Here is a 144,179-nt window from a genome sequence, read left to right on the forward strand (position 1 = left end):
ACTGGCAGGCTCTCTGAGCCCTGTTTGCCATCCCTGGTGGCCATGGTGGGCATCCCTGGTGGTCATGGGTGGGCATCCCTGGTGGCTCTAGTGGCACCCCCTCCCCCCAAGGCTGCACTGGTAATCAATCATCTGATTACCAGCACAGACCCCCCCTGTGATCAGTGAGTAATTAGAAATACTCACTGATCACCCCGGCTGCAGAATCGATCCTCTCCTCTTCTCCTCACTGACAGGATCTGTCAGGAGGAGAAGAGATCGAAGCCGTTACAACGGCTGTATTAACATTACATGACGGCTGTGATTGGACACAGCCGTCATGTGATCAGGAGGGCCAATCACAGGGCCCTCCTGCCGAGTCTTGTTGCTCTGTGTCCTAGGGACACAGGCACATCGAGATTGTGCCGCTGAGCGTGCCCGCGGCGGCGCAATCTCTCTCCTTCTGAAGGACGTTCCGGAACGTCCATTCAGAAGGACGAGACTCCCACCCGGCCGTATATCTACAATGGCCCGGGTGGGAGGTGGTTAAAGAGGTTGTAAACCCATAAAAAAAAATTTTTTTCTTGCAACCTGAAAGAGAAACACATAATGAGCTAGTATGCATCGCATACTAGCTCATTATGAAATACTTACCATAGAACGAGCCCCCGCCGTGCCGCCCGTTTACCTGTATGACGGGCGACATGTCCAGTCGCCTGTCTTCTGGGATCGCGGCATCCGGCCATCTGATTGGCCGGAGCCGCGGTGACGTCACTCCCGCGCGGGAGCCGACGGTCTCGGCACGGGGCTCTGAAGGAACGACACCAGCGGCCGTTCCTTCAGAGCGAATGCGCCAGTGACGTCACTGGCTGCATGTAAGGTAAATATCTCCTACACGGTACATGTTTAGGAGATATTTACAGTACCTATAGGTAAGCCTTATCATAGGCTTACCTATAGGTACAACTTGCAGAGGAGGGTTTACTTCCTCTTTAAGCCACCAAATTCACAAAAAACGTGAGTTTATCAGCTGCAGTGTGCATAAGGCATAACACGTCGAACCCTGAAATGGTCTCTGTGCAATCCTCTTACTCTGTCTGGAGTCACGCATGAACTCAGCTGTCATTCCCTCAGTGAGCTCTCCCCTGCCACAACAAAGATGGCGGCAAGAGTCCCCCGTGCGACTCTCCTGGCCAAGCATGCGCACTAAGGAGGGCCGGGGCTGGAATACAAGATGGCGGCCCCGGCGGGGAAGGAGAGGCGGAGGCGGGATAGCAGCGAACGGACAGGAGTCTGTGACGGAGATTGCCTCGGCCCCCAGGTGAGGCTCCCGGGGCGTCCCACGCTCTGACACCAGCACCGTCCGGCGCCGCAAACCCCCGAGCACCCGCAGAGCCCGGCCCGAGCGGCCAGCGCGCCCCCAACACCCCGAAAAATCACCGCAAAGCTCCCTCCCCCCTCCGAGCCGCCAGCGCAGCCCTCAGCGCCATCTTGGAACCGCCCGGGGAGCGCGCTCAATGTGGCGCGAGCACGATAAGAAAAAGGCGGCTGGCTGCCTGAGCGCGCCAAAAATGTGAGGGAAGCGGAGAATAATCCCAATTACAAGAAAAGACGAATAAATAAAATATGCCCAGCTTGGGGCGGCGTATGTAGCTTCACAGGCGGACATGGCTGTGTGTGCTTTGGTTTTGTGGAGCGATGGGGGTGCGCTTACTTACATCACATACCCAGTCGGGCACCTATAGAGCTCCATGGCCGCCTGTTTACATCTCCGTGTTCACCTCACGGTTTAGGCGGGAAGACGGGGCGCCGTGAGGTGATCACTGAGATACTACTACTGCTGCTGGAGGTGGCCGCGTTTGTCAATATACGCAGCATTGTGTGCATGGAGGAGTGGCCTGTGCCTGTATGGCTGGAGCCCCATATATTATTATTAATATGTGCCCGGACCGTCATGGAGCCCGCCTAATTACAAATCCTCAATCACCGTTCTGTCCTTATACTCCACTATGAATTACTCTCCACACACCCCCATCTCCGTCCCTTCCTCCTACTATGAATTACACTCCGTTGCATCATTTGAAATCCGAGGCTGAGCCATTGAATTAGGCTGCTGATCAGGAAAACATTTGCATGTCATGTGTAGATCACAAACATCTCTAAATAATAAAAATGGAAATAATATATGCATTATTAATAAAAAAAAAAAAAAAATCAGTCATATGATAATCCTTATGTCATACGAGGTCACCTCACATGCAAAATTATATCATCGCTTCTGACTGTCACTCATTTGGAGAGAGATAGTTCCTTGCTCAGACTTCCCCCTATAGAATTTCTGTCCCTAAAGGCTCGTACACTCTATAAGAAAATTGGGCAAACCTTTTCGTACAAAGAATTTTTGGTACAATTTTCGTATAGTGTGTACAGATGTTTCAGAATGTTCTTACGAAAATTCTCAAAGGGACAAACTCCAAAATTTTTCTCGTACATGAAAAAACGAACGAATTTAGTTTTTTGTACAAGAAAAATCAGAAAAGAAAGACTGCGCATGATCAGAAACAATAAACAACAAAAAAGCATTTGTCGTACAAGAATTTTCATACACATTTTTGTACAAAAATTCTTTCATCGGTTCCAATTTGCTGTGAAACAATGAGGAAAATCGAACAATTGTTTTCCCAATTTTCTTATAGTATGTACCCCACTTTATTCTTCTTCAGATGTCCCTCATTTGGAAGCCTGTCAGTATTGCGCCGCATTTGGAGAGACCGTCTCTCGCTTTTCCTCAGATGTCCTGTGTTTTATGAGAGACTGTCCCTCGTATCTTTCTCAGATGGTCTTCATTTGGAAAGACTCTCCCTCATTTCTTCTCAAAGTCCTTCATTTGGAGAGACTATCTCTCATTATTTTTCGGATCTTCTACATTTAGTGCCGGTTCACACTGAAGCGGCACGACTTCGGGGGCGACCTGTAAGTCGCGTGCAGCGCGACTTCGGCGCGACTTGCACGGGATGCATAAAATGAATGTCTATGTAAGTCGCTCCAGGTCGCCCCGAAATAGTACAGGACCCTTTTTCTAAGTGTCGCTCCTATTAGAACCGTTCCTGTACTACTCTATGGACCGCGACGGTGCACGACTTGTCAGGCTGACCAAGTCGCCTGACAAGTCGTACTAGTGTGAATGGAGACTAAGACAGACTTTCCCTTGTTCCACCTCAGATGTCTCTCATTTGGCGAAACATATCCCTCATTCCACCTCAGAAGTCCCTTGTGTCTCTCGTTACTCCTCAAATGTCCTTCATTTGAAGAGACTGTCTTTTGTTCCTCCTCAGATGTCCCTCATTTGGTGGGATATGTTTCTAATTCCTCCTCAGATGGCCCTTGTGTCCCACATTGCTCCTCAAATTTCCTTCATTTGGAGAGACTGTCCCTTGTTCCACCTCAGTTGTCCCATTTTTAGCGAAACTGTACCTTGTTCCTCCTCACATGTCCCTCGTTTGGAGAGACTGTCCCTTGTATCCCACAATACTGTTCAGATGTCCTTCATTTGGAGAGACTGCCCCTTGTTCCACCTCAGATGTCCCTCAGTTAGAGAGACTGTCCCTCATTCATCTTTAGATGTCTCTTATGTTCCTCATTCTTCCTCATATGTTCTTATTTGGAGAGACTGTCCCTCGTTCCCACTTAGATGTTCCTCCTTAGACGTCCTTCATTCAGAGAGACTGTCGCTTATGTCAACTCAGATGTCCCTCATTAGGAGAGACATGTCTCTCACTCCTCCTCAGAAGTCCTTCAGTTTTAGTCTTCCTTTTGTTCCCTCTCACATCTCCCTGATGTCCCTCATTCCTCCTCAGATGTCCCTGCATTAAGGAGAGACTGTCCCTGATTCTTCCTCAGATGTCTCTCGTGTTCTTCATTCTTCCCCAGATGTCCCTCATTTAGAAAGGCTCTACCTTGTTCCCCCTCAGATGTCCTTCATTTGGAGAGACTCCCTCCTGTTCCACCTCAGATGTCCTTCATTTGGAAAGACTGTCTCTTGTTCTACTTCAAATGTCCCTCATTTGGAGAAACTCTCCCTTGTTCCACCTCAGTTTTCTCTCAGTTGGAGAGACTCTCCCTTGTTCCACCTCAGTTTTCTCTCATTTGGAGAGACCGTCCCTCATTCCTACCAAGATGTCCCTTATTTGGAGAGATTGTCCCTCATTGCTCCTCAGATGTCCCTCTTATAGCAATGGTTTAGCGATCTGTATGAAAAACAATGTACTAATTAACTGAAGAATTATTTATATTGCATTAAACTTTATATCTGTACTTCTGGTTATTGCACTGGTTATTTTTAAATTCTAATGTAATTTTAATTCTAAATTAGTGGTGAGAAATGTCCTGTGGGTTTCAGGCTGGATTTACATGACCTTCCATTGCATTTAGGATAGGTTTACACTTGAGTGTCGGCTTTCTCAGGGATTTTAGAAGTATTTTTAAATTGTTTTTTTTTTTTTACAACAGAAGTCAAAATACACAATGTTCCATGCACATTCCAGCGTATCGAACTGCAGTATGTTCCATTTCCACCCAGCGCACATCACCAAAACAGAACCTATTAGAAGCAATGGATTTTGACTTGTTATTGCACTGGGCCTACCTTGAGCAGCGCAGCTCAATGCACATGGTGCGAATATGCCCAAAGTATTTATTACTGTGCTTTGATTAGTTGTGGTCTGGCTGACTTTTAGGCTGCTTTCTCACTAATACAACTTGTCAGGCGACTTGCCAGCCTGACAAGTCGCGGTCCGTTGTGTGGTACGGGAACCGTTCTAATAGGAGCGACACAAGTCGCTCCAACTTAGAAAAAGGTTCCTGTACTACTTCGGGGCGACTTGCATAGACATTCATTCTGTGAAGTCTGTGCAAGTCGTGCCGAAGTCGCGCTGCACGCAACTTTACAGGTCGCCCCCGAAGTCGTGCCGCTTCAGTGTGAATGCAGTGTTAGGCTGCTTTCACACTTGGAGTATTTCAAGCGCTTTTGTGTTAAAATAAAGCACCTGAAAAGCTCAAGAAAAATGCTTCCCTTTCAAATTAATACATGGTTTCACACTGGGACAGTGCGCTTTTGTTGCGGTGAAGAAAATCCTGTTTGCAGCATCTTTGGAGCACCAAAAATGCTCCTGTCCATTGAAATGAATGGAAACCACCTCAAAAACGCCCCCACTAAGCATTTTTGGTGCAGTTTTTGAGTCACATGTCCTTTAAAAGCTGAACCACAAATGTTGCAAAAACACTCCATTAACTGACAGTGCCCGACTCTGCGCCCATGGAGAACTGAGCGATCAGCAATCTTATCGCTCAGTTCTCAGTCTTAGAGCTAGCGGGGGGACAGTTGCAGCATCTGACTAATTCTGCATCCGCCTAGGTAAATATGATTTCTAATAAAAAAATTCCAATACTTCTCTTTTAACCACTTGCCGACAAATCATGTATTTCTGTACATCATTTTTCTCAAGTAGTTGTACCGGGATAATGGTAGGCTTTCTTGTAACTGATGCGGCTCGCCCGGCTCTCCCGTCCCACCGGGAGACCTGAGCAACCAGCTGGCACGTCCCCTGACTGGCCAGGGACCCGATCAAAGCCAGAATCTGGAAGAAGTGACATCATGACGTCACTTTTGGTTAACCTGGCAGCCAACGGCACCAGTTTGAAAAAATCCAAAGTATTTAAAAACTCTGATCTTGACGTTTTGAATACTTTCAAGTGCAAGTTTTAGACCCCAGATCTCTCAACAAAGAGTATCTGTCACTGCCTATTACTGTCACCAGGTATGTTTCATTCCTTGTGACAGCAATAAAAGTGATTTTTTTTTTTTTAAAGGAATAGTGTTAAAAAAATAAATACATTTTAAAGCGCCCCATCCCTCCGTGCTCACCCGCCAAAACACTTACGTAAGTAAATGTAAACAGTGATCAAACCAAATGTAAGGTATCGCCACCATGCCAGAGCAATAATTTTAGTGCAAGACCTCCTCTGTAACTCTAAACAGGTATCCAATAAAATTTTTTAAAGCATCACCTATAAAAAATTTTTAAGTACACTACTAAATACATTTTTCATATTCAAAGCAAACACCCATCCATCCTTGTCTCCATGCTTCATTGTGAACCAAGACTATTGGAAACATTTTGGCTTGTTATTGCTATAGGTCTGGGTTGAACAATGAAGCCCAACACACATGGGGTCTAGTTAAAGAGGTTGTAAACCTCAGAATTTTTTTTTAAAAACGAACACCTGAAAGACAAACACATAATGAGCTAGTATGCATCGCATACTAGCTCATTATGAAATACTTACCTTAGAACGAAGTGCCGACCGCTCACCTTTCTCATGGGTGACATGTTGTGTCGCCCTTCTTCCGGGTTTGCGGCATCTGATTGGCTGGAGCCGCGATGACGTCACTCCTGCACATGCGTGGGAGCCAAAGCCACGGCACGGGGCTCTGAAGGAACGGCAGGAGCGGCCGTTCCTTCAGAGCGCATGAGCCAGTGATGTCACTGGCTGCATGCAAAGTAAATATCTCCTAGACGGTGCAAGTTTAGGAGATATTTACAGTACCTATAGGTAAGCCTTAATATAGACTTACCTATAGGTACAAGTTGCAGAGGAGGGTTTACTTCTGCTTTAAGAAAAAAAATTTGCTGTGTGAAGGTTTTAGCATTTGTGCAAAAGTCACAAATAATCCCTGTAAAGTTTGTAATATGTCTGAAATATCAGTTTCAGCTTCTTGCCTTTCGCAGGGCGAATGTAACATTCCCTAACATTCGTTTCTAAGAAAAAATAACCTTAAAGTGTTCACCTTTTCAGAAAAAAACAAAAATGTGAAGTAACACTGTACACCCACCGTGCCCAAAATTGACATTTCACACATATTACAAACATTACGGGTGTTATTTGTGACTGATTCTTGAATGCTGAGGCATTCGCACTGCAAATTGGTTAATATATACCTCATTGTGTGAATGGGTCCTTAAAGTGGTTGTAAAGGCACAAGGTTTTTTTTACCTCTTTGCATGAAGGTAAAAAACCTTCTGTGTGAAGCAGCCCCCCCCCCAATACTTACTTGAGCCCCCTCTGAATCCAGCAATGTCCACGGGCCTTGGCTCTCCAGGGACTCACACTCCTGATTGGCTTTTGGCAATCATGCGATGGAGGCTGCGGCCCCATGTGTGAATGGACACAGCTGTGGCTCAGAAGTGGGCCTGCTTGGGGGCCCCCATAGCAAGCTGCCTGCTGTGGGGGGGCACCTGCCAGGAGGGAGGGGCCAGGAGCGCCAGCTAGGGACCTGAAAAGAGGCAGATTGTGGCTGCCCTGTGCAAAACCATCACACAGAGCAGGTAAGAGCCGATTCACATAGGCACAACCCGACTTTGCCGGGCGTCCTGTGAAGTCGCGGTGCGCAGCTCGCACCGCGACCTCGGAGCGGCATGCACGGACTTTATATCATTGAAGTCAATGCAGGTCGCTAAAGTAGCTCAGGACCCTTTTTCTAAGTCGGAGCGACTTGTGTCGCTCCTATTAGAACGGGTCCTGTGCTAATCTATGGCAGGCGACCTGGTCGCCTGACAAGTCGCCCCAGTGTGAACCGGCTCTTAGCATGTCATGTTTGTTATTTTAAAATAAACAAAGCCAAAGTTTTAGTAAGGCCTCTTTCACACGGAGCAGACCGATCCGGCACTTTTTTATTTTTTTTTACGGACACGGATGACACTTGTTTCATCCGGTCCGTATATCCACATATCATCCCATCCGTTTGCGGATGATATACGGACATAATGTATGTCTATGGGATTGAGCATGTCAGCGGATGACACCGCTGATATCCGATTTTGCGTCCTTTCCGTTTTTTAAACGGAAGAAAAATAGGGTTCTGTTCCGTTCCAAAAAACAACTGAAAGGACGCAAATCAGATGTCAGCGAATGGTCATCCGCTGACATCCGCAATCCCATTGACATGCATTATGTCCGTATATCACCCGCAAACGGATGGGGTGATATACGGACATACAGAACGCCCATGTGAAAGAGGCCTAACACTTTAATATTCTGTGCTGGAGGTGTCTCTTTCTTATCTCAGAAAGTTTACAGCTATGTATCACCGTCCTATTCTTATACTCTATTACTTTATATTACACGCCATTGCATCATTTGAAAAGAGAAGCTGGGCCATTAAATTAGGTTGCTAACCAGTAAATGTTTGCATGCATGGCATTAAGGCTTTCTGCAAAGTATAGATCACAAACATTGGTAAATAAAAAAAATTAACATATCTAATGCATTCATTCATATCATATTACCATGATATGTTAATTCTTATACAATACAAGGTCATATCACATGCCAGGTATTATCATTGCTTCCAACCATCGCTCATTTGGAGAGTCTATCCCTAGTATCTCTTCATATGTCCCTCATTTTTCTCTGGTGTAGAGTTCTGTATGAATAAACATACTAACAAATGTAATATTTAAATATGTTTTAGGCTCCATGTACACGGGACGCTGGAAATGGCCGTTTAGGAGCAGTTGGGCGTTTTTTTCAGAAGCCCCTAAACCCATCTACATTTTATCTTATCTGTCCATGTACACATGGTCGTTTACAGTCATTTGCAGGCAGTTGCGTTCAGGGACTGTTTTTAGAATGCAATTATTTGCGTTCGAACGTGTGTTTCCCGGCGTTTCAAACGCACAAACGCGTTTAGCGTTCGCGTTTTTCCATTTTAAAGGGGAATCATTTTTTTGATCTCTAGGAACGCTTCTAAACGCAAACGCCCGCAAACGCTGCTGAACGCCCGCTAAACGCGGGTACAAACGCGACCGAACGGACGTTTCAAACGTCCTAAAAATTCCAGCATTCAAAGGGACTTTTAACAACGTCCCGTGTACATGGAGCCTTAAGCTCACCACACGTTACAACCTGATTGTATTATCTCCTTTAGATCTACCAACAAATATGTAGTGCAAGGTCCTGCCCGATTGGTTACAAATTTATAGGTTAGGTAGGCCATCTAGTACATAATTTTGATTGATCTGAAGTTGGTTGGTTGAAATATAATGTGTATGGCAAACCTTAATGAATAGGCCTGTTCCATGTTATTTATTTTATACAAGATCATAAAGAATCCATCCCCATAGCCTATTTATAATCAAATCCCTCATTCCCTAATTCTTCGAATATCCCCTTTCATATCTGATACAGAAATCTGTATGAACAAAGGTATAATTTAATTGCAGTTTGCACTAAAATTTTTATCCATCCTAGTGATCACTTTTACGCTTTCATTTAGGAAGTTTGCGGATGTTGATTTTACTAGGAGGCTTAAGCTAATGGTTGGAAGAGGCCTTTCTAAACCAGTTTAACGAAAGAGGTCCTTCTGACCAGTTTCACGAAAGAGAGGTCCTTCTGACCAGTTTCACGAAAGAGAGGTCCTTCTGACCGGTTTCACGAAAGAGAGGTCTTTCTGACCGGTTTCGCGAAAGAGAGGTCTTTCCGACCGGTTTCGCGAAAGAGAGGTCTTTCCGACCGGTTTCGCGAAAGAGAGGTCTTTCCGACCGGTTTCGCAAAAGAGAGGTCTTTCCGACCGGTTTCGCAAAACCGAAAAAAAATATATATTTTTATCAAGTCTGGCCAAAAATGAACTTTAGTCTATTCATGTTTAACAATCTTTACCCAACATACAGTATCTCACAAAAGTGAGTACACCCCTCACATTTTTCTAAATATATCTTTTCATGTGACAACACTGAAGAAATTACACTTTGCTACAATGTAAAGTAGTGAGTGTACAGCTTGTAAAACTGTGTAAGCTTGCTGTCCATTTCAAATAACTCAACACACAGCCATTAATGTTTAAACCGCTGGCAACAAATCTTAGTACACCCCTAAGTGAAAATGTCCAAATTGGGCTAAAAGTGTCAATATTTTGTGTGGCCACCATTATTTTCCAGCACTGCCTTAACCCTCTTGGCCACTAAAGTCCTCTTCCACTCCTCCATGATGACATCATGTAGCTGGTGGATGTTAGAGACCTTGCGCTCCTCCACCTTCTATTTGAGGATGCTCCACAGATGCTCAATAGGGTTTAGGTCTGGAGACATGCTTGGTCAGTCCATCACCTTTACTCTCAGCTTCTTTAGCAAGATAGTGGTCATCTTGGAGGTGTGTTTGGGGTCATTATCATGTTGGAATACTGCCTTGCGGCCAGTATCTAAAGGGAGGGGATCATGCTCTGCTTCAGTATGTCACTGTACATGTTGGCATTCATGGTTCTCTCAATCAACTGTAGCTCCCCAGCGCCTGCAGCACTCATGCAGCCCCAGACCAAGACACTTCCACCACCATGCTTGACTGTAGGCAAGACACACTTTTCTTTATACTCCTCACCTGGTTACTGCCACACCATCTGAACCAAATAAGTCTATCTTGGTCTCATCAGACCACAGGACATGGTTCCAGTAATCCATATTCTTAGTCTGCTTGTCTTCAGCAAACTGTTTGCGGGCTTTCTTATGCATCATCTTTAGAAGAGGCTTCCTTCTGGGAGGACAGCACTGACAGGCTGACCCCCCACCCCTTCAACCTCTGCAGCAAAGCTGGCAGCACTCATACGTCTATTTCCCAAAGACAATCTCTGGATATGGCACTGAGCACGTGCACTCAACTTCTTTAGTCGACCATGGCGAGGCCTGTTCTGAGTGGAACCTGTCCTGTTAAAACTACTGTACAGGCTTGGCCACCATGCTGCAGCTCAGTTTCAGGGTCTTGGCAATCCTCTTATAGCCTAGGCCAGGGATCCTCAAACTACGGCCCTCCAGCTGTTGTGGAACTACACATCCCAAGAGGCAATGTAAAACTCTGACATTCACAGACCAGTATGAGAGTGAGAGCGATAACACCAAATTTAACACACCTGCTCCCCATTCACACCTGAGACCTTGTAACACTAACGAGTCACATAACACTGGGGAGGGAAAATGGCTAATTGGGCCCAATTTGGACATTATCACTTAGGGGTGTACTCATTTTTGTTGCCAGCAGTTCAGACATTAATGGCGGTGTTTTGAGTTATTTTGAAGGGACCTCAAATTTACACTGTTATACAAACTGTACACTCACGACTTTACATTGTAGAAATTTACACTGTTATACAAACTGTACACTCACGACTTTACATTGTAGAAATGTGACATTTCTTCAGTGTTGTCACATGAAAAGATATAATAAAATATTTACAAAAATGTGAGGGGTGTGCTCACTTTTGTGAGATACTGTACATGTTTGCAGGCTTATTTTTATAGCAAAGAAGTGTGCATAAACATATAGAAACCAAACGGACCAACTCATCTTTTCCATATAAGTAAAACAAAGTTGTTAGGTTGCCATAGGTTAGTGCATATTATCATGGTAGTTTTTTCTACCTATTACACTTGCCTACCTGCTCAGTGCCCTTTAGCATCTTCTAAGCTACAAAGGGTCATCTTATGTTTGATTTCTCATCAGGGAGAAGCTGAATAAGCTGCACGTTTCCAACCTGCTCAGTTAACTTTTTATTTGTGTGTATCCTAAGTTTAATTTTTTTAAACTTTTTATACATATGCTTAGATTTTTACACAGTTTTAAGAGAATAACACGTGGACTCCGTTGCTACATTACCTTGGGACACTTTAAATGTTATTTATGAGATATAAAAAATTGAATGACGAACAACCCTAAAGCGATGTTCAGTAAAATTGAATGACGAACAACCCTAAAGCGATGTTCAGTAAAGCAGCTAATTTATTTAAATTGTCACACATTACTCATAAAATATGACTTTCATCTTCTGAGAGTGTGTTACAGCAGCACGATAAATAAGGAGTGATATCTGATTGAAATGTTTGTAGTACATAATTAGAGAATGTTCTACTTAACAATAGGTAGGCGTACCTTTTAATTAAAGTACATGTCATTTTCTGAAAATTATATATTGCTGTATAGCCTTTACATGTCAAATCAATATGCTTGGTAACTGAAACAATTTATATATATATATATATATATATATATATATATATATATATATATATATATAATGTTGAGCATATTGAGCAGGTTAAGTATTTGTTTTACATTTACTGGTATATTTTTTACAGTTTCAAAGAATCAACAAATGTAACCACTTGCTTACAAGGGCCAATTCTAACACTTCTCGCATATATGTATAAATCTGTGTTTTTTGCTAAAAATTAGTGTGTGTGTGTGTGTGTGTGTGTGTGTGTGTGTGTGTGTGTGTGTGTGTGTGTGTGTGTGTGTGTGTGTGTGTGTGTGTGTGTGTGTGTGTGTGTGTGTGTGTGTGTGTGTGTGTGTGTGTGTGTGTGTGTGTGTGTGTGTGTGTGTGTGTGTGTGTGTGTGTGTGTGTGTGTGTGTGTGTGTGTGTGTGTGTGTGTGTGTGTGTGTGTGTGTGTGTGTGTGTGTGTGTGTGTGTGTGTGTGTGTGTGTGTGTGTGTGTGTGTGTGTGTGTGTGTGTGTGTGTGTGTGTGTGTGTGTGTGTGTGTGTGTGTGTGTGTGTGTGTGTGTGTGTGTGTGTGTGTGTGTGTGTGTGTGTGTGTGTGTGTGTGTGTGTGTGTGTGTGTGTGTGTGTGTGTGTGTGTGTGTGTGTGTGTGTGTGTGTGTGTGTGTGTGTGTGTGTGTGTGTGTGTGTGTGTGTGTGTGTGTGTGTGTGTGTGTGTGTGTGTGTGTGTGTGTGTGTGTGTCAATCATTGCAACTTTATTTTTATCGAATGCATTATTTGCAGGGCGATTTTACCCAATTTTTTAAATAACACATGAAAGATGATGTTACGCCGAGCAAATAGATATCCACCATATCATGGTTTAAATTGCGCACCCTTGTAGAATGGCGCCAAACTACATTACCTAAACATCTCCATACGCTACGCTTTAAAATTTTCTACAGGTTACCAGTTTAGAGTTACAGATTAGATCTAAAATTATTGCTCTTGCTCTGACATTCGTGAGGGTACCTCACATGTGTGGTTTCATGGTTTATGCTTGCGTGACCTATCTATGCATTCACAACTGCGCACTAACACGGGGGGGCAGGGGGGGGGGGGGTGTTCAGTTTAAAACTTTTTTTTTTTTTTAAAGTCCCTTTAAAAATGTTTTTTTTTTCCTATCACAAGGAATGTAAACATTCCTTGCAATAGAAATAAGCAGTGAGAGGTCTTCTGTATGGAGAGATCTCGGGTCAATAAGACCCACTCTCTCTTCTACAATGCATTAGATAAAAAAATTGATCTAATGCTTAAAAAAATGGCCTTGTTTACATTGAGCCAGAATTGACATCAGGACGTCGCTCCAGTCGTCCTAGTTCATAGAGATGAGCAAAGGCCATCTTCCCCCGCTTATCTCTGTGATCAGAAGCCCCAACCGCCGGATTGGTTTTCAGGCTTCCCGATCTGCCAGGTAAGCCGAAAACCACTGGGAAGTGGCAGAAGTGGTGACCCCTCCCACTGCTTCTAAAAATTGAAACAGCGGCGAGGGAATACAGATTAGGGAGGGAGAAGAGAAAAGCAGGAGAGGTGACAGGTCAAACTCTGCTGCCAGGGAGACACAAAAGAGCTAAACTTGCAAAGACAGGGTCTTCTCTTATCTCTTTGGTATTCTCTTGGTTCTCCCTCATGGGCAGCCTGTGATCAACAGCACTGTAAATCTTCTGATAGTCTTCCTCTCTAACTGAGTCAAGACATAACAGTCAAGAGTGGAAATGTACATATTTTGATTGAAGAAAGTGACATATAGTTATTATAACCAAAGAGAGGGTTAGAGTTTCCAATAAGGAAGTCATTGCATTGGGCTTCAACAAAATGGCTGCATTTTACAGCATACACTAATTTTGATAGCATCATTATTAATGTGGAATGTATGCTATTTTGTTTAAGAACAATATTTGTTATGGGTAAAGTTCTGCTTTAAGAGTTGCTCATAGAAATAGAACTGCGTCTTCACATTACATTATGGTCGCATTTGTCTCATGTTCACATGTTCTTTTTGCATTTAAGCCTTTATATTACAGATCTAGTCATATCTGTTTCATAGTAATGTACCCTTTTGTATTTCCAGTTTACCCTTATCTTGACAACATGGCTCGTGATAACCATGGAAGTCCACAAGAGGATGCCGCCTTGATCAGCTTGTCGCCAAGTACCTCCAGCTCACCTCGACCTCCTCGTCCTGTCTCTGACCTGCCAGGTAATTACATTCCTATTCAGGGCTGGTGCAAGAATTTTTGCCTACATAGGCGAAGGTTCATTTTGATGCCCCCCAAAACCATACAGATGTATATGGACTTACACTTGCCTGCATCCAATCCAATCTGCTAAAGGGGATCCATCCATTCATCTAGTGGATTGGATTGAGTGACAGTTGGATGTACACGGACAGATGGTCCCTTTACATCCGATCGCCCATAGAGGAGAGCAAGCTCTGTCCGGCATCCACCTGCTCAATAGGGATCAACGGATAGATTCCCCGCTGAGCAGGCGGATTTAAGCCGGAGTCTGCCCATGTGAAAGGGGCCTAATAGTACATCTTATTATACATCTCATCTAGTAGACTATTGAGACACAGGAAGGAACAGGGGCTGTGTATCCTATACAATCTATCAAGCCATAGAACACCTGCTAGAGCAGGGACAGCCCAGAGCCTGCATGTGTAAAGGGATGCTGGGGATGCCATATTCCTTGCACCATCCCCCAGTACACAGCCAACTACAGACAGTGACTCACCACGGTTCTCCTTCCGTGCAAGCCCGTGATAGAGATGGCAGACAGTGCAGAGTCCCGGTGTGAGGAGTTTGGTCCCGCACATCAGCAGCCACTGAAAACAAAACCAAAATAACCCTTGTGTCAGCACGAGGAGCAGCCCATCCCCTGAGCACTGCAAGGCTGGACCGGAGCACGGTGACTTTACCTTGTGTCCTCTTCATCCTATGGGGGGAAACTGCACATGCGATGGAGATGGCATAGGAGGCACTACGTCCATCAGTTCAGTCTGGATCTTTGTCAAAGGACAGATTCTTATTATGAATGAGCAGTCAGTGTGGGCGCAGCAAGTTTCTTTAGGCCTCCCACCCTGTGCCTTAGTGGTTCCTGTGGGTCATCCAGTCCCCATCCACTCCCCCCTCCCCTCTTAGCATAGGGTAGTGTGGCGGTCTGGGCTGCTTCTTGGGCTAGGGCAGGACGATGTACTAGCATTGGCGGGGGGGGTGCACGCTGCCGGCGGCCGGGCAATCGGCTGCGGGGAGGGGACTGTACCTGGTGGGGGCTCCTGCCCGGTTCCCTGCTTTCCTTTTTGTGCATTGCCTGGGCCCCAGGGATCCCTCCTGGGTCCCTTGGGGCCTCGTGGAGCCGCCATTTTGTTGTAGCCTATATACTGTACAGGGCGGCAGCCATGTTTGTGTAGTCCGGTGACCATTTTGCATTGGTCTGGCATTGAAATCAATGGTGGCCATTACAGAGGAGCCTTCTGGGCACCGACTTTGGCCGTGGGAGCCCCTCCTTATCCCCTGGTGCTGACTCCTGGGTCTCTTTTCTTCCTGGATGCTGCACGTAGAGTGCTTTTGTCCTGGTACTGCCAGTGACTGTCTGGTGGGGTGGCAAGTCTGGTGAGGTCCTCCCTCTCTGCTGCAGGATCGGGGGTGTGCTCTGTTGCTGGGTTCCGGGTGGGGTTATTAGCACGATAGGGGTGTCCCCTAGCAGTGCCTTTTTGCACGTTTTCTGGGGTCCCCTTATTTCTCATGGAGTCTTTGGAACACATTTCCCCACCTGACCCCCCTCTCAGAGCCTGCGGGGCCCTCCAAGTCCCAACCATCCATTGATGCTCTGACGGCGGTCCTGGAGTCTTTTGTTTACAGGGGGAGGTAGCTTTTTGGCGGTGGGCTAGTAAAAAGCACCCCTCCGTCTTCCCCTACCTCATCTGTCTCCTCAGATCCTGGATCTCTTTCGGCCGCCGCAGATGGGGCACGCCGCCTGATTTCTCAGATAGAGTGAGGATGATTCCTCCTGTAGCCGCGCACGAAAAGGCGCTGCTGGACGCACTGATTGTGTCTGTGCGTGAGACTTTAAAAATGGAGGACGCAGCTGAAGCTGCGGCGGAGGCACCGGTTCCTTTTGGCACTCACAAGCTGTCTTGAGCGGCAAAGGTTTCCCTTCCCCTCCTATTTAGACAGATTTGTCGCAAAAGAGTGGGAATGTCCAAAACGTCCCTTTGTGGTCTCTAAGCGATTTGCAATAAGGTACCCCTTTGAAGAGTCCCTCCTTAAAAGTAGACTGTTCCACCGGTGGTGGATCCCCCGGTTTCCAGCTTGAATAAGGCAACCATGATTCCGGTAGAAGAATCGCCGGCATTTAAGGATGTGGCTGACAGGAAAGCGGAGGCTGTGGCCCGCAATATGTTCACTGTGGCTGTGCATACGGCCCTTTCGAACAACATCTCCATCTACAGGGGTTTTAGCAATATTTCACCCAGTGGACCCAGCATTCTTTTAGCGATCATCATCGGATCATACCGGGCTGGTACATTAACAGCATTTATTGGCTTTTATTGACTTCCATTGTATTTTATCATTGCTAATTTCTCCAAAAAGCAGTTCCTTGCATCCATTGGCCTGTTAATCATCATCTTGATAATACCAATATCCGGATAGCGCTGTTTCCCTTTGTTTGCTGGTTTATCTGTGATGCCTCTTTGGATGTGGGAAGAGTCTCAAAGGGTTCAAAGCCTTTCAAGGCCTCTTTGGGTGGATCCAAGCAACCTTGGTTTGGAAAGCCCAGAGCGGGATTATCCAGACCGCGGACATGGCTCCTTCTGCATGAAGGTGCACCCTCACCCATGCCTGGAGTGGGGGGACATCTTCGCTGGTTTCCGGGCCCATGGGCCTCCTTCGTGCAAGACAAGTGCATCCACAAATTGATATGGTCCGGCTACAAGATTGAGTTTCGTTCTTACCATCTGTAAAGGTTTTTTCCTTCCAATGTGCCTCTGTCCCCGGAAGCTCTCTTTGGGGTGGTGCAAGACCTGTTACTTCAGGACGTGATTGTCCTGGTTCCAACATCGGAATGTTTTCAGGGGTTTTACTCTAACCTGTTCAGTTTCCCGAAGAAAGAGGGAAAGGTGCGTCCAATTCTGGTTCTCAAAGCCCTGAACTGCTTTGTGCAGGTACAGAAGTTCAGAATGGAATCTATTCGCAAGGTGGTGACATCCTTGCATCAGGGGGATTTCCTTGCCTCTTTCGACATCAAGGATGCTTACTTACACATTTCAATATGTGTCTGTCACCAGCACTTCCTCCGCTTTGCTGTGGGTAAGGAATTATCAGTATGTGGCGTTAGCCTTTGGTCAGAGGCGTACCTAGGGTCTCCAGCGCCCTTGGCGAGGAACTGTATCGGCGCCCCCCCCCCCCAGGGAGAGAGAGTTTGACAGAGAGAGAGACGGGGGGTTTACAGAGAGAGGAGGTGACAGAGGGAGAGAGAGAGATGGGGTGACCGGGAGAGAGATGGGGTGACCGGGAGAGAGATGGGGTGACCGGGAGAGAGATGGGGTGACCGGGAGAGAGATGGGGTGACAGGGAGAGAGATGGGGTTACAGGGAGAGGACAGGAGAGGGGGGTATAGTCAGGTGGACGAGTGGATGTAGTCAGGTGGACAGGAGAGGGAGGTGCTGCCAGGTGGAAAGAAGAGGGGGGGATGCAGCCAATTGGGGGCAGATGGAGCCAGGTGAACAGGAGAGGGGGGTGAAGCCAGGTGGGGGGAGGACAGAGCCAGGTGGACAGGAGAGGGGGGTGGAGCTAAGTAGGGGGAGGACAGAGCCAGGTGGACAGGAGAGGGGGGGTACAGCCAGGCACAAGGGGGGGGATGTAGCCAGGTGGACAGGAGAGGGCGGTGCAGCCAGATGGGAGGGGGGTGCAGCCAGATGGGAGGGGGGGGCAGAGCCAGGTGGAAAGAAGAGAAGGGGTGCAGACAAAATTGGGGAATATGAAGCCAGATGGACAAGACAGGGGGGAGGACAGAGCCAGGTGGACAGGAGGAGGGGGGGTTGCAGCTAGGTCGGGGGGAGAACAAAGCCAGGTGTGTAGGAGAGGGGGGTACAGCCAGGTGGAGGGGAGGTACACCCAAGGTGGAGGGGGTGCAGCCAGGTGGACAGGAGGGGGTTGCAGCCAGGTGGACAGGAGGGAGGTGCAGCCAGGTGGACCAGAGAGGGGGGGAGGACAGAGCCAGGTGGACAGGAGGGAGGGAGGTGCAGCCAGGTGGACCAGAGAGGGGGGGAGGACAGAGCCAGGTGGACAGGAGGGAGGGAGGTGCAGCCAGGTGGACCAGACAGGGGGGAGGACAGAGCCAGGTGGACAGGAGGGAGGGAGGTGCAGCCAGGTGGACAGGAGGGAGGGAGTGCAGCCAGGTGGGGGAGAACAGATCCAGGTGGGTAGGAGGGGGGTACAGCTAGGGGGAGAGGGGAGGTGCAGCCAGGTTGACAGGAGGGGGGTGCAGCCAGGTGGACCAGAGAGGGGGAGGACAGAGCCAGGTGGACAGGAGGGAGGGAGGTGCAGCCAGGTGGACCAGAGAGGGGGGAGGACAGAGCCAGGTGCACAGGAGGGGGGAGGGAGGTGCAGCCAGGTGGACCAGAGAGGGGGGAGGACAGAGCCAGGTGCACAGGAGGGGGGACGGAGGTGCAGCCAGGTGGACCAGAGAGGGGGAGGACAGAGCCAGGTGCACAGGAGGGAGGGAGTGCAGCCAGGTGGGGGGAGAACAGAGCCAGGTGGGTAGGAGGGGGGGGGTTCTTACCTTAGATGTCATCACTGGTACTTTTTCCCAGCTCCCTCCATGTGTCAGGCAGCGGCAGTCACAGCTCATGCAGGGAAAACCTCCTCCAGCTCCACCCCTTTGATAGGTCATCTGATCTCTGGAATCTACTAACTAGCCGCGGGGGGCGGTCTGCAGAGCTCTACCATCCCAGCTGTCTGGTCCACAATGCCGCCCACCCTGCTCATCCAATGGCTGCACATCCCCCATGAATGGAGATGGGCACAGAGCTGACAAGGCACACTGACACCGCTCAGATCCAACTGACGGAGGAGGCCGATTGAGTTACTGCAAATCTCCCCCTCCTCTTCGGTGTCTCTGATCACAGCTGCAGAGCCCTGGCTGCTCCGACTGCCTGGTTCGCATAGTGGGAGCGCCGGCACTGGGCGCAGGCTGCACGGAGGAGCGGTAATTCACTACTACACTGCCAATTTTTTTGCGCCCCCCCCCCCCTCAGCCTGCGCCCCTGGCGGGCGCCGTTCTCGCCAACCCCACGGTACGCCCCTGCCTTTGGTCTCGCCTCCGCTACTCGGGTCTTCACAAAGTGTTGGCCCGGGGGCTGGCGTTGTTAAGTCAGCGAGGGATCGCAGTGCTGGGCTACCTGGCCGACTTTCTCCTACGAGCAGAGTCCTCTACTGCTCTAGTGGACAACATGGAAATCACTATACGGACTCTGAGGGAGTTCAGCTGGCTCCTGAATTATCAGAAGTCTGCTCTGGTTCCAACCACAAAGCTGGACTATCCAGCTTCCTTCCTCTGGACGAACTCCGGAAATTGCATGCTGGGCTTCATCTTCTGCTGTCCAGCAGGCGGTCGTCTCTCCAGACTTGCATGCGGGTTCTGTGCCTGATGGTTTTTACCTTTGAGGCAGTCAAATTTGCACAGTTTCATACGAGATCCTTGCAAAGGGAGACCTTGGACAAATGGGACAAGTGTACGAAGTCTCTGGACAATCAAATCCGGCGGAGCTGGGATACAAAAAGGTCTCTGGTTTGGTGGCTTCGATCTCCAGCTCTTCGTCAGGGAAAATCCTTTCTCCCCCAGTATTGGACAGTGGTTACCACAGATGCCAGTCTGTCCGGGTGGGGAGGTGTCCTTGGCGGGAGCTCCGCTCAGGGAGTTTGGACACTGGAAGAGTCCAGACTCCCGATCAGTGTCCTGCAATTTTAAGCGATCAGACTGTGCCTGAATCTCTGGACAGATCACCTTCAGGGGTGTCCGTTGCAAATCAAATCTGACAACGCCACGACTGTGGCTTATGTTAATCATGTTGGCAGCTCTGGAGGTAGCTGCCATTCTCTGGTGGGCAGAACACTTAGTTCCGGCCCTCTCCGCCGTACAAATTCCAGGGGTGGAAAATTGGCAGGCGGATTATCTCAGTCAGCAGGTGTTGGACCAAGGGGAGTTGTCCCTTCATCCAGATGTTTCATCAGCTGTGTATCCGATGGGGCACCCCAGAGGTGGATGGTTGTCATCTCGGCTCAACAGGAAGGTGCAAAGGTTTGTGGCACGGTCGCGGGATCTGCTAGTGGACACCACAAACCGCTGGTGGCCTTCTGGGGCCAGTATTGTCTGATTTACGCCCTCCCTCCTTTCTGCTGAGACTCTTACGCAGGATCGAGGCAGAAGAGAATTCTGGTCAGTCTAGTGGCCCTGGACTGGCCTCCCCAGTCTTGGTACGTCGACCTGGTGCGGCTTGTTGCTGACGTCCCTTGGAGACTGCCTCTCAGAATGGATCTGTTGCCCCAAGGGCCGATCCTCCATCCGGCTTTTACAGTCAAAGAGAAAACAGAGGCGCCTTTAAGTGTAGACTTTATAACACATTTATTAATAAAAATATGCACTCACATCTGTAACAAAGTGCTCATGAGAAAAAACCCATTCCGATGTTTCCGAGATGAGATGGGTGGTAGACGTGATCATCTGGTCTGTGCAGCCGTCCTACTGAGACCGAGCCCTCCTCACCGTGGCCGGCAGTAACGGCGGAGCTGGAGACAGGAAAGAAGCTCGTAGTCTGTCAGTGGAAGCGAGGCTTGGTTTACCGTCGGATAGAGATGACGTCATGAAAGTGTGACGCGTTTCCGAGCGTGCGTACTGCCGAGGGAGGGGCAGCCGCGCTCCTTCTTCACAGCTGTTCACAGCCTCTGTTTTCTCTTTGTTTGTAGCCCCGTGGATCCCCTGGCTTTGGTTTCTTGAAGGCTGCCCTAAATTGGTGGACTTTTTTTCCCCTTCCATCCAACTCAGTGACTGTATTTAATCCATATGGACTTTGGCCTATTGTGTGACTTATGCGCCTGTGTTACATGTTTGATGTTCCTGCTTTTACAGTCACTGGCTTTGACGGCTTGGCTGTTAAAATCCAGGTGCTGAAGGATAGAGGTTTGTCTGGGTTGGTGATTCCAACACTGTTAAATGCTAGGAAGTCTACCTCTAGGAAGATCTACCATTGTACGTGGAAAGCATACATTTTGTGGTGTGATTCACTTGGTGTTCACCCTAGCTATTTTTTGGTGGCTGGGATCTTGACCTTTCTTCAAATGGAGGTTGAACAGAAATTGGCTTTGAGTACTATCAAGGGCCAGGTTTCGGCCTTGGCAGTCTTCTTTCAGGAAGACCCCTGGCCACGCACTCCCTGGTGCGTACCTTTTATTCAGGGGGTTCGACATTTGGCTACACCAGTGCGGTCTCCCCTACCACCTTGGGAATCTTAACTTGGTGCTTTTAGTCATCCAGAATCCTCCCTTTGGGAGTATTCAGGAGATTCCCCTGCTTTCGTTGTCCCAGGAGGTTGCTTATTTGGTTGCTTTCACCTCTGTGTGCAGGGTGTCGGAATTGGTGGCATTGACTTGCCGCACCTCTTACTTGATGATCCGCAAAGATAAGGTGGTTCTTCACCCCTGTCCATCATTCCTTCCAAAAGTTCTCTGATTTCCATTTAAATGAGGACATTGTGTTGCCTTCCTTGCATCCCAGGCCGAAACATCCTAAGGAAATTGCGTTGCATGCCCTGGATGTGGTTCAGGCAATTCGGGTGTACCTGGCAGCTACGGAGTCTTTTAGGAAATCAGACTCAGTATTTGTACTCACGGATGGGCCTTTAAAAGGACTGCCCGCTTCATCTGCTACCATTTCTAGATGAATCAGACAGATGGTGACTCAGGCCTATTCGATTAAGGGTCAGGTTCCTTCTCTCCCTGTGAGGGAACTCTCTACATGGGTGCTTAATGCTTCTTGGGCCTTCCGTCATAAGGCGTCAGTGATGCAGGTGTACAAGGCGGCTACCTGATTCTCGGTGCACACTTTCACAAAGTTTGCCTCTTTTGGCCGCAAGGTTTTGCAGGCTGCTGTTTAGAGGGTCTGTTCCCTCTTTGGGGAAGTTATTTTCAGGTGGGCTCTAGTTGTTTTTGGTTGAGCTCCTCTTACCTGGTTGGCTACGGTTTAGCCTTTGCAAATTTTTGCTGTTCCCACCCCTCATGTTTTGACAGTGTTTTGGGACTTCTCACTGGTCAAGATTCTCAGGAGCTGGTCCGTCAATGAACGAATGGGAAAATGGGATTTTTGACTTACCGTAAAATCCATTTCTCTGATGCTCATTGACGGACACAGCACTCTCCCCTCTATGGAGTTGTAATACTTCTGATAATGCTTGTGACGAAACAGAGTACCTATAGCAGAGAGGGGGAGTATACCTCCTGGGACTGCCCATAGGCGTAGTCGAGCCTTTTTTTCTGCCCAGTGTCCTACTCCTGTAGGGGCAGTATAACCCACTGGTCAAGATTCAGGAGCTGTGTCCTTCAATGAAGATCAGAGAAATGGGTTTTACGGTAAGTCAAAAATCCCATTTTATATATATATATCTATATATATAGATATATATAATAATATCCACAGTTGATCCAGAGGAAGGCAAAGAAAAACCCCAATAAAGCATGACCAAATTTGCTCCTGCAGGGGAAAAAATTCCCTCCTGATCTCCCAAGAGACTATGGGATATTCCCTGGATCAACTTTTCCTATAAATATTAGTATCCGGGTATATTATGTGTATCTTTGAAAGAATTTAGGCCTTTCTTAAAAGAATCTACTAAACTGGCCAGAACCAGCTCTAGAGGGAGTCTATTCCACATTTTCACAGCTCTTACTTTGAAGGAGCCTTTATGTAGGGATTGCCACTTGTGGAACCAAATCCTTCTGTCTACCTTTTCTTCTTTAGTTCCCTCTTTCTGGTCCAATATATAGACCTGAATAAAAATGTACTATTTAAAGTGACACTGTTGTCGCCAAAATCTTTAAAAGCACTTCCATGTGAAAGAAGAGATATTATACTTACCTCTCTGGTGGCCTGTATCTTCTATCTTAACTTTGTTTAACTACTACTACGGGCTTTCTCAGCATTCAACACTACCAGGATTGCCGGATGCCTTTGTTCCCCATTGTACATTGTGGTACCTCGTATGTCAATACAGGACATAGTAGGGATGTGGGTCATGGGATAAAATGACCGCATACTGTGTGCATGTTGGTAGGGGGGTGCACAGGCATACAACACTCCCGGAAGTGGCGAATGCTGAAGATTGTGACAGAGGGTGTAGTGGTTCAACTGGGAGAACATAGGAGACAGGGCTGTTGAATGTTAGTATTAGAAGACCTCTTCTTTTGCAGAGATGCTATAAGGTTTTTTCTTTTTAAAGAAAATAGTTTTACATTAACCTAAAAAAAGGTTTTTAATGCACCAAACCTTTCATCCTCCCTCTAAATTATCATGTTTGTTATTTTAAAAGTCATTATAATGGAGAAGCTGTAATGGGGAAAAAAAAGAGCCCCTTTGAGTAAAAAGTTGAACTCCAGATATGATGATAATTGCATAATTACATTGGTCCAGCTTGTACCATTGTACTGTAAGTATGCATATCTCTTACCTGAGGGACCACTGGGAAGCCTAAAATCACTCTAGTAGTTGACACACCTGTGACACTCACTTTAGTAGTTTGTGAATACAAAGCATTCACTGATTGGATGAGGTGGGGACCTTGATTTCAGCCGTTTTGTCCCACCTCGTCCAATCAGACAACACTTTGTATTCATAATTAAAGGCGTACTATAAATGGCAGTGGTGCCAAGCGAGCAATATCCTGAGGTCAGTAGTATGCTATAGGCGACCACTCGGCACAAAACCCGAAAGATCACAGTTATCACTTTAGTAGCATCAACTACTACAATGATTGTCAATTTACCAAGTGCCCTCTTAGTAGAGCTGCACTATTCTGGATAAAATGAGAATCACAATTTATTTTTTCGTCGATCCCCACTGAGCAGGCGGATGACAGCTCCGTCTCCGCTCTGTGTGCGGAGAGGGAGCTGTCAGATCCCCGCTGTTCTCTATGGGGGAATCATATGAGAACGGACCGCCTGTCCGTTCTCATCCGATCCCATCTGATCCGCTGGAAGGACGGAAAATAGGTTTTCCACCCGTCTGGATTTCACGGACAGGATCGGAATCGGATAGCCGCTGCCCCATAGGGATGCATGGAGGAACCGATCAGGTCCCCCTAAAAAACTGACAGGAGGATCTGATCGGATCATTCGTGTGAAAGGACCCTTAGTCTTTAGGAGGTTAATCTGCCCTCACTTAGGTTCCTTTCACACTGAGCGGATCGTTTTTTGATCCGCTCCTGCACTTTTTTTTTTTTTTTTCTACGGACACGGATGACACTTGTGTCATCCGGTCCGTATGTCCGTTTATCATCCCATCCGTTTGCAGATGATAAACTGACATAATGTATGTCAATGGGATTGCGGATGTCAGCGGATGACACCCCTGACATCCGTTTTTGCGTCCGTTCCATTTTTTTAAACAGAAGAAAAATAGGGTTCTCTTCCGTTCCAAAAAATGGAACTGATAGGAAAGGACGCAAATCGGATGTCAAGGGATGGTCATCCCCTGACATCCACAACCCCATTTACATGCATAATGTCCGTATTTCATCCGCAAAAAAATGGGAGGAAAAACTGACATACGGACCACCCATGTGAAAGGACCCTTACAGACGGAAGTTCATTCCTTGATCTAAGACTCCATTCACACCTGGGCGTTTTTGAGCGTTTTTCAGCTCCAAAAACGTTTAGAAAAAACGTTCCAAAACGCCCAACAAGTAAAACCCCATTCATTTAAATGGCCCCTGTTCACATCTGAGCATTTTAACGCCTGAAGCATAACGCCTGTAGCTGAAAAAAGTACATGAGCTTCTTTTTGGGCTGATTACCAGCGTTTTTGATAGATGTCAATGCCTGCCTCCAAAAACGGCTGAAAATCGCGGTAAAAATGGCGGTAAAAAACGCACGAAAATGCTACGCTCAGGGCCGGTTCACACTTCTGTGAGTGCGCCGATCGCATGTAATTCAGAGCACACTGCTCCTTCATTACATGCGATCGGAGGTGCGGATGCGAGTTCAGCCATACACTTTGTATGGCTGAATTCACACTGTATCCGCACCAAACACGCACATGACCCTTTTTTCCAGCCGCATCAGGATCGGATCGCACAGTGGTTCACACTTGTGTGATTCGATCCTGTGCGAACTGTCAGATCGCACTGCGATATGCGATCAAACTGGGGGTGTCGTTAAGATTTCATTGACACCCCCTGCGTATCGCATATGGCAGTGTGAACTGCCAGGGGTGCGTTTGCGATGCGGGAACAGGCTGCGAATTCGCAGCCTTCCCGCATCGCACAAGTGTGAACCGGGACTCAATTGTGAATGCAGCCTAAAATAAGAAAATGATTCATTGAAAAGCATTGTGTTTATATTTCTCTTGCAGCCTTAACAATGTTGATAAACATTTGCGGGAGGCTCTTTTTTTAAAACTTTTTAAAACTTTTTTTTTTTTTTTTTACAGCTGCGATTGAGCAGAGAATGGCTCTGTAAGAATTGAGGAAATGCCGTTTTAAGATCGTGAGGGGGGGGGATCAAGATGACAATTTTTTAACGATTAATCGTGCAGCCCTACCTCTTGGGTAAAAAAATATGCATACCTACATTGGTTCAAGCTGGATTAATGTGACTATGCACTTAGGATCAGTTTAGTTTTAGCCAATTATTTTTTTGTGTAGTAATTCTTCAAGGTTTTTTTTAAAGTAAGGGTGTTGTATGGATGTGTCCTTTGCCTGCATGTATTCTTCATAAAAAATGCCCCTTGTTCTCATATCAAAACTTTGGGCTAATATGTGGTGCTCAATATTTTGTTTTCCCAGATGAACTTATACAGGCTGGATGGGAGAAGTGCTGGAGTAAGAGGGAGAGTCGTCCTTATTATTTCAATCGTTTTACCAATCAGTCTCTCTGGGAGATGCCTGTCCTTGGGCAGCACGATGTCATTGTGAGTACCACTACCAACATCATAACAAGATGTTAAAGATCTTCAATTGTTTTACTTTCTTTCATTGAAAATTAGATATTTATTTTCCTTGCATTTATCATCACTGTTCTTGTATGAGCCAGCACTGTTATAATTGAATAGGTTTTTCTGAATAAATCTTCATTTTGGTTTTTAGAAAGCTCGATTTTTTTTAAGGGGGATCAAGCATAGCCTGATATTTAAAAGTAGTGGATCTCACAACTAAGGGCTTTGTGTGCGGAATGAGTCAAGGACCCTATCTTGATACCTGGTTACTTTTGTGCACCTGTATTTATCCATCGATTTCAGTCTATCATTAAGCAGCATGGTAGCTATTTTGCATATTTTTTGCATGCATAGCCTTTGATTTAAAAGTAATGCAGCCAATCTCAACTTTGCTTTTTTTTTTAAATAGGCCTTATAGGAGTTCAGAGCAAAAATCAATGCTTTGTTGTTGCTCTTAGAGATCATATACAGTACCCAATGCTGGTTGTTCCTTTTCTTTAGAGAAATGGAGAAAAAAAACTTTTTATCATGAATGTACCACATTGATTAGCTGAGCTGGGAGAACATCACAGCAAAACCTGATGGTAAAGCAAATGAAGAAATGTGTTCACTAGGGTTGAGATCAGGGCTCTGCATAAGCCACTCGAGTTCCTCCATAACAAACTCATCACACCATCTCTTTATGGACATGGACCTGGATTTGTGTAAAGGGGTTCAGTCATGACGAAAAACAGAAATTGGCCATTTCCAAACTGTTACCAAAAGGTTGGAAGAGAACAAACAGCCTTTCTAAACCTTTTTAACATAGAAGTACTCTTAAAAATATCTTTCCAGGAAACCCCTGCTAATAATTACCGTGTCCACAGCTCATGGCACATTGGCTTTAAATTGGTGCTCATTGGGAAAAGGATCCCTTTACATTGATGGTCATTGGGAGAAGGGCCTCCATACAAAGGTTGTCAGTGAAAAGAATCATCCTTACATTGCTGGTCAGTGGGAAGAATGCTTCTTACATTGTTGATCAGCGAGAAGAATGCTCCTAACACTGGACATCAGTGGAAAATATGTGGTATTGGTGGTTAGTGGGAAGAATGGCCCTTACATTGGTGGTTGGTAGGAAACATTCCCCTTATATTTGGTGTTAATGGGTAGAAAGGCCCCTTTACAGATAGGTAAAAATACAAATGGTTTGCTCTTCCTTTTCACCCTTTCTCCCACCCTTCCATTCTGCACTTAATATCCTCCCCTCTGCACCATATGTCCCATTCCTTATTGCTTTTCCATCTGTCACCATACTTAGCACCCTTCCCCCATCCTATATCTTTCCAGGTATTTTTATATATATATATATATATATATATATATATATATATATATATATATATATATATATATATATATATATATATATTTAAAATTTGTACATAAATTAAGACTCAATTTATTTGCCAAATATTTTATTGGAGGACAAGCTATTTTTTTATATTAAATGGAAGACTTTGGATCTATTCCTTCAGAGCTTGTATCTATTAGTGTTCTATCTGTGTTATTTACTATGAAAGCCTAACTATTGTACCATTCTGATTATGTATCTTTATGTTCATGACATACATGCTTGTCTTGCCTTGCCATGCCTGAAATAATTCGGATGGGTATCCACATAGTTTTAGCCATAGGGTAGATATGGTGGTCAGGGGTCCACTATCTTTTGGCCATATAGATACTTCCTTAGATAGTAAGCTTGTCAGGCTGAGCTCCCTTCTATTGTATATCTTTGTTATATAGGTTTTGTTGTAAAAATGTATGCATTGGTTTATATAAAATAGTTATAAAATTTAGATTGCTATCAGATCCAGCCAAAATGGGGGGTTGACTCAGTTGTCATCTATTTTCTGTGGGTGCCCTAAAGAGTTGCTACAGGCAAACACATGAAAGATAAATATCAGCGCTAAAGAAGTAACCAGCCCACTAATCCTAAACGCACATTAAAGTCAATGGCACAAATGAAAAAAAGAGAGAAATCTTTAAATTTACACCAGTCACACCGATCACGACATTGAGATCGTGGTACTTCAAGGGAAATAGTACAATTTCAATGTAGCATTTCGGTGCTACTTCAGGTGCCACTTGGAAGACATCTGTGCGACTTCATGCACAGATGTCTGTGCAATTCGCACCTGAACTTACAAAGTGTAGTACAGGAACTACTTTCAAGATTGGTGCGACTCCGATGGACTGCTTCCAATGCGGACAATATGGTGCGACTTGTCATGCGACTTGAAACTTCTCATCTGGTTGCCGCCACACACGCTTGACACCATCTGAACCAACTATATTTATCTTGGTCTCATTTTGTCTTCAGCAAACTGTTTGCAGGCTTTCTTGTGCATCATCTTTAGAAGAGGCTTCCTTCTGGGATGACAGCCATGAAGACCAATTTGATGTAGTATGTGGCGTATGGTCTGAGCACTGATAGGCTGACCCCCCACCTCTTCAATCTCTGCAGCAATGTTGGCAGCACTTATACGTCTATTACCCAAAGACAACCTCTGGATATGACGCTGAGCACGTGCACTCAACTTCTTTGGTCAACCATGGCGAGGCCTGTTTCTGAGTGGAACCTGTGCGGTTAAACCGCTGTATGATCCTGGCCACCATGCAGCAGCTCAGTTTCAGGGCCTTGGCAATCTTCTTATAGCCTAGGCCATCTTTATGTAGAGCAACAATTGTTTTTTTAAGATCCTCAGAGAGTTCTTTGCCATGAGGTGCCATGTTAAACTTCCAGTGACCAGTATAAGAGAGTGAGAGCGATAACACCAAATTTAACACATCTCGCCATTCACACCTGAGACCTTGTAACACTAACGAGTCACATGACACCGGGGAGGGAAAACGGCTAACTGGGCCCAATTTGGACATTTTCACTTATGGATGTACTCACTTTTGTTGCCAGCGGTTTAGACATTAATGGCTGTGTGTTGAGTTATTTTGAGGGGACAGCAAATTTACACTGTTATACAAGCTGTACACTCACTACTTTACATTGTAGCAAAGTGTCATTTCTTCAGTGTTGTCACATGATAAGATATAATAACATTTTTACAAAAATGTGAGGGGTATACTCAGTTTTGTGAGATATTATATAGGTGAAGGGCCTCACCTATACACTGCACTGTAGCGAGGCTTACGCGTTTCCAGAGCAGAACCCTCTTCATCAGAGCAGAAATTATAAAGAGGGTTCTGGCCTAAAAACACCTATACATCTAGATTGTAATCTTGGATCATTGATGTGCCTGTTTCGCTTAAATTTGCTAGTATATTTCCACATGTTTCATTCCAATAAAATGGTTTTATGGTTTGGTTTTTATCGCTGTGTTCATTTAGGGAGATTTCCTATAGTTTCCATTCCCTGAAGGCATCATAATAAATTAAATAATATTTCTCTTACGTCCTCTGACAGTCGCCACCCATTCATACAGTCTTCATGATTGGGTATTGACTTTCTCCACAGGAGCAAGCTAGGCAGCAATTTTGTTAATACAACAAACATTAATATTAATATAGACACACCCACAGGGGGCCGTCCCTCTGGCCTATATCCTCCAGCCAGTACCACTCTAATCCAGTTCTTTGCTGCCTAGCGTCAGGAGTAGGCTAGGTTTTCCCTGCTGGGACCTAGTGTCTCAGTTTTTTTTTTGTTTTATTTCTGAAAAGTGTTTTTTCTTTTAAGAATAGCTTTTTATTTTTTCTCACCTACGCTAGTTAGTCAGAATTTGGAGGACTACAAGCGTCAGCAGAACTGGGCCTCGTACTGGTTAATATAGAACCTTATGGAGTCTCAGTCTGCCATCGAGCGTCACAGGCTTTTGGTACGCCCAGACCTTGCAACGACAGTGCCCCGAGAAGCGGGGACGAGCCTGCAAAGTTTTTCTATCTTCGCTGGGATGTCTCGACGTCGGAACACCCGGGGTTGCTAGAATCCTTCCTGGCTGACGGCACCCCCACCCAGGTGGGAGGTCTCCCGTGTCTGAGCGGTGCCCACGTTCACGGTATGGTGAGTACTACTACCCCTCTGTCCCTGGGAACAGGTTTTTGAGGGGGTATTGAGTGGGCCCACTCTGGGGATGGCGGTACATGTAAAGTTTGCTGTAATATCCCCTCATGGCTGTGGGATGGCCCCCTGTGTCTTACCTTCCCTGTCCCTGCGGGGGGGCTCCTGCGGCGCAGACCGCCATACGGGAAGGTGTGGGGGCTTCCTCCTCCCCAGGGGTGCTCTGTGCAGATCCCAGTGGGGGCCAGTGCGGGCGTTTTCTGTGGCGGAAGGATACAGCGGCATCTGCGGCAACCATTTCCAAATGGATCAGACAAATGATTGTGCAGGCCTATTAGATTAAGGGTCAGGGTCCTCCCTGCCCTGTTAAGGCGCACTCCACTAGAGCGGTTAGTGCATCTTGGGCTTTTCGCCACGGCGTCGGTGGCTCAGATGTGCAAATCGGCGACCTGGTCGTCTGTACACGCCTTTTCTAAGTTTTAAAAACTTGATGTGTTGGCATCCTCGGATGCTTCTTTTGGCCGCCAAAGGTTTTGGGTGCGGCAGTGGTTTAAAGAGACATGCTATTTTTTTTAATGTCTCTTAGTCATGGGGTTTATTTCATTTTTTTCCTGGGTTAGCTCCTGTTGAGCTTTACTTACCCCACTGGTTCGGTTCAGTTTTTTCTCTGACCTGGGTGCTGCGTTGCCTATTTTAAGGTTGCGTCTTCCCACCCCTCACATCTACACTGCTTTGGGATGTCCCAATCGTGAAAACTGTATGAATGGGCGGCGACTGTCAGAGGACGTAAGAGAAAATAGAATTTTTGTAAAATCTTACCGTAAATTTATTTTCTCTGAGTCCTTTGACAGTCGCCGCCCCGCCCCTCTGTTTGGGGTTGACGGTTTTTCATGGACTGCTTGCTACATAACTGGATTAGAGTGGTATTGGCTGGAGGATATAAGCCAGAGGGACGGCCCCCTGTGGGTGTGTCTATATGTTAATGTTTGTTGTATTAACAAAATTACTGCCTAGCTTGCTCCTTCGGAGAAGGCCAATACCCAATCGTGAAGACTGTATGAATGGGCGGCGACTGTCCGAAGACAGGAAGAATTTTACGGTAAGATTTTACAAAAATTCTATTTTCCCCATAATAAGGCCTCTTGCACATGATATTCCTGTTTGAGCATCTACTTTTTCAGATGTTTTTTTTTGTATGTATTTGTGCGTAGCTATGCGCATTTTTCCATATACGCATCCACGCATTTGGACGCTAAAAATTTGTTCTTGCAGTTCTTGTTCTGCACAATATGTAAATGGGCATTTGCACGTATTTGTGCGCATTCGCGCGCATGAGGCGTAAATTACCGACCAAAAAAGCTGATTTTTTTTTACTGAAGAATGCACAGCACTTCTTTATGCGCCTGTGTGTATAGGCACATTACAATTAATGGGCTGTATTTTAGCTCGGAGGAAAAAAAAAAAAAAAAGCTGTACTGAGCTTTTTCAAGCTGCAATGTGCAAGAGGCCTAAATGGAATGTTCCCTTTGACAGTTTTCTATTGTACAAGTCCCCTATGAGGAGTGTTCATTTGTGCAGTTGTGGATTCCCTTCACTCAACAGGACATTAAATGAGGGAAAATGTCCCAACAAGAACAGCTAAAACCCCTCTTTCTCCTAAGGGGGGTGAGGAGAGCTGTTAAAGAGGCTGAAAATCTTAAAGGTAGACTATCCTTACACATTCCCCTAAGCCAAACAGTTTAGATTTAAAGAAAATACTGATTTATTTTAGACAGTTAGTGAGCTTTCCCACACAGCATTATTTGTACAGAATATACAGTATTTCAGAAAGAATGATGGCAAGCTATAGTGCATGTGAAACTGTCAGTGAAGAATTTAATAGTTGGGAGGATCACCAGGGCAAACCCATGTTTGCGATACTTCTTTTAACAAGTAAGACTTAGGTTTCAGAATCATATAGCTGGGGAAAGTGTCGGTATCACTCGTTTGTGGCTAAAGCTGCTGTACAGTCTTGTGTATTGGGTTGTTTTTTTTTTTTTGGAGTTTGCATTCGACATTATATCAGCATAGCTGGTCTACTTTATTTCTCTTCTACAAAAAAGGGTAAGATTTGTTTTTTTTTTTTTTCATTGTATTTAGGTGTTATTTTATTATAATGTCCTGGAGCATCACATACAGAATGAAGCTGCTCTTTGAACTATAGTTAAGCATTATACCTAAAGCGGAAAACTTTGCAGAAGGAAAGTTACATTTAATCTAGTTATAGAGTCATTAAAACTATGTTTTACATATGGCTGATAAAAGTACTTGGATCTGCCCTGGGGTCAATCTTCTGCAATCTGCTTTATGGCAATATTTCACTCCGGAGCCACTGCTCTGCATCTCTATTCACACACAGAGCAGTGGCTCGGCCCTACCCTCTCTCTCTTCTCATTTATCACTGGCTGTAACTGACAGCAGCAGGAGCCAAGAGCTCTTGCCACTGTCTCAGCCAATGAGGAGGGAGAGTGTCCAGAGAGCCGAGGCTCTTGTGCACATTGCTTAATTGTTTACCTGAGCTTGATCCCGATCCAGCTCTATGCCCAAGAGCAGCTGCTCTCACTCTCTCCTTCCTCACTCTGCTCAGTGAGACCAGCTGAAGCCAGTGGCTCCTGCTGCTGTCAGTCAAATCTGGTGACAAGGGAGCAGGGGTGCTGGGCGGAGTCGCATTGTGTTTGATAGCCTGGCTCAGGATTGAACCTGCATGTGTCCAGAGTGCCAGCTGGGGGACCCCAGCAAAGGAGGATCAAGGCTACTCTGTGCAAAACAATTGCACAGAGCAGGTAAGTATAACATGTTTGTTATTGAAAAAAGAAAAATACTATTAAAGTGATTGTAAAGTTATCTCAGGAGTCGTTAAATATGGATGTTGGAGAACCAGGGGATTGTATCCTAATTTTGCTTTGGTTATTCATTCCATGTATTTGTTTCTCTCTCAGCTACTTTGCTGTTGACTCATATTGTATTATATTTTGCTCATGAACACTAACAGCCGCTTGTGTCAAGAATTGAATAATCCAATAATCAGTGGACATTTTCTAAGTTTGAAAATCTCTGCCAACGTCCCTGCCCTTTGTGCCACCCCCTACATTCCTGTGTTATTACCACAGATTCATGGATCATCTATATTGCTGGTGAAATAAGGGCAATGCAAGGCTATATGAACATAAGACTTGATACCCAGAGCAGTCATCCAAGCTTGCAAGGACAATTTATAAATTCTTTAATTTCTGGCCTGATAAAGGCTTTTTGCTTACAGGCAGGTAAGGCTGTAAAGTAAAAAATGTACCGGGGTGATAAATGGCAAGTCAATAACCTCAAGGTATATTAAAAAAGAATAGCGCGCAAATGCAAAAGAAATTACTACCAAATCTGAAGAGAGTCCATAAATAAAAATGGGGGTTTGGTCCCACCATATGGCCATATCGTGCTCAAGCCCACTACTGCGTCAAAGTACCCCATTATCAGTGGGTCCTACACCATCCATGAAAAAGAGATGAATCCAGCCCTTCTAACCCTTGGAGATAACACTCCTTGCTGGGGAAGATGTGCAAATGCACTACAGGGGACTCCTCCTATATCCACTTGATGGTGGACACTGATTGAGTACAGGTGTGCGTGGGGGGTGGGGAGGGCTGCTCAACCTCGATAGTCTGGTCAGACCGAATACATAATAAACAGGCAAAAAATTTTTTTTGGGGGAGCATACCCATGTATTTCCAAAGCTGCTGCAGCTATGAACCAAAAGACATGTATATTAAAAAAGAATAGCGCGCAAATGCAAAAGAAATTACTACCAAATCTGAAGAGAGTCCATAAATAAAAATGGGGGTTTGGTCCCACCATATGGCCATATCGTGCTCAAGCCCACTACTGCGTCAAAGTACCCCAAGAATAACCTCAAGGTATACTGACCACAGATCAGAAAACGATCGGGTGTATACACAATGTGTGTAGTTGTCTGCAGACATATTTTCTGCTCTAAACAGGAAGTCTCAGGTTTGATAAGCATTCATGTTTGGATGAGGACAGGACAGATAAACAATAGCAATCAAACAGGTTTTTCTAAGCCATCTAATCATTTTTTCTTCCAAGAACTGTTTACAGGCACAGTGGGTTCAAATCAAATGACACAAATTTTAAAGGACATTAGTGAAACTCAACATTGTACTATAAAGGTGAAGACAATCAGTGTCTAATGTGTCCTTTTGTATTCATTTAACAGTCTGATCCTCTGGGTCTCAATGCGGCACCGGATCCTACTGAAGCATGTATTCCTACAACTCCTAAGGAATCCCTGCCACGCAAGAGGAGAATATCTGAGGAGGTTCCTCCAGTCACTGACACCCCCAAGAAGATTAAGGTAAGGTTGCATTTTGATTTTTGTGGCTTACTGTTCTTGCTTATAAACAGGCACCCCTGGTAACATAGGAATAAATGAAATGTAATAGGTAAAATTCTCATACGTATTGTGAATATACAGTATAACATCTTTTCATTAAGGCAGACCTTTCACAAAAATTTGCATGTGGGATTGCACCAGTACCGATATATTTGCGGTGCGATTTGAGCCCATACGAATTGAATGGGCTCAAATCGCACTTCAAATAATCACATGGAATATAAACAGGAATGCAATGCCATTCCTGTCTGAATCGCATGTGGTTTCCTGCACTGCTTCTGTGTGAACACAGGCTGAAGTCGCTATGACAAGCCTGGGTTCACACAGGAGTGGTGGGGGAAACCGCATACGATTCTTTGCATTTTCAATTGAGCCTATTATTCTGTATGGGCCATCTGTAGGCTACAGAACACCTCCTCTCTGTTTGTTATGAAGGAGGTGTTCTGTAGTCTTCTTCCAGGGTGGCAACACTTCTCCATAGATGCAGAATAGTGAGCGATCCCACCCTAGGACAGGAATGTGTTCAAGGAAATGTAAACCATCACCTTGTACAACAACCCATTCAGTTTAAAATAGAAAAGGAAAGGCAAAACATTTGTGTGTGTGTATATGTATGTGTGTGTGTATATATATATATATGTAACATTATAAACACTTTCCCCCTTTTTTTATAAGTGATCACATCTGCTCTCAGCTGCATAAGTGCTAGGGGGGGGGGGAGAGAAACAGTAGCACACTGATCTTCCCAGTGAATTACTGTGCATGGGAGGTATGCCAAGACAAGTCTGATCATTGGAGGAGAGCAGGCTGAGTTTCTAGCACAGCTAGAGAACTGACCACGTGTGTTCTCCTGCTTAGCTTTTAATAGGAAAGCAAAGGGACTGACAGGACACCAGGGATTTCACATAAAGGAAGCGATACAAAGAGAACAGAATGCTTTTTCATACAAGTGCATGGTACAGCAGGCACATATCAGGAACATCAAATATTGGATTTATATATTCTTTAATGGCAAGATCTCCGGTTACAATAAGGGAAAGAAACCTGAAAAAAAGAAAACTTATGGAACAACCACATCCAAGGATGAGTAAAAGGTGCAATTTATTCTTTTTTGTTATTGGGTTTAGATATGCTATATGAAAAAAACAATAATATATTCTTTGATATAATTTAAGTATGCTAGATTTGACATCAAGCCATTATTTTTAATGTATATTAACCATTCATTTTTTAAACATCGGTTTATCATTATTGAAACTAAATTAACTTGATACTGTCCTATTTCCTTAGACCGAGCCTGTGCCTGTGACACCAGCTACCGTGCCCAGCTCCCCAGTCTGTCCAGGAGTTTCGCTAGAGGAGAAGTTTGCAAACATGGTGAAGCCGACTGAGTGAGTTTTTCAGATTTCAGGGATAGAATGTTGTAGTTTGGCAAGACATCGTTAAAAAGAACCCCAATCAAAAGTAAAAATTTCACCTTGCAACTGTAAAGTTGATAAGTCTTTTTTCTTTTTCTTTACAGTGTTTTCTGGGATTTGGACATACAGAGTAATGTATTGGTTAAGGCACCTCCACCCTCTCACTTATTACCACCCCCATCACAAGCTTTAGCAGTCCACCCTGAAGTGGAATTTCTACGGGCACAGCTTATCCTGAAACTACGACAGCATTACAAAGAACTCTGCCAACAAAGAGAAGGTATGTATTTATTTTATGTAATAGGGTGTGTTGCCAGTTCTTGGTCTCTAATGCAAAAATATGAAATTGCCCCTGCTCTATAACGGATATAATTTTGCTCCATCTTTGGTGCCATTTACCAATGTGCTGAGGCTGCTGAGATGTGGAGTGAAAAATCTGCTCCTATGTTAGTGGATGTGGCCCCTGGTAGAAGCATTTATCATAACACAACAGACTTAAAATAACATTTTACTGTCTTGCACTAACTGTAGAAGTTTACTGTGTGCCGGCTCTCTTCTGTTCCAGTTAAATAGTAAGAGCATTGCAGAGAGGTTGCAGCAGATCTTTACTTGAGCACTTATGCAAATTCTGGTTCTTGGTTCTTGGAGTTCTGCATTAGCAATAGGATTTTCTAGGCTTGGGACAATTACTTGGTGTCAGGAACGCCCATAAAACCTCTGGTTTTAGGTTTTCGGTGTTCTTCGTTGGTAATAGGATTTTCTAGGTTTGGGACTATTACTAGGTGTCAGGAAAACTTACACAACCTGTGGTTCTTGGTCTTGAATTTCTGTATTAGTAGTAGAATTTACTAGGCGTTGTAGTGTTATTAGGATTCAGGAAGGCATTGTGGCTGATTCACTAAAGACATCGAGAACATTTCAACAATGCACTGTGTGACTATTTACTTCAATTATCCAGTCAAGTGCAGATTCAAAAAGTAAACAGGGATATGCCTTTCACATGATTGGATCATTGAAGTGAATCGTCATACATTTTAGTGTGTGAGCATGCTTAGCTTCTTTAGGAAATCAGCCTCAGGAACGCCCATAAAACCTCTGGTTTTAGGTTTTCGGTGTTCTTCGTTGGTAATAGGATTTTCTAGGTTTGGGACTATTACTAGGTGTCAGGAAAACTTACACAACCTGTGGTTCTTGGTCTTGGATTTCTGTATTAGTAGTATAATTTACTAGGCGTTGTAGTGTTATTAGGATCCAGGAAGGCATTGTGGCTGATTCACTAAAGACATCGAGAACATTTCAACAATGCACTGTGTGACTATTTACTTCAATTATCCAATCCAATCAAGTGCAGATTCAAAAAGTAAACAGGGATATGCTTTTCACATGATTGGATCATTGAAGTGAATCGTCATACATTTTAGTGTGTGAATATGCTTAGCTCCTTTAGGAAATCAGCCTCAGTATGCAAAAAAAACCCAGAAGTAACCAATACAGTGCCTTGCGAAAGTATTCGCCCCCCCCTTGAACTTTGCGACCTTTTGCCACATTTCAGGCTTCAAACATAAAGATATAAAACTGTAATTTTTTGTGAAGAATCAACAACAAGTGGGATACAATCATGAAGTGGAACGAAATGTATTGGATATTTCAAACTTTGTTAACAAATAAAAAAACTGAAAAATTGGGCGTGCAAAATTATTCAGCCCCTTTACTTTCAGTGCAGCAAACTCTCTCCAGAAGTTCAGTGAGGATCTCTGAATGATCCAATGTTGACCTAAATGACTAATGATGATAAATAGAATCCACCTGTGTGTAATCAAGTCTCTGTATAAATGCACCTGCACTGTGATAGTCTCAGAGGTCCATTTAAAGCGTGAGCATCGTGAAGAACAAGGAACACACTAGGCAGGTCCGAGATACTGTTGTGGAGAAGTTTAAAACCAGATTTGGATACAAAAAGATTTCCCAAGCTTTAAACATCCCAAGGAGCACTGTGCAAGCGATAATATTGAAATGGAAGGAGTATCAGACCACTGCAAATCTACGAAGACCTGGCCGTCCCTCTAAACTTTCAGCTTATACAAGGAGAATACTGATCAGAGATGCAGCCAAGAGGCCCATGATCACTCTGGATGAACTGCAGAGATCTACAGCTGAGGTGGGAGACTCTGTCCATAGAACAACAATCAGTCGTATACTGCACAAATCTGGCCTTTATGGAAGAGTGGCAAGAAGAAAGCCATTTCTTAAAGATATCCATAAAAAGTGTTGTTTAAAGTTTGCCACAAGCCACCTGGGAGACACACCAAACATGTGGAAGAAGGTGCTCTGGTCAGATGAAACCAAAATCGAACTTTTTGGCAACAATGCAAAACGTTATGTTTGGCGTAAAAGCAACACAGCTCATCACCCTGAACACACCATCCCCACTGTCAAACATGGTGGTGGCAGCATCATGGTTTGGGCCTGCTTTTCTTCAGCAGGGACGGGGAAGATGGTTACAATTGATGGGAAGATGGATGGAGCCAAATACAGGACCATTCTGGAAGAAAACCTGATGGAGTCTGCAAAAGACCTGAGACTGGGACGGAGATTTGTCTTCCAACAAGACAATGATCCAAAACATAAAGCAAAATCTACAATGGAATGGTTCACAAATAAACATATCCAGGTGTTAGAATGGCCAAGTCAAAGTCCAGACCTGAATTCAGTCGAGAATCTGTAGAAAGGACTGAAAACTGCTGTTCACAAACGTTCTCCATCCAACCTCACTGAGCTTGAGCTGTTTTGCAAGGAGGAATGGGCAAAAATTTCAGTTTCTCGATGTGCAAAACTGATAGAGACATACCCCAAGCGACTTACAGCTGTAATCGCAGCAAAAGGTGGCGCTACAATGTATTAACTTAAGGTGGCTGAATAATTTTGCACGCCCAATTTTTCAGTTTTTTGTTTGTTAAAAAAGTTTGAAATATCCAATAAATTTCGTTCCATTTCATGATTGTGTCCCACTTGTTGTTGATTCTTCAAAAAAAAATTACAGTTTTATATCTTTATGTTTGAAGCCTGAAATGTGGCAAAAGGTCGCAAAGTTCAAGGGGGCCGAATACTTTCGCAAGGCACTGTACAACAGCAAACTGCTTGTTATAAGCTACAGACAATGTTCACCTTACTGGGATGGAGTTTTTCGGTGAAGCACATGATCTCCTACTTGGCCAAAAATAATTTTGAAAATATATATTTCATAAATACCACAGCTTTGTATAGAAATGTGATACATCACTTTCTGATTGCTGTTTTCATTAACATGTGACCTAATTTTGTAGCGTCTTCGGGGCTGGCATGTAAATTGCATGAGAAAGGTGTATGCTTTTTCTAAATTCCTGAGCTGGGGGGGCCATGTCAGTGGAGCTCACTGGATGGCTTATAGCCTGGCCACAGACGTTAGAGGGTGGTCATATATTTGTGCACATTGACGGAGCCTTTGAAAGTGGTTCAAATTAGATAACAAGTAATCTTCTTGGATAGGTTTGGGAGACAGATTGGGGAATTGGAACTGACATCAGTTTGTCAGCTGGAAAACATAATTACAAGGATTGTCTTCCCTGTCAGTAGTTAGCTGGCCAGCTCCCACCCAACCCATCCAAAAACAGTTAGATCAGGCAATTGTCATGTCTGTGGGTCCTGGAAGGATTGTGGTAAAGGAAATGTTTTATATCTGTGATACGCATGTTGCAGCTGAAATCAACATTTGCCTGACCATGTGATGGCTTTCCACTCTTGTGCACTCTGTAGCTTTATTTTCTGTTCTTAGCTGAGAGGAGTAAAACTTGGCATGGTCTTTCACTGGTATGAACCCGTCTTATTGAAAGTTTCATTTTTTTATGTGTTCAGAGATGGAGTACTAGGGTTGGTTTATCAAAACTGGAGAGTGCAAAATCTGGTGCAGCTCTGCATAGAAATCAATCGGCTTTCAGTTTTTTTTTTTTTTGCCAAAGCTTAATTGAACAAGCTGAAGTTAGAAGCTGATTGACTACCATGCACAGCTGCACCAGATTCTGAGTGCTCTAGTTTTAGTAAATCAACCCCACTGTTCTAAGACGTTGTTTTTTGTTTGGACCTCCTGTCACCCTGAACAAGACTGACCATTCTCTTCTGACTTCTTTCTACAACAAGATGTTTTAGCCCACACAATTTCTGCTCTATACACTTTATGACTCAGCGATGTATGGAAATCCAACAAATCAGTAGTTTTTGGAATACTGTAAGCTGTCATGTCTATCTTGCACTGTCATTCCTCGAACAAAGTAGCTCCGGTCTTGCTTGTGTCTTCCTCCATTTATTGTATGGTCAAAGTCTGTGTGTATATCCACATCCCGCCCGCCCTATAGCAGAATGACGGCGGGAATGTGGTTGCATTATCCTGACCGGACGTCATATGACGGCGGCAGGATAATGCGCTCTGCGCGCTCCCCGGGGGCACGCAGAGCGGCGATCGGTGATGCGAGGTGTCACACTGACTCCCTGCATCTCTGATCTCGGTAAAGAGCCTACTGACGTAGGCTCTTTACCATGTGACCAGCCGTGTCCAATCAAGGCTGGTCACATAGTAAACAGGAAGAGCCGTTGATCGGCTTTCCTCAGTACGTGCCTGACAGGCACGAGTAAAGGAGCGCCGATCGGCGGCTCCTCTGACGGGGGGGGGGGTCGGCCCCCCATTGCCCTCCCTATCAGTGCTGCCCGCCAGTGCCCTCCCCATCAGTGGTGCCCATCATTGCCATCTATCAGTGCCGCCCACCAGTGCCCATTATTGCCCACCAGTGCCATCTATCAGTGCCCATTAGTGCCCATAAGTGCCGCCTATCAGTGCCCATTAGTGCCCATCAATGCCGCCTAGCAGCGCCGCCTATCAGAGCCGCCTATCAGTGCCCACCAATGTTGCATATCAGTGCTACCTATCAGTGCCACGTATCAGTGCCGCCTATCAGTGCCTCCTCATCAGTGCCTGTCAGTGCAGCCTCATCAGTGCTCATCAGTGCAGGAAAAAAAAATACTTTTTTTTTTTTCAAACTTTTCTGTCTTTTTTTTATTTGTTTAGCAAAAAAGAAAAAACCTTGCGGTGATCAAATACCACCAAAAGAAAGCTCTATTTGTGGGGGGAAAAAATTACATAAATTTGGTTTAGGTACAGTGTTGCATGACCGCGCAATTGTCATTCAAAATGCAACAGCGCTAAAAGCTGAAAATTGGCCTGGGCAGGAAGGGGGTGAAAGTGCCCTGTATTGAAGTGGATATACTGAATATCATTTATATGTACTGTATATATACACACTAATTATAACACGACACTTCTTATGCGACTAAATATAGCACAAGCTAAAAAATAGGATTTTTCCTTCAACTTACCTGTAAAATCCTTTTCTTGGAGTACATCACGGGACACCGAGCCGGTGATAATGACTATCTGGGTTATACGCTACCCTTAGGTGATTGGACACTGGCAACCAGTGGACAGAAAGTTCCTCCCATATAACACCTCCCATACAGGAAGAGCCTCAGTTTTTGAAGCAAGCAGTGAAGATCACAGAAAAGAGAGGAGGGACCTCTGTGTCCCGCGATGTACTTCTAGAAAAGGATTTTACAGGTATGTTGAAGGAAAAATCCTATTTTCTTTATCTTACATTACGGCACACAGAGACGGTAATAATGATTATTTGGGATGTCCTAAAGCAATTCCCCTAAAGAGCTTATACTGCTGCCTGAAGTACGCTACTTCCAAATTGAGCCCATTCTCGGCCTCTTACATCCACTTGGTAAAACTTCATGAATGTATGAACTGAAGAACAGGTAGCAGCTTTGCAAATTTGAGCCATAGACACCTGATGATGCACTGCCCATGAAGCACTTACCCTCCTGGTAGAGTGAGCTTTTAACGTAAAGATTGGAACTTTACCCTCTAAGCCATATGCCTGAGCAATGGCTTGAGAAATCCACTTGGAAATAGTGAAACTAGTTGCCGTTTGGACTTTCTTAGGCCCTTCTGGCAGGATAAAGAAGGCATCAGTACTACGAATTAGTGCTGACATTTTTAAATAGACTTTGACTGCTCGTACTACATCAAGACAATGCAACAATTCCTCCTCCACAGTCTGAGGACTCTGAAAAAAAGAAGGTAGAACAATATCTTGGTTATGATGAAAACAAGAAAATACCATAGGCAAAAAGGCCGAATGAGGGTGTAAGACCACCCTGTCCTGATGAAGGCTCAAAAATGTCTCTTTGCAGGAAAGAGCCGCCAATTCCGACACCCTTCTGGCCGAGGTTATGGCAACCAAAAAGACCAATTTCCTTATCAAGAGAACCAAGAGAATATGCCTGATAGGCTCAAAGGGTTGCTTTTGTAGCACAGAGAGCACAAGATTTAAGTCCCAAGGACATAGGAGTGGCTTGACTGGCGGAACTTAGCGAATCACACCTTGCAAAAAAGCCTGCACCAAGGAGTGCATTGTTAATGGTTTCTGAAAGATAATAGACAAGGGGGAATCTGCCCCTTAATGGTTCCTAATGCCAAATAAAAAAATAATTCTTCCAATGACATACTTACGAGGATGCCATCTCTTGGATTCACACCAAGAAATGTAGGATCTCCAGACCCTATACCATATTCTCCTAGAGACAGGTTTTCTGGCATTTATCAACGTAGCCAGAGCTGGACCAGAGACCCCCACGATCCCTTAAGATTCTCGTCCCAATAGCCAAATCGTCAAATTCAGCGACCGTAAAGTAGGGTGGAATATGGGACCTTGGGAGAGCAGGTCTGGATGACATGGAAGCAACCATGGCTCCTCCACTGCAAATTTTACGATTTCTGCGAACCAAGGTCTCCTGGGCCAAGCCAGAGCCACCAGGATCACCAGCTTCCCCTCCACCTGAATTCTGCTCAACAGACATGGCAAAAGCTGGACCGGAGGGAACGCATAGATCAGGTTGAACGGAAACCAAGGAATCACATCGCAATCGGATCCTTTGTTCTGGAAACAAACCTGTCAAGCTTGTTGTTGAACATGGACGCCAATAGATCTACGTCGGGAGTACCCCAACGTTGGCACATCAGTTAAAATACCTTGGGATGCAGGGACCACTCCTCTGGAAACAATCGCTGCCTGCCAGTTGTCCACCCCCGGGATGAAAACTGCTGACAGACATGGATGTGGTTCACCTCCTTCTGCACTGATTGGCTTCTGGTTCCCCCCTGATGGTTGATATAAGCCACCAGAGTCGCGTTGTCAGACTGAATCCTGAGAGGAAACCCTGCAGTCTGGTCATCCAAGAAACCAGTGCCAAACGGGCTACCAGGACCTCCAAGATGTTTATCGGTAAAACCTTTTCCACCTGAGACCACCTTACCTGGATAGAGATTCCTCCAGGACCGCTCCCCTGCCCACAGGGCTGGTGTCTGTGATTACTACCTTCCAGGTCGCAGGCAGAAAATATTTCCCCTTGCTTAGGTTGCTGAGGGCCAGACACCAGGTCAGATCCTGTCTTTCCCTTGGGGAAAGAAACATTGGGGAATCCAGAGCTTGGAGTTTTTTGTTGCAAGGGGACAGAATACTGTTCAGGAACAGTCTGGAGTGGAATTCCACATAAGGGACTGCTTCGAACGAGGACACCATCTTGCCTAGCAGTCTCATGCACAGCCGTATAGAGGGAAACTTTTTCCCCTCTTACCAACCGCACCAGACCCTTCCAAGGCCAGAACCTTTTTTGATGGCAGGAAAACCTTTGCCTGAGTAGTATCGAGAATCAGACCCAAGTATTCCAGAATTTGAAAAGGCCTTGAGGCTGACTTTTCTAAGTTTACAACCCTGGTCCTGACAGATTTAGACCTGGTCCTGACCGATTCTTGATCAGCAGGTCATCCACCTCCTTCAAGACACTGGCGAAAAAAACTGAGGTTCTTCCTGTATGGGAGGGGCTATATGGGAGGAACTTCCTGTCTATTGGTTGCCAGTGTCCAATCACCTAAAGGTAGCGTATAACCCAGATAGTCACTATTACTGGTTCTGTGTCCCTGTGATGTACGATAAAAGGTTATTTTTTATGCGTACCTCTAAACACAAAGCAACCCTCAAATGAGATGACAGCACTTATGGTTAACCATAAAACACATCCCAAGGCTTACTTAGTCACAATTACAAGTTCTCTTTGTGTCGTACGATTTTCATTTTATCATTCTGAATCTTATGTTTTCACATGACTTTGCTTTTAATGGAGATACACATTGTAGTAAAAAAAAAACATTGAATATCCACTTCCTGATACACCTTATATATTCTCTTACGTCCTCTTACAGTCGTCGCCTCTCTTAATTCATTACGGTTGGGTAATGGCTGTGCACTCTAGGAGTAAGCTAGGCAGTTATTAAACAGTAAATAACAAAGGTTTACTTAACCAGACACACCTCTAGGGGACTGTCCCTCAGACATTATCCCTCAGCTACTTCCTGTATCTTATAAGTTTCTTGCTGCCTAGCTTAGGAGTAGGCTAGCATCCCTGATGTCTTTTTCTACTCTATTGAGTTTTTTCCTTTTCTTTCACCTTCACTCTCACCAGTTAGTCAGGATTCTGTTCCTGGAGGACTATCGGATATGCGGAAATGTGCTTGCACTGCATATCCTAGATCCAGAAGGAGTTCACTTTTCTGCCAACGGTCGTTTGTGGGTCATTGGTCCAGCCCTGGCCTTGCAATTACGACAGTGCCCCTCCACATGGGGACGAGCCTGCGAAGGTTTGTTCTTCGCCGGGGGTGTCTCAACGCCGGAACGCCCGCTGTTGCTAGCTCCCTCCTTTGGCTGCCGGACCTCCACGGGGAGGTGAGAGGTCATCCGTGCGATAGTGCAATCCCACGACCGACTGGACGGGTGAGTGTTTAGTCCAATACCCCCCGTGTCCCTGGGACCCTTGAGGGGGTTATGTAGTGGGTGCACTTTTTACGTAGGATAGGCAGAGAGTGAGCTCTGCGGGACCCCCATACGGCTGGTTTCCGGCCCCCCTTCCCTACGCTTCCCCCTACCTTTGGGGGGTTTTGTGTGGATTGTGTGTATATGTGTGGGGGCTTAGTGAGGCCTAAACGAGAGTCCCCTGTAGTAACCAGGCCGCAAGTAGTATTATGGTTGGCGCTGTTTTTGACGAGCGAGTGCCATCTTGGATGTGGGCAACGAGCTGCGGCATCAACTACGATCGTTGCTATGAGGTTTCTGTAGGCACCGTTAGTTCGTGGCTCGAGGCATAGGCCGTTGGGGGCGTGTGCTCACTCCCTGTGTCCGCAGTGTCTTAGACGGCGGCATGTAACAGATACCGGACACCTTGTCAGGGTTTTATTGTTTTTTTAGACCTTTTCTCCTGCTAACCCGCTGATATTCAGGGGTTTTGGCTATCAAGGGGTCCCATTGAGAGTTTTGCACTTGGCGGGGGCGCTAGTCGCCATTTTGAGAGACAGTGTTCTCCTTTGCTGAAATGCTTGGGGGCCTCATAGATTCCCTTATAAATTCCCGCAGTCCTAGTGGAGGCTCCGAGTAAACCTGGAGCCCCCCTCCCGGGGTTTTTTATCTATCTTATTTACTTCTTTGTTACTTCTTTGTTAGTCGCACCTGCGACTTTAACGTCAAGCATGAATCGTTCGATTTCCGAACGCTTTCCCCCGACTCTGACTCTGAGCCTGAATGGGTTGCCACGGATAATGTCCCCCCCTGAGGGGTCCCTGTCTCCAGCTTTCTGAGGATGAGGATGAAATTCCCTCCCTGGTGGCGCATGAACGTGCTGTAATAAATACCCTCATAAGCACCATTACTGAACCCCAATAACCTTGGCGAGGAGTTATCTCCAAGGTCAAGCAAGAGATCCGCCTTCGGTTCCCGAAGAGCAAGGTAGCCGGGTCAGGTTTTTTTCCTGCCCCGGGGAGTTCCACGATACGGTTACCGGCCAGTGGGTCGTATGTAACATATGCTGGTCCCCTAAGGTGGACCAGACAGTCCTTAGGCTAAATAATTACACAGTGATACCGGTTGAGGATTCCCTGGTACTCAAAGATCTAGCGGATAGACGCATGGAAGCTTGGTCCCGCCATATTGACTCGTTGGTGGGCTCCCTGTTTATAACCTGTGTTTGTTTCAGTGATGGCATTTCAGGCTCTCACGACATGGCCATAAGCGCTTCACAGCATTCTGGAAGCGGAATTGGTTTCTCCGGCTATCCTTGGTATGGTGGACCGGGGTAAGATAAAGGCCCGAACATTGCCCGGCTGTCGGCCATTGGTATTGCGATTCGTCGCACCATTTTGGGTTAAAAAGCTGGTTTGTGAACCACGTTTAGTACCGTATGTTGGAGATCGTCTCTTGGAGACACTCTAGATGAAATGATTAAGGGGTAAGAGTACTCTTCTACCCCAGGCCGCGAAGGATAAAAACTCCCTGTAACAGGCGGGGACCTTCCTTCAAGGTACAATGGGGGTCCTTTCGTGCCGTCGGGGCGCAGTATAAGGGGATCGTTAAAACCCAAGGTGGTCAGTCTAGCTCGTATGGCCTAACTGACAAGGTGCCTGACTTTGGAGCAGATTATGCTGTTCAAAGCGCTGTGGTCAGGCAAGTCCAAGACCAGTTCACTTAGTTTGGCGACCCAATCCACCTCTTCATGAAGGGACGCCCTTTCCCGTAGCAGGGGTGAGGAGGCGTCTGAGTGGTTCCAGGAACCTTGGTTGTCCAAGATTCAGGATAGGTGGGTTCATGAGCTGATTCGCTCGGGATACAAGATCGAGTTTTTGATCCTTCCCTGCAGACAGGTTCTTTCTATCAAACCTCAGGTTGTCTCCAGACTGCCTCGAAGGTCTCTGGGGGGCAGTGCAAGACATGCTCACCCAGGGAGTCATTACACCAGTGCCTGTGCAGGACAGGTTTCGGGGTTTTTACTCCAACCTATTCACTGTCCCCAGATAAGAGGGGAAAGTGGGTCCTATTTTGGATCTGAAGTCACTAAACCGCTATGTGCGGGTGCAGAAGTTCCGCATGGAATCTATCAGATCCGTAGTGACGTCACTGAGTCCAGGGGACTTTCTAGCCTCCATCGATTTGCAGGATGCATATCTCCACATCCCTATTTTCGAGGGTCACAGAGATATCTCAGCTTCACAGTAGCGGGGGAGCATTTACAGTTTATGGCGTTGCCCTTCTGCCTCGCTTCAGCTCTCAGATTCTTCAACAATGTTTTGGCCCCTGTTTTAGCTTTAATGCGTTTTAAGGGGATTGCCGTCCTTGGTTACCTGGACGACCTCCTGTTGAGGTCCAGCTCAGCTGCAACCCTGTTGCAGGATCTGTCGTTGACAATCCAGATGCTCCAGGAGTTTGGGTGAACCGTAAACTTCCAACAATCGACACTGACTCCGTCAGTGCGTATTCACTATCTGGGTATGGTCCTGGACTCTGCCCAGGCTCGAGTGTTTCTCCCAGAGGACAAACTTCGGGTTCTACAGGAAGATATCAAGTCCCTTATTCCGGTGGACATCCCAACTTCAGGACTGTCCAGTCCAAGTACAGACGGACAGCGCCACGGCAGTGGCTTACATCAATCACTGAGGGGGCACCAGAAGTGCCCAGGCAACCTCAGAGGTGATAGAATTTCTAAATTGTGCCGAAACACATGTCCCAGCAATTTCTGCTGTTCATATTCCGGGAGTGGAGAATTGGCAGGTGAACTATCTGAGCCTCCAGACCCTGGACCAGGGGGAATGGTCCCTACAGCCAGAGGTGTTTCAAATCCTGTGTACCCGTTGGTGGACTGCGGACGTGGACCTGTGTGCGTCCCGTCTGAACAGCAAACTAAAAAGGTTTGTGTCCAGAACACGGGATCCTCTCACGGGTGCGTTGGTAATTCCTTGGCATCAGTATCGGCTGATGTATGCCTTTCCTCCAATTCCACTGTTATCCAGGTTCCTTCGCAGAGTGGCGTCGGAACAAGTCTTGGTGGTTCTGGTGGCCCCAGACTGGCCACGTCGGTCGTGGTACGCAGACATCGTACAATTGGCCGTCGAACCTCCTTGTCGGCTACCATTGAGAGACGATCTTCTGTCTCAAGGGCCGATCTTCCATCCGGCTTTACCGGCGTGGCTGTTAAAAGCCAAGTCTTAAGAGAGAGGGGTCTTCCGGATGCGGTCATCCCTACATTACTGAAGGCTCGGAAAGCTGTTGCCAGGAAGATTTATTATCGTACCTGGAAAGCCTATTTTATTTGGTGTGAATCGTGGGGTTTTCCCCCGCGTGCCTTCTCGGTAGCGAAGGTCTTGGCCTTCCTACAGTAAGAGGTAGATCAGCGTTTAGCGCTGACCACGATTAAGGGCCAGTTGTCGGCTTTGGCCGTCCTTTTCCAGCGCCCCTGGCGACCAATCCTTTGATTCGCACCTTCATTCAGGGGGTGCGCCATTTGGCCCCCCAAGGAAGGCTCCGGTGCCTCCTTGGGACTTGACTTTAGTATTGTCAGTTTTACAACAATCTCTTTTTTGAGAACATCAGAGATATTTCTCTGCCTGTTTTATCCAGCAGGTTGTCTTGTTAGTGGCTATCGCATCTGCTCGCAGAATGTCTGATATAGCAGTCTTGTCGTTCTGGACCGGAGAGAAGGCATGGTTCCTATGTATCAAAAAAAATATATAGCCTTAGTGGGCTACCTATAGCGCTTGCTAAGTTTTATATTATACAAAATAGTGCCGATTGATGTGTATCTTTTTATGATAAATAACTCAAGTGCTTAGTGTGATAAACAAAATAAAACAGTGAATATAAAATATATTCAGCAAAGCAGGAACTAGAATCCATGTCTTCCCATAGTACAAGCACCTCCCACACTGCAGTGAAACACTGGCTAGGTACACAATTAACCCTGAGATTGCCCCTGATGTTAACCCCTTCCTAGCAAGTGTCAGTTTAGGGACAGTGCATATTTTTAGCGCTGATCACAGATTGTCCACTGCAATATCGTAGTCCCGCTGATCGCCGCCATTACTGGTAGAAAAAAAAAAAGAAAATCCCAGTTTGTAGACGCTATAACTTTTGCACAAACCAATCAATATACGCTCACTAGGATTTTTTTTTTTTTTTACCAAAAATATGTAGCAGAAGGTGCTACATATTTTTGCACCTACAAAAAAATGCAGAGGTGATCAAATACCACAGAAAGAAAGCTCTATTTGTGGGGAAAAAAAGGTCACAAGTTTTATTTGAGTATAACGTTGCACGACTGTGCAATTGTCAGTTAAAATGCCGTATCAGCCTGGTCATGAAGGGAGGTAAATCTTCCAGGGGTTAAGTGGTTAATTGAACAAGCTGAAGTTGGAAGCTTATTGGTTGCCATGCATAGCTGCACCAGATGTTGCACCAGTTTTAGTAAATCCCCCCCATTGGCTTCGCAAAGCTAACACATTAGAATAGGAACAATAGGCCTGTGGAATTGGATATCTGTAGATAAAACAAGTCTATAAGGGTGCACCTTTTAGTTTTTTAAAGAAGTCAAGTTTGTGAGCGGAAAGTTAGGAGAGGTGAGGAGAGTGAGGAATGGGAGGAAAGAGATAAGGGAGTATGGTGAGGTAGAAGGGATCTCCCCTGTCTGGCACCCTACTAAGGTAATGGGTTTAACATTGTCTTTGAGATTCGAATTTTGATGCGATAGCCAAAATCTGAGACACATCAAGGGATCAGTAAGGCAGGTGGGATATAAAGTACTCAAAGTAGAACTATAGGCAAATTTTAAGGGAGGGGTTCTACCCCCTGACAGATTTGTTTCCGCCATTTGTGTCCCATTGCGGAGATTTCCATTCACTTCCTGTCCCGTAGCCCAATAGGAAGTGAAAGGAAATCTCTGCAAATTAAGGGAATACCTTGTGGACCAACATGTCACAAGAACTGGTGTCCCCATTGGAACATTTCCCCACTATTACTTTTCTGGGGATAAACCAAAATTTGGGGATTTTCTTTTCATTTCACTTTCACCGATAATGGTAAACAGTACAAATAGTGCAGTTGAATCTCCTTAATGAGGGGTAAAGGTAGCAATACAAACTGACGGGTGTTCCAAACTATCTCTACTCCATCCAATGTTTTGCCTTTAGGAATACTTTAACCAACACAGAGTTTTAATACCTTCTAAGTGATGAAATTCAGAGGTGTTCTGTGAAAAGAAGACACAACAGAGGCAGCTGCATACCAGATTCTCCCCATCTTTCTCTTCTGAATACTAACTAGTGGTTTCCCTATTTATTTCACTTGGTCTTATACGCATACAACATATAAACGCGTGTATTACATGGTACATCCACATGGTGTCAGCAAAACAAAGATGTTGGTGTTCTATAACTGCACTAGGCTTATACACCTCACTGTCAGTTCCTTAAAGTATGTATAGCTAAAACTTTTTTTTTTTTTTAGTTTTTATAAAGTAAGGAAGAGTTAAAACCGCTGCCAGGCTATATTTTGCTCTTTGCATACCATAGGGGACATTTACCGTTACTTTCTGTAAGAGACACAAAAGGACATTGAAGGAAATCTCCTGAATTATAGAGGATGTGCCTCTTATATAACTGTCCCCGGAACATTTGACCCATTGGTAAAGAATAAAACTTCCTACTGGTTTTTATTATTGTCTGTGTCCTTGCTCAGGAGATACACCCACTCCTATTGTCCTGGTAACCATTCCCAACAGGACAGAAAGTGATGAGAAATCAAAAATTTTATAGATGTCACCAGAACAGAAAGTGAGGAAAAATGTTGCCAAGGGGGACATGTGTCTTTGCGACAGCTATTTGAGGATCTTCCCTCCCTTTGAAGAGATTTCCTCCCAATTCTTGTTTTGTGTCTGGAAAAGGATGGCAGGCGGATGGCAGCTGTGTCTCCGCGCTGTGTGCGGAGACAGAGCTATCAGGTCCCCATTCTTCTCTATGGGGGAATCGGATGAGAATGCACCGCCTGTCCGTTCTTATCCGATCAGCCAGACGGATGGAAAATAGGGTTTCCATCCGTCCGGATTTGACGGATCGGATCGGATGTCAGCGGACATGTCTTCGCTGACATCCAATGCCCCATAGAGATGCATGGGGCATCCGTTCAGATCTGCCTGAAAAACGGACAGGCGGATCTGAACGGTCCGCTTGTGTGAAAGGGGCCTAATGGGTATCTTTCTTGTAATTGCTTAATTAAAAAAAAATGCCCCATTAACCCTCCACCTTCTGTGCAGTATTAATGGATACACAGGAGCTTTTAGTACCTCTGAGCAAAGGAAATTTAGCTGTAAGATCTTTTTTTAATGTCAAACAACACATGGCTTGATGTGTTTGGTACATGTTTGGCCTGTGACATATCCTTAAGGAGCAAACTGATTTATTTGCAACATGTTGTGTGTGTTATACATGTGTTTTGTAACATAAAAAAGACTAAAGAGATGCGTAACTATACTCACCTCAGCTCCTGAGATTCGGTGTCTCAGAGCTCCCCGCCGGCCGATGACTTCTTCTAGAGGCTCTCCTCTGTCTATGGAGAGCCACCTGCTTTCATTGGTCAGGCCAACATGATGTCACTCCCACAAATGTGCAGTGAGCAGTTAGCTTCGGCATTGCCAAATATGTGCTGTGAGTTGCATGTGCGCAACTCACTGTACAGGGGTGGACAGGAAGGTGGGACATTTTAATGTAGAAGAGACAAAGCATGTCTCTTCTGCATTAAAAATCCTTCCTGTTGGCCTTTTTGGATTTGTACATAAAGTTCCACTTTAATTAAAGGAAAGAAATCCCATTCACAGAGAAAATGCTACTCTCGGTTTCCATGAATATTGGTCACATGTCTGAAGACAAGACTACTCCTTCAGCAGAGATCACACAAACAAGTATCTGGACCTTCCAACATGTGACAAGCGCTGAAGGGAACCCAGAGCTGTATTTTCTCTAGGAAAAGTGTTTCAGCCTATCACTATTTTTAAAATTGAGCAGGACTATTAATATTCTTAATGTTAAAGTTGAGCTTGTAATGGACCCCGGTACTCAAGAGGAGTATGTCCATCGTATAAGCTTCCCTTGCCTGGTAACAGAACGATACAAAATCCCACAGCCCACCCAGTCACTAGTCCGGACACAGTGTAGGGTGGTGAAAAAACCTAAAACCTGTTTATTGAAAACTTACAGAAAATGTATATACCACACAAAATCAGAAAAAAGCTTGATCACATTATCGTATGCAAGGAAAACTGTGTACAGGAATAGACCTAACATAACTAAAGAACAACCAACATATACTATATGCTAATACACATCTAGCAACTAACAGCGCACAGTGATATAATTAATATGAGCCAAATAACCAGGCACCTAAACCAGCCTAGGTGACCAGATTATTCGGCACCTACAACCTTGCATGAAAAGTACTTGACATTACACGTTATTAAAAATATAAACACATAGGTGAGAAGACATACATGAAACAGCAGGGGATCCAATGAACAATGGGAGGAAGACACTTAAGAGGCAAACTATGGGAGAGACCTACTTACAATAAACACATTATGGCAGGCGAACCCAGTGGTTTGGGCTGATTACAATAACATCTACAGTCATTGCTGGTTTGAGGCATAGAGGTCCCAAAAATGTTTATGGAACTTCCAGTTCCCAGAGTCTGTGTGTTTTGGGGAGATATGGAATCCAAACAAGACCACTCCAAGGGTCCCCCAGGCACACACCTCCCAAAGAATAGTGTTCCCTTTAAAAGCCAGGGCCCAAAGTCAGTAGGCAAGAGGCCACCCTGCAGTCCCCTCCAAAAGCGCCTGTCCTGGCTGGGTCTGTCAGAGATCTAAACCCATCATTTCTCAAAACAGAGGCATGCTGTAAATGATAACTGTTACTGTTGCTTGTGCTCTCAACCAAACTGTCAAGCCATCCAATGACTGATTTCATAACTGATCACATGTACAGAATCATGGCAACTTTAAATAAGAAATCTTCTGTTTCAAATACTTTTTTGCACTCTCTATTGAAATGGCAAGTACTACAGTATATATTTTCTGGTGATTAAATTCTGAATATGCAGCTAATACAATTTAGCTCCACAGATTTGCCTGCAAGGGATTATGAGTGATTCAGACCTATTTTTTTGTTTTTTTATTGATTGCTACTTCATGTTTGTAAAATGGTTTCAGTAAAATGAAAAATCTGTCTGACTAGTGTTGATTGGATCAAAGCATGTTAAAGCACTACCAAATTGTATGTTGACATATGTAAGGGTGGCCCTAGATATTAGATGGCAGACCGATATGAGCACAGAATATGACCACCATATTTAATAAATACCAATGCAAGTATGCTTCCTTGAGTTAACTCGGCATGTATGCTTTTTTTTTTGTAGAGATGAAAAGGAGAAGTGCAAACAACAGTAATCCAATAATTAGTCAGCCAAACGCAACAGATCCAATCAACCTTTTCTCTGCAATTGGTTAGCTTGTGACCCAATCAAACTGAAATTGGAGCGATTAGAGCAGGGATAGGCAACCTCAGCACTTCAGCTGTGGTGAAACTACAAGCCCTAAGTCCTATGATGCAGTGGTCCTCAACTCCGGTCCTCGGGCCCACTAACAGGCCAGATTTGCAAGATAACTGAAATACATCACAGGTGATCTCATTTGCTGCTCAGTGATTGCAGTACTCTAGTCTGCATCTCCCCAAGGTAATACTTAAAATCTGGCCTGTTAGTGGGCCCCGAGGACCGGAGTTGAGGACCACTGCTATGAGGCATTGCAAGACTGACAGCCACAGGCATGACTCCCAGGTTCAGAGGCATGATGGAATTTTTAGTTTCCAATTTTGCCTACTTTTGGATTAGAGAGTGATTATCCCACTTCTATGGGCACATTATATGAAAGTTTCACTCCCGGTTTGACATTTTGGAAACGTGAGAGTTAAAATACTTTTTTTTCTCATCTGTCAAAATGCAGCTAGCCTTAACCAAAATATATTTAATTGTTTTCCAGGTATCGATCCACCCCGGGAATCATTTAATCGCTGGTTGTTGGAACGGAAAGTAGTAGATCGAGGACCTGACCCCCTTCTTCCCAGTGATTGTGACCCAATTGTATCTCCATCCATGTTCAGGGAGATTATGAATGATGTCCCTATAAGGTGATTCTTGTATTCATGTTTGAGATTCTGGTTTGCATGCAGTGGGCCCTAAGAATTCATAAGGAGAGTTATAGAACTGAAACTGAATTTCTTTAGGAAATATGTGATATATATGGTGTAGCACTCTTGAGTGTTTAGAAACAACCTCTTATTTTCTTCCAGGTTATCACGTATTAAGCATCGGGATGAAGCAAAACGTTTACTCTTTAAATATGCAGAGGCTGCTAAGAGACTTATTGAATCTAGGTGAGACCTCCTAAAATCTGCATTTTAGTCCCAATGTTCCTGTGCTATAACACTAGTTTACATCCTCTATTGTGAATGTATGCATATCTTCATGAAGGTATTGACCAAGAGGCAGCACTGACCATTGTCTATAACTGCAATTGGAAATTTACCAGTGTTTAAGTGTGTCAAAGCTTCAAGCATACATGCACACATTCCTTTCTTCTCCCCCAGTCCCCCAGCATTTTCTGTATGGGTTATGTTCAGAGCCAGATCATCCACAAGGCAAGCTACAGTATGCATTTGCCTTGGACCCTGTGGATGTGCAGTGGCCCAGCTGCAAATTTCATTTTTCTGCACTAAGCCAGGAGAATAGCACAATTGGACAAATCTGTGTGTCTGCATGTCACTTCAAATGGGAGGATGAACTTGAAAGCAGTTGGTGTCTGATGGAGCCTTGTCAATAGGGACAGCTTGTCTGTGCCTAATGCAGTCCTTATCATTGTTGGCCAAAAAGATAGTGAGCCAAAGCTGCTATATTACTTAGGGCCTCATTCTACCTTAGTCTTTAGGTATACATACTGTCAAACACCACTGTCCTGTAATCTTTACTGTTCAGTTTACCTGGATGAAATCCTTTTGAAATGTCCCAAACAATACTTGTACATTTGCCTGAAGCTTCCAATAACTTCAGAAGAAAGCCCATTGCATAACCTGACAGGCAGTGGGTGGGCTTTCCAGTGAGGTGACTGCAGGCCAGGAAGTCACACATGTTTGTACAGATTTTGGCCAGAGAATGTGTACAGTTGGACAAGCTGTGTAGTGAAGCATTTGAGGCAGAGATTTTGAATGTAAAAAAGTCTTAGGGAGGCTTCATACTGCTTGCTGTGCTTTTGCTAAAGCACAGCTAACCTGAGGTTTTAGTGCAGGTTAGCTTCACTTTCCTTATAGACTTCTATGTTGTCCTGTGGTTTTTGTGTGGTTTTAGAAAGTGCATTAAAGATCCAGAATGCAGCAGTTTTGGTGCACTTTGTGAAACCGCACCAAAATCACAGGACCACATAGAAGTCTGTGGGAAAGCGCAGCTAAACCACACAAAAACTGCGTACCATCACCTGTCAATGCGGCAAGTCAAATTAGGATCACCGCAATAAACTTGCACAACAAAAAGAGGGCAAAAATGGGACCACACAGAAAAGACACATACCTGGCAATATTTAGTCCAAGCTGTTTGCCCAAATGGGTCATGTGTTATTAAACAATTTTTTTTATAACAATAAGCGCCGGTTCACATTACCGCGACGCTACTTGCAGGGGCGACCTCCGAGATCGCGGTGCGAGCAGCGCGCCGCGACCTCGGAGCGGCCGCCACGGACTTCATAACATTGAAGTCTATGGCGGTCGCCTCCTGGTCGCCCCAAAGAAGCTCCGGACCCTTTTTCTAGGTCGGAGCGACTTGTGTCGCTCCTATTAGAACGGGTCCGCAGCTTCCCTATGGGAGGCGACCTGTGAAGCGACCAGGTCGCCTCACAGGTCGCCCTAGTGTGAACCGGCACTTAAAATGCTCAATATGTGAACTATAACAAATAATAAAAACAATAGTAATCAAATGGTATTCACCTAAAAGTCATATATTTGGGTGAAAAATCCTGGATAAATTAGGCCCTATAGATAAAGGCATTAATGTCCCACTTCACATTCATCCTGAACAGAGAGTAGGAACGTAACTCATAAATCCAAAATGTCTCAAGACGTGAGATTCCCCTAATGTTAGCACCCCCCTCCAAGGGGGATTATATCTATCAATGATTATAGTTTAATTGTCGGGAGCTACGTGAGGCGACCCCAGGAAGGGTGGCTAAAGCTACTACCCTCCATTTGGGCATCCGCGCCCCCCCCCCCCCAAACCCACAGACCATTGGTGGTCAGCTCAGCTGAGGCTCTTGCACAGGTGGCTGCGATGCGGCCGAGTCGGCCTCTGTTGGGGGGTGCGGCCCCAGGGTGCCTGGCTGGCATGAGTGCACTTGCAGCTGGGCCTCCAAACAAATTGAGGCCGCGGCTTACGGTCTACTAGGCTATGTGGCCAGCTTGGCACCTCCCTTGGAAGGGGTGGCGCTGTGGGGGCTATTTAATTTTTGATGGCAGCCCCACCGCCATTATTGTGCGTCACAGTGGACGGCCCACTTTTAACGGGGCTATTTCCTATTGTGCGGGCCTCCTATGGAGGGGCTCGGAGGGCGACCCTCTTGTTGTTTTTTGCAGGGTCCAGTAGGTGGTCCATTCATAGACCCTGGGTCGGCGCCCCCTTGCAGGATCGCAGTCGGCAGCCCTCCCCTGATTATGTTTTTCCGGGTGACTTAGTATATAGCGTCAACCGCCCTCCCCTGCCTCATCTGTCCATCAGATCTTGAATCTGTTTTGGCTGCCGCAGACGCGAGTCGCCCTACTGGGTCTGCGTCCGTGCACCCTGAGTGCTCAGACAGTGAGGATGTTTCCTCTGCTTCTCTAGCTGTGTATGAAAAGGCACTGGTGGATGCACTGATTGTGTCAGAGCGTGGACTTTTAATCATGGAGGATATGCGGCATCAGAGGCATCGGCCCTTTTTGGCACCACAGGTCCTCCACTGTGGCGGGGGTGTTCCCCTTTCCCGCTTACTTTTACAACATTGTCACAGTGGGGTTGTCCAAAAGCACTCTTGTGGTCCCTAAGTGTTTTGCTATGCAGTATCCTTAAAGGGATTTTCTGCTTAAAAAGTGGACGGTTACACCTATAGTGGACTCGCCGGTTTCCAGGTTAAAAAAAAAGCTACCTTAATTCCGGTTGAGGGGTCCTTGGCCTTTAAAGATCTGGTTGATAGAAGAGCAGAGGCTCTGGCCCGCCATATGTTTCACTATGGCTGGTTTAGCTTAGGCCGGTATTTACTATTGCTATTACTGGTGTCGCAAACTCAGACGAGTGGGCTAAACTTTTAGGCCGGGACCTGGAGGGGAAACGGCTTGCCCCTGCCCTTTCGGAGCTGGCAGATCAGTTAATCCAGGGGCTACAGTTTATCTGTGATGCCTCCTTTGGATGCTGCTCCTTTGATTTTAGGCTGTCTGTATCAGCAGTGGTCCTTTTGCGTCTTATCTGGCTGACAATGCTGGTCTGCAGACCAGACTTCTAAGAAGGCCTTATCTGATCTCGCCTTTGTTGGGGATCGCCTCCTTTGAGCTTTCTTGGATGACATCATTAAGGATCTCACAGGGGGCTAGGAGGGCAAGGAGCCCCGTCGTAGACATGAGCCGTTACGGATCATAAGAGGTCTTTTTCGTCCCTCTAGGTAACTCCTTCAGGGCCTCCCCCCGAGGTTCCAAGAGGACCTCGTCTGGAAAGCTATGAGGGGCTCTTCCAGACCTACAGACAAGGCTTTCTCTGCATGAAGAGGCGCCCCTTCCCTGTATCTGGGGTGCTGGGATGTCTTCGCTGATTTCAGGATCCAAAGACCTCTCTGGTACAGGTGAAGTGGATCCACAAAGTTATTCGGTCCGGCTACAAAATCGAGTTTCAGTCTTTTCCGCCGGAAAGGTTCTTCCCTTCCAACCTGCACTTGTTCCCAGATCGCTTACAGGGTCACTTTGGGGCAGTGCAAAACTTGTTAGTTCATAGGGGAATTGTCTCGGTTCCGGCTTCGGGATGTTTTCAGGGATTTTGCTCAAACCTGTTTACAGTTTCCTTGAAGGAATGCAATTCTGGACCTCAAGGAGCTAAACTGCTTTGTGCAGGTACAGAAGTTCCGAATAGAGTCCATTCGCACGGTAGTGGCATCCCAACATTTGGGGGTTTTTCTCGCTTCTATCGACATCAAGGACACCTACCTTCACAATCCAATATGTTCCAGTCTTTAGCGCTTCTTCCGCTTTTCCGTCGGCGAAGAGCATTATCAGTTTGTGGCATTTACCTTTGGTCTTGCCCCTGCTCTGATGGACACCTTGGAGATTGCTCTGCGATCTCTGAGGGAGTTCGGTTGGATTCTGAACCTTCAGAAGTCTGCTCTGGTTCCGTCCACAAAACTGGACTATCGGGGTGGATTCGGCCTCAGCCAGAGTTTTGCTTCCTCAAGAAAAACTCCAGAAATTGCGGGATGCAATTCAGCTTCTGTTGTCTAGCAGATGGTCATCCCTCCAGGCTTGCATGCGGGTGCTGGGTCTGATAGTGTATACCTTTCAAGGCAGTTCCGTAGGCACAGTTCCATACGAGATCTCTGCAAAAAGAAATTCTGGTGACATGGGAGAAGAATCCACAGTCTTTAGAGGTGGCTTCGTTCTCCGGGCATTTTGACAGGGAAATCCTTTTTCCCCTGTACTGGGCAGTTGTTACCACATATGCCAGCCTGTCTGGGTGGGGAGGCATCCTCGGCACAGCTTGTGCTCAGGGGGTCTGGACTCAGGAAGAGTCCATACTGCCAATCATTGTACTGGAACTCCGAGCGATCAGACTTTGGATCATTGGACAATTCATCTTCAGGGGTGTCTGGTACGAATTCAATCGAACAGTGTCATGGCCATGGCCTATGTCAATCACTATGGGGGCACAAGAAGTGCCCTGGGCATTAGTGGCTCCTTTGTGTCAGTATTGTCTGATTTATGCCTTTCCCCCATTCAAACTTTTGCCAAGACTCCTGTGCAGGATTGAGGCAGCAAGGGATTCAGGTCTTTCTAGTGGCTCCAGACTGGCCTCGCCGGTCTAGGTACGCTGATCTGGTAAAGCTGGTCGCCGATGCTCCTTGTAGACTTCCTCTCAGGGAAGATCTGCTGTCCCAAGGGCCAATCTTCCATCCTGCTTTACAGTCGTTGGTTTTAATGGCTTGTCTGTTGAAAGCCAGGTGCTGAAGGATAGATGTTTGTCTGAATCAGTGATTCCTACACTGTTAAAGGTTAAAAATCTACCTCTAGGAAGCTCTGCCATCGTACTTTTGAAAATTTACGTTGCGTGGTGTGAGTCTTTTGGTGTTCTCCCCGCTCCTTTTTCGGTGGCAAAGATCTTGGCTTTCCTCCAACGGGGGGTTGAGCAGCGCCTGGCCTTGAGTACCATCAAGGGCCAGGTTTCGGCTTTGATAGTTTTCTTTCAACGTCCATTGGCCACACATTCCTTGGTGCGTACCTTTATCCAGGGAGCTTGACACTTGGTTCCTCCAGTGCGGTCTCTTACCACCTTGGGTCCTCAAATTAGTATTATCCAGAAAAATATGGTGAGGTTCCCCTGCTTACGTTGTCCCAGAAGGTGGCCGTTTTGGTGGATATTCTGCGTGCAGGGTGTCGGAGCTGGCGGGGTTGTCTTGTCGTTCACCTTACCTGTTGGTTTACATAGCTAATGTGGTTCTTCATCCTTGTCCATTGTTCCTTCCAAAGGTCGTCTCTGGTTTTCATTTGAATGAAGACATTGTTTTGCCTTCCCTATGTCCCAGGCCTAAACATCCTAAGGAAAGTGCTCTGCATTCCCTGGATGTGTTTCGGGCAATCAGGGTGTACCTGGCAGCTACAGAGTCTTTTAGGAAGTCAGACTCACTGTTTGTACTCCCGGTTGAACCTCGAAAAGGGTTGGCCGCTTCTGCTGCGACCATTTGGATCCGGATGGATTAGACAGACCGTGATTCAGGCCTATTCAATTAGGGGTCAGGTTCTCGCTTTCTCTGTTAAGGAGCACTCTACTAGGGCGTTTAGTGCCTCCTGGGCCTTCCATCATCGGGCATCAGCGATGCAGGTTTGCAAGGCGGCCATCTGGTCGTCTGTGCACAATTTTACAAAGTTTTATAAAGTGGATGTGTTGGCATCTGTGGGTGCTTCTTTTGGCCGCAAGGTCCTGCAGGCTGCTGTTTAGAGGACCTGGCCTCTCTGTTGATGTATTGTTTTTTTTAGGTGAGCTCCAGTTGTTATGGTTGAGCTTCATGTTACCTGGTTGGCTATGGTTAGTCTTGGGAATTTTTTTCTGCTTATTTCCCACCCCTCATGTTTGACACTGCTTTGGGTTGTCCCAATGGTTAAGAAAAATTAGGAGCTGTGTCCGTCAATAAACGAAAGAGAAAATGGGATTTTTGACTTACCATAAAATCCATTTCTCTGATGTTCATTGATGGACATAGCACCCACCCCCTTGTGGAATTTCTTTTGTGACGGCTTGTAACAAAACTGAGTGCCTATAGCTGAGTGTGGATGTATACCCTCTGGGACTGCCCATAGGCATAGTCAAGCTTTGTCCTGCCTAGTGTCCTATTTCTGTAGGGGCAATATAACCCAATGGTTAAAAAGAATCAGGAGCTGTGTCCGTCAATGAACATCAGAGAAATGGATTTTACGTCAAAATTCCCATTTTTAACCTAAACTGCCGATTACACATTTTGATCTCCAGATCGAGGAAGTGAATCCTCTTCCAGCTGGATTTATATGTTAAAGAAATGCCTCTATCAATCGTATTCAAAAATGTAAAAAAAATTGTCTATGGAGTCCATACTACTATCCCATATAAGAAGGATGCAGTCTATGTATCTAGCCCACAAAACTAGACTAGGTCTGTTCTGGGCATAGACAACATCCTCCTCCCACATTGTAAAGCCGCCCATACTAAAAATCTGGGATGATAAATACACAAAACTTTTATTCACCTTTTTTTTTTTTTTTTTTTTGCTATTAGATAATAAGGAACACTTTGGGGGAGATTTACTAAACTGGAGTGTGCAAAATCTGGTAGAAACCAATCAGCTTCCAGATTGTATTGTCAAAGCTGAATGAAACAAGTGGAATTTAGAAACTGACTAACATGCACAGCTGCACCAGATTCTGAGTGCTCGAGTTTTAGTAAATCTCCCCCTTTGACTTTGCGCATCTCAGGATAGAATTAAAAACAGTTGGTGGTTTTTATCATCAACAGCTAATATGTATCAATGTTCTTGTTTTCTAGAATAGTTTATCAGTGAAAATAAAATTGCAGGGATTACACATTGGAAAAGAAAGGATAAACACGATGCCTTTATTTTGTTGCAATATTACATATAAATCTGTAACTTCCATTACTTTTTTGGTACCCCTGCAATGACATACATATCCATTTACAACTGTTCATATGTCTATTTCAATGATCAATGCTTAACTTTTATATCCACCTGTTGCTTAGACTCTTTTTTCTGCTGCAGGCGAGCCTCTCCAGACATTAGAAAAGTGGTGAAGTGGAATGTTGAAGACACATTCAGCTGGCTGCGGAGAGACAACCTGGCTACAAAGGAGGATTACATGGTCAGTCCCTGGATTCAAGTAAATGTGCAAAGGGGTTGAGACGGCGCTACCTAAAAAAGTTATTCCAATAAAGTGATACAGTGCAAAGCTGATCAAACTAATAAATAATACATATAAATAAAAAATCCCTGGTGGTGAAGTGGTGAATATATATAAAAAAGTAAATCCTGAAGTGATGTATTTCCCAAAGGTTAAGGTGCTGTATTACCCTAAGTGACCACTAGGTGTAGCATATACGACCTGTTCCAATGGAGTGGTCCCAAATGGGGTAGATCCTGGGGTTCCTCTCTTGATCCAGCAAGGCACCGGCTGGTGGTCGCACAAAAAGAAAAGAGAGGGGAGCCTTATGAAGTAGTATGTAATAGTATGCCAATACAGAAAATAATATTGACTCACGGTGAAGCTGCCTCGGATCAGTGTAGAGCAACGCCGGGAAGCTTCCGCGTTCCACGGCTGCAAAGTCCGAGACCGGAAGTGACGCAATGGACCCGCCCTACGCGTTTCGTCAGAGGATGTCTGCTGGAGTGGCGTCACCATAGCGTACTCCCGGAATCTTTATAGTCAGCCGATGTCATGGCAACCGCACAGCTTCCCGCGGCCATCTTGGTGCTCCTTGAACTGCCGAACATGCGCCATCTTGCTTACCCGCTACAAAGATGATTACATGCGGCTAGACATATGCCGGTTTTCGGTAATTCGATATATCGCGGTATTGCATAGCCACGGTATTGTTATTGTGGCATTTTTAAAATACCGAGTTTATCTGCTCCTGGGTCTGACTTGTGAATTGATACATTTCAGTGAGCTGGATGACTCATTCACTCACACAGCTTAGGCTACATTCACACCTGAGCGTAGCGTTTTTCGCACGTTTTTTACCGCGATTTTACCGCGATTTTTGCGGCGTTTTTTACCGCGATTTTACCGCGATTTTTACCGCGATTTTTGTGCAGGCGTTTTTAGATTGAATAGAGATCAATGGAAAACGCCTGTAATCTGCCCAAAAAGAAGCTCATGTACTTTTTTAAGCATTGGGCGTTTTGTATACAGCGTCAAAACGCTCAGATGTGAACAGGGGCCATTGAAATGAATAGGATTTGTCTTGTTGGGCGTTTTGAGAGCTGATCCTAGAGCAGAAAAACGCCCCAAAAACGCCCCAAAACGCCTAGATGTGAACGGAGCCTAAAGCCTTTCTCTCCCAGTAACTATAAACAAAAATGTTTACATTGTATCTTTTCCTTCCCTCTGCCAGGGAGAAAGGAAGTTTAACCTCTTAAAGACTGGATCTTTCTCTGACACTTGTTGCTTGCAAGTTAAAATCAGTTTTTTTTTTGCTAGAAAAGTACTTAGAACCCCAAACATTTTATATATATTTTTTAGCAGAGACCCTACAGAAAAAAAATGGCGATTGTTGTAATATTTTATGTCACACTGTATTTGCGCAGCAGTCTCTCAAACGCAATTAATAGACTTTAATGAATAAAAAAAAAAAAAAACCTAACAGTAAAGTTATCCCAATTTTGTTTTTGTTACACAGAGAATTGTGAGAGAATCGTGATCTTTATTCGAAGCTAAAAAATCGTGATTCTCATTTTGGCCAGAATCGTGCAGCTCTAATATATATATATATATATATATATATACACACACACACACACGCATAGCAGCCCACATTACATTATTATATAGCCATCAAGCAGTGTCTGGCCTACCTGGTGATGACTGGTCCTGGCGCTCTGATCCGATGGCCTGGTCTTTAAAGGGGCAAATCCTTGTGATCCAGAAGTGGTTAAACCTGCAGGAGGACCAGTGTTTTTATCTATTAATAACTTTACTATTGCTTTAGGCCTGGTTCACATGTATGCGGGTTGGCGGTTCACATGTATGCGGGTTGGCGGCCCACATTTGCACAGGCATAGCAGCCCATTGATTTGAACGGGCTGCTATGCCCTCATTTTCCGCAGAAAAAAGGTGCATGCAGCATTTTTTTAAAATTCAGTGGCCTTGAAATCCATCCTGCTTTTGCACCATGCGACTAACCTGCAGTTCCTGCTCTGGCAAGCTTTCTGCATTTTTTGTATACGTGGGCACGGCATTTAAAAACAGTTTGCGTGTGCAGCAAAGGCAGGTAAGTCGCATGGTGCAAAAGAAGGATGGATTTCATGGCCACTGCATTTTTTTAAATTCTGCATGCACCTTTTTTCAGCTGAAAACGCAGGCATAGCAGCTCAAGCCCATTCACATCAATGGGCTGCTATGCCTGTGCAAATGTGGGCCGCCAACCCGCATACATGTGAACCGCCAACCCGCATACATGTGAACCACCAACCCGCATACATGTGAACCAGGCCTAAAGCGATAGTAAAGTAATTTATAAACAACACCTCCTTCAGGTTTAACCACTTCTTGACCACAAGGATTTGCCCTCTTAATGACCAGGCCATCGGATCGGAGCCGAGCGCCAGGACCAGTTATCACCAGTTAGGCCAGACACTGCTTGATGACCTATTTTAGGCCTGGTTCACAGAGTCTGTACTGACTGACTATATAATAATGTGCATAAGTGAACCAAAGCCCCTAAATTCAGCAATGAAATTGAAGTGAGGTGGAAATTTAATAATTTAAATTTAATAATAGAATACCGTGATAATACCGTATACCGTGGCAAAACCTTAATCAATTAATCGCAGCATGAAAATCTGATACGGTCACAAGCCTACATGCGGCATTCAGACATGTCATGTAGTTTACATGTGGCTGCTATATTTCACATCATGTACAAAGCAGCTTTCACCGGATATCTACACGGATCAATCTTGATGGTAACAAAGCAAAAAACTTAGTTTTAAAAAAGAAAATCAAAAAGAGGAAAAAATGAAAATAAAAATAATCGTTAATGACTTTATTAGTATTTTTAAAAATACATCATGTGTACGTGAGAAGTAAAAAAAATTTTTGTTTTATGCATCCTGCAGTTTGTATATCCCTGGAGGCTAAAAAGTAATCACACTACTCGTTCCTTCTGTGAGAGCACACATATAATGTGTACGTGCATAGATATGTTCGTTTTACATGTGCACACGAAGGAATTCTGTGTGTTTAGAACGGGGAGAAAACATTTGCATGTGAAGTGTTTTAATTCCACATGTAAAAATATAAAATGGAGGAATATATATATTTTATAAAAACAAAAAATTTAGCGCTGGTCACCTTTGTCTTCTACTCAGTCCCTGGATTCAGTCATAGTTATCAGCTGTTCTGTAATGCCAGTATGATGTGATCTTCATGAGCAAGAAGGGACATTGTCACTGGAGATATTAAGATGAAGGAAAATGTCACTAACATTGCAGTCACTGCCAAGCATCTTAAAGTAGAACTCTGGCTACATATATGTATTTTTAAATATATTTATCTAAATTCCTAAGGTAAAAAAAGTTACTCTCTTGTAAAGGAGTGTAAAAGGTTTACAGCGCCTCTTTTTACTCTATAATCTATTCATTAGTTTTCTGGATACTATGGTCAGTGCTGAACTTCCAGTGCTGGCATTATTAAAGCTGCAGCTGAAACACCGATCTAAGCCTGTCGTTTACCCACTTTTTCTTCTCCCCTTGTTTTAATACAGAGAATACAAGGCACTCTGTGAATGGATTAGGGTTGACTGTCAAGATCTCTTCATTGCAACCTCTGCTGTAATACCCACAGCACCAGAAGTTTGGTGGCTGAAAGTGGTATCTGGCAAACCTCAGAAATTTAGTGCCGGTTCACACTTCCGCGTTTGCGGAGATCGCATGTAATTCGGAGCGCACTGCTCCTAATTACATGCGATCTGATGTGTGGATGCGAGTTTAGCCATACACTTTGTATGGCTGAATTTGCACTGTATCTGCACCAAACACGCACATGAGGCTTTTTTTGAGCCGCAGTAGAATCGGATTGCATAGTGGTTCACACTTGTGCGATCGAATTCTGTGCATACTTGCAGATCGCACTGCAATATGCGATCGCAACTGGGGGTGTCGTTAACTTTTAATTGACACCCCCTGCGTATCGCATATGGCAGTGTGAACTGCCAGATGTGCGGATGCGATGCGGGAACACGCTGCATATTCGCAGCGTTCCCGCATCGCAGAAGTGTGAACCGGCTTACAGAGTGGATGCTGCACTGTTTATGTTATTTGTTTACCCATTTGTGTTCAAATACTAGTACTGGCAGCCGGTGTTGTTTATGTAGGTGATAGGGCTAGTGTGAAAGGATTTCGGCTAGAGAGAGATTTTTTTTCGAAATCTCTTCTTACTAGATTTTCATCTTCATTTCATTCATCCTGTTCTACCACTGTTGTTTTTAATCCTTCTACATTTTTCTTAGTATTGCATTATAAAAACCTGCCTTATTGTTCATTATCTGCTCTGTTTCAGGACCGCTTGGAGCACCTACGAAGACAATGTGGCCCTCACATGGCAGCTGTGGCACGAGACTCAGTAGAAGGCATATGTAGCAAAATTTACCACTTCTCTCAGGATTATGTGAAGCGGATTCGTGAGAAGCACATGACATTGCTACGTGAAGCCAATATACCAGGTAATATGTTTACCCTTTAACACCATGGAAATATGAGGTTGCAAATTGCTATGCCTTGGGTTTTTAACTGGAGTTGACCCTATATTAACCACTTAAGCCCCGGAGGATTTGGCTGCTTAAAGACCAGGCCCTTTTTTGCAATTCGGCACTGCGTGATTTTAACAGACAAATGCGCGGTCGTGCGACGCTGTACCCAAATGAAATTGACGTCCTTTTTTTCCCACAAACGTAGCTTTCTTTTGGTGGTATTTGATCACCTGTGCGATTTTTATTTTTTGCGCTATAAGCAAAAAAAAGAGCGACAATTTTGAAAAAATAACAATATTTTTCAAATTTTTTTATATGAAATTCTCCAAAAAAAATGTAAAAATCAACATTTTTTAACATTTTAGGCCAATTTGTTTTCTGCTACGTATTTTTGGTAAAAAAAATCGCAATAAGTGTATTTTGATTGGTTTGCGAAAAAGTTATTGCGTTTACTAACTACAGGAAAGATTTATGTCATTCTTATTGTTTTTTTTTTTAACGCTTAATGGCGGCGATCTGCGATTTTTTTGTTTTTTTTTACGGAACTGCGACATTGCGGTGGACAGATCGGACCCCTGACTGACATTTTTGACACTTTTGGGGGTACCAGTGACATTACTACAGTAATCAGTGCTATAAATATGCACTGTTACTATAAAAATGACACTGGCAGGGAAGGGGTTAACTTTACTGGTGATCAAGGGGTTAAGTGTGTCCCTAGGGGTGTGATTCTAACTGTGGGGGGGTGTGTGATGTAATCACAGAGACATATGATCCTACATAGCAGGGTCGCATAGCCTCTGTGATTACTTTAGTGAGAATGACAGACGGCTGTGTTTACATTAGCCGTCTGTCTTTCTCCTTCTCCTGCGGGAGATTGCGAGTGGCCGGCGGCCATCGTAGCCACTGGTCACACGTGCTGGCACCCCAGGGAACGAGCAGAGACGGGAGCGCGCTGCCGGTGGCGCACGCTCGCCGGTGGCGCGCGTTTGCCCCCTACAGGCTCGCGGGCGAGCGACGTACACCTACGTCACTTTGCCTGTAAGGGGCTGACTGCCGCAGTAAATAATCGTGCGGCGGTCGGCAAATGGTTAAGAAATAAGTACCACTAATGTAGCATTGTGCTGGAGTTAGTATATTTAAAGGGTAAATCGCATCTATAATGCTCTCTTTCCTTTTTTATACGTAATTTTAAAAAAATATTCCATGTATCCTTTAGCCCCACAGGCTGTAATTGATTCAAACCAACCTGTAAAGTTGTTGGAGACAAATAAATCAATTACAGCCTATGAGGCTATAGGGTGCACACATAGAGTTGAATAGGAGGTCTGCAGTGATACTTTTCTATGGACACCCAACCGCTGATTTTCAGGAGAACATACAGCAGTCTTTGCCTCAGTAGATGGGAATTTTTGCTACATACTGTATGTGCAGGAGGAGGAGATAAATGGTAATTTTTAGTGTTTATACATGGAGGTATCCTTATACATGGAGGTGGTTGTAAAGTTTTATAGTTTTTCACCTTAATGCATTCATGATATTGTTATTGACCAATGGCAGTGCATCAAGCACATGCTAGAAGTGCCTAAGCGCTTTAAACGCAGTTATCCCTTTGCTGAGACGGTTTCAAATCGTTGGACGGGACCACCTAAGGTGGATCATCCTGTTTTCAGGTTGAACAAATCTACTATATTTCTTGTGGAAGATTCCCCGGTATTTACGGATCCGGTGGACAGGCGGTTGGAATCCTTTTCCTGCCACCTTCATGTGTTGGCGGGTTCAATCCTGAAACCGGTTTTGGTATCACAGACTGTTACGGAATGGGTAAAGTTTCTGAAGGGGAACTTGGATCCTGACTTAGTTTCCCCAGAGCTGATGGAACTTATATGCCAGATGGCCCAGGCCCTGGTGTTCCTGTGTGATGCGTCCTTGGATGCGGCTCCACCGGTGGCCAGAGTGTCGGCTGTGGGGATTGTCTTACGTCACATGGTGTGGCTGAAAAGCTGGTCGGCTGACCAGGCTTCCAAGAAGGCCTTAACATCTCTTCCTTCTGATTGTTTGGCGACTCGCTGGATAAGTTGATGAAGGGTCTAACTGGTGGGAAGAGTACTCTTCTTCCTCAATCCTCCAAAGGTAAAGCACCCTGTAATAAGCGTGGGCCTTCCTTCACCGCTCATAGACATTTTTTTTTTTTCTTGCCTCAGGGGCGCAAGAAAAAGGTAAGCCGTTCAGAGCTTTTGGAGAGGCTAAGAAGTCCTGGTCATGCAAGCCCAAGACCAGTCAGTCCGGTTCTGCGGACAAGTCCTCTTCAGCATAAAGGGGCACCCTCACCCATTTCTGAGGTGGGGGGACGTCTGTGCTTCTTTCAGGAACCCTGGACTTCCTTTATTGAAGACAAATGGGTTCACAAACTGATTTGTTCCGGGTACAAGATCGAATTTCGGTCCCGGCCGGCCGACATGTTTTTTCAGTCAAGCTTTTGCCTGTCTCCAGATCGTTTGAAGGATCTTCGGGATGCAGTACAGGATCTCCGTGCTCAAGGAGTAATTGTGCCGGTTCCTCCGCAGGAAAGCTTTCAAGGTTTCTATTCAAACCTGTTCAGGCTGCCCAGAAAAGAGGGCCAGGTGTGTCCAATCCTGGATCTTAAAGCTCTGAATCGTTTTGTATGGGTCCAGAAGTTTTGAATGGAGTTCATTCGGTCGGTGGTAGCATCTTTGAATCAGGGGGATTTTCTGGCCTCCCATCAATATCAGACGTGTATTTGCACATCCCCATCTACCGGGGACACCAGCGATTTGCGGTGTCAGAGGAGCGTTTTCAATTTGTTTTGTTACCCTTTTGTCTCGCCTCCACTCCCAGAGTCTTTACCAAGATTCTGGCCCCGGTGTTGGCCTTGTTACGTCGGAAAGGGATTGCGATCCTGGGATATCTGGACGATCTCCTAATAAGAGCAGACTCTCACTCTTCTCTGTTGGGCGACCTGTCAATTACAGTTCAGACCCTGCAGGAATTCAGGTGGACGATCAATTTAAAAAAAATCTGCTCTGACGCCCTCAGTACGGTTGACTTATCTGGGACTGACGCTAGTTTCCGCCTTGGCGAGGGTCTTCCCTTGGAAACATTTCAGAAGTTGCAGGGGGCGATGCGGTTGCTGTTGGAAACCGATTGGTCCTTCCTACGGACTTGCATGAGAGCCTGGGTCTGATGTTATCAACCTTCAAGACGGTCCCGTTTTCTCAGTCTCACTCGAGACCTCTGCAAAAAGAGATTCTGGCAAAATGGAACAGGGATCCACGGTCTTTAGACAAGATTATACGTTTGAGCCACCTCACGAGGTCTGCTCTATCCTGGTGGATCCAGTTGCCAGCTTTGTGTCAGGGCAAGTCCTTCCTGCCGCTGTTATGGACGGTGGTCACCACGGACGCCAGCCTGGGGAAGCTCTGTGCCCAGGGGATTTGGTCAAAAGAGGAGTCTTCCTTGCCGATCAATATTCTGGAGCTCAGAGCGATCAAGCTTTGCCTGTTCCACTGGACAAATCGGCTATGCAGTTCTCCACTTCGGATCAAATCAGACAATGCCACGGCTGTGGCTTACATCAATCATCAAGGTGGCACCAAGAGTGTCCTGGCGGCCACGGAGTAAGCCGAGATTCTGGTATGGGCGGAAGACAATGTTCCAGCTCTCTCCGAAGTCCACATTCCGAGTGTGGAGATTTGGCAAGCTTATTTCCTGAGTCGTCAGGTGCTTGATCACGGGGAACAGTCCCTTCATCCGGAGGTGTTTCATCTCCTGGGTGTCCGGTGGGGAACTCCAGAGGTAGTTCTGCTTGCGTATCGCCTCAACAAAAAAGTCCAGAGGTTTGTGGCCAGGTCTCGGGACCCTCTGGCCGACGCCACAGACGCCTTGGTGGCTCCTTGGAGCCAGTATTGGCTGATTTATGCCTTCCCTCCAATCAAACTCCTGCCAAGGTTTCTCCGCAGGGTGGGAAGATCTGCTGTTCCAGGGACTGATCTTCCATCGTGCTGTACAGTAGCTGGCTTTAATGGCATGGCTGTTGAAAGCAAGCTGTTGAGAGATAGAGGTCTTTCTGATTCGGTGATTCCTACACTATTGAAGGCCAGGAAGTCGACGTCCAGGAAGATCTATCATCGTACGTGGAAATCTTACATTTCATGGTGTGAATCGCTGCAGCTGCACCCTCGCTTGTTTTCTATAGCTAGGGTTTTGGCCTTTTTACAAAAAGAGGTTGAGCAGCGGTTGGCTTGAGCAGAGAGTGTCTTGAGTTGGCGGCACTGTCCTGTCATTCGCCTTATTTGGTGGTCCACAGAGATAAAGTGATACTCCGACCTAATCCGCCTTTTCTTTCTAAGGTGGTGTCAGATTTTCATCTCAATGAAGACATTGTGTTGCCTTCCCTATGTCCTAAGCCTAAGCATCCCAAGGAAATTGCCTTGCACACTCTGGATGTGGTTCAGAGCGATAAGGGTTTATCTGACTGTAACTGAGTCTTTTAGAAAATCTGACTCTCTTTGTTCTTACCGAAGGACCTCAAGAAGGTTTGGCTGCGTCTGCTGCGACCATATCCAGATGGATCAGAGAGACGGCTGTTCAGGCTTATTTACTGAAGGGTTAGGTTCCTCCTTTACCTGTGAAGGCGCATTCTACTAGAGTGCTGAGTGCCTCTTGGGCTTTTTGCCATTAGTCCTCAGTAGTGCAAGTTTTTAAAGCAGTGACTTGGTCGTCTGTGCACACTTTTACAAAATTCTGCAAGGTAGATTTTTGGCACCTTCCGGAAGGTTTTGCAGGCTGCTGTTTCATAAGAGAATTGTTTATTTCTCTTTAGGGGCTTTTTCTTTCATGGATGAGCTCCTGTTGTTCCTGGCTGAGCTTTAGTTTAGCCTTTGCAGTTTACGTTTACTATCTGGCTGCGTTCTCCCTTCTCCTCTTGCCTACACTGCTTTGGGACGTCCCAATGGTATAAGAAGCATAAGAGCTGCGTCTCAATGGACGATAGAGAAAACTGTATTTTTGTAAAAACTTAGTGTAAAATACTTTTCTCTTGAGTCCGTTGACAGACGCAGCACCCGCCCCTCTGATATGGGGAGGGTTTGTGTCTTCTTTTCACTGCTTGCAACAAAACTGGTTTGCTGGAGCAGAGTGTGTGGGGTTATGCCCATAGGGACAGCCCCCGTGGGCGTGGTGAATTGCTTTTTTTCCTGCCTAGTGCTACTCCTGCAGGGGGCATCATAACCCAATGGCATAAGAGCTGCGTCTGTCAATGGACTCAAAAGGAAAGGATTTTACAGTAAGTTCTTACAAAAATCCATTTTTTTATGCCAAAGTTCAACATTGGGACTTTAAATTTAACACTGGACATACTGCTTTTCACGACAAAATGTAAGGTTTCATTATAGAAAAGATTCAGGTGCTTCAACAAAGTATGTGTGTGTAAGTGTGATTTTTTTTTTTTGTTTTTTATTTTTAATGATTTGGCAAAGATTTCAAACAAACATAATTCATGTTGTTATTATAGAGTATTGTTTGTAGAATTTTGTGGAAAATAATGAATTTAATCCATTTTGGAATAAGGGTATACCAAAATGTGGAAAAAGTGAAGCGCTCTGAATACTTTGCGGATGCACTATATATATATATATATATATATATATAAATATATATATATATATATATTAGGGATGCACCGAAATGAAATTCTTGGCCGAAGCCGAATAATAATGAAATGCTTGGCCGAAGGCCGAATACCGAACGCGGTGTTTCGCATTTTTTCCATTTATTTATTTTGCCAATTTTTTGTCCTCTCTCTTGTCCTCTCGTGTCTCTCTCTCTCTCTCTCTCTCTCCTTGTCCTCTCATGTCTCTCTCTCCCTAAATGTTACTGTAGGGAATGGGATTCAGTGCACACTGCAGCCTTGTACCATAGGGTTAATGTTAGTGACACTGTAGGGATTGGGAAGGATGCTGGGAATGGAAATCAGGAAGCATGCAGGCAGCCTTGTAAATTTTAATTGCAGATACAGGGCACTGGGCAGGTCAGGGTTAATATGGTAACATCAATTACTCAGTGACAGTCAGTCAGTGTCAGTGTGGACTCGATCAGATTATACAGTGACAGACAGTCTCTCATAGTGGTGGTAGTAGGAGGCTGGAGGTGGACTAGTAGGAGCCTGGAAAGGAGCACAGCCGCATACATACATTACTCACTCGTGCACTGCAGCCCGCCCCACACATTCAGTGAGTCTTACTCTCCTCCCTAGTTTTTTCAGTGGCACATTCAGGAAGCCAATCACGCCGTGAGTAGCGGCACAGCGGAACCAATCAGGTGTGCAGGCACGCGTGATTGGTTCGCTGTGCAGCTAATCACGGTGTGATTGGCTCTCTTAATGTGCCATTGAAAAAATAGGGAGGAGAGTAAGACTCACTGAATGTGTGGGGCGGGCTGCAGTGCACGAGTGAGTAATGTATGTATGCTCACCGCTGAAGTGTCCCGGCTTCACGGAAGTCTGTGAGTCCTCCTGTCCTCCTCCGAGTCCCTTCCCCCTGCGGCGATATGAATATTGCCTACGGCCACAGAACGATAGTCAATATCATATCGACTATCGTTCAGCCCTATTGTTCGGCACAAAATTATTCGGCCTTTTGACTTATTCGGCCGAACACCGAAAGTGCTATTTTTTCTATTTTCGGCCGAATATTCGGTGCATCCCTAATATATATATATATATATATATATATATATATATATATATGTGTGTGTGTGTATATATATATATATATATATATATATATATATATATATATATATATTTGTACTGCAATATAGTAGTTTAGGCATTTGTGATTTGTTTAAAAACCACAAATGATTGGTTCTAAAATATACCATAGACCCCTCCCTTCATTACTACATAACATCGCTGCAGTGTTCACCTATGTACAGTATATGCCATTGTAACACACCAAAAAGAATATCTGCAGGCTTTGCTTTAATAACCGCTGAAGTGTAAAGGATCCCTGCTGGTGGCTCGTGCACCTGTTCCCACCCCATAAATCTCAATTACCCAGCATTAGGTCCTGCCAGCAAAGTGCTCTGCTAGTGTGGCTCTGCATTTGACATCCATATATTCGACTTAACTTCATATGCTCTACACTAGAGAAATCTTTGGCCTACATACAATCCTCTGCATGGACACATTAAGGAGTGTAATATAACAAGTTATCGTTGCAAGCTTAAATCAACCTTGCTCTTAAAAAGCTTTTCCAGTGAAATGGAGATTGAGCGTGTTTCCTGTAGCCTTTTATACTGTAACTGGGCTTTCTTGGATCACAGCTCATCCCGTCATCTTGTGCATTTGTAACCTGCCTGCAAGGATGCTGTGTATATCATAGAATAAAGAGAACTTCTTTCCATTTTTAACCTATTCTCCCCGCAAAATGGAGAAGGCTTAGGAATATATGGTTCTGCTTTGATCAAAGTGTTGTATTTAATTAAAGAGGTCTATTAGAAAAAAAATAAAAAGAAGTTTAAAATGAGATAAATCATGTACTATAACCAGTTAATACTTCTGACTACTTTTTTTTTTTTTTAAGTGAAGGATCAGTTAGTATTCTAGGACCTGACATCTACATACCTCCCAACATTTGAACTTTAGAAAGAGGAATAAGACCTGCGGCGCGCTACGCACGCTGCCGTAAAATGTGGGCATGGCCAATCGCTTATCAGTGGGAGGGGCTTAAGGGATGTGGTTAAACAAAACCCAGGCTTGTATACATAAAATATGCTTTGATTGCTTTGTCCGAGCCTACCTTAAAGAAGAACTTCATTAAGATAGTCAGGGACTGCATAGCAACCAGCAGCTGTTGAGACAATGAAGACTTTGGTGAGAAGTATATAATGTACAGTATTTTGTATATAGTGCAGGAGTATGTAATTTACAGAATGCAGGGGACAGGAGTATGTAATTTACAGAATGCAGGGGACAGGAGTATGTAATGTACAGATTGCAGGGGTCAGGAGTATGTAATGTACAAAATGCAGGGAACAGGAGTGTGTAATGTATAGAATGCAGGGGACAGGAGTATGTAATGTACAGAAGGCAGGGGGCAGGAGTATGTAATGTATAGAATACAGGGGACAGGAGTGTGTAATGTACAAAATGCAGGGAACAGGAGTGTGTAATGTATAGAATGCAGGGGACAGGAGTATGTAATGTATAGAATGCAGGGGACAGGACTATGTGATGTATAGAATGCAGGGGGCAGGAGTGTGTAATGTATAGAATGCATCGAGCAGGAGTGTGTAATGTACAGAATTCAGGGGGCAGGAGTATGTAATGTATAGAATGCAGGGGGCAGGAGTATGTAATGTATAGAATGCAGGGGGCAGGAGTATGTAATATATAGAATGCAGGGGGCAGGAGTATGTAATGCAGAGAATGCAGGGGTTAGGAGTGTGCAATGTACAGAATCCAGGGGGCAGGAGTATGTAATGTATAGAATGCAGGGGTCAGGAGTGTGTAATGTACAGAATGCAGGGGATAGGAGTGTTTAATGTACAGAATGCAGGGGACAGGAGTGTGTAATGTACAGAATGCAGGGGGCGGCTCCATCCACCACCCCGATCCCATTCTGACTCCCTTCACCACCCCGATCCCATTCTGGCTCCATTCACCACCCGATCCCATTCTGGCTCCATTCACCACCCGATCCCATTCTGGCTCCATTCACCACCCCGATCCCATTCTGGCTCCATTCACCACCCGATCCCATTCTGGCTCCATTCACCACCCCGATCCCATTCTGGCTCCATTCACCACCCCGATCCCATTCTGGCTCCATTCACCACCCCGATCCCATTCTGGCTCCATTCACCACCCCGATCCCATTCTGGCTCCATTCGCCACCACCGATCCCATTCTGACTCCATTCACCACCCCGATTCCATTCTGGCTCCATTCACCACCCCGATCCCATTCTGGCTCCATCCACCACCCCGATCCAATCCCGGCTCCATCTATCCCCCAATCCCATCCCAACTCCATCCGTCCCCCGATCCCATCCCAGCTCTATCAGTCCCCCTATCCCATTCCGGCTCCATTCTTCCCCCGATCTCATCCTGGCTCCATCCTCCCCCCCGATTCCACTGCAGCTCTATCCATCCCACCCCAGCTCTATCCATCCCAAACACCCATCCCAGCTCGATTCCCCCCCCCCCCCAAACACCCTTCCTAGCTCTATCCATAATAAACACCCACCCCAGCTCCATCCATCCCAAACACCCATCCCAGATCCATCAACCCGCTACACCCAACCCAACGCCGTCCATCCCCCACACCCACCCCAGCTCCGTCCATCCCAAACACCCACCCCAGCTCCGTCAATCCCAAACACCCACCCCAGCTCCGTCCATCCCAAACACCCACCCCCAGCTCCGTCCATCCCAAACACCCACCCCCAGCTCCGTCCATCCCAAACACCCACCCCCAGCTCCGTCCATCCCAAACACCTACTTTTACACAACCCAGCCAAGGCTTTTAATAATATTAATTTGGGATACATGTGGGAGGTGCTCTGAAACTTGAAGGATGGGTCAAAGTTTATGAAGTGGGTAAAGATTATTTCTCTAGCGCTCATTGACAGACGTAGTCCTCGGTGATACACCACCTTCGGGTTATGTTGCCTCCACAGGAGCAGGACTAGACAGGAAATTAAAAAGCTCTGGCCACACCCTAGGGGCAGTCCCAGAGGGTATAATCCTCTCTCTCTCTGCCTCAGCAAATCAGTTATTTTCTGTCTAGTTAGGAGTAAGGACCTAGACACTTTGCTGGGATCTTAGGTCCTGGCAAGAATTTTTTCTTAAAGGATTTTTTTAGACAGCTTTTTTCTCCAGTGTTCCTGTGAGATCTTCAAGCAAGAAAGCTGAACTGGGCGACGGGCTGGATGTTGAGATCCGGTGGTCACCCCAGTTCAGCCTACGAGCGCGTGCAGGCCATAGCTCCGCGCTGGGTCGGCCGCGACAAAGTCCCATTAAAGGACTGTCCACGCGAGTTAAACGTCTCGCTGAAACGCCAAAGACCATGAGTCACGGCGTCCGTATCGGTCGACAGCCCTCCCGCCCCGGTGGAGAGGGGTACTGTCAGGAGTTGGCGCCCGCCTGGTTCCGGTATGGTGAGTAGTATGTTCCCCCTTTCCCCCTGACGGGTTTTGTGGTGAACGCGGGCCCCTCTCTGTATGGTAAGATAGAGTCCCCCTCTATCCTATAACATGACACAGATCCCCCTACTTTGAGTGTGATTTTATGTGTGCAAAAAGCCAGGAGGCTTGGTTTGGGAGCTAACAATCTAATTGTATACATGTTTTAAAGATGTAATCTGTGGCATTCTGGGAATCTTATGGGTTAAGAATAAGCTACCTACCAGTCAGAAGCCACGGACATGTAGACTGCCTTCCTAATCAGATCTCCAGCTATTAGCAGGCCTCCCGAACGGCCATGCGGTCCGCCAGGGCCGGTACCGCCAACCACGCCATATCCCCATGCAGTGAGAGTGTTGTGTGCCCTGCAGCACACCGCTATTCAGTACGGGCCGCCGCCATTTTTTTTGCTGGATCGCACGAGCCGCCATTTTGGCGTAGCCTCGTGTCTCCAGCATGGGGGCGGCCATGTTTGAGGTGATCCAAACACCTCGTGGAGCTTGGGGGAGGCGCCGGAAGGCGTACAGAGGGGCGGAGCCGCCTCCTTTCTTCCTGGGCAGCCAGCCAAAAGACTTCCTGTTTGTTAAGACAGCGCTGTAACCTGTTGCAGTTAAACTCTGAGCATCAAGTGGTGAGCCTGGGGGTCTATCTCTCTCTCTCTCGATCGATAGGGATCCCTAGCAGGTAACACTAAGGGGCTTTTGTGGCGCTGGGGGTCGAAAAAAAAAAAAAAAAAAAAAAAAAGAAAAGTTTTATTTTTGAATTATATTATCCAGGAAGTAACTGGAGTTATCATGGACCCTGCCACACATATTCCCCCACCTGTTTCCCTCGAGGGGGCCACGGGACCCGCCGGTGCACAGAGTATAGAGTCATTTACAGCAATTTTGGAGTCTATGGTGGCTCGGGTGGAGGCGGCCTGTCAGGGACGGGGGTCAAGGAAGTGACCCCCGCCTACCCCTATACCATCTGACACCTCTGACTCAGATTCAGAGGTGGTCACGGCAGTTGCAGGTTCCTCTGCAAGGGCTGTTATCCCAGGTAAAGCCCCCTCAGACAGTGAGGAGGACGCTTCTTCTCCTGCTATTATTCAGGAAGAAGCATTGGTGGACGCACTAGTTGTGGCAGTGCAGGAAACCTTAAAACTTGAGGCTTTACCGGCAGAGGCAACTGAAACAGAGATTCCTTTTGGTACTAATAAGCCCATCAAGACGATGAAGGCTTTTCCTGTACCTAAATGTTTCGGTAATCAGATTAAAGGAGAATGGGAGCATTCTAAACGTACCTTTACTATTTCCAAGCGTATTGCTAGACGCTATCCGTTTGAGGAATCCATCATTAAGAAATGGACGGTACCACCAGTCGTGGATCCGCCTATTTCCAGGCTGAATAAAGCCACGGTTATTCCAGTGGAGGACACTTCGTCCTTTAAGGATCCGGTGGATCGAAAGATGGAAGCAGAGTCCCGCACCATCTTCTCTCTGATAGGGTCAGCTTTTAGACCAGTAATTGTTATTGGTCTAGTTTCCCAGACACTTACGGAATGGGCGAAAATGGTACGCCAAGATCTTAGGGGAAAAGATATTCCCCAGGAGACATCTGATTTGATGGAACAGATTATACAAGGGCTACAGTTTATCTGTGACGCAGCCTTGGACACTACTCCCTTATTAGGGCATGCATCTAAGACAGCGGTGATCCTCAGACGTGTGCTGTGGTTAAAATGCTGGTCAGCTGACCTAGGTTCCAAGAAGACCTTGACAAATCTCCCTTTTCAGGGGAATCGTCTATTTGGGGCCAACCTAGATGAAATCATTAAGGATGCCACTGGGGGCAAGAGCACCTTTTTGCCACAGGCTGCTAAAGCTAAGGGACCTCGCGACAAGCGAGGACCTTTCTTTACCGCCCATAAAGGGCGCCCGGCTGGTACTAGCGGGAAAGGCAAGACTCCTCCAGGAGGGTTCAAGAAGGGCTGGTCGGACAAGCAGAGGACCAACCCAGCCAAACCCGAAGCAAAGGAGTACACAGCCTGAAGGTGCGCCCCCACCCGGTTTCAGGGTGGGGGGACGTTTTCACCGGTATTCAGGACATTAGATCGAGCATCAACCTCTACTACCGGTGCGATTCTTCCCTTCCAACATTTAAGTACTACAGGAAGCGGTAATTACCGTTCCCTGAATAGATCTTTTCCTTTACCTTTTCCTAAGATTAGTCCCGATACCTCACAGGAATCGGATCTGGTTGACCAGATAGGCCAAGTAGCCTCTAGTCGGGTGACTTCGGTCCCTGAGGTTCAACCAGAAAAGATCACCTTTCCTGATAACTATCAGGTATCTGATAAATGTGTGGGAACAGAAAACGACCAGACTTTCTCGGATGGTCGGGGCCAGATACCTCTAGGGACGCCTGGTTCAGATCCAATCAGCGCCAGTGGTCCTAGAAATTCTAGGCTGGCCTCCTCAAGCCGGCCTGGCCGACTTGGACATGTTAGTCGTAGACGTTCCGTGGGAACTTCGTCTCAGGGAGTGTCTGTGGTCTCAAGGACCAATTTACCATCATGCTTTACAGTCGCTGGGTTTAATGGCCTGGCCATTGAGACCCAAGTACTGAAGGACAGAAGTTTGTCAGCTTCAGTCATTCCTACCCTTATTAAAGCAAGGAAAGCGACTTCCAGCAAAGTCTATTATCACACATGGAAAACTTATATTGCGTGGTGCGAATCTTTAGGATTTCCTCCACGTACCTATTCGGTGTCTCGAATATTGGCCTTTTTGCAACAGGGGGTTGAGCAGAAGCTAGCCTTGAGCACCATCAAGGGTCAAGTTTCAGCATTAGCAATCTTCTTTCAGAAGCCTTTAGCTACCAAATCCTTGGTGCGGAATTTCATCCAGGGGGTGCGGCACCTGGCTCCTCCAGTCCGCGCGCCCTTACCGCCTTGGGATCTTAATTTGGTTTTGTCTTGGTGGCTATTACTTCTGCTCGCAGGGTGTCAGAACTGGCTGCATTATCATGCCAGTCCCCATACCTAGTGATTCATAGGGATAAGGTAGTACTTCATCCTAAGCCATCTTTTCTTCCCAAGGTGGTTTCAGATTTTCATCTGAATGAAGATGTTGTACTACCTTCCTTGTGTCCTCAGCCCAAGCATCATCGGGAACATGCGTTGCATTCCTTAGATGTGGTTCGGGCAATCAGGGTATACCTGAAAGCTACGGAATCATTCCGTAAGACGGATTCACTTTTTGTGATCACGGATGGCCCCAGAAAGGGTTTGCCTGCATCTGCCGCGACCATTGCCAAATGGATTAGACAAACGGTGGTACAGGCTTATTCTATTAAGGGTCAGAGTCCTCCGTTCCCTGTTAGGGCGCACTCCACTCGAGCGCTCAGTACTTCCTGGGCCTTTCGCCATCAGGCGTCAGTGGTCCAGGTATGTAAGGCGGCCACCTGGTCGTCAGTACATACCTTTACAAAATTCTATAAAATTGATGTGACGGCATCGGCGGATGCCTCATTTGGCCGCAAGGTTTTGCAGGCCGCAATTTGAGGAGACCGGTGGTCTACCTCGAGGGTTTTTTTCTGTTTGAAAAAAAAAAAAATTGTTTTCTCTTTTTTTGTTGAGTCTCATCATTAAGGATGAGCATTGTAAACTTCTAGTTGGCACCGGTTGGGCCTTCTAGATTGGGATTTGATTTCCATTTTCCCACCCCTCAGTTGTGATACTGCTCTGGGACGTCCCGAAGGTGGTGTATCACCGAGGACTACGTCTGTCAATGAGCGCTAGAGAAAAATGGATTTTTGTAAAATCTTACCGTAAAATCCTTTTCTCTTAGCTCATTGACAGACGTAGTCCCCGCCCCTCTGTTTTTTTGAGTTGGGTTAAAATCTCTAAAGACTGCTTTTTCACATAACTGATTTGCTGAGGCAGAGAGAGAGAGGATATACCCTCTGGGACTGCCCCTAGGGTGTGGCCAGAGCTTTTTAATTTCCTGTCTAGTCCTGCTCCTGTGGAGGCAACATAACCCGAAGGTGGTGTATCACCGAGGACTACGTCTGTCAATGAGCTAAGAGAAAAGGATTTTACGGTAAGATTTTACAAAAATCCATTTATTCTCCTCTCTAACGGCTAGAGTGTATTTGAACATCACTCTCACACGCTATAGCTTTAACCACTTTACCACCGGAGGATTTTGCTGTCTTCCGTCCAGGCCACTTTTTGCGATTCGGCACTGTGCGACTTTAACTGACAATTGCGCGGTCGTGCGACGCCGTACCCAAACGAAATTTACGTCCTTTTTTTCCCACAAACAGAGCTTTCTTTTGGTGGTATTTGATCACCTGTGCGATTTTTACTTTTTGCGCTATAAACAAAAAAAGAGCGTTTATTTTGAAAAAATAACAATATTTTTAACATTTTTTTATATGAAATTCCCCCCCCCCCCCCAAAAAAATGTAAAAACCAATTTTTTAAAACATTTTTGGCCAATTTGTTTTCTGCTACCTATGTTTGGTAAAAAAAATCACAATAAGCGTATTTTGATTGGTTTGCGCAAAAGTTATTGCGTTTACTAACAAAGGGAAAGATTTCTGTCATTTTTGGTGTTTTTTTTTTTAACGCGTAATGGCGGCGATCTGCGATTTTTTTTGCGGGACTGCGACATTGCGGCGGACAGATCGGACCCTTGACTGACATTTTTGACACTTTTGGGGGTACCAGTGACATTACTGCAGTAATCAGTGCTATATATATGCACTGTTACTGTAAAAATGACACTGGCAGGGAAGGGGTTAATTTTATTGGAGAGGGAGGGGTTAATGTATGCCTGGTGCTTACTGACGTGTGGGGGGGGGGGGACTGAGTGAGTCATGGACAGATCGGATGTCCAGCTATGCTGAACAGTCCGATCTGTCACTCCCTGTCACTATGGAGATCCGCCCGCTTGTGTTTACACAGGCGGGCGGATCTCCACACTAGATCCCCGACGATCGGGGCAGAGCAGCGGCGATCGCCGCTGCTCCTCCCCTGGCCCGACTCCCGCTGTGACTGAAAACAGCGGGAGCGAGCCTCCGGCGGCGTGCAAGCGCCGCCCAGAAGGGAGAGTGTCTGACGACGTAGTACTACGTCGTCAGACGATAACGAGCCACTCTGCCGCAGTAATATTACTGTGGGCGGTGGTAAAGTGGTTAAAGAGAGGCACTAGGCAGTGATCCCCACTCTCGCATTTATAATTTGTACTGACAATTAAGCCATTTGCAGGGGCTATTAGGCAAAACCATATTACTGAAGACTTGGTCAGAGCCAATTGGGGGGGATAAACTAATTCTGTAGGTGGTTGATACACTTCTATTTATGGCAGATACATTACCCTCACTGGAGCATGTTATGACTGCAGTACATTACATTTGAGCTGCTCAAAATTGGGGACATATCTACTTTATTGTCTTTTGACTCCCTTCAGTCCCTGAAGAACAACACATTATCAATGTTGACCCTAGGGGCGTAGTTTAAATTCACAGGACCCAATAGCAATATTTTGATGTTGACCTCTCTCTGCAATACCCGGCAGTGCCAGTGGAGACAAAAGTGTAATTAATTTTAAAATAAAGTATGCCTAAATCAAGGACAGGTAGCAGGAGAGCTGTCAGTGTAATTGGTACACTATTAGGGACCAGTGCTGTGGATAGCAGTGCAGGCAATTCCCTCTAAACCTACTCAGTAGCTCACCAGCATTTTTCAGCTTCAACTGATTTTTTTCAGAGTATAAGATCTTAGGGCTTTGGTGTAAATTCTAAGCCCTTCGCCCTAGCCAGCAATTTTACAGAACTTTGTGGCTTAGTAGTCAGTAAAAAAAAAAGTATATTATTTTGATTATATATTATTTCATAGTTGTTACTTCTTGTATGCACAATTACTCCATAACGTTCAGCTTAAGACAGTTCGAATCTCGGCAGGTTCAGCAAGATTGATCAGCCAGACTGCAGGATTTTACGTGGCTATTGCTATCTCGAGAACCCTATGGCTCAGAAGGAGGGATTCCTATGTTAAAACTGTCTGTGGGTGGCAGGAAAGAAATTCGCTCCATCTATTGCTGGCCCTAATTAGGATAACTGCTTAAGGCCCCTTTCACACTTGTACGACCTGAAAGTCGCGCGACTTTTACGTGACTTTGATTCGACTTGAAGCGATGGCTGTGTAATCTCTTAGGTCTATAGATCTCAAGTCGCATCAAAGTCGTACCCAAGTAGTGCAAAGACTACTTTGATGTCGCACAGATTTGAATTGTACTCATTGGAATTCATGGGATACGACTTGTCATGCGACTTTGCAGTCCCAAATCGCAGGAGAAGTCGCACAAATGTAAAAGGGGCCTTAGGCATACAGAGTCAATACCAAAAGCTGAAAAGGAAAGCCGCTCAGGTGAGACAAAGCACTCCGGTGCAGGTCGGATCCGCCATCCAAAACTCGATAAACCAAAAGGAAAATGGACCACACAGTAAATGAAATTAGAAGTGTCTTTTATTCCTCATGAAGAATCAATACAGACAGTGCATCACAGGGACATGCAACAGGTTGACGCGTTTCACGATAAAGAAGATCGCTTACTCATAACCACACGTAAAGGAGATCTGTGACTAACCACATCTCAGTTATCAGGATTAAAGCCTAACTTCGGGAAAAGTAACACCCCCCCCCCCATTCCTATTTCAGTAGGGCTACCCCTGCACTGCAATGGTTAAATGCTTGTTTAGGTCTAGGGGAAGGGAAAATCAGTTTTACTTACCAGATCCACTGCTCCTCCGGCAGACGGCCCTCCCCTATGCTCCAGCAGTGGACTGTTCTGGCTGTTCTACACAAATAATAGAATAATTCCATTACCTTGGAGTAAAGATTTCTTCTGCCCTTGGGGCTAAATGCACACTGGGTGTTTAGTCCTCTATGGCAAATCCCAGTGTTTTTGTGAAGTGGATGGCACAGGTGTAGCTTCCAGCCCTGCTGACAGCAGCCTGTCAAAATCTATTAGGCTGAAATACACAAAGGCTGGACGCTGTAGCAGGTGGAACGCCCAGTGTACATGAGGCCTTCAGGTAGTTGTAAATGCTGAAGGTTTTTTACCTTAAAGCAGAACTTCACCTAAAAGAGGAAATTCCATTTTATGCCTTCCTTCCGACACACACACACGCAATAGGAAGCCAGTTGTGAAGTCCTAAGCTATCACAGCCGGCTTCCCACACTAAAGATGCTGGCGCTAGGAACCCGGAGACCAGGACGGGTGCTGGATCCCTGGACAGGTAAGTGTCTATATAATAAATTTCAGCAGCTACAGTATTTGTAGCTGCTAACTTGTAATTTTTATTACAAGCAGCTCCCCAGCCCCCCTTATACCTGAGCCCGATCTCGATCCAGCTCTGCTCTCCCCCTCTTCATTGATTCAAAGACCGCAGTGAAGGCTTTTGGCTCCTGCTGCTGTCAATCACAGCCAGTGGCGAGGGGGCAGGGCTGAGCCGCGTTCTGTGTGTCTATGGACACACAGAGCACGCTCGAGAGTGAGTCCGCACGATTGCCCCTAAGCTAGCGGCTTGCTTTGGTGCGCACTTGGTGAGGGACCCCAGAAGAGTAAGATTGGGACTGCTCTGTTAAAAACTATTGCATAGAGCAGGTAAGTAGAACATGTTTGTTAATTTAAAAAAAATGAATTTGATCCTTTACAATCACTGGAATCCGAGTTATGTGAGATTCAGAATCCAGAGAACACCTAAACCCCACCATATATGTTACAATATGATTTTACAATGTTCTTTCAATTTACCAACTATGGAAATGTGGCCTTCTCAGGAGGCAGCTGGGAAGCACTGGCTACATCACCAGTACCTCAGAAAGGGCTAAACTAAAAATAAAGAAAATAGTGAGTTTGCACTATAAGTGTATACTGTATGTGTTTATGCTGAGCATGCAGAGCGTGCTTTTGCTGTAGTGTTTTCAGGGCAAAGGTCAATTTTAAGGTTTACATAAATGAGATATAAGGCTACATTCACACCTGAGCGTAGCGTTTTTCGCGCGTTTTTTACCGCGATTTTACCGCGATTTTTGCGGCGTTTTTTACCGCGATTTTTACCGCGATTTTTGTGCAGGCGTTTTTAGATTGAATAGAGATCAATGGAAAACGCCTGTAATCTGCCCAAAAAGAAGCTCATGTACTTTTTTTTGAGCGTTGGGCGTTTTGTATACAGCGTCAAAACGCTCAGATGTGAACAGGGGCCATTGAAATGAATAGGATTTGTCTTGTTGGGCGTTTTGAGAGCTGATCCTAGAGCAGAAAAACGCCCCAAAAACGCCCCAAAACGCCTAGATGTGAACGGAGCCTACAGCATAGTGAGAATGTTTATTTTTGTGACCTTCACAATAATTAATTTAAACACAATGTGTTTTTCAGAACAAGCCCCAGCTGCACCCTGTCCAGACAAGGCCGTCTTCTGTCATCCTGTGCGATTGACTTCCCCAGCATTGCCATTCCAGGGAGGAGTTGATGTTCAACAAGATGGCAGCTTGGTGTGTGTGAGGTACAAGGGAGAGTCTGTCAGAATCAACCAGAGTTACTTCAGTAAATTGGTGAGCAACATTTCTTCCTGTTATTGCCTATGCACCTTGTAATTGTCACACAAGGGTTTCTTTACTCCCATGTCTTCTCGTTGCAGTTCCAGCTTTATCGCCTCAGTAGTACGGATGACCAAGGGTCAGAAAAATTCCTGTCTCGTGTATGGTGTCTCCTGCGAAGATATCAGGTAACTTCAACAGACTCATATTCATATACAAGGTATATTTGAAGAAATAAAAGACGCCTAACACAAAGTGTTGTTTATTGAAGGTGATGTTTGGGACAGCGCAGTTTGAGGGCTCTGGTCTACAGGGAGCACTTCCAGTGAACGTTTTTCAGGCTTTGCACAGAATTTTTGGTGTCACGTCGGAGTGTTTCGCTTCCCCTCTGAACTGTTATTTCAAGCAGTACTGTTCCGCTTTTCCAGACACAGATGGATACTTTGGCTCCCGGGGGTAAGAATACATTGCAAGATACTATTCAGAAACCTGGTTATTTAACTCATTACATGTTAAACATTACATCTCAATCCAGTGATGTTGCATACAGTAGTTGGTAAGGTTGAATAAAAACATCAGTTCAACCTGTATGGAGGTGGGTGTGTGCATGTGTTTGTCAACAATAATTCCCATATCCATATATATTGCGTTCGCTAAGATGCCCATCTAAAGTTTTGTGAGACTATCGAAACTCCCCGCTGACACCACTGCTTATGGGAGGGAGTTCCACATTCTTACAGCTCTGACAGTAAAGTACCCTCTACACACTTAAGGCTACGTTCACATCTTAACGTTGCTATTTATAGCCGTTTTTTAGGCGTTTTTATGGACATTTTTTCAGGCGTTTTTGTGCAGGCGTGTTTAGGTTGACAAGTGACCAATGGAAAAAAATAAAAATACCTGTAATCTGCCCAAAAAGAAGCTCATGTACTTTTTTGAGCATTGGGCGTTTTGCTTAACCACTTCCATACCGAGTCATGTAAAATGACGTCGGCAAAGTGGTTGTCTAGATCCGGGCCGCCGTCATATGACGTCGGCCCGTTCTAGCTGCTACTGCGCGCCCCCGGCGGCGCGCAGCGGCGCGATCAGGGATGAGGCTCGTCCCTCGGACATAGCCCATCCCTGATCAAGGTAAACAGCCAATACAAATTGGCTGTTTACCACGTGATCGGCTGTGTCAATCACAGCCGATCACATGAGCGGCTCCAGCACGAGCCGCTCGTTCTCTCTGCAATGCGCGCCCCCGGGGGCGCGCAGAGCAGCGATCGGGGACGAGGCTCGTCCCTCGGACAGAGTCGATCCCCGATCTAGGTAATGAGCCAATGAAATTGGCTCTTTACCACGTGACCGGCTGTGTCCAATCACAGCCGGTCACAAATGTCAACAGAGAACACGGTAACTAGCTGTCACCGTGTTCTCCTCCTCACACACTGATCCTGTGTGAGGAGGAGATTGTGGTAACAGCTAGTTACCAACTACAGTGCACCCTAAACACACTGATTGCCCCCCCCCCCCCCAATAAAGAGCACCTGTCACTAGCCCATCAAAGTACCCCAGTACCTGTCACCAGCCCATCAGGTACTCAGATGACAGGTACTTGGGTACTCTGATGGGCTGGTGACAGGTATTCGGGTACTCTGATGACAGGTACTCAGGTACTCTGATGACGGATACTCTGATGACAGGTACTCGGGTACTCTGACAGGTACTCGGGTACTCTGATGACAGGTACTCGGGTACTCTGATGACAGGTACTCGAGTACTCTGATGACGGGTACTCGGGTACTCTGATGACGGGTACTCGGGTACTCTGATGACAGGTACTCGGGTACTCTGATGACAGGTACTCGGGTACTTTGAGTACCTGTCAACGGAGTACCCATCATCAGAGTACCTGAGTACCTGTCACCTACCCATCAGAGTACCCGAGTACCTTCCACCTGCTCATCAGAGTACCTGACGCCTGAAGTACCCAAGTACTTGCCGCCTGCTCATCAGTACCCATCACTACTCATCAGTACTCATCAGTACCTATCACGTATCAGTACTGATCATCAGTACCCATCAGTACAGTATCACCTATCACCTATCAGTCAGTGAGTACTACTCATCAGTACCTATCACCTGCCTGTCACCTGCCCATCAGAGTACCCGAGTACCTGTCACCTGCCTATCGGAGTACCCGAGTACCTGCCACCTGCTCATCAGTACCAGAGTACCTGTCACCTGCCCAACAAAGTACCCGAGTACCTGTCACCCTTCATACAGCCACCATGTCCAAGTCCAAAAAGGTTTATATACGTCGTCCGTTTAAACCTAAATACCGGTGTTATGGCAGCAGATAGCTGCCATAACCCTGGTATTTTTTTAAACGGTGGACGGTTGGCTTTCCGATAAGGGTGGTCCCAGCGGCGGATTCGCCGTGGGATCACCCTTCCGGGATGGCGGAAGAGGCGCCCCCCCCTCCCGACGCGTTCCGGTCCTTTTCCCCGCTTACCGGACCCGCCGGCAGCGGGGAAAACGATCCGGTCCCGAATCCTCACAGACAGGATGTCGAGTGAGGGCAAGCTTGCCCTCACTTGACTCTATGGTCTTGGAGGACCGGAGCTACGGAAAATGTTGTTGCCTAGCAACCGGTTTAAAGGTCCTTTTTTTTTTTTTTTTTTCATTTTATATTATAATTATTATTTTTTTTTTTTTTTTCTATCTTTTAGTGTACTTGTGAGATCTGAGGACTTTTTGACCCCAGATCTCACAAAAAAGAGGTCCTGTCGTGCCTATTTCTATTACGAGGAATATTTACATTTCTTTTAATAGAAATAAAAATGATCAATTTTTTTTTTTTTTATACGGTGTAAAAATAAAAAATAATAAATAAAATAAATAGTAACAAAAAAAAAAAAAAAAAATTAAAGCGCCCTGTCCCCGTTAGCTCGCGCGCAGAAGTGAATGCATACAGAAACCCCGCCCACATATGTAAACGGTGTTCAAACCACACATGTGAGGTATCGCCGCGATCGTTAGAGCAAGGGGAATAATTTGAGCCCTAGACCTCCTCTGTAACTCAAAGATGGCAACCTGTAGAAATTTTTAAATTGTCGCCTATGGGGATTTTTAAGTACCAAAGTTTGTCACCATTCCGTGAGCGTGCGCAATTTTGAAACATGACATGTTGGGTATCTATTTACTCGGCGTAACATTATCTTTCACATTATGGAAAAAAATTGGGCTAACTTTACTGGTTTCTTATTTTTTAATTAAAAAAAGTGAATTTTTTCCAAAAAAATTGCGTTTGGAAGACCGCTACGCAAATACGGTGTGATAAAAAATATTGCAATAATCTCCATTTTATTCTCTAGGGTCTCTGCTAAAAAAAAAATATATAATGTTTGGGGGTTCTAAGCAGTTTTCTAGCAAAACAACTGATTTTAGCTTGTAAACACCAAATGTCAAAAATAGGCCTAGGCAAGTGGCTAGGATGCATGATGATGCTCCTTGGATGTTAGGCCCCTCTATATGGCTAGGCTGTGAAAAAGTCTCACACATGTGGTATTGCCATACTCAGGAGGAGTGGCAGAATGTATTTTGGGGTGTCATTTTTGCTGTGTACATGCTATGTGTTAGGAATATCCTATAAATTGACAACTTTGTGTAAAAAAAAAAAGTTTTCATTTTTTTCCCACATTTTACAAAAACCTGTGGAAAAAAATGATATGTTCAAACGACCCATAATGCCTCATAGAATATACGTTGGAGTGTTTGCTTTCCAAAATGGGGTAATTTTGTGGACTTTTCCATTGTATTGGTGCTCTAGGGCCTTGAAAAGTGTGATAGGTAGTAAGAAAGTTTTATGTGTATTTATGCTCCTAGAACGCCTGAATGTGCTTCTTGGACGTGGAGTCTCTTTTTGTGGCCAGGCTGTGTAAAAGTCTCACACATGTGGTATCGCCATACTCGGAAGGAGTAGCAGAATGTATTTTTGGGTGTAATTTTTGCTGTGTACATGCTATGTGTTAGAAATAGCTTATAAATTGACAACTTTGTGGGAAAAAAAAGAAAAAAAAAATTTTTTCTTCATTTTCCCAAGAATTGTGGGAAAAAATTACAACTTCAAAAAACTCACCATGCCTCTTACTAAATACCTTGGACTGTCTACTTTACAAAAAGGGGTCATTTGGTCGGTATTTGTACTGTCCTGACATTTCAGGGCCTCAAGAAAGGAGATAGGCAGTCAGTACATCTGGTGTGATCAATTTTCAGTAATTGGTACCATAGCTTCTAGACTCAATAACTTTCACACAGACTAAATAATATACACTAATTTGGGTTAATTTTACCAGAGACATGTAGCAGTATACATTTTGGCCCAAATGTATGAAGAAAAATTTATTTTTTGCAAAATTTCATAATTGAAACTAAAAAAAAGTGTTTTTTTTTCAAACTTTTTGCTCTTTTTTTGCATATATCACGAAAAAAAAAAACCCCAGTTGTGATCAAATACCACCAAAAGAAAGCTCTATTTGTGTGAAAAAAATGATAAAAATTTTGTTTGGTTACAGTGTAGCATGACTGAGCAATTGTCATTCAAAGTGTGAGAGTGCTGAAAGCTGAAAATTGGTCTGGGCAGGAAGGGTGTCTAACTGCTCTGTATGGAAGCGGTTAAAACTTCAAAACGCTCAGATGTGAACAGGGGCTATTGAAATGAATAGGATTTGTCTTGTTGGCCATTTTTTGAGCTGATCCTAGAGCAGAAAAACGCCTACATGTGAACTTAACCTTAGGGTTAAACCGCTTCTCCTCCATTTCAATGAGTAGCCGTATGTCTTTAAGCTCCATGAAAATGATACGTTTTTTTTCTCAATGCTAGAAACACCATGTGCACAAGAGTAGAGGCTCTCTCGGATCTCTCTCTCCACATTGGCTCAGCCACAGCAATGGGAGCCATTGGCTCCTGCTACTGTCAATCACAGCCAGTGAGGATGGAATGGAGGCAGGGCCAAGCCACACTGTGTGTCTGATGGACACACAGCCGACTTGGGTGCGAGCATGCATGAGTGCCCCATAGTAAGCACTCAGCAGGGGAGGAGCCAGGAGCGCCAGTGGGGGACCCAAGAAGTGGAGGATCGGGGGGTGCTCTGTGCAAAACCATTACGCAGAGCGGGTAAGTATAGCATGTTTGTTGTTTAAAAAAATAAAAACTGGACTATTAGAATAATTTTAATTGTAGTATTTCTTTTTATTCAAGCAAGTATGAAATATTGCATGAGAATGTTTCACGTTACTGCTTGTAATCAGCAGGTGGAGCTCTATTCAAGGTCTATCATCCAATGAAGTATTTTCCTTTCAGGCAGCTCTTGTGCTAAAAATAGACCTGAATGAGTCAGAAGAGTGTGCCCTCCTCTTCTACTAGTAACCACAGCAATGTCTTTATCGGTAAATTAATATATACAAAGACAAACATTTTTTTAGTAGGGAAAAAAAGCCTCTGTCAGCTTTTTATTGCTGTCTCTGTTGGGTAGATTCAATCTTTTAGGATAGAAAGTGATAGGAAATCTAAAATGTTGGAGTTGTAACCAAAAGAGGGGATGTTTCTAATGAGGATGCTTACTAGTGACAGCTGTCAAGCTGTCTTTCCCCCTAGTGAGACGCACAAAAAAAAAAAAGACAGGGATTTTGACTTTATCCAAAACTAAAAATAATTTAAGGCTTTTGGATATACTTTAACACAGCCTGATAGATAGCATGAGGGAGTTTTGTTATGTTTAATAAAGAATTTGAAAAAAAGAAAGCATGAGGGAGGTGATGGAATTTGTTTTCCAAAGTCCATCTGCGTCTCAGAGTGTCCTAAATGCACCTCATAATAACACATTTCTCAAAATTTTTTTTTTTTTATACAAAAAATTCAAAATATGTAAAACACCAGTTTTCACACGTTAAGACAACATGTTAAAGAGGAAGTTTATATTTACTAAAATAATTGCATTTCCACGTTCAATGTACTGTGGGAGACCAGATATAGTGAATGCAGGGTCCTGGGTTTAGGAACACCTTAAATAAAATTGACTAAAGCCATTTTATGGTTTCCCTTTAAAGCTCTGCCCGCTTCCACCTGGTGTTCCCCTGGCTATAATTTATGTTTCTCTGTCGCTCATTGACAGACGTAGTCCTCGGTGATTCAACACCCTCGGGTTATGCTGCCCTCCACAGGAGTAGGACTAGACAGGAAAGAAAATACTCTGGCCACACCCTAGGGGCAGTCCCCGAGGGTATATCCTCTCTCTCTCTGCTACAGCAAATCCGTTTTTTTCTGTCTAGTCAGGAGTAAGGACCTAGATACATTGCTGGGATCTTTGGTCCTGGCAGGATTTTTTTCTTAGAAAGATTTTTTTAGACAGCTTTTTTCTCCAGTGTTCCTGTGAGATCTTCAAGCAAGAAAGCTGAACTGGGCGACGGGCTGGATGTTGAGGTCCAGTGATCACCCCAGTTCAGCCTGCGAGCGTGTGCAGGCCATAGCTCCGCGCTGGGTCGGCCGCGACATAGTTCCACTGGACGGGGACTGACCCTGCGAGTTAAACGTCTCGCTGAAACGCCAAAGACCATGAGTCACGGCGTCCGTATTGGTCGACAGCCCTCCCACCCCGGTGGAGAGGGGTACTGTCAGGATTTGGCGCCCGCCTGGTTCCGGTATGGTGAGTAGTATGTTCCCCCCTTTCCCCTGACGGGTCTTGTGGTGAACGCGGGCCCCTCTCTGTATGGTAAGGATGGGTTCCCCTCTATCCTATAACATGGCACAGATTCTCCTATTTGAGTGTGATTTTTGTGTACAAAAAGCCAGGAGGCTTGGTTTGGGAGCTGACAATCTAATTGCAAGTATGTTTAAATGACTCTAATCAGTGGCAGTACTAGAATCTTACTGTGATAGATATGGTATCCTTCCTGTCAGAAGCCACAGGACATGTATACTGCTTTCCAGGTCATTCCTCCAGCAAAAGCATGCCTCCCGACGGCCATGCGGTCCGCCAGGGTCCGGTACCGCCGGCCACGCGGATCACCATGTAGAGAGAGGTTTATTGATGCCGAGATGCTCTGCAGTCACGCCGCTATTCTGTAAGAGGCCGCCGCCATTGTTTGGTAGATCGCACGAGGCCGCCATTTTGGCGTAGCCTCGTGTCTCCAGCATGGGGGCGGCCATGTTTGAGGTGACTCAAACACCTCGTGGAGCTAGGGGAGGCGCCGGAAGGCGTACAGAGGGGCGGAGCCGCCTCCTTTCTTCCCGGGCAGCCAGCCAAGAGACTTCCTGTCTGTTCTAGACAGTGCTGAGACAAGTTGCAGTAAGCTCTGAGCATCAAGTGGTGAGCCTAGGGGTCTATCTCTCTCTCTCTCGCTCGATAGGGGTCCCTAAGCAGGTAACATTGAGGGGCTTTGTGGCGCTGGGGGTCTGAAAAAAAAAAAAAAAAGAAGTTTATTTTTGGATTGATTTTTTTCCGGGTAGTAACTGGAATTATCATGGACCCTGCCACACAGGTAACCCCACCTGTTTCCCTCGAGGGGGCCGCGGGACCCGCCGGTGCACAGAGTATAGATGCATTTACAGCAGTTTTGGAGTCTTTGGTGGCTCGGGTGGAGACGGCCTGTCAGGAACGGGGGTCAAGAAAGCGACCCCCGCCTACCCCTATATCATCTGACACTTCAGACTCAGATTCTGAGATGGTCATTGCAGCTGCAGGTCCCTCTGCAAGGGCTGTTGTCTCAGGTAAAGTTCCTTCAGACAGTGAGGAGGACGTTCATGCTTCCGCCATAATTCGGGAAGAAGCATTGGTGGACGCACTAGTTGTGGCGGTTCAGGAAACCTTAAGACTTGAGGTTTTACCGGCAGAGGCAACTGAAACAGAGATTCCCTTTGGTACTAACAAACCCACCAAAACGGTGAAGGTTTTTCCTGTACCCAAGTGTTTTGGTAATAAAATTAAAGAAGAATGGGAGCATTCTAAGCGTACCTTTACTATTTCCAAGCGTATTGCTAGACGCTATCCGTTTGAGGAATCCCTCATTAAGAAATGGACGGTACCACCAGTGGTGGATCCACCTATTTCCAGACTGAATAAAGCCACGGTTATTCCAGTGGAGGACACTTCGTCCTTTAAGGACCCGGTGGATCGGAAGGTAGAAGCGGAGTCCCGCACTATCTTTTCCCTGATAGGGTCAGCCTTTAGACCAGTAATTGTCATTGGTCTAGTTTCCCAGACACTAACGGAATGGGCGAGATTGGTGCGCCAGGACCTGAAGGGGAAAGATATCCCCCAGGGAACATCTGAATTGATGGAACAGATCATACAAGGACTACAGTTCGTCTGTGACGCAGCCTTGGATGCTACCCCCCTATTAGGGCATGCATCTATGTCAGCGGTAATCCTCAGACGTGTGCTGTGGTTAAAATGCTGGTCAGCAGACCTAGGTTCCAAAAAGACCTTGACGAATCTCCCCTTTCAGGGGAATCGCCACCCTAGATGAGATCATTAAGGATGCCACTGGGGGCAAGAGCACTTTCGTGCCACAGGCTGCTAAAGCTAAAGGACCTCGTAACAAGCGGGGACCTTTCTTTACCGCCCATAAAGGGTTTGTGCGCCTGACTGCTGCAAGCGGGAAAGGCAAGGCTCCTCCAGGAGGGTTCAAGAAGGGCTGGTCGGACAGACAAAAGACCGACTCAGCCAAACCTGAAGCAAAGGATTACACAGCCTGAAGGTGCGCCCCCACCCGGCTTGAGGGTGGGGGGACGTTTTCACCGGTATTCAGGGCATTAGATCGAGCATCGACCACTGCTACCGGTGCGATTCTTCCCTTCCAACATTTAAGTACTACAGGGAGCGGTAGTTACCGTTCCCTGAACAGATCTTTTTATTTACCTTTTCCAAAGATTAGTCTCAGTTCCCCACAAGAATCGGATCCGGTTGAACAGAAAGACCAAGAAGACTCTAGCCGGGTGACTTCGGTCCCTGAGGTTCAACCAGGGGAGATCACCGTTCCTGATAGGAATCAGGTGTCTGATAAATGTGTGGGAACGGAGAACTATCAGACTTTGTCGGATGGTCGGGGCCAGATAGCTCTAGGGCCGCCTGGTTCAGATCCAGTCAGCGCCAGTGGTCCTAGAAATTCTAGGCTGGCCTCGTCAAGCCGATCTACCCGACTTGGACATGCGAGTCGTGGACGTTCCTTGGGAACTTCGTCTCAGGGAGTGTCTGCGGTCTCAAGGACCAATCTTCCATCGTGCTTTACAGTCGCTGGTTTTAATGGCCTGGCCATTGAGACCCAGGTACTGAAGGACAGAGGGTTGTCAGCTTCAGTTATTCCTACCCTTATTAAAGCAAGGAAAGCGACTTCCAGCAAGGTCTATTATCGCACATGGAAGACTTATATCGCGTGGTGCGAATCTTTAGGGATTCCTCCACGTACCTATTCGGTGACTCGAATATTGGCCTTTCTGCAAAAAGGGGTTGAGCAGAAACTAGCCTTGAGCACCATCAAGGGTCAAGTTTCAGCATTCGCAATCTTCTTTCAGAAGCCTTTAGCTACTAAGTCCTTGGTGCGGAATTTCATCCAGGGGGTGCGGCACCTGGCTCCACCAGTCCGCGCACCCTTACCGCTCTGGGATGTTAATTTAGTTTTGGCGGTTCTACAGAAACCTCCCTTTGAAAACATCAGGGAGATTCCCTTGCTTACTTTATCCCAGAAGGTGGCCTTCTTGGTGGCTATCACTTCTGCACGCAGGGTGTCAGAACTGGCTGCATTATCATGCCAGTCCCCATACTTAGTGATTCATAGGGATAAGGTAGTGCTTCATCCTAAGCCATCCTTTCTTCCAAAGGTGGTTTCAGATTTTCATCTGAATGAAGATATTGTACTACCTTCCTTGTGTCCTCAGCCCAATCATCATCGGGAACATGCGTTGCATTCCTTGGATGTGGTTCGGGCAATCGGGGTATACCTGAAGGCGACGGAATCGTTCCGTAAGACGGATTCACTTTTTGTGATCCCGGATGGCCCCAGAAAGGGGTTGCCTGCATCTGCCGCGACTATCTCCAAATGGATCAGACAGACGGTGGTACAGGCTTATTCTATTAAGGGTCGGAATCCTCCGTTCCCTGTTAGGGTGCACTCCACTCGAGCGCTCAGTACTTCCTGGGCCTTCCGCCATCAGGTGTCAGTGGTCCAGGTATGTAAGGCGGCCACCTGGTCGTCGGTACATACCTTTACAAAATTTTACAAGATTGATGTGATGGCATCGGCGGATGCCTCATTTGGCCGCAAGGTTTTGCAGGCCGCAATTTGAGGAGACCGGTGGTTTACCTCGAGGGTTTTTTTCTGTTGAAAAATTTCTGTTGAGTCTCATCACTGAGGATGAGCATTGTAAACTTCTAGTTGGCACCGGTTGGGCCTTCTAGATTGGATTTGATTTCCATTTTCCCACCCCTCATTTGTGGTACTGCTTTGGGACGTCCCGAGGGTGTTGAATCACCGAGGACTACGTCTGTCAATGAGCGACAGAGAAAAACAGATTTTTGTAAAATCTTACCGTAAAATCCTTTTCTCTTAGCTCATTGACAGACGTAGTACCCGCCCCTCTGTTTTTGAGTTGGGTTGGGTTAAATTCTCTAAACACTGCTTTGTGACATAACTGATTTGCTGTAGCAGAGAGAGAGAGGATATACCCTCTATACTGCCCCTAGAGTGTGGCCAGAGTATTTTCTTTCCTGTCTAGTCCTACTCCTGTGGAGGGCAGCATAACCCGAGGGTGTTGAATCACCGAGGACTACGTCTGTCAATGAGCTAAGAGAAAAGGATTTTACGGTAAGATTTTACAAAAATCCGTTTTTTGTGTCTATCTATCTATCTATCTATCAAAAAGTTCATTTATTTTAGTATTTCAATTCAAAAAGTGAAACTCGTATATTTTTTATAGATGTGTTACACACAGAGTGATATATTTCAAGCATTTCTTTCCTTTAATTTTCATGATTATGGCTTACAGCTAGTGAAAACCCAAAATTCAGTATTTCAGAAAATTATAATATTACGTAAGACCAAAAAAAATAAAAAAGGATTTTTAATCTAAAAATGTTGGCTAACTGAAAATTATGTCCATGTACAGTATAGTATGCACTCAATACTTGGTCAGGGCTCCTTTTGCATGAATTATGGCATCAATGCGGCGTGGCATGGAGGCGATCAGCCTGTGGCACTGCTGAGGGGTTATGGAAGCCCAGGTTGCTTTGACTCTTGGGTCTTAAAGTGAGGTGAGAGGCTACTCTAGCTGGTGGTGGTTGTGTCCACGAGTTCACAGAGGTGGTTTACCATAAGCCTTCTTATGGGATCTTTATGATGGACTTTCTGATCATGATTTAAATGCACAAGCATATATTTGGCACTTTTAAAGGACTTGGTTCAGAACTATTTTTTTACAGATATATATATTATTCATATATTTTTTATGTATTGTCATTTGGGTTTATACACATATTTTATGGTGTCTGGCGCAGCACTGTTATATTGTATTTAGTTTGTTTATGTGAAGAGTGAACACATTTGGTGTATGCAGCCGGGATTGGAATTATTTCTCAATTATTTTCAATAATTTTTTTCATTTCACTATTTTATTAATAGATTATGTTTATACATTTATATCATTTTTGCGCTGGTAGTTTTTTCACAATTTTTTGCTTTGATAGCGGCTTTCAGCGCATTTGCATTGTTTGGTCTGGTGTCTCTCATCTTCCTCTTGACAAATCCCCACAGATTCTCTATGGGGTTTAAGTCAGGCGAGTTTGCTGGCCAATCAAGCACAGTGATACCATGATCTTTAACCACTTCCCACAAACCGACGTACCTGTACATTGGTTTGAGGAAGTGGTTGTACTGGGATGATGCCTGCAGCTGCAGGCATCAACCCGATACTGTTTTTTAGAGCCGAGGGTCGGCTTTTAGGAGATGATAACTGATGCGGCTCAGCAGCCGCTCGGACGTTATCCCTGCGAGTGGGAGGGGACTCCCGCTACCTTCTGTGGCTCTGCCCGGGTCTCCCATCTCACCGGGAGAACTGAGCAACCAGCCTGCACGTCCCCTGGCTGGTTGGAGTCCCGAACGAAGCTGGATTCGTCTTTGATCGGGTCTCCGATCATGTAACCTGGAAGTGACGTCAGGACCTTACTTCCGGTTTACTCTGCTGCCAATGGCGCCAATTTTAAAAAAAAATGTCAGATTTCGGTGTTTTGAATACTTTGAAGTGCAGTGGAGGGATCGGGGGGTCTTTTAGATCCCCGATCCCTCCATAAAGAGTACCTGTCACTGCCTATTACTGGCACAAGGGATGTTTACGATCCTTGTGACAGCATTAAAAGTGATCAGATTTTTTTTTTTAAAACTATAAAAAAAAAAAAAAAAATGTAAAGCGCCACCATCCTCGTGCACCAAAGAAAACGCCTACAGATGAACACGGTGTTCAAATCACACATGTGAGGTATTGCTGCAATCATTAGAGTGAGAGAAATAATTCTAGAAAAAGACCTCCTCTGTAACTCTAAACTGGTAATCTTTGAAAGTTTTTAAAGCGTCACCTATGGAGATTCTTTAGGTACCGTAGTTTGTCGCCATTCCACAAGTGTCCGCAATTTTAAACCGTAACATGTTGGGTATCTATCTACTCGGCGTGACATCATCTTTCACAGTATACAACAAAAATTGGGCTAACTTTATTGTTTAGTTTTTTTTAATTCAGTGAAATTTATTTTTTCCAAAAGAATTGCATTTGAAAGGCCGCTGCGCAAATACCGTGTGACAAAGAATATTGCAAGGATTACCATTTTATTCTCCAGAGTCTTTGCTAAAAAATATATATATACAATGTTTGTGGGTTCTTAGTAATTTTTTAAAGCAAAAAATACTGATTTTAACTTCTAAACAACGTGTGTCAGAAATAGGCTTGGTCCTTAGTTATTAAACCAGGTATTGGTACTTTTGGCAGTCTTGCCAGGTACCAAGTCCTGCTGGAAAATGAAATCAGCATCTCCATAAAGCTGATAAAGCTGGTCAGCAGAGGGAAGCATGAAGAGCTCTAGAATTTCCTGGTAGAGGGCTGTGCTGACTTTGGACTTGATAAAGTACAGTGGACCAACACCAGCAGATGACATCATCACTGACTGTGGACAATTTTGCATTTCAGATCAAGTCCAAAGTCAGCGCAGCCCTCTAGCAGGAAATTCTAGAGCACTTCATGCTTCTCTCTGCTGACCAGCTTCTTGGAGATGCTGATTTCATTTTCCAGCAGGACAATATTCTAATTTTTTTGAGATGCACCTGTGTATTTATATATTCATTTTAAACCGGAGTACCCGGAGGAAACCCACGCAGGCACAGGGAGAACATGCAAACTTCAGGCAGGTAGTGTCCTGGTTTGGATTTGAACCAGCGACCCTTTTGCTGCTAAGCGAAAATGCTAACCACTACACCATTGTGTGTATAAACAAAACATTCTTTTTAATCTGCTGTTCAGTCATGGTCGCCAGATATCCCCAGTCTTCTGAGTTGAATGATTTCCAACATCAGCCCAGAAGCAGTGTTTAACTTTAAGTGCCGGTTCACACTGCAGCGGCACGACTTCGGGGGCGACCTGTGAAGTCGTGTGCACCGCGACTTCGGCGCGACTTGCACGGACTTCATAAAATGAATGTCTATGCAAGTCGCTCCAGGTTGCCCCGAAGTAATACAGGACCCTTTTTCTTAGTCTGAGCGACTTGTGTCGCTCCTATTAGAACGGTTCCTGTACCGAACAATGGGAGCGCGACGGACCGCGACTTTTCAGGCTGACAAGTTGCGGTCCAAGTCGGATCAGTGTGAATGGGCTCTTAAAGTCTCATCAGTGTTGTGTTGGTTTTTTTACATAATATAAGAATATTTGTATCACCTTATGGATATACAAAGGATGTATTAGTATCAGTCTGTTTGAAGCATATCATTCATATATTCTGCCCATGAAGAGTTTAGAAATATTTTATCTTGCTTTGCCTTTTCAGTAAATAGTAAGGGTGAAATGATAATGACTGAAAATATTTTCTTGCTTTCTTTTTTTTATCCTAGGCCATGTCTTAGTTTTTTCCCAGTCAGCGGTTCCTTTGAGGCAAACCCACCTTTCAGTGAGGAGTTAATGGATGCCATGGTCACACATTTTGAGGTGAATAGATACGTTTATGCTGAATGTTCTATTGTGGTTTAATATGTATGTATATTAATCTTTTTAATTTTTCTTCCAGAATCTGCTAGAGAGTTCAGATCAGCCCCTGTCTTTTATTGTCTTTATCCCTGAATGGAGAGACCCCCCTACGCCTGCCCTCACTCGTATGGAAGAAAGCCGCTTCAAACGTCACCAGGTGGTGCTCCCGGCCTTCCAGCACGAATACCGCAGTGGCTCCCAGCATGTGTGCAAGAGGCATGTATACCTCAAATATATAGACTGTTAGTTGCTGCGGGGTTTAGTTCTAAATTGGCCACAGATATTTATTTATTATAGGTGTTTACAGTATATAGCGCCAACAATTTATGCAGTACCTTACATATTGTACATTCAGATCCTGCGCTTAAGGACTTTACAGTCCATGATATCTATCTTACATGTATAGATACATGTATACTAGAGCCAATTTGGGTTGAAGTCAATTACCAACCAGCATGTCTTTGGAGTGTGTGAGGAAACCCATGCAAGCACAATGACATTGGCCCAAAATTCACACTGGAGCTTATTTATAGAACTATCTAACAACAAAACTGTGTGCTTTGTGCATATTAGTGTCAACTCAAATGTGTCTATAGCTTTTTTTTCATTTTAGATAGCATGGGGTAGACTTTTATTTTTTTTAATTATTATTCACTTCCGTATCCCCATTGGCAGATTGAACCTTAACCACTTCTGGACTGGAAGGATTTACCCCCTTAATTTTATGCGATACGGCACTGTGTTATTTTAATTGACAAATGCGTGGTCGTGCGATGCTGTACCCAAATAAAATTTATGCCTTTTTTTCCCCCACAAATAGAGCTTTCTTTTGTTGGTATTTGATCACCTGTACAATTTTTATTTTTTGGGCTATAAACAAAAAAAGAGCGACAATTCTGAAAATTCTGAAAAAAAAAAAAAAACAATATTTTTTACTTTCTGCTATATAACATTCCCAAAAAAAATGAAAAATCAAATTTTTTCATAATTTTAGGCCAATTTGTATTCTGCCACATATTTTTTGGCTAAAAAAAAACTAATAAGTGTATATTGATTGGTTTGCGCAAAAGTTATCACGTCTACAAAGTAGGGGAAAGATTTATGTAATTTTTATTTAATTTTATTTTTTTACTAGTAATGGCGGCGATCAGCGATTTTTAGCGGGACTGCGACATTGCGGCGGGCAGATCGGACACCTAACTGACCTTTTTTACACTTTTGGGGGGACCAGTGACATTACTACAGTAATCAGTGCTAAAAATATGCACTGTTACTAATGACACTGGTAGGGAAGGGGTTAACACCAGGGCGGCAATCAAAGGGTTAAATGTGTTCCTAGGGGGTGCTTTCAAACTGTGCGGGGGGGGGGACTTTCTGCATGAACATAGAGACCTGTGTTCCTAAATAAGAGGAGCACAGGATCCCTGTGTTCATAACTGACAGAACAGAGGTCTGCCGTTGTAAACACGGCAGACCTCTGTTCTGTCAGTTATGAACACAGGGATCCTGTTATGTCTCCACAAGCAGCGATTGCGGGTGTCCGGCGGCAATCGCGGCTGCTGGACCCGCTGATTGGCTTTTCCTGTGCCGAATGGGGGTGCGCCTCTGCCCCCACTAACGGTCCTGCGAAGTGACGTACAGTTACGTCGTTTCATGGGACAGAGCCGACCTGCCGTAAAACTGCGGCAGGCGGTCTTTAAGTGGTTAATATTTGTCCTGGTGACCATTGTCACTGGGACTGAAAGTGAGGGAAAATGGAAAACTTCAGATTTTTATTGAAACAGAAATTTTACAATGGGGGAACTTTTTTTAGTGACCGCTGTATAAGAGATATTCTCTCACTTTCTGTTTGGCTTTGAGACCTTAATACAGAAGATGGGGCACAGACAGCAAAAAAAAAAAAAACTTGACAGGGATTGTAAACATTTTTTATCAAAAACGAAATCAAAGCTTTTGGCTGTAAATCTGCTTTAGGGACCATGCACATGGGTGTAGTTTGCTGCATACAGATCTGTCATTTATGTATGCATTGTAAGATTGGGGTGATCAGACCCAAGCGTTAGGTGCATTCCCAATGAGTTGCGCCAGTTCAAAACTGTATTTTTAAGGGCATGGTAGCCCGCTTTTATTTAAAAGAACGGAAAAGATCACAAAAGACATCGGTTGCACTCGCAGGGGGTTCTACAATTACTGTAACTTGCACAGTCAGAATACTCAGCCTCCTGTCTTACTCTCTTGACATATGGCTGCTTTAGGCCTCAAGCTTAGGCCTAAAGCTCCTCTGACCAATACAAAGAGTTCCTTTAAAGTCAAACTCTCTGTGTAAAAACAATATGCATGAGACTTTACTGACCACTGAAGTACTCTTCCTTAAGAGAAGGATGGCACTCTTCAGTGTGCCATAGGTTCACAATCTGAGCTGTTTCAGCAGGGACCGGCCGAGTATCAAACCATCTGTGGGCAGACTTGATCATACCCAATTCGATCCATCGATTGATTTAGTTCCAACCAACATGTCAGATTTTTACATGCGATTATTGCCAGTGGCCATATCTGCTAGCAATAATCACTGTGTTCTCCCAGCAGAAACGTGTCCCCATGCATGGGTTGCAGGACAGAAAATCGCTAGACTGTGTTGATGGGGGAATCCCTCCTGCGGAGCTATTGTGTTCTCATGGCAAGGGAGGGGGTGGGGGCAGGCGTGGGGAGCCTTTCCAGCCTGGGAGAACACACATTGATTATTGTTAGCAACTGTGGCCACTGGCAATAATCATATAAAAAATCGGACATGCGATTGATGATTGTGATGGTTGTGACCAAGTTGATCAATGGCTTTGGGTACAAATCAGTCTGCCTATCATGGTTCAAATCTGGGCCGGTCCCTGGTGATCTGGCCAAGATTAAACCATCTGTGGCCGGCTTTAGGTAAGCCTTTTAGTTTGAAATGGCTGAGAGAGGTTCACCTCATGTTGCTTATTTTTACCACGTGTGAGTGTACTTGTGTGGGAAGGTTACATTCACGGTGGTATTACAGTAAAGGCGATGTTTACCCTCAGATATCTGTAGACTTGTTTTCTCTGTAATTCTGTTTGATCTGATTCTTTTTTAACTTTGTTTTTTTTCTCTCTGTTTATTCCTTCAGAGAAGACCTGTACTACAAAGCTGTACACAATACAGCTGTGCTGTTTCTTCAGAACGAGGCTGGTTTCCAGAAGTGGACCCCCAGCGCAGAGCGTGTGCAGGAGCTGTGCACAGCATACAAGCACTCCGGAAGGTTGTCAAACTCCTCGGGGGGCACCGAGAAAGAGTCCCCCCGGGAGGAAGGCACAAGCAAGGACAGTATGAATAACTAGAGACACAGTTTTGTAGCAGACTTTTCCCAGTTCCATGGGTAAGATGCCCTAATCAGTAGGGCACAGCATAATTCTCCAGTGCTATAGGACATGTTCAGAGGCAAATCACAGTCCTCCTGCATACTGTATGGCAGACTATGGGGATACTGCAGTCAGAAAGGACAACTTGTGATCCTACATTACTCAGCTTAGAGATTATTTGTATTTTCTACATTTTAAAGAGCTGAGTGACCCTTTTATCCTTCTTGAAGGCATTATCTTAGTCTGAACAGTATTAATTGGCGGGGGCTGATGGTGAATCCAGTTACCATACCTGCGTTTCCTGCTTTTATAGGGAAATGTAGTCCTCAGCATATAACCGCATGAATGTGGGGAGGCCAAATTAGCCTGTGAAGACTTTGGAGAGAGAAACCGTTCCTGCATTTGATAATGTGTGTGGTGCACTACTCCTGTGTATGAAGTTGTGTATATAGACACTACTCATTACTAAGGGGATGTCTCTAGCTTTCCCATGTATATAGATCTGTGTATAGATCTGTGTATCTGCTTTCTGCAGTATCTCTGTGTTGTGTTCCTTCTGGGAGGGGGATATAGAGTTCTGCATGTTTTACTCTCCTCCTCCTTGTGTGTGTGATTTTCTGGTATTGTGATTGGTGGACGTTGTTTCTGTGCTAATTATTCCTTGTAAGTAATTTAATGTCTAACTGTTTTATTACTTATATCAAACAGTAAAAGTTTATTTTTGATTTCTGTCTCTTGAGTATTAAGTACAAAGAATCCAACTCCATAAGGAACACTTAGTCAATGCATGCAGGGGAGTACATATAACGCTGGGATTGATTAACTAAAACTGAAGAGTGCAAAATCTTGTGCAACAGTGCATGGCAGCCAATCAGCTACTAACTTTAGCTTGTTCAATAAGGCTTTGGAAAAAAAAAAACTGGAAGCTGAGTAGCTTATATGCAGAGCTGCACAAGATTTTGCACTCTCCAGTTTTAGTAAATCAACCCCCATGTGTCTTAGAAATCCCAGGGATTCCTAGAACCGACAACTTAATATCCAAAAGGACAGCCATCATGAATGCTGCCTACAGCAGGCCTGAAGCACACAGCATATACAAGCTATAGAGAAGCACCTGCTAATTGATTTACATCAGATATTACATGAGGCTTAAAGGTCAGCACCCAGGTAGGCTGTGGCATTCCTCTGTGTTTGTTACACCCACCTGCTGTTCCCTGTGATTTGTCTGTTTGATGTCTGTGAAGCTCTGCTGTGTTTTTAATTTAACAATCCTGTGTTTTTTTCCCCCAGAGATGACACAGGGACCTTTAAAGAGACCCTGTAACTAACTCAAATAAATTGCAAGTGAAAGCACAGAAAATCAAGCATTATAAATGCTTACTTGCAGTATTTTTCTTTTCCATAAATGATTCTGTATTCACTTGCGATGTGCCTTTGTACTTTCTAGAAAATATTACTACGACAGGAAGAGTCCATTCCCTAGCACAACCCCTTCCCTCCTGTCATTTCATAGCCCTCTCCTTTTCTGGGAGTGTCTAGTTACTCTCCGTGCTGGCCCAGGTCTTCTGCTCCTCCCCTCACTGCTCACATGAACCTTTTATGTAGCTGTCTGGGGAGGATTGGGGATCACTATAGTGTGTTACTTGAAGTGGTATTAAACCCAAAAGCAAACATTTATTTATATTGCACTCTATTACAGAAGGTACTGTATTTTCTGGCGTATAAGACTACTTTTGAACCTCAAAAAAATGCCCCAAAAATGGGAGGTCGTCTTATACGCCGAGTATAATATCTCCAAGGTAACCTAAGTATAAGTATTACCGGTAGATCATATAATAGGGGGGTCGTCTTATACGCCCAGTCGTCTTATACGCCGGAAAATACGGTATATTACAGGCCAGATCACCAGGTGAAAACAGAGGGAAAAAGCCTAAAAAAAAGAAAACAAATGCAGCCACCACATCTAATGTTTGGTGGGCTGCAATATATTATTATTTTGGGTTTTGGGATTAATACTGCTTTAAGTGACAGTTCTGAGTCTGCTGGAGTTGCTGACACATCCAAGATGTCTACACAAGGGAAGCCTTTACAGGTTAATCATGCATAAAATATGTTAAATGTGAGAAGATTGTTGAAATGAATGGTCTGGTAACAGGATCTATTTAAAACTGATAGTGCCCAAATTGGGTATTTCTGTCAGCTTCCCATAAACACTAGAACTCAGGCTAAGAGGGATGGACAGTACTGTGGTGCTGTTAGACTTGTCACCTTGTTCATTTTTTTTTTTTTTAAACACTGTTTATTACATGAGACTTTCAACAAGCAGGATACAGAGATTCAAAGCATATGTGGAAGTATACAAAGATGATAATCTGAGTCTAAAATATTTTAACATGCTGGGAGCTTGCTTACAGGAGAGGATTATAAAGGGATGACCCCATCAGATGTCAGTTCTCATCACAATGTTGAATCAGCAGACTGTAACAGAGAAAAGTGAGGTTATTTCTCTGGGTGTTCAGTTTAATAAGGGTGTTTAATATAAAGTATTGTAATAGTTAAAACAGTTCATATATAAACAGAAGAATCATGTTCTTCAGCTTTTGTAATGATTAATGATGAGATCATAGAAGAGTATTTTATTCAGTCATTCCTCCAGAATAAAATGGTACATTCCCCAGTCCGACCACATAAATCATTGTTATAGAACATATTTTAAATAGAAACCAGTGATAATCATGCCTGCCGTGACAGATATTTAATTGTTAATATGAGGATTCGTTTTGAACATACATCTTTATCACAAACAAATATCTATTTATATTGAAGATGAATAAATGGATTTTTCTTATGTTCCTTTGTGTCTACGTTGAATAAATATCAGGCTACATCCTCAGAAAAAGACAAAATTGGGAAATTAGGAGAATATAGACAACACTTCATAAACACAAGCAATTCTTTTCCCTTTATACAGCGAATCTTAAACAACCCTCACCAGAAGTTAAAAAAAGGGTTGTTAGTTCCCCTTGAGGACCCAGTGCACATAGCACTTGTCCCTGTTAAAAGCTTTGCTGTGGTTTAGAAATAAAATGTAATTTTTATATAGGTCAGTGCTGGCTGTAGCTCCACCCCAGGCAAAAGCCCAAATTTGAGTGTTCAGAACGTATGGAGCCATGAAGCCGTAGCCCCTCTCCGTCCTGCAGCACAGCTTTCCTTGCAGCCCTGTGCCTCACCTTCTTCCTTTGTACTGATTGAAGACTGATACCTCAAACTACTGTAGCTGCTAGCTAGTTTGGAGGAGATTACTACAGTAATAGTTGCTGGCTACTACACTAGTTCTTCTCCGACAAAGGTAGGAGGCGGCTTGTGTTTTTTTTTTTCAAATTTGACAATTTTTATTATTTTTTCACATATAAATACAAACAAACCATTAAGATACTACACATAAAACAAACTAAAACAGAAAAAAAAGGGGGGGGGGAAGGAGGAGGGGGGGGGAAAGGGAAGGCTTGTGTTTTTAAGAATAACAGTGCTCCACTCCGGTTCCCATTGTTCACAACACAAGCTGCCAGCTACTACTGTGATAATCTTCCAAACTAGCTGGCAGCTGTGAGAGGTTGCAGTCTTTTATTAATATAAAATGAGCTTTTCTGTACCACTCCCTCTTCTCTACAGTGCCTTGAAAAAGTATTCTTACCCCTTGACATTTTCCACATATTTTCATGTTACATACAAAAACATGTATTTTATTGGAATTTAATGTATTAGACCAGCACAAAGTGGCAATTGTGAATTGAAAGGAAAATAAGTGGTTTTCAAAACTTTACAAATATGTGAAAAGTGTGGCGTGCATTTGTATTCCGCCCCACTGAGTCAATACTTTGTAGAATCACCTTTTGCTGCAGTTACAGCTTCAAGTCTTTTAGGGTATGTCTCTTCCAGCTTTGCACATTTAGAGAGTGACATTTTTGCCCATTCTTTTTTGCAAAATAGCTCAAGCTCTGCCAGATTGGATGTCCCTGCTGAAGAAAAGCATCCTCACAACATGATGCTGCCACCACGTTTCACAGTAGGGATGGTATATTAAGGGTGATGTGCAGTGTTAGTTTTCTGCCACACATAGCATTTTGATTTTAGGCCAAAAAGTTCAATTTCGGTCTCATCTGACCAGAGCACCTTCATGAATTTTGCTGTGTCCCTCCACATGGCTTCTTGCAAACTCCAAACAGGACTTCTTATGGCTTTCTTTTAACAATGGCTTTCTTCTTGTCACTCTTCTATAAAGGCCAGATTTGTGGAGTGCATGACTAATAGTTGTCCTGTGGACAGATTCTCCCACCTGAGCTGTGAATCTCTGCAGCTCCTCCAGAGTTACCATGAGCCTCTTGGCTGCTCCTCTGATTAGTGCCCCCTTGCCCGGCCTGTCAGTTTAGGTGGACAGCCATGTCTTGGTAGATTTGCAGTTGTGCCATACTCTTTCCATTTTCAGATAATGGATTGAACAGTGCTCCGTGAGATGTTCTAAGCTTGGGATATTTTTTTATAACCTGTTCTCTGCTTTAAACGTCTCCACAACGTTATCCCTGACCTGCCTTGTGTGCTCCTTGGCCTTCATGATGCTTTGAGTGCTTCACAGAACTACTGAGATTAAATTATACACAGGTTGACTCTATTTTTCTAATTAGGTGACTTCTGAAGGCAATTGATTCCACCAGATTTTAGTTAGGGGTATCATAGTAAAGGGGGCTGAATACAAATGCAAGACACACTTTCTTTTACGTCCTCCGACAGTCTCCGCTGCCTCTAAGTCATCACTGTTGGGTATTGACTTCCGCTCCGCAGGAGTAGCTAGGCATAAAGACTTAGTCAAAAGAACAAAGGCATTTGCATATACACACCCATGGGGGCTGTCCCATCTGGTCAATACCTCCCTGCAGTGACCACTCCCAACTCAGTTTCTTTCTGCCTAGCGTCAGGAGTAGTTAGGATTCCCTGTTCTGAGGCTACAGTCTCAGCCTAACTAATCTTTTATTTGATTTTCTTTGAAAATGTCAGTTTTTTTCTTACTTTACTAGCTGTTTATTTTGTCAGCTTTTCGTTTTTAGTCGGATCTTCGGATGAAGATGGATCATGCGGTGCTGGGATTAGGACTGACCGCCCAGGTTCTCCAGGGCAGAGGGTCAGATGGACCCCCAGCCCGCCATCGAGCGCTCAGCCGTGGTTCGTCCTGGCACTATGAACGACCCATCCCTGCTCGCAGCAGGGATGCAGCCGTGAGGTGGCTACCTCACAGGACACATCTGCGATGCTGCAGTGTCATGTCCCTGGCTAACGGCACTCCCTGTCAGATAAGGACAGCGGCTTTCCGTTCATAGAGGCACCCCACGCCATCTGGTACAGGTAAGTACTTCTGTGTGGGGCCTCTGTCTGGGGTGGCAGTCCTGTGTTGCTGTGTGTCCCCCATGTCTGTGCCTGTGTGACTCCCTGATGCGGTCCCTGCGGGGATCGCTTGTGCATGCGCTGCGGTGCTGTATGTTTTTGGGGGTCCCCTTCCCTGTGTCACTTCGGTGCTTGTTGGGGGTGCAGACTGTGTGTGTGGCGGCCGCAGCGGGGTAAATCCGCACGGTCCGCCATTTTAGGTATGGGCAGGCATGTTTGGCTTCTCTATGGGCAATACTACATGCTGTTTTGGCGCCATCCACCGCCATTTTGCGGTAGCAGAACGATTGTTCCGATCGCATGTCCGGCGGCCATTTTGGCGGAGCCTTCCATGCAATCCTATGGGGCAGCCATTTTCCCTGAGTCATGCAGCCTATAAGTTCAGCCTACTCTAGCAGCACTTCCTTTTCCTCTGAAGCAGGACATCGGTGGCAACACTCTGCGGGGCTCTGCAGGTTATCGCTCTCAATATCTTTCTGTATTGTCGCTTCTGGCACCCGGCAGCGATCTTAAAGGGGCAGTACAAACTTTCTTGCACTGTTGTTTTGTAACCTTGAGCAATGGATTCTCAGGACAGCAAATTCCCCCCAGCTCTGGTGGGGGTCCCCAGTTCTCCTGTGGCCCCTCTGAGACCTGATTTGGCCGCTTTAGTGGCGACTTTGGTGTCAAATATGGAATTGCTGATGGCTGAACGTGCTACTAAAAAGAGGCCCAGATTGTCTCTCTCCTCTGATTCAGATGGTGATATGGCTGCTGCTGCGAGCGTGCCCTTTTCAGGGTCTCGCTCATCCTTGGACCTGCTGGGGTCTGAGGGGGAGGCAGAGGTGGAAGGGGTTGATACCTCCTCCCCGGGGTCGCCTGAAGAGCGGGCGACCATGAATGAATTCATTGTTTCTGTAAAGGAAACACTACATTTGGAGGATGAGCCCAGTCCTCCAGGCGTTGTGTCCTCGTTTGGGACGCACAGGACCCGCAAGTCGGTGCAGGTTTTTCCCTGCCCAGCTGAGTTTCATTACACTGTTAATGAAATGTGGCGCACGTTAAAACGTCCATTTCTGGTACCTAGCCGGTTCAAATTGCTTTATCCCTTTGCGCCGGCTACAGAATCACAATGGTGTGTGCCTCCACACGTAGATCACACTGTGGCCATGTTAAACAAGGCTACCTTGGTTCCTTCTGAGGATACCCCGGTTTTCCGGGATCCCACGGACCGGTTGGAGTCTCTAGCCCGCCATTCCTATATGGTGGCGGGCTTGTTGCTCAGACCCATTTTCGCGTCCGTTTTGGTGGCTCAGGCGGTGGCTGATTGGACCAAGGTGCTTAGGAGCAACCTCGTGTCTGATGATGTTCCGCCTGCCCGGCTGGAAATGGTGGATCAAGTTCACCAAGGAATCATGTATTTGTGTGATGCGGCCTTGAATGAGGCCCCTTTAGTAGCACGCCTGTCTAGTGTCTCGGTACTTAACCGGCGACTGATCTGGCTGAAGAGCTGGTCGGCTGATCAGTCCTCGCGGAAAACAGTTGCTGATTTTCCCTATGCTGGCTCACGCCTTTTTGGCGAGGCGTTGGATACCCTGGTGAAAGGCGTCACGGGGGGCAAGAGCACTTTGCTGCCCCAGAACCCGAAGAACAAGTCCTTTCGAGGCAAGCGGGGTTCTGCGCCTAGATCAACTCAGGGGTCCTTTCGTGCCTTTCGGAACCAATCCAAGGGCAAGCCCTTCAAGGCCCAGGGCAACCAGAAGAAGCCCTGGGCGGGTAAGCAGAAGTCAGGAAATGCCGGCTCGGCGGGTCAGGCCGCCTCTGCCTGAAGGGGCGCCCTCACCCATTTCAGGGGTGGGGGGATGTTTGCGCGGTTTCCTTCAACCTTGGCTGCTCCGGATTTCGGACAGGTGGGTTCTGGAAATCATTTGATCGGGGTACAAGATCGAATTCCTTTCCCGGTCGGCAGACAGATTCTTTCCCTCAAATCTTCATTTGCTTCCGGGGTATCTGCAGGACCTGCACCAAGCGGTACAGGACCTTCTTGCTCAGGGGGTGATTGTCCCGGTGCCTCATCGGGACAGGTTTCGGGGGTTTTATTCAAATCTGTTCACTGTGCCCAGAAAGGAGGGCAAAGTGCGTCCTATTCTGGACCTGAAAGCGCTGAACCGCTTCATGCGCGTTCGGAAGTTCCGTATGGAGTCTCTCCGCTCAGTGGTGGCCTCCCTGAGTCCAGGGGAATTCCTGGCCTCGATAGATCTAAAAGATGCATACCTGCACATCCCCATTTTCGAGGGTCATCAGCGGTACCTTCGGTTTGCTATCGCAGAGGACCACTACCAGTTTGTGGCGTTACCTTTCGGTTTCGCTTCGGCACCAAGGGTTTTTTACCAAGGTGTTGGTGCCGGTTCTGGGCCTGCTAAGGGCACAGGGCATTGCGGTCTTGGGTTACCTGGACGATCTACTTCTGAGGTCACGTGCCAGCCGGGACCTTGTGCGCGATCTGTCCACCACGGTACAGACGCTCCAGGAATTCGGATGGACCATCAACGTTCAGAAATCGGCGTTGTCTCCATCGGTTGGTCTTCCCTATCTGGGAATGATTCTGGACTCTGCTCAGGCAAAGTTGTTCTTGCCGGAGGACAAGCTCCGGACCTTGCAGGACGAGCTCAGGTCCCTCAGGGACAACCCGTTCTCGTCACTCAGGACCTGTATGCGGGGCCTGGGGTTGATGGTGTCGGCTTTCGAGGCGATACCCTTTGCTCAGTTTCACACGCGGGCTCTCCAGGCAGAGATCCTGGCCAGGTGGGACAGACTGCCTCAGTCCCTGGATCTGAGGGTCTCCTTGAGATTGGCTCTTCTGTGGTGGCTCCAGTCCCCGTCGGTGGCGGAAGGCAAGTCCTTCCTTCCGTTGGTGTGGACGGTGATTACCACGGATGCCAGCCTGTCGGGCTGGGGTGGAGTCCTGGGCAACTTGTCTGCCCAGGGCACTTGGTCGAAGGAGGAGTCCTCCCTCCCGATAAATGTGCTGGAATTGCGTGCGATAAAACTCTGTCTCTTCCAGTGGTCGGACCGTCTGCGGGGCCGTCCTGTCCGGGTACAGACGGACAATGCTACCGCGGTGGCTTACATCAACCACCAAGGGGGCACCAGGAGTGCTCGGGCGGCCTGGGAGGTGACCGACATTCTGACTTGGGCCGAGACTCATGTCCCGGCGATCTCAGCAGTTCACATTCCGGTGTGGAGAATTGGCAGGCCGACTATCTGAGCCGCCAGACCCTGGACCAGGGGGAATGGTCCCTACACCCGGAGGTCTTCCAAATGCTGTGTGCGAAGTGGGGATCCCCGGACGTATATCTGTTCGCATCTCGGCTAAACCGAAAGGTGGAAAGGTTTGTGGCAAGAACGCGCGATCCGCTGACGGACACCTTGGATGCGTTAGTGGCCCCGTGGCATCAGTATCGTCTGATGTATGCCTTTCCTCCGATTCAGTTGCTATCCGGGTTCCTCCGCAGGTTAGCCTCGGAACCGCACCTAGTGATTCTGGTGGCTCCGGACTGGCCACGCCGGTCCTGGTACGCCGACGTTGTTCACCTGGCAGTGGCGCCTCCATGGCGACTGCCTCTGCGGGAAGATCTCTTGTATCAGGGTCCGATCTTCCATCCTGCTTTACAGTCGCTGGCTGTTGAGACCCAGGTCCTGAGGGACAGGGGTCTCTCCTCTGAGGTCATTCCTACCCTTGTCAAGGCTAGGAAAACCTCCTCTGGTAAAATCTATTACCGTACCTGGAAGGCTTATTTCGCCTGGTGTGAGTCCAGGGGGTTCTCCCCTCGCTCGTACTCGGTGTCGAGAGTGTTGGCCTTCCTCCAGTCTGGTGTGGATCAAGGGCCAGGTATCCGCACTGGCTATTCTTTTCCAACGCCCTGTGGCGTCTCATTCTCTGGTTCGCACCTTCATTCAAGGTGTGCGACATTTGGCTCCTCCCAGGAAGGAGCCCTTACCTCCATGGGACTTGAACTTGGTTCTGTCCGTGTTACAGCGTGCTCCCTTTGAAAACATCCGGGATATATCGTTGCCTCTGCTGTCTAAGAAGGTTGCCTTTTTGGTGGCGATCACTTCGGCTCGCAGGGTGTCAGAACTGGCAGCGTTATCTTGCCGTTCTCCGTACTTGGTGATTCACCAGGATAAGGTGGTCTTGCGTCCGCATCCCTCCTTTCTTCCTAAGGTGGTCTCTGAGTTCCACATTAATGAGGACATTGTCCTGCCTTCGCTTTGTACGAAGCCTAAGCATCCTAAGGAGGTTGCTCTGCATTCCTTGGATGTTGTCAGGGCGATCAGGGTTTACCTGTCGTCTACGGAATCTTTTTGGAAGACGGATTCCCTCTTTGTCCTTCCTGAGGGACTTCGGAAGGGCATGGCTGCATCTGCAGCGACTATTGCCAAATGGATCAGGAAGATCATTGAACAGGCTTATGCCTTGAAGGAACGGGTTCCACACTTCCCTGTTAAGGAGCACTCTACCAGATCTGTGAGTGCGTCCTGGGCCTATTGGCATCGGGCCTCGTGGCTCAGGTGTGCAAGGCTGCGACTTGGTCGTCGGTGCACACTTTTTCCAAGTTCTACAAAGTAGATGTTCTGGCATCAGCTGATGCTTCCTTTGGCCGCAAGGTTCTCAGTGCGGCAGTGCCATGAAGGACCCTTGTTTTTTTTATGGGTCCCTGGCTGTTGGTATTTGCTTTCCTGGGCTGTTGCTCCTGTTGAGCATTGTTTTTCTGTTGCCCAGAAGGTTCTCTGACGGTGCATGTAAGATTCCTTTCTCTGCTGTGGGTACTGCGTTGCCTTCTCTATGGTTGCGTCTCCCACCCCTCATGTCTATACTGCTTTGGGACATCCCAACAGTGATGACTTAGAGGCGGCGGCGGCGACTGTCGGAGGACGTAAGAGAAAACGGAATTTTTGTAAAATCTTACCTGTAAAATTCCATTCTCGAAGTCCTCAGACAGTCGCCGCCCCCGCCCCTCTTTTGGGGTTGTGTTCTTTTTACCTACTGCTATGCTACCAAACTGAGTTGGGAGTGGTCACTGCAGGGGGGTATTGACCAGATGGGACAGCCCCCATGGGTGTGTATATGCAAATGTATATGCACATGCCTTTGTTCTTTTGACTAAGTCTTTATGCCTAAGCTACTCCTGCGGAGCCAACAGTGATGACTTGGAGGCGGCGGCGACTGTCGGAGGACTCAGAGAGAGGAATTTTACAGGTAAGATTTTACAAAAATTCAGTTTTTCACATATTTATTTGTAAAAAAAAAATTGAAAACCATTTATAATTTTCCTTCCACTTTACATGTAGGTGCCACTTTGTGTTGGTCTATTGCATAAAATCCCAAGAAAATACATTTACGTTTTTGGTTGTAACATAACAAAATGTGGAAAGTTTCAAGGGGTATGAATACTTTTTCAAGGCACTGTATATGCTGTCATTAGAAGTAATTAAGTATTTGTTTCCTTGCTCCAGTGTGGTGAGATAGCACTGGGGGGGAAAGGGGAAAGCTATCCAAAAAAGCTGAAAAGTGAAATGAGTGCTCTGATAAATAAATAAACGTGAAGCTGCTACCAAAGATCCAAATACCCGATTTGGAAAAATGTGTTGAAATAAAAGTGGTCTTGTGCGCTAAACAAATGTGGTGCTAAACAACATATATGTGATACCAACGATCTTACCAATAGTGTTAATAGCAATCAACAATAATATAAAAACCAATAAAATTAATTGCAAAAATATATAAATTCAACAAAACGAAGTCCACAGTGCAAAATCCATATTGTGAATGCAAAATATAAATTATAAAGTCAATGTGCAAATTCCAGTGATAAATAAATCCAAAGGTTGAAGGTCCAATAAGTGCACAGTGACACGCATAGGATTCCCACCACCTTCAGGATTAGCCTCTTAACCGGCTGGTTAAGAATAAATGGCGGCATGTGTTGACACCTTGAGATGATAGCACCCCAGCACCATGGAGGAAAGATAACACTCCAATGTACCCCTATAGCTGGAAACCGATGCAATATCCTCTTACCAGATGTAGATATACACTAGCATGTGTAACTCCTATATAAGGGTCTTCCACATCTTGGTTCCAAGGGATGCCGGGATATTATAAATACTGTCCTCTTCTTAACCGCCCCGCAGATGTACTCATGCAAATATCGGGATGAAGGAAAAGGACCTTTTTAGTTGGGCTAGGTCAGTGAAAAGTGAAACCTATGTTCTGATACTAAAAGAGAACGCTAAATATCATAATTCAAGATTTAAAAAAAATCTTGGTGTTCCCAGACAGTGATTTTTGGAAGTATTCCTGACCCCATGGAGTTGTTTCTATCACAGAATCATGCCTGCTTTTAATGCAGTGCAGTCTGAGGGCCCAAAGGAATCCAATATTGCATTTCAGCCCTTGTCCCATGCACACAGAAATTGCTCCACATTCTTAGAATCTTTTGATGATATTATGTACTGTAGAATATTATATATTAAATTCTTTGCAATTTTTTTTTCCCCCAAAGTTGTTTTTATTTGTTTTAGAAAAAAATATTCTACAAAAAAAGCCCTTTGAACATTCCCCGGCTGGAAAAAACACAACATAAAAAATAAAAAACACAACAATCTCAATTAACCACTTGCCGACCGCATGCGGTAATACTACTGCGGCAGGGCGGCACGATCCCGTCCAGCCACGTAGTATTAACGTCATGCGCGTCTCGGCTCCCAGAGCGCGCTCCCGCGGGTCCCGATCCCGATGGCATTCGGTAGGGAACCGATCAATCATCAGATACTGACCAATGATTTTTGGTCAGTGTCTGTAGATCGGTCCCCACCAATGGCAATCTGTCCCCTGTCTGTGTAATGTAAACACAGACAGGGGAAGTGATGTCACTGTCCCTTCTGGAGTCCTTTCGGTTCCAGGAGAGAGACAGAGACACAGTAAAAACGTGAGTTCCACCAACACTACACTGACACACCTCACATAGGTACATTTAACCCCTTCATCACCTCTGATCACCCCCTGATCACCCCCAAAACCCCTCACAGTGAACACTATATACAGTGGTATACAGATATTTTACTGATCACTGTATAAGTGTCACTTGTGAGCGTAGTTTGCGCCTGCGTTAGGCCCAAATAGGGTTAGGGTACCCGCCACCTATCCCCTAATAAAGTTTTTACCCCTTGATCAGCCCCAGTTAACCCCTTCACTACCTATTACTCTGTGCACTAAATACAGTATATAGGTAAATACTGATCACTGTATTTAGTGTCACTAGCGACCCTAATTTGCGCTTGCGCTAAGCCCAGACAGGGTTAGGGCACCCGCCACCTATCCCCTAAAAAACTTTTAACCCCTTGATCTTCCCCAGTTAACCCCTTCACTCCATATAAAACAGTGCACTAATATATACAGTATATCAGATAACTACTGATCACTGTATTTAGTGTCACTTGTGACCCTAATTTGCGCTTGCGCTAGGCCCGAATAGGTTTAGGCCACCCGCCATCTATCCTCTATAAAGGTTTAACCCCTTGATCTCCCCCAGTTTAACCCCTTCACTTCCCTGTCACAGTGTTCACTATATACAGTGATTACCGATCACTGTATTAGCGTCACGGGTGACACAACTTAGGCTAGCTAGTTAGCGTCAGGGTCCCACTACACCACCGTTACTTAGCGTCAGTTAGAGTCAAGTACACTAACACACACACACCACCGTTACTAGTATAGTGTTTGAACAGATCAATATCTGATCTGATCAGAAATATACTAGCGTCCTCATAATTTAGTGTTCCCCAAACGCAGTGTTTGCACAATCAGCACTGATTCCTGCTAGCACCTGCGTTTAGCCCCCTTGCCCAGACCACCTTACCCAGGCAAGTGTAGTAATCAATAGATTACTGACACTTCCAAAAAACACATCACACAAAACCGCTGCGTTAGCAGAGTCAGGCCTGATCTCTGTTAGCACTAGCAGTTTTTCTTTGTAGCGACCAAATAGTCCTCGACAACCAGGTGCTTTTATTACCTAGTAGTCGCATCACTGTACGAGTAAATTTAGCTACCAAAATGACAAAACGTTCGTTCAGTGATGATGCTATATACAGTATAATGACCATGTCAAGTGAGAGCGATGGGGAAGCCTCACCGGCAGAATCAGGGTCAATATACGAACCAGATGACAGCAGCGGCTCCCTGACAGATAGCTCCGACAGAGGGGTCCCTGCTAGGGTCAGGCGTACCCGACCCCATTCTGGAGTTGTTGACTTGCAAGAACTGGGGGTTTCTCGTATGCAGCAGAGTGCCAGTACTAGTGCCGCTCACACTTCTCGTGAACTGGCAAGCACGAGCGGCCTAGTACATCCTGGACCTTCAACCAGCGCTGCAGTATCACCTGGTGACGTGGCGAGTCACCTGAGTGCAGTTGAAGCTGGTGCGGTGGCTAGCACGAGTAGTGGCCCGCAGCCACCGCGTATCCGAAGACAGGCCCGTAGAGCCCATAGTGTCCTCCCTGAAGCGCTGGCATATCCTAATTGGCAGCCCACAGATTCCACAGCGCCAGTACTTCCCCCATTCACCGCCCAACCCGGAATCCAAGTGGAAACAGCTGGTTTTAATCCCATAAACTTTTTTGAGCTGTTTTTCACTGAAGATCTTTTCAGATCTATTGTGGACCAATCAAATTTGTACGCTCAACAATTCATCGCCGCCAACCCAAATTCACCCCTTGCCAGACCATTCGCCTGGAATCCTATTACGATTCAGGAGTTTAAAACCTATCTGGGCCTTTCCTTCAACACGGGCATTACAAGAAAGAATGAATTGCGGTTATATTGGTCCACTGACGCAATTCATCAAATGTACGTGTTCTCTGCTGCTATGTCCAGGACTCGATACGAACAAATATTTCGGTTCATGCATTTCAACGACAATGAACTCTGTCGTCCTCGGGGAGACCCTGAATATGATCGGCTCCACAAAATTCGGCCCCTCATAGACCACTTCAATCAGCGGTTCGCAGCCTTGTTTACCCCCCAACAAGATGTCTGCGTTGACGAGTCCCTGATTAAGTTTACTGGTCGCCTTGCTATCAAACAGTACCTCCCCAGCAAGCGTGCCAGATACGGGGTCAAGTTGTATAAGCTTTGTGACAGGGCCACAGGCTATACAGTTAATTTCCGTGTCTATGAGGGAAAAGATAGCACTGTGGAGCCCCCCGACTGCCCAGGCTACATAGGGAGCAGCGGCAAGATAGTTTGGGACTTGGTGTCACCCTTATTCGGAAAGGGGTACCACTTGTACGTGGACAATTTCTATTCAAGCGTGCCACTTTTTAGACACCTCTATCAATTGCAAATTGGCGCTTGTGGCACCGTGCGATCTAATCGCCGGGGCTTCCCCCAACGGCTAGTGAATGCCCCACTGAGCTCGGGGGAGAGAGCCTGCTTGAGGTGCGATGAATTGCTTGCAGTGAAGTGGAGGGACAAAAGAAACGTTTACGTGCTGTCCTCCATTCACCCAGACACGGCAGTCCAAATTACTACGGTCACTGGTGTTGTTGTTGAGAAACCCCTCTGTGTCCACGACTATAACCGTAAAATGGGAGGGGTGGACTTCAACGACCAGATGATGGGACCGTACTTAATTGCCCGTAAGGCCAGACGCTGGTACAAAAAAGTGTCTGTATACCTATTTCAATTGGCTGTTTACAACGCTTTTGTCTTATACAAAGCGTCTGCTGGAACATTATCCTTCTTTCAATTCCAAGAAGAGATAATCAGAGCCCTTCTGTATTCAGCTGGTGCTCCTGCCCAACTTCCCCAACCAGATGCAGTGAGGCGGCTGCATGAGAGGCATTTTCCGCAATACCTCCCGAGTACCCCTACCAAACGATACCCCCAAAAAAGATGCCGTGTCTGCAGCAAGCGCGGATTTAGGCGTGACACCCGGAATTATTGTCCCGACTGTCCTGACCGACCTGGTCTTTGCCACGGTGACTGTTTCCGTCGCTACCACACACTAGTGGATTATTAGCGTAGGGTACAGCACGGCACAGTTTAGGGCACATTTACACAGGGTCTCAAAAGATGTTCGATGGCTATCGTCATTTTGAGAGACCCGAACCTGGAACCTGGAACTCGACGTTTGAAGAAAAAAAAAAAAAAAACATAAAAGCCAAAAATAGTTGTCGTCTCAGTCATTTTTTATGTTCTTCTGCACTTCCTATGTACTTTTAATGTCCTTTGTATGTTTTTCATTCTTTTGTGACCTGTTTCTCTTGCAGGTACTTGTCGGCTACCACGCATTGATTTTATATATTCTGACACAAACAGTGTTTGCGCTCAGCATATATGGATACCTTTGCTGATAGCAGCTGTGGTGATTTTCTGATTTCAGCACTGCAGTTAAAATCTTATTTTGGTATACGTGGATAGCGCCGTGTATACCCATCATTAAATTCAGTGGGTGGTTGTTTGGGCGGTTAATGATGAGAATCCAAAAATTTTTGTTGTGTCAGTCATTTTATATGTCCTACTCTTCCTAATGTACTTTTTTTAATGTACTTTTTTTTTTCATTCTTTTGTGACCTGTTTCTCTTGCAGGTACTCGTCGGCTACCACGCATTGATTTTATATATTCTGACACAAACAGCGTTTGCGCTCAGCATATATGGATACCTTTGCTGATAGCAGCTGTGGTGATTTTCTGATTTCAGCACTGCAGTTAAAATCCTATTTTGGTATACGTGGATAGTGTCGTGTATACCCATCATTAAATTCAGTGGGTGGTTGTTTGGGCGGTTAATGATGAGTAATACTACGCATTATTCCTGTGCTGATTTCTGATAGGTTCTCTTTTTTTTCGTTCAGCCCACAGGCTGCATGAAAAAAAACAAAACCTATATGCCAAACAAAGACCAGCAATGTACTGGTACGTTGCTGGACTTTGAGTGGTTATACCAGGATGATGCCTGCAGATTTAGGCATCATCTTGGTATCGTTTTTTACAGCAAGCGGTCGGCTTACATGTAAAAGCAATCCTAGCGGATAATTGGCCGCTAGACTGCTTTTACATGCAGTGGGAGGGGACTCCCCCCCCCCTCCTGCCGCCTTCCGTTGCCTTCCACGGTTTTTCTCGGGCTCTCCTGTCCCACCGGTTAACCCGAGAGTGCAGCTGGTGGTTCAATTATCTAACCATAGAGCTGATTGGAGATGAGAATGGCTCCAATCATCTCTATGGCCTAAGATGCCGGAGGCTACAAGCATTTCATGACTTCTGTTTCGCCAGAAATAAACAGCGCCATTGGGAAATTGGGAAAGTATTTTATCACACCAATTTTGGTATGGTCAGATGCGTTAAGGTCAGAGGAAAGATCTAGAGTCTAAAAGACCCCAATTTTTTTTAAAAAGAGTACCTGTCACTACAGATTGCTATCATAGAGGAAATTTAAATTCACCGTGATAACAATAAAAATGATTAAAGAAAAAAAAAATGAAAGAAAAGGTGTCAAAATAACATAAGAAAGCAAATTAAAAAAAAAAAATCAAGCCCCCCTGTCCCCCCGTGCTTGTGCGCAAATGCGAGCACAAGCGTTGGTCTACTGTCATATGTAAACCGCAATTTCAGCATGCATGTGAGGTATCGCCGCGAACACCAGGTCGAGGGCAGTAATTCTTGCGGTAGACCTCCTCTGTAAGTCCAAAGTGGTAACCTGTAAAGACTTTTAAAGGCTTTTAAAACCGTACGTAGTTTGTTGCCGCGGCACGGGCGTGCGCAATTTTTAAAGTATGTCATGTTAGGTGTCTATGAACTCGGCATAAGATCATCTTTTAAATTTTACCAAACAATTTGGAATTATATAGTGTATTTTTGCATTAAATATAAAAAAAGTGTTTTTTTACGCAAAAATTGCGATTGAAAAATGTGTGCGCAAATACCGTGTAACAAAAAAAATTGCAACATCCACCATTTTGTTCTGTAGGGCCTCTGCTTTAAAAAAATATATAATGTTTGGGGGTTCAAAGTAATTTTCTTGTGAAGAAAAAATATTTTTTCATGTAAACAAAAACTCACAGAAAAGGCTTGGTTTTCAAGTGGTTAGAAGAGTGGGTGATGTGTTGCTAAAATTGAGCATAAAATGCCAGGACTGTTCAAACACCCCACAAATGACCCCTTTTTGGAAAGTAGACACCCAAAGCTATTTGCTGAGAGGCATATTGAGTCCATGGAGTATTTTATATTTTGCCCTAAGTTTCAGGAAAATGACAATTTGTTTTTTTTTTTTTGTTTTTTTACACAAAGTTGTCACTAAATAATATATTGCTCACGCATGCCATGGGTATATGTGAAATGACACCCCAAAATACATTCTGCTGCTTCTCCTGAGTACAGGGATACCCCATGTGTGAGACTTTTTGTCAGTCTAGCCGCATACAGGACCCGGAAAACCAATCCGCACCTTCTGGCTTTCTAAGGGCGTAAATTGTTGATCTCACTCCTTACTACCTATCACACTTTTGAAGGCCATGAAATGCCAAAATGGCACAAAACCCCCCCAAATGACCCCATTTTGCAAAGTAGACACTCCAAGCTATTAGATGAGAGGCATGATGAGTCCATGGAATATTTTATATTTTGCCACAAGTTTCAGGAAAATTATTATTTTTTTTTATTTTTTATTTTTTTACACAAAGTTGTCAGTAAATGATATAATGCTCACACATGCCATGGGTATATGTGACATGACACCCCAAAATACATTCTGCTGCTTCTCCTGAGTACAAGGATACCCCATGTGTGAGACTTTTTTGCAGTCTAGCCGCGTACAGGACCCGGAAAACCACTCCCCACCTTCAGGCTTTCTAAGGGCGTAAATTGTTGATCTCACTCCTTACTACCTATCACACTTTTGAAGGCCATGAAATGCCAAAATGGCACAAAACCCCCCCAAATGACCCCATTTTGCAAAGTAGATACTCCAAGATATTAGATGAGAGGCATGATGAGTCCATGGAATATTTTATATTTTGCCACAAGTTTCAGGAAAATTATTATTATTATTTTTTTTTTTTTTTTTTTTTACACAAAGTTGTCAGTAAATGATATAATGCTCACACATGCCATGGGTATATGTGAAATGACACCCCAAAATACATTCTGCTGCTTCTCCTGAGTACAAGGATACCCCATGTGTGAGACTTTTTTGCAGTCTAGCCGCGTACAGGACCCCGGAAATCCACTCCCCACCTTCAGGCTTTCTAAAGCCCCGTACACACGTACCGATCGTCGGCCGACGGAACGTCCTACAAATGTTCGCGGCTGGTGTGTTTGTTGTTTGTCTGTTGAAAAGTGCTCCAAACTTGCCCAGGACATTTGTCTTCCGACAGAAAATGACGTCAGTACGTTCCACGCACGTTCGCCGCTACAAAAGAGGAAGTGAGTGTTTGGCCGTGACCCTTCTGGGCATCTCGCGCTGATTTCGGTAGCATTTGTTTGGTTGACGACATTTCGCTATTTTCCGAGACATCGTTCGAGAATTTATTATGGCGACCGTGAATTCGTCCGTTGCTGTCGTTAGTGTTGGAGTTTTGGCTCTGAGACGACGTACGAGCAATAGGAAGAAGAAGCGGACCTCCTGGACGAAAAATTGGTTGCTTAACCGTGATCAATTTTCTCATATGTCCTTGCTGAGGGAGCTCCAGGAAAATAATCCTGATGACTTCAGGAATTATTTGAGGATGACGGATCCCATCTTTTACCGTCTTCTTGCCCTGGTGTCCCCCTATATTCTGAAGCAGGATACTTGTATGCGGCTTGCAATTACTCCTGAGCAAAGGTTAATTGCGACGTTGAGGTATCTTGCAACAGGGAGAAGCCTGCAGGATCTGAAGTTCACCACAGGCATCTCCCCCCAAGCACTTGGAGTCATCATCCCTGAGACCTGCTCTGCCATCATCAAGGTCTTGCAGAAGGACTATATCAAGGTATGTTTTATTTTTTACATTACATGTATTACTAGTTTCACCTGAATTATGATGTTTTTGGATGTACAGCAATTGACACAGGCCATTATTTGTAAACTACCCTCTGTCCGCATGCACATAGTAGTAAAGATGTAGATTATCTTTAACCATTTGTAAAATTACCCACTAACCACCCCACCATTCTCTCCTATGTGTCCCTAAACGCATTGCCTGTTAACAGTATTTTGAATTTGGGTCATTTTATTGCTTTCCCTCAAACAATTATTCCTTGGCCAATGTTTTAGTACCTAGTTAATGATTTATCTAAAATACATCAGTCCATCCATTCCCACCTATGATTCTGTATGTTTATGTAATGATGTTAAAACCTTCACTGACCACAAGCCCTAATTGATGTATAAATGCCCAGTTTTACTTACCCATCCCCCCACCCACATGCTAAATCTCAAAGTCAGCATATACCAAAGCTCAAGTTCAGAGGTCTTCAAACTATGGCCCACCAGTTGTTCACGAACTTCAATTTCCATCATGCCTAGTCATGTCTGTGAATGTGAGAGAATTACAAGGCCTCATGGGATGTGTAGTTCTGCAACAGCTGGAGGGCCGTAGTTTGTAAATCTCAGCTCTAGCTGGTGAGTATAATGGGCCATACACACTAGAAGATTGTCAGAACAATTTATCCTTCCGATTTACCAAAACCAAATAATATGAGGTCCAACAAACACTTTCAAATCCTATGCAATCTGGTAGGCCCTTGCACTACATAGAAAAGTTAAATCTGCACGAAAAAGTCTTCAGAGAATCTTCTAGTGTGTATGGCCCTTTACAATATAAGAACAATAGGAGGTTGAAAATAAATGTATGTAGATGTTACATCCCCATATCCAAACCTTTGCCTTCCTGTTGTATATTTTTTTAGCAAGTTGCATAAGCATTTAACAGACAACTGTGTGTGTAATTAATAATGTGATGTGCTCAAGCACTAATTTTTTTTTTTTTTTTTTTTTTTATTTTTTCCCCACAGTTTCCTTCAAACGCAGAGCAATGGCTGGAGATTTCTGATCAATTTCTGGAGAAGTGGAATTTTCCCAATTGTGGGGGTGCTATTGATGGGAAGCACGTCCGCATTGTCCCCCCTCCGAATTCCGGCACATTTTATTATAATTATAAAGGTTTTTTTAGTATAGTCATGCTAGCCATAGTTAATGCAAACTATGAGTTTATTTTTTTGGATATTGGCAAAAATGGCCGCAATTCGGATGGGGGAGTTATTGATCAGACGGAGTTCGCTCGTCGTCTAAAGAACGGCACTCTGAACCTGCCATCCAGGGAGCAAACTGTTGAGGGTATGAGCTTTGTGTTTATCGCAGATGAGGCTTTTGCGCTTGGGGAGCATCTCATGAAGCCCTACCCTCAGAGGAACCTCACCCCAGACCAAAGGATTTACAACTACCGGTTGTCCAGAGCTCGCAGAGTTGTGGAGAATGCCTTCGGGATAATGGCCAACCGGTTCCGGATATTCCTGACGTCCATAAACCTGGCACTGTACAAAGTGGATAATGTGGTCTTGTGTTGCTGCATTTTGCACAACTTCCTACGCAGGAATGCACAAAATTATGTCTTGCAGCAACTGGATACTGACCCTGCTATGCCAGGTACAAGTGGAGAGGCCCAACCTTCTAACCAAGTGGAGTCCATGACGTCAATGGAAGTTGGACGGTCAGCATTGGCATCACACAGGGCCCGTCAGATCCGCCAGGAATATCTGGACTATTTCGTGGGGAGAGGAGCTGTGTCCTGGCAGCAATCACTGTCACAAACACATTAATCTTGTTAAAGATTGGACACACAAGATAAATGTCAGAGATATATTATTTTTCAACACATTAAACAAAAATTGCAATGATTCTGTATTGTGGATTATAATCATTTGGGCACATATGCCAAACACAATTATTTGGGTTAATCATGTGTTATATATGTGTGACTTTGGAAGGGTTAATACATTCATCAGTGTGTTTCTTGACTGTAGTCTCTCACCAGCTGATCCAAAGTGATGATGGCCATGTGTTATTTTTTAGCCAGTGGTGTAAATACAAGGGCCTTCTGCACCCCACAAAATGTACACAAACCCTGTCACATTGAGAACTAGGTCACACCCAAGGTTCATCTAATGTCACCTTATATTGGTGTTCATTGTCCAGAAGTTGCCCATACTATATATTTCAGATAATACATTAGGGTATTAACAAAGTACCTACACCTGTTATGTTGTGTTCATTTATGACATCCTTCTCACTGCCCACCAATGTTAGGATATGTCAGTGTTATGTGAAACTTGATCATTGTTCATCTCAAAGTGTTATATATATATAGGTAATGGAAAGTGAACTAGAGCAACGAACAAGCAATACACTATAGATTACACTGATCTCCCTACACTGATTGCTACTGGCAATATCAATGCCATATTGAATCCTAGGACTGCTAGTACCTTGAGTGTTGAGTCACACTTATGCGATGCGGGAAGTCTGCGACTTTGCAGCCTTCCAGCATTGCATAAGGGTGACCCGCCACTTACTTTTTCCACAGGATTGTATTCCACAAGTGTTAAGCACTGTGCGATCCAATCCAGATACATCAGAAATAAAGGGTCATGTGCGACTTGTATGCGTGTTCAGTGCGAATGTAGCCATACAAAGTGTATGTCTCAATTCACACTGCACATCTGATGGCATGTAATATCGTAGCGCACTGCTCCTTTATTACATGCGATCAGATGTTCATGCGAAAATCAGCTATACAGTTTGTATGGCTCAATTCGCACTGCACTCGCACAAAAGTCGCACATGATGCATTTATTCAGCCGCATCAGGATAGGATCGCACAGTCGTTCAAACTTGTGTGCTCCGATCCTGTGTGAAATGTCAGATCGCACTGTGATATGCGTTAAAACTGGGGGTATCTTTAACATTTCATTGACACCTCCAGCAACTTGCATATGGCAGTGTCCAAAATGCTTTCATTAACATGTAAATATGTGAATAGGACAGCCATCATACATTTAGTGCTTCTTTACACAGCTTTAGACCTCGACCCCCCAACGAAAGTCTAATAAAGAATTGAACACACATTGTTGAATGTAAAAATGTTTTAGTATCAAACATTCACAGGGTTAGGGTTAGGGTTAGGGTTAGGGTTAGGGTTAGGGTTAGGGTTAGGGTGTTGGAAAGTGCTTTTCCCAAACTTGGGTACACTCTTTAACATCTGAGTGTCATAAAACTGGCCTAAAATATTATATAAAAATGGGAACATCCCAATACAAACTGTAAAAAATTTTATAATAATTATTTTTAAAATTTGGCAAGCATGTCCACAAAATCACGCATCTTTCCTTGCAATGCCGTTGCAGTCTCTTTTATTTGCTCGAGGTCTGAGCAGCATTGAAGAGCCTCACGGGTCAATTTGGCCAATGTGCAAGTGTGTAATACATGATCTGGAAAATAAAATACAACGGAGTCAATGTGAATCACCTACATGAGGTCATAATATAGAAACATTTGGTGTGCAGGTAATCTTTAAATTCCTCTCGAGTTAATACCTACCCTGTTCTTATGCTCTTTTGCCCTAGGCTCTTCATCTTCCTCCTGACCTCTTCCAATGCTGTTGCTGATGATTCTGCCGGTCTCCTGAGCTTACTATATATTCATTAGGGGTGTGAACGCATGATGACGTCATTGTGAGGGCATGGTTGTAATGTATATATATTAAGATGCAGAGACCAGAGACGGGCAGAATGCACGGCAACAGCATTGGAGGAGGACAGGAGGAAGAAGAAGAGCCTAGGGCAAAAGAGCAGACAACATAAGAGCAGAAGATTGGACAGCAGAAGACTGGAGAGGAGAAGATCCAAAGAGCAGAGTGGAGAAGACCGGATGAAGATCTTTAAGAACATTTCATAAACGTCTCCTGTCGTTATTCACATACACTTCCATTTATGTGGTTAATGTGTAGGGGTACTATGTACCCCATACCCATTCACATAGTGATTGGGGTCTGGGATCTGGGGGCCACCCTTTGTTAAAGGTTGCTTCCAAAGTCCTAGGAACCCCCTGGCCGCATGACCCCCCAAAACCACCAGACAGGGTTGTGGGGATGAGGCTCTTGTCCTCCTCTACATGGGAGTAAGGTGCTTTTGGGTGTGCGGTGCAGAGGCCCCCTGGCCCAAAGCAACAAAACCCCCCCATGTTGAGGGCATGTGTCCTGCTGTGGTCCAGGGGGTGTTTGGTCCGCTTGCTCGTTCTCTTTCCTGGCCTGACAAGCTGCATGCTTGTATAAGGGTCTGGTAGGGGTTTTGGGGGTAACCCACGCTGTCTTTTTGTTGTGGGCATACCCTCAAACTCAATACCACACACAAAAGGCCTGGTTGTGAACTTGGGGGGACACCCACGGTGGGTTCTTCAATTTTTTGGTGTAGTTCCCCCTCAAAAATCTTCACAACGCAAGTGGCCCCGCAAGTCAGAGCATCCTGATCCGACTTACGGTGCGACTTCCATTCAAATAAAGAGGCTCCCATAGGGAACTAGTGTTGTAAATTGGAGGCTAAAAATAACACTGATAAAAATCATTCTGAAAAAACCTACGTGGGCACACAATTGGCTCTTGGACACTTGGTCCTGGTTCCTCCACAGTTTCTGAACTGGCTTCCATGCTGCTTGGCACGTTGCCAGGAGATCGGGCTTCTGACCTGGCTGGGGATGCCACATCCTGGCATGATGCAACATCTGCAATGTAAATTTGTAAGGGAATACAAGAATATAAGGTTAAACAATCATTGCAAATACACATATTTCTATGATCCCACTACACAAAAATCTGTGACTACCAACCTTCTTGTTGCTCTGGTGTCTGGTCACTTGTAGGCTCCACCAGGATTATTTCCGGCATAATGTCTTCATCTACATAATACAAAACATTGGCCATATCATAAAAGTCACAAGAGGTACATTTGTTAGGACATGGTGCCCTGCTTGATAGCTCTTTTAGTAACAAATATGAAGACATGTACATGGTTATCTACGAAAAATATGGTACATTAATGTTTGACAGTGCATAGGAACCAATTACCTTTAGTGGAATCTGTGCCACCTTCTGTGCCCATGTCCTCCTCTTCTTCCTCCACTGCAGATGGAGCTGCCAAACCTCTCCTCCTCCTTTCCCACTGTTTGGCACGGAGTTTACGTTTTTCTCCTATTTAAAGGTTTGAATAATAATCTGTGATTAATAGGAATGTTTGCTGAGAAGATTCGTGCAGGAAAGAACGTTCGTTGCAACACAATACATATATTTTTCACTATGGCTTCCTGACTTTTAATGTCATATACTAAAACATCAACAATAGATCGATCAAATCACGACATGACAACTAAAATGAGTAATCTAACTTTTTACATAGACATTATAATCTAGACATGTTAATACAACATACACCAAATTATAAAAAACATATTGCATGATTAAAAAAATAAAGAAAAAATAAAACTTACTTTTTTTCAAAATCCGATGGATTTGGGAAAGCTGATCCTGCTCACGGTGTTTGAGGTCAGACCATCGTTTCCTAATCTGATCTTTCGATCGCTCGACACCGAATTTTCTGACCAAACAGGCCACCACCTTGTCCATGATGCCATCTTTCCTGGCATTGGGCCGCTCGTAATTTGCCAACTTTCCATCGTAATCCATTTTTTCTAAAATGGAGACCATCTCCACCATTTCTGGCTTTGACATGGGTGTAGCCCTTGATTTTCGGGTGGCCCAATCACTTCGGCCCCCACTAATTGAGCTCCCAGATTGTTGAGACATGGTTCCTAATTAAACAATTATTATTCCACTGCCTCAGGTGTGAGTGTCGCATGTAGGCCTGATCTTCGGCACGTACACACCCCTGCACAAGCCCGCCACTGGAGGAGGAGTTGACGCCTGCGCTGTATTTAAAGGACGCCAGATCGTTCGGCCGACGATTCGCTAGCGGACATATCGAGAGTTGGAGCACGATCGAGCGGCGAATCACGACTTTTCCCCACAAACAAAGGTACGACTCTTTTAATAGAAAGTGTGTGTTTTGGGCCCTATACAGCTTTTATTAGGAATATCTTTATTATGTGCCAAAATACATGCTATTTTAATATGTTTTGTGTTGTTTTGTGTCTTGCAGGCATATACTGTCCTGCAATATGGTGGACAATTTCACCACCCACAACTTTTTAATAAGTTTTATTGATGAGTTCAGGCAACTGCCGTGTTTGTGGCAAGTGAAGTCCGCGGATTATAAAAATCGAAAACTCCGAAAACAGGCCATGGAACATTTGGTGGCCTTCTACAAGCCTGTCTATCCTGGGGCAAATTTTGAGTATATACGCAAAAAAATAAACAGTATTCGTACTGCCTACAGGCGGGAGTTAAAAAAAATAGAGGAGTCCACCCAGTCTGGAGCAGGGGCACGGAATGTACATGTACCACGGCTGTGGTACTATGATAACATGCGGTTCCTGGCAGACACCTTGGAATCCAGGCCGTCAATTTCTACACTGCCTTCTACATCGGCAGAGGGCTCAGTGTCGGTAGATCCAAGCCAGGATGAGGATTTCCTGGAGGAGAGTTTTACTCAGGTATGGCATTTCACAATATATTGTCTGCTAAAATTTAATCATGTAACAAAATTATAAGCTAAACCATAATTGACCCTTTAGGTAAACGGGCATAGCAAGGGGTTGGCATGACAGGCAACCGCCAGGGGCGCAGGCCAAGGGGGGTGGGTCACAAAAACATTGGCATTGTTTTATTGTTTATTTTAACAATCCACTCAGCCTGCACACCCCAGAACCCCCAGTTTGCAGGCGGATTCATGCAGGTGTAAAACATTGAGAGCTGCTTCATGCAGGTGTAAAACATTGAGAGCTGCTTCATGCAGGTGTAAAACATTGAGAGCTGCTTCATGCAGGTGTAAAACATTGAGAGCAGCTGAGCCAAAAGACCAGGAGACTGAGACTGCCTCTCACTGCATCCCCAGCACCCCTCCGGTCTTACAAACACTGCTGCATCCCCAGCACACCTCTGATCCTTAGAAACACTGCTGTAGCCTCAGCATTCCTCTGGCTCAACCTTTTTTAATAGAAAACTAACAGCTCCTGCAAATGATCCATCCATCCTTGCTTCCATGTCTCTGGTCTCTCACTCTGGGTCAGCAAGGCAGGTGGCTTCCTTATTCATGTTTCCCTGCACTGCTTCACCCTCAATGCCCTACATCAAGCCCTCTGCAAGTTCAGGCCCCTCTCTCTCTGCAACCCCCTCCTCTCTCTCTCACACCCCCTCTTTCTCTCCCTCTCTCTATCTCTCAACCCTCTCTTTCTTTTTCACACCTGAGACAATGATTGCCCACTAGAGAGCTCTACACTGGGCAAACAAGGGGCAAATTAGAAACTTTTAATGCCCTTTAATTTTTTTTTGGGGGGGTGGGTTACAGTTTTCCATTGATCTTGGGGGGGGGGGGGTTGTTGCCAAATACAGCTCCTCAACAAGGGCACTGGAGACCCTAGATATGCCACTGTATGTAAAGTCTGCTATTTGTTCACAATAATATAACAAACATGACTTTTTATATACACTATAACATTCTAATCAATTGTTCATTTCATCAACAGGGAAGTGTCACTGAGGAGGAGCCAGGTTGCAGCCAGGAGCCTGGGGAGCCTGTGGAGCCTGAGGAGCCTGCGGAACTCTTTCCACCACCACCTCCTCCTGCCAAACGGAGGCAAAAGAGGAAACACATAGACGACATCACAGATGAATTCATACAGGAGGCCACCATAGCCCTACGTCGGAAACCGGAGGCCAATGAGTCCTTCGGGAATATGACTGCCAAAATCCTGGATAAGGTGGACCTCAGGCAGTGTCAGTATGCCAGAAAAATTATTCTGGATGTGCTGCAAAACGCTGAAAACGGCATACTTAATGAGCACAGCCATGCATGCCAGGAGCACCCGTGCCCTCCACCTCCACCTCCACCTCCACCTCCACAACACCCACCACCTCGCCAAATGCCACATGGCCAGTGGCAATATGGCCAGCAGGATCCAAACCTGCCCTCATGGCAACCTGATTATAGCTATCACCAACTTTAATTTGTGTAACCCCCTATTATTTATTTTACCCCTGTTTGCCAGTTTCTAGTTTAATTTTGTCCAAATGGACCTTTTTTATGTTTAGTTTATTATACGGAAAGTATTGATGTTTGCTTTGTTTTTTTTTTGCTGAGATCCAAAAAATAAAGAAAATTGAAAATAAAAAATGGCCTATCTGAATTTGTTAACATGTTTAATATTGTGCATAACCTGAAAAATATGTTTTAGACATTAATTCATAAAAGAATAAAGGGTCATATCAATAGTTAGATCTTTGGTGTGAAAATACAAAAATAATGGTGAAGAGTTCAAATTATTTAATTCTAAAATTTGATAGAACAGATAGAATAGACAAACATTATCTTCATCATAACAGAACACATGCCTTTTTATTAGAAAAGTATGGCATTATGAGCAGCATCTTCCTTCTTCTCACATTTATCAAGATGAGCATGTGCTCCGCATTTCACCTATTTCTTGGACTTCCGCGAGCCGAAAGTTCTTTCTGAATAAAATGTTGAGTTTACTAGAGAAAATTCTTCCGGGAACTCATTTGGTTTGATCATGCGTGTTGGGATTTGTAGCTGTGTGTCGGCAGAATTGCGTACTGACAGGCGAACAATCGTCCGTTCTGGTGTCGGCATACAAATATTTTCATGTTTGCAAGAAAGACTTTTGTCCGCGGATTGTGCGCAGACATCTGTCGGAGGCACCATACTAACACGCGTACAATCGGCAGATCCTTCGTCCACCGACGTTTGTATGCCGACGATCGGTACGTGTGTACGGGCCTTAAGGGCGTAAATTGTTGATCTCACTCCTTACTACCTATCACACTTTTGAAGGCCATGAAACGCTAAGATGGCACAAAACCCCCCCAAATGACCCCATTTTGCAAAGTAGACACTCCAATCTATTTGCTGAGAGGCATGGTGAGTATTTTGCATCTCTCATTTTTTTTGGAAAATGAAGAAAAAACAGGAAAATGCATTTTTTTTCCTCTTTTTTCAATTTCCAAAACTTTGTGACAAAAAGTGAGATCTGCAAAACACTCAACATGCCTCTCTGCAAATAGCTTAGGGTGTCTACTTTCCGGAAAGGGGTCATTTGGGGGGGGGTTGTGCTGTCTTGGCATTTCATGGCCTCCGAAACTGTGATAGGTAGTCAGGAGTGAAATCAACAATTTACGCCCTTGGAAAGCCTGAAAGTGGGGGTTGGCTTTCGAGGACCTGTACTCGGCTAGACTGCAAAAAAGTCTCACACATGTGGTATCTCTGTACTCAGGAGAAGCAGCAGAATGTATTTTGGGGTGTCATTTCACATATACCCATGGCATGTGTGAGCAATATATCATTTAGTGACAACTTTGTGTAAAAAAACAAAAAAAAAAATAATAATAATATATTTCCCGGAACTTGTGGCAAAATATAAAATATTCCATGGACGCACCATGCCTCTCAGCAAATAGCTTGGGGTGTCTACTTTGCAAAATGGGGTCATTTGGGGGGTTTTGTGCTATCTTGAAATTTCAGGGCCTCCGAAACTGTGATGGGTAGTGAGGAGTAAAATCAAAAATTTACGCCATTAGAAAACCTAAAGATGGAGATTGATTTTCGGGGTCCCGTACACAGCTAGGCTCCCAAAAAGTCTCACATATGTGGTATCCCTGTACTCAGGAGAAGCAGCAGAATATATTTTGGGGTGTAATTACACATATACCCATGGCATGTGTGAGAAATTTATCTTTTAGTGACAACTTTGTGTTAAAAAAAAATTTTTTTTTTTTTTAGTCATTTTTCAAACACCTGTGACAAAAAAATTAAATATTCAATGAGCTCAACATGCCTCTCAGAACATTCCTTAGGATGTCTACTTTCCAAAAAGTGGTAATTTGGGGGGGTCTTGTACTGCCCTGCCATTTTAGCACTTCATGAATTGAGATAGGCAGTCAGAAATTAAAGTTGCGTAAAATTTCAGTATTTACACCATAGTTTGTAGACGCTATAACTTTTGCGCAAACCTATAAAAATACGCTCATTGAATTTTTTTTTGTCAAAGACATGTAGCTAAATATATTTTGGCCAAAAAAAATTACATAAATTGAGTATATTGGATATTTTTTAAAAGACAAAGTGGAAAATGTCATTTTTTTGCAAAATTTTCGCTCTTTTTTTATTAATATCGCAAAAAATAAAAAGCGCAGAGGTGATCAAATACCACCAAAAGAAAGCTCTGTTTGTGGGAAAAAAAGGACGTAAATTTCGTTTGGGTACCACATTGCATGACCGCACAATTGTCAGTTAAGATCGCACAGTGCCGAAGCACAAAAAGTGGTCTGGACGGAAGACAGCAAAATCCTCCGGTGGTAAAGTGGTTAAAGTTGCAACTACGGCACCCCTCAATCAATGAGGTTAGCAGCGTTCACATGACCAAGGTAGGTAATCAGGAGTTGGAAGTTGGACACAGTAGCACAATAAAGCACAAGTAGCACAATAAATATTAAAGTGTAGTATGAGTAATCTACCTTCCCAGGGAGATTCTAAAAGGTAAAGAGGTGGTACACGGGGGGAGCACATCAGGTCCACCCCTGCTTAGCCCCCCTCAAAGGAACATAAAATGAATACACTATCCACTTTAGTCAAGCATAGTATCATCCCTAGCATTAGTATTAGAGGGAGATTCAATCCAAATGTCTCAGACCTTATGACATTTTTTGGGGCAACCTCGGGAAAGATCTGTCCTTTTATACAATGGGCCAACTAAATTAACCAGTTTCTTCCAGCCCTCCAAAGAAGGGGGTCTATCTAATTTCCATGACAAAACTATAGCTTTTCTTGCATAGAACAGAAGACCGAAAAGCGTTCTGGAGGCCCTGGAAAAGGCTAGATGGTTGACCAAACCGCCAACAATTAGGTTCTACTGAGGGGAAAATTCGGTGTAATCTCTGCGGTGTAAGGTAGACCATGTGAAGAATTTTTAATTGGATTAGCCTATCCTGTGTGGCCACCAGTTGAGTAAAGGGGTAATCCCAGATATCCTCAAAATCCTCTCCGACCAGATCTGGCACTTCCACTTTTGGGTTGTAAAAGCTCAAGACCAACATGCACTGATGACTATAAATCCTTGTAAATTGTGGATAAAGGCTTTGGCAGATCATCATCACGCAGTAAAGATTTTAGATCTTTTTGGAGTAGGTGGAGTGTAGAATGTGCTAAATGAGTGAAGTAAGCACAGGGGAGTAGCAAAAACCAGAAGAATAAGAAACTCTGGAGATTGTTTTTTTTTTATTTTCTCAAAAGTAATCAGGGAGCCCCTGTCACAAATGTCAGTTAAATATTTTATACCATGTGAAGCCCAGAAAGAGGGATCAGAAATAGTCAAGAATTCTGGGAGTTTTGAGTTAAACCAGAGGGGATTGTTCGACAATTTTTAGATTGGCGAACCTCTGCCCATCTTTACTTCTGAGACACTCTGACTCTCTAAGATTCTCTTTTTATACCCAATCATGTTACTGACCTGTTGCCATTTAACCTAGTTGTGTGAGCTGGGGATAGGTAGCAAGAACAAAGCTCCCTGGAGTGAGCACACTTCCAGGCACAGATACCAGTCCAGTGATGTAGTGAGAAGAAATGCAATGTTTATTGGTGCTATTTACAAGTCTAATTACAGGTGCTGTACAGTGATCACAAAAATAAATTGGGCAAAATCCTAGCAGTGTCCTGGCACTAACTATACAAACCCACATCCTAACTAACAGGCTGAGCAAGCGTAATGCCTGTCAGGCTCCCACAGACACAACTCGTCTGTTCCCCCAGGCTAAAAAGCACTGACTAAATTGCCTAAGGGGAGAGGTGCAAAACTTGAACTAGATGTAGCACCCTCCTAGGTACAGTGCCTTGAAAAAGTATTCGGCCCCCTTGAACTTTGCCACCTTTTTCCACATTTCAGGCTTCAAACATAAAGATATAAAACTGTAATTTTTTGTGAAGAATCAACAAAAAGTGGGACACAATCATGAAGTGGAACGAAATTTATTGGATATTTCAAACTTTATTAACAAATAAATAACTGAAAAATTGGGCGTGCAAAATTATTCAGCCCTCTTAAGTTAATACTTTGTAGCGCCACCTTTTGCTTCGATTACAGCTGTAAGTCGCTTGGGGTATGTCTCTGTCAGTTTTGTACATCGAGAGACTGAAATTTTTGCCCATTCCTCCTTGCAAAACAGCTCGAGCTCAGTGAAGTTGGATGGAGAGCGTTTGTGAACAGCAGTTTTCAGTTCTTTCCAAAGATTCTCGATTGGATTCAGGTCTGGACTTTGACTTGGCCATTCTAACACCTGGATATGTTTATTTGTGAACCATTCCATTGTAGATTTTGCTTTATGTTTTGGATCATTGTCGTGTTGGAAGACAAATCTCTGTCCCTGTCTCAGGTCTTTTGCAGACTCCATAAGGTTTTCTTCCAGAATGGTCCTGTATTTGGTTCCATCCATCTTTCCATCAATTTTAACCATCTTCCCTGTCCCTGCTGAAGAAAAGCAGGCCCAAACCATGATGCTGCCACCACCATGTTTGACAGTGGGGATGGTGTGTTCAGGGAGATGAGCTGTATGTGGTGCTCTCATTTCCTCAGAGTTTATATGCAGTTCTTCTCGTGCAGCCGGAGGTGGTAGGTAGGACTGGGGGTGTGCTCACCCCTTCCCTCCTCACAGGTGGCTGCTATGGCTGATCCAGCAGCTGAAAATGGAGAAGCACTGCAAGTCTCCCTTTATCTCCAGTGGATCGGTAAGTGGCAGATGGGGTACACTACATCTCAGACCATGGTATATATTGCCACCATCCCTTGATAAGCATAAAATAAAATACATTTTCTCCTCTGAGTGGGATTTTGTAGGCAATGAGAAAAGAGGATAATATATAAAATTCTTAAATTTTACTCAATAATTTACATAACAAACACAAAATGTATTAAAAATGATGGAGCAACAGAGCTCCTAACATCGATAACAACCACATTAAAGCGCAAAGCCCCTTAGTAGAGGGAAGAACCTCTGATCTGGTTATCGCCCTTCATTTTGGGATCCCATTGATTTGTATCCCGCGGCCCTACAGGAAAACATGGGGCAAACCCGGTTCACGATGACCTGGACTTTCCTTTTTGGGACATCTTTTTCCAGATAAAATACTTTTGTATGGTCTGTTTGGAGGAAGGATTTTGTAGATTCTCTCCCCTGTGGTCAGTTGAAGTACAGCACTCATATGTATGTATATTGTCACCTCACACGTATTGATGTGGACGCAGGATTTCTGTAACTGTTATCATCTCTTTATTTGTAGAGTTGGGAATAATCCCTGACGAAGAATAGAACTACAAGTTCATATCATGTTTGAAACGCGTTGGATCTTCCCTCTACTAAGGGGCTTTGCACTTTAATGTGGTTGTTATCGATGTTAGGAGCTCTGTTGCTCCATCATTTTTAATACACTTTGTGTTTGTTATGTAAATTATTGAATAAAATTTAAGAATTTTATATATTATCCTCTTTTCTCATTGCCTACAAAATTCCACTCAGAGGTGAAACTTTATTTTATGCAAATGGGGTACACTATGTACCGCTCACTGACTGACACTACATACAGCTCACTAACTGGCACTACCTACCGCTCACTGACTGACATTACACACCGCTCACTGACTGAAACTACATACTGCTCACTGACTGAAACTATATACGGCTGGCTCACTGACTGGCACTACATACCGCTCCCTGACTGACATACACACTGCTCACTGACTGACACTACATACCGCTCACTGACTGACACTACATACCGCTTACTGACTGACACTACGTACCGCTCACTGACTGACACTACGTACCGCTCACTGACTGGCACTACGTACCGCTTACTGACTGACACTACACACCGCTCGTTGACTGAAACTACATACCGCTCACTGACTGACATTACATACCACTCAATGACTGACACTACATATGGCTGGCTCACTGACTGGCACTACATACCGCTCACTGACTGACACTACACACCGCTCACTGACTGAAACTACATACCGCTTACTGACTGACACTACATACCGCTCACTGACTGACACTACATACCGCTCACTGACTGACACTACATACGGCTGGCTCACTGACTGGCACTACATACCGCTCACTGACTGACACTACACACCGCTCACTGACTGAAACTACATACTGCTCACTGACTGAAACTACATACTGCTCACTGACTGACACTACATACCGCTCACTGACTGACACTACATACCGCTCACTGACTGAAACTACATACCGCTCAGTGACTGACACTGCATACCGCTCACTGACAAACTACATACCGCTCACTGACTGAAACTACATACCGCTCACTGACTGACACTTCATACTGCTCACTGACTGACATTACACACCGCTCACTGACTGACACTTCATACCGCTCACTGACTGACATTACACACCACTCACTGACTGAAACTGCATACCGCTCACTGACTGACACTACATACCGCTCACTGACACTGCATACCACTCACGATCAAGCATGGGCATGGTTCCCGGCTTGGACTGGGTGGGGGATCGAACTGATGAAACGGGGTTGAATAATTTCTCGTCCATTGTGGATGAGATGTTTAACCACTTAAGCCCCGGAGGATTTGGCTGCTAAACGACCAGAGGGCATTTTGCGATTCGGCACTGCGTGACTTTAACGGACAATTGCGCGGTCGTGCGACGCTGTACCGAAACGAATTTGGCGTCCTTTTTTTCCCACAAACAGAGCTTTCTTTTGGTGGTATTTGATCACCTGTGCGATTTTTTGATCACGCGCTATAAACAAAAAAAGAGCGTAAATTTTGCAAAAATAGCAATATTTTTCCCTTTTTTTTATATGAAATTCCCCCAAAAAAAAATGTAAAAATCAAAATTTTTTAATATTTTCGGCCAATTTGTTTTATGCTACCTATGTTTGGTAAAAAAAATCGCAAAAAGCGTATTTTGATTGGTTTGCGCAAAAGTTATTGCGTTTACTAACAAAGGGAAAGATTTTTGTCATTTTTGTTGTTTTTTTTTTTAACGCGTAATGGCGGCGATCTGCGATTTTTTTTGCGGTACTGCGACATTGCGGCGGACAGATCGGACCCTTGACTGACATTTTTGACACTTTTGGGGTTACCAGTGACATTTCTACAGTAATCAGTGCTATACATATGCACTGTTACTGTAAAAATGCACTGGTAGTGAAGGGGTTAACTTTATTTGAGAGGGAGGGGCTGTGTGTGTCCCTAGGGGCGTGATTCTAACTGTGATTGGCTGTGGCTTCAACTGTATGCAGAGTGATCAATGGATCTACATAGTAGATCCATGTGATCAGCTCTCATACAGAGAGGAGAATGACAGGCAGCTTGTTTACACAAGCTGCCTGACTATCTCCCTCTCCCCCGCCGATCGCAGAGTGGCCGGCGGCGATCGGGTCCGCCGGTCACGCGCGCGGGGGGGTCCGTGACCACGCGGGAGCGGGAGCGCGCCTCCGGCGGCGCGCGCTCGCTCCCTAAACCCTCACAGGCGAGCGACGTAGACCTACGTCACTTTGCCTGTGAGGGGCTGACCGCCCACGTAGATAGTCGTGCGGCGGTCGGCAAGTGGTTAATGAAACCGTTGAAGCTGTAAGGGAAATTACACAAGAGCAGAGACAAATAAAGACTTTAGTACTGCAGGAGAAAATTGCATTGCATTATCTTTTAGCTTCCGGCGGGGGGGGGGGGGGGGGCTTTCTGTGAATTCATAGGAGAAGACTGCTGTACCTGGATAACAGACACCAGTAATAAGGTCCAGGCCCACATGGATAAGGCAACTTTACTGCAAGGCAGAGCAAGCGTTATAGCTAGCAAGGGTTGGAATCCTTTTAGGGCTTTGGGAGGTTTTGGGGATTTCTTGTTCTCCATTGGAGCTTGGTTGAAGGAAATAGGAGTATATATACTTATGTTGTTTTTGTTTCTATTCCTCTTATATGCCATGGTGAAATGATCCTGTTGTCTGGTCGACCGAGTCATCCAAGCCCGAGCTGATGATTACATCCTTACCACTGAGACAAGACACTCCAAAAGCCTACCCCTGCATCAGATGCCAAGGATCCCAGCTTGACCGATGATCAACGTGTCCCATCATCTCATACCCTCCCTCTAAAGTCACCTTCCGAAGAACGGAACCTACAACATTCGTTTCCTTCTGACCCGTTTATCTTTCTTTTTAACTTTTTGAAATGGATTGTTTTTATGTATGAGAAGAGCTGTTCTGTTTATCTGGAAAAAGAAGATCAAGATTCATTGAGGGACATATGGGAGCATATGACAAAGAGGAGGGGCTGTTGTGGAAATTTTATTATTATTTGTGAGACCATTTTTCAGGAAGTGTTGTATTTAAATTGCCATTATGTCTCCCAGTGTCAGTTTACCGGTATTCGCTATGCACAGTGAATATGGCTTTAACTAGCATTGAGGAAAGACCTGTAGTTGTGGAAACCTTCCATTAAATAGAGACTGCATACCACTCGCCTGATCTCCCCGAACGGCGGGCGCTCTGAGCAGCTAGCAAATGTACAGTGGGTACGGAAAGTATTCAGACCCCCTTAAATTTTTCACTCTTTGTTATATTGCAGCCATTTGCTAAAATCATTTAAGTTCATTCTTCTTCCTCATGAATGTACACATAGCACCCCATACTGACAGAAAAACACAGAATTGTTGACATTGTTGCAGATTTATTAAAAAAGAAAAACTGAAATATCACATGGTCCTAAGTATTCAGACCCTTTGCTCAGTATTTAGTAGAAGCCCCCTTTTGATCTAATACAGCCAGGAGTCTTTTTGGGAAAGATGCAACAAGTTTTTCACACCTGGATTTGGGGATCCTCTCCAGTTCTGTCAGGTTGGATGGTAAACGTTGGTGGACAGCCATTTTTAGGTCTCTCCAGAGATGCTCAATTGGGTTTAAGTCAGGGCTCTGGCTGGGCCATTCAAGAACAGTCACGGAGTTGTTGTGAAGCCACTCCTTCGTTATTTTAGCTGTGTGCTTAGGGTCATTGTCTTGTTGGAAGGTAAACCTTCAGCCCAGTCTGAGGTCCAGAGCACTCTGGAGAAGGTTTTTGTCCAGGATATCCCTGTACTTGGCCGCATTCATCTTTCCCTCTATTGCAACCAGTCGTCCTGTCCCTGCAGCTGAAAAACACCCCCACAGCATGATGCTGCCACCACCATGCTTCACTGTTGGGACTGTATTGGACAGGTGATGAGCAGTGCCTGGTTTTCTCCACACATACCGCTTAGAATTAAGGCCAAAAAGTTCTATTTTGGTCTCATCAGACCAGAGAATCTTATTTCTCACCATCTTGGAGTCCTTCAGGTGTTTTTTAGCAAACTCCATGCGGGCTTTCATGTGTCTTACACTGAGGAGAGGCTTCCGTCGGGCCACTCTGCCATAAAGCCCCGACTGGTGGAGGGCTGCAGTGATGGTTGACTTTCTACAACTTTCTCCCATCTCCTGACTGCATCTCTGGAGCTCAGCCACAGTGATCTTTGGGTTCTTCTTTACCTCTCTCACCAAGGCTCTTCTCCCCCGATAGCTCAGTTTGGCCGGACGGCCAGCTCTAGGAAGGGTTCTGGTCGTCCCAAACGTCTTCCATTTGAGGATTATGGAGGCCCCTGTGCTCTTAGGAACCTTAAGTGCAGCAGAAATCTTTTTGTAACCTTGGCCAGATCTGTGCCTTGCCACAATTCTGTCTCTGAGCTCTTCAGGCAGTTCCTTTGACCTCATGATTCTCATTTGCTCTGACATGCATTGTGATCTGGAAGGTCTTATATAGACAGGTGTGTGGCTTTCCTAATCAAGTCCAATCAGTATAATCAAACACAGCTGGACTCAAATGAAGGTGTAGAACCATCTCAAGGATGATCAGAAGAAATGGAAAGCACCTGAGTTAAATATATGAGTGTCACAGCAAAGGGTCTAAATACTTAGGACCATGTGATATTTCAGTTTTTCTTTTTTAATAAATCTGCAACAATGTCAACAATTCTGTGTTTTTCTGTCAGTATGGGGTGCTATGTGTACATTCATGAGGAAGAAGAATGAACTTAAATGATTTTAGCAAATGGCTGCAATATAACAAAGAGTGAAAAATTTAAGGGGGTCTGAATACTTTCCGTACCCACTGTATATCAGCCAGCCGGGGCCCTGGTATTATTATCGTTTTGATAAGTATCTGCCCTTCTGCTGGATTAATGGCTGATAGCTTTTTATTACGCTTGCTCTGCATGATTGAAGTACTGCTGCTATTTTCCTTTGCAGATATAGTCTCATTTACTGGAACCGTAGCATAATCACTATCAAATATGTTTTTTTTAACTATATTATATAGGATTCACTCTAACAGGTTATGACAGAAGTGCATGCGCATGTATTGACATGGCTGTGTTCATGAGAATCCACTCTAGTTCCATTATATAGTGTTTGGCAGCCATTTTCCTATAGGTGGGTCCCATTGTTAACAATAGTGCATGGTTTCTCCTTGCACCCAACGGCTGTAGACTCTTGCACACGGCTCAGCCTGTCCATTAAAATTTCTATTGTACTTTTGAAAATATACATGTCTGCGATTGGCTGTGTTGATGCCATCTCCCCCTGTAAACCCCTTTTTCGCCTGAGCATAAATAAACAAGCGTCTTGTGTTGGAGGACTGCTTCTATTGACGTCGACCACGATACAGCTTTTTGCCTGTTTCTCTCTTTGTCACCAAGCGCGCTAGGATTTCTTTATACAAAAGAGCTGTAATTGTATTTTTCAGTACAAGGGATTAATGGTGCTTGGCGCGTATTAAAATCTGCAAGTGCGCTTTTCAGCGCAGTTAAGTTCTCCGCGCACCGAGCTAATTTCAATGCACCAGATCCCATTAATTTCCACCACAATACTGCTTTTACATACAGATATTACATACCGTTTACTGACTGACACTACATACCGCTCACTGACTGATATTACATACCGCTCCCTGACTGACACTACATACCGCTCACTGACTGATATTACATACCGCTCCCTGACTGACACTACATACCGCTCACTGACTGATACTGCATCTGATACTACATACCGCTCACTGACTGATACTACATTCTGCTCACTGACAGATACTACATACCGCTCACTGACTGATACTACATACCGCTCACTGACTGATACTACATACCGCTCACTGACTGATAATACATACCGATCACTGACTGATAATACATACCGCTCACTGACTGATAATACATACCGCTCACTGACTGACGCTACATACCGCTCACTGACTGACGCTACATACCGCTCACTGACTGACGCTACATACCGCTCACTGACTGATGCTACATACCGCTCACTGACTGACACTACATAATGCTCACTGACTGCATAAAGCTCAAACACGCAGTCATATTTGTGTGTGTGTGTCTACATATGCCATATTTAAAAGTATTGGGACGCCTGCCTTTACACACACAAAATAGCTCAACACACAGCCATTAATATCGAAACCGCTGGCAACGAAAGTGAGTACACCCCTAAGTTAAAATGTCCAAATTGGGTCCAAAGTGTCAATATTTTGTGTAGCCACCATTATTTTTCAGCACTGCCTTAACCCTCTTGGGCCACATTAGCCATTTTCCCTCCCTGGTGTCATGTGACTCAGTAGTGTGCTAAATTTGGTTTTATCACTCTCCCTCTCTCTTACTGCTCAGTGGAAGTTCAACATGGCACCTCATGGCAAAGAACTCTATGAGGATCTGAGAAAAATAATTGTTGCTCTACATAAAGATGGCCTAGGCTAGTGGTGGAGAACCTTTTCGAGCCCGAGTGCCCAAACAGCAACACAAAACCAACTTATGTATTTCAAAGTGCCAGTGAGTTAATACTGGTGGAGAGTAGGGATGATCGAACGGTTCGGGTCCACCATCGGTTCGGCCCGAACATTGGGTGTTCGAGGTTCGGCCGAATTTAGAACTTTTTGCCCAAAAAGTTCGGAATTCGGCAACCAGAACCGCCCAAAACGCAATGCTTCAGGAAATGGGCTTTAAAAGCCCGTGATTGGACCAGAACCATTAGCAAAAGCCAATTGAGGGGGCAGGAGAATGCTAGGAATGTGATTGGAGTGACTAGGGGGTCCCTAGACCAATCATTAGTGAATACGCCCCCCCAGTATATAAGATCGCCCCCGCCATATTCCTAGCATTGTTATACTGGACATGGAAGAGAGTGGAAGCAGTTCTGTTAATTTTACTTTAAAAGTGTCATTTAGCTATTTTTAGTGTGAGGAAAGGGATATCTAGTGTAGTTAGAGTGCTCCTTTACACTTAAGTTAGCTTCAAAAATTTAGTTTCTGTAGGGAAAGTGTTAAGTGTCAGGGGACTGTAGTGTAGTGTAGGGTTAACTGGCAGTGACTGCTATGGCAGGGTGACAAAACCCTTCCATAGCAGGGTGACCGCTATAGAGAAATGATCATTTCTCTGAATAGCTTCGGCACACCCATATGGCTTCTCACCAGCCAAGCATTTTTTATGCTGCAGGGGCTGCCACTGCCAGTGCTTTTTTGAGGACATGTTTGATGTCAGACATGACATCTGAACATGTGTATAGGGGGTATATATAGACAAATATGTCTGTATATATACCCCTAGACATATATAGGTGTGATAGTAGCAGAAATAAATGCTTGCGCTAATGAAATCATTTACAGTAATATATTTCTGCTACTATCACACCTATATATGTCTAGGGGTATATATTCAGACATATATGTCTATATATACCCCCTATACACATGTTCAGATGTTTTGCCTGCCTCAAAAGAACCCAAAAAAATGCCAAAAAAAACGCTAGCGTCAAAAAAAAAAAATGCCTAGGTGTGTTTTTGCTGGCATTTTTTGGGGGGCTTTGGAGGCAGACAAAACATCTGAACTTGTGTATAGTGGTGTATATACACACATCCATATATTTATATACACACCTAGACATATATAGGTGTGATAGTAGCAGAAATATATGCTTGCGCTAATGAAATCATTTACAGTAATATATTTCTGCTACTATCACACCTATATATGTCTAGGTGTGTATATAAATATATGGATGTGTGTATATACACCACTATACACAAGTTCAGATGTTTTGCCTGCCTCAAAGGAACCCCAAAAAATGCCAAAAAAACGCTAGCGTCAAAAAAAAATGCCCAGGTGTGTTTTTGCTGGCATTTTTTGGGGGTTTTTGGAGGCAGGCAAAACATCTGAACTTGTGCACAGTACCACTATACACAAGTTCAGATGTTTTTCCTGACTGCAAAGATCCCAAAAAATGCCTTCTATTAAACCGGCAAGGTGTTACAGGAGCGGGGCCAACCCCCTGTCAGAAAGTTTTCTAATACAAACGATCTTTTTTTTTTCTGGTTCTGGACATGCTACAGAGCTGAAACTACAAATGTAAAAATCAAAAAATCTCTTTTTTATTTATTTTTTTATTTTTTCAATAATTGGCTTTTTTATCAAAAATGACAATTTTTAAGAACTTTTTTGGTGTGATTTTGTGTCTGGGGGGTCTAAA

At 44.9% G+C, this 144,179-nt stretch overlaps 1 protein-coding gene across 2 annotated transcripts; it reads left to right on the forward strand.

Annotated features, from left to right (window-relative positions):
• The first annotated feature begins 1,194 nt into the window (after window positions 1-1,194).
• On the forward strand, window positions 1,195-103,618 carry PCIF1 (phosphorylated CTD interacting factor 1). Of its 2 annotated transcripts, XM_082271696.1 has the most exons (16): window positions 1,199-1,300; window positions 14,133-14,256; window positions 26,113-26,237; window positions 34,577-34,714; window positions 36,044-36,144; window positions 36,276-36,451; window positions 54,217-54,364; window positions 54,527-54,610; window positions 61,756-61,855; window positions 66,272-66,434; window positions 85,099-85,274; window positions 85,361-85,447; window positions 85,531-85,715; window positions 99,387-99,480; window positions 99,560-99,735; window positions 102,662-103,618. In XM_082271696.1, exons 1-16 carry the CDS (start codon window positions 1,214-1,216, stop codon window positions 102,870-102,872), a joined length of 2,175 nt encoding a protein of 724 aa, XP_082127822.1. In that variant the 5' UTR covers window positions 1,199-1,213; the 3' UTR covers window positions 102,873-103,618. The 2 variants fall into 2 exon arrangements, with proteins under 2 accessions (XP_082127821.1, XP_082127822.1); XM_082271695.1 differs by lacking the exon at window positions 102,662-103,618 and having other exon boundaries at window positions 1,195-1,300; window positions 14,128-14,256; window positions 99,560-99,781.
• The last annotated feature ends 40,561 nt before the right edge of the window (window positions 103,619-144,179 follow it).

The sequence above is a fragment of the Pelophylax lessonae genome (assembly GCF_965119305.1).
Source record: "Pelophylax lessonae genome assembly, chromosome: 11".
Lineage (NCBI taxonomy): Eukaryota > Metazoa > Chordata > Amphibia > Anura > Ranidae > Pelophylax > Pelophylax lessonae.

Bases quoted from the DNA above. Each gene is read 5' to 3' on its own strand.
- PCIF1 (XM_082271696.1), top strand. From the start codon at position 1,214: ATGGCGGCCCCGGCGGGGAAGGAGAGGCGGAGGCGGGATAGCAGCGAA. The intron at 14,257-26,112 runs GTAATTACATTC...TTGTTTTCCCAG, and splicing joins TCCTGTCTCTGACCTGCCAG to ATGAACTTATACAGGCTGGA. The intron at 99,481-99,559 runs GTGAATAGATAC...TTTTTCTTCCAG, and splicing joins CCATGGTCACACATTTTGAG to AATCTGCTAGAGAGTTCAGA.